At 57.7% G+C, this 136023-nt stretch overlaps 8 protein-coding genes across 11 annotated transcripts in view; all 8 read right to left on the bottom strand.

Annotated features, from left to right (window-relative positions):
* Positions 1-15488, bottom strand: part of ETV3L (ETS variant transcription factor 3 like) — a 20030-nt gene extending 4542 nt beyond the window's left edge. Inside the window, exons 1-5 of one of the 3 annotated variants that reach the window (XM_059718280.1) lie at positions 15397-15488; positions 14693-14737; positions 14183-14410; positions 4116-13738; positions 3479-3633 (exon numbers count right to left, since the gene is read on the bottom strand). The gene's annotated coding sequence lies outside the window, so the exon portion shown is untranslated. The remainder of the gene's footprint in view (positions 1-3478; positions 3634-4115; positions 13739-14182; positions 14411-14692; positions 14738-15396) is intronic. The other 2 variants (XM_006275873.3, XM_059718281.1) reach the window with 2 other exon arrangements.
* A 7456-nt stretch (positions 15489-22944) lies between these two features.
* On the bottom strand, positions 22945-32184 carry ETV3 (ETS variant transcription factor 3). Its single transcript, XM_006275860.4, has 5 exons — positions 32075-32184; positions 30129-30191; positions 28927-29164; positions 26718-26833; positions 22945-24219 (listed from the first exon to the last, which is right to left on the bottom strand). The coding sequence occupies exons 2-5, from the start codon at positions 30172-30174 to the stop codon at positions 23024-23026; spliced, it is 1596 nt and encodes a 531-aa protein (XP_006275922.1). The 5' UTR covers positions 30175-30191; positions 32075-32184; the 3' UTR covers positions 22945-23023.
* A 1685-nt stretch (positions 32185-33869) lies between these two features.
* Positions 33870-38688, bottom strand: LOC102567882 (SLAM family member 9). Its single transcript, XM_059718056.1, has 6 exons — positions 37637-38688; positions 37002-37295; positions 36315-36431; positions 36011-36087; positions 35245-35357; positions 33870-34702 (listed from the first exon to the last, which is right to left on the bottom strand). The coding sequence occupies exons 1-5, from the start codon at positions 37968-37970 to the stop codon at positions 35250-35252; spliced, it is 930 nt and encodes a 309-aa protein (XP_059574039.1). The 5' UTR covers positions 37971-38688; the 3' UTR covers positions 33870-34702; positions 35245-35249.
* Positions 38689-43933: 5245 nt separating this feature from the next.
* Positions 43934-54726, bottom strand: LOC102567719 (natural killer cell receptor 2B4). Its single transcript, XM_014597714.3, has 7 exons — positions 54475-54726; positions 48742-49104; positions 47884-48177; positions 47372-47491; positions 46978-47069; positions 46143-46266; positions 43934-45630 (listed from the first exon to the last, which is right to left on the bottom strand). Exons 1-6 carry the CDS (start codon positions 54545-54547, stop codon positions 46153-46155), a joined length of 1056 nt encoding a protein of 351 aa, XP_014453200.1. The 5' UTR covers positions 54548-54726; the 3' UTR covers positions 43934-45630; positions 46143-46152.
* Positions 54727-69772: 15046 nt separating this feature from the next.
* On the bottom strand, positions 69773-103271 carry KIRREL1 (kirre like nephrin family adhesion molecule 1). 2 transcript variants are annotated; one of them, XM_014597711.3, is made up of 15 exons: positions 103066-103271; positions 77321-77470; positions 77059-77208; positions 76319-76476; positions 75859-76009; positions 75104-75209; positions 74518-74666; positions 74305-74432; positions 74085-74211; positions 73338-73438; positions 72909-73107; positions 72464-72571; positions 72207-72346; positions 71956-72033; positions 69773-71759 (listed from the first exon to the last, which is right to left on the bottom strand). In XM_014597711.3, exons 1-15 carry the CDS (start codon positions 103115-103117, stop codon positions 71298-71300), a joined length of 2259 nt encoding a protein of 752 aa, XP_014453197.1. In that variant the 5' UTR covers positions 103118-103271; the 3' UTR covers positions 69773-71297. The 2 variants fall into 2 exon arrangements, with proteins under 2 accessions (XP_014453197.1, XP_019344193.1); XM_019488648.2 differs by lacking the exon at positions 103066-103271 and adding an exon at positions 100131-100230.
* Positions 103272-114697: 11426 nt separating this feature from the next.
* Positions 114698-120061, bottom strand: LOC109283477 (uncharacterized). Its single transcript, XM_019488644.2, has 3 exons — positions 118875-120061; positions 117995-118330; positions 114698-117335 (listed from the first exon to the last, which is right to left on the bottom strand). The coding sequence occupies exons 1-3, from the start codon at positions 118906-118908 to the stop codon at positions 117097-117099; spliced, it is 609 nt and encodes a 202-aa protein (XP_019344189.1). The 5' UTR covers positions 118909-120061; the 3' UTR covers positions 114698-117096.
* Positions 120062-120145: 84 nt separating this feature from the next.
* LOC106737879 (SLAM family member 9) lies at positions 120146-127428 on the bottom strand. The gene is made up of 5 exons (XM_014597706.3): positions 126623-127428; positions 125900-126179; positions 121710-122036; positions 121029-121301; positions 120146-120676 (listed from the first exon to the last, which is right to left on the bottom strand). Exons 2-5 carry the CDS (start codon positions 125943-125945, stop codon positions 120600-120602), a joined length of 723 nt encoding a protein of 240 aa, XP_014453192.1. The 5' UTR covers positions 125946-126179; positions 126623-127428; the 3' UTR covers positions 120146-120599.
* Positions 127429-131416: 3988 nt separating this feature from the next.
* On the bottom strand, positions 131417-132763 carry LOC132245929 (transcription initiation factor TFIID subunit 4-like). The gene is made up of 2 exons (XM_059719402.1): positions 132114-132763; positions 131417-131570 (listed from the first exon to the last, which is right to left on the bottom strand). The coding sequence occupies exons 1-2, from the start codon at positions 132481-132483 to the stop codon at positions 131419-131421; spliced, it is 522 nt and encodes a 173-aa protein (XP_059575385.1). The 5' UTR covers positions 132484-132763; the 3' UTR covers positions 131417-131418.
* Positions 132764-136023: the final 3260 nt, after the last annotated feature.

Below are 136023 nucleotides of genomic sequence, written 5' to 3'. Positions count from 1 at the left end.
CTCAGGGGATTTCATACCCTCTGACCACACCAATATATCCTAGCAAGAGCCAGTGGCTCTCACCTTCCTCATCCACAAGGAAGCAAAGCCAGGTCCCATCTCCCCACGTTTAAACCCATGAGAATCAAGAGTAAATCTGCTCCTATGCATAAAGGTTGCCTGGATGTGGCTCTGTTTTCTTGGACGCTCACTTTTCCTCTTTGCCACCAGGTTGACTGCATGGCTTTTATAAATACCCGTTTCCAAGCCTCTTTCCACCCCCTGAATGAAAACTCAGCCAGGGGAAAATGCATCCATGGCCTCTGCTCTACATCCTCTGAATCCTCTCCTCCCAAGTCAATGCTGTCCTTGCCTCCCATGGTCTCCCCTTTATTTTCTAGAAAGGTCCCAATCAGCTGGTTCGACAGGGAGAGAAAAGGGGGATAAACTACTGTAAAATATTTTGGAGCATTCCTAATATACAATAAAAGCCGGGCCAGTGAGGCAGCATCTCAGTGAAGGAAGGACATGGGTGGGGTGGGGAAGGGAACGGGGTGGAAACAGCCCCATCAGTCCAACCATCCAGCAGGAGGAGAGGTGCTTAGGACCAGCAGGATCCCAGAGGAGAGAAACCACCGGAGAACAATTATCTTTCGTTCAGGTTGTTTTGTAACCCCTCGGCCGTGGTGTGAGGCTGCCGCCGGGGGTCAGAGGCCAGAGACCTGGGCCCTATGAAGTGAAGCCTGACCCCTCGCCTGTGTTGCTCCACCAGCTTCCCTTGGACTCGTTCAGCCCCTAAAGACCCCCTTTTCTGCAGGCAGAGCAGTGAGGAGAGGTGAAGCATGGGGAGTTGGTGGCTTTTTGTACAGAGTCAAGGAGGATGGACAAAAATCAGCTGACCCAAAACAACCCCCTCCCTGCACCCCTCAGACATCCCCCTACCAGGGGGAGAGCTCTGTCCCCAGATCCCGGGGTTTGTCCCTCTCCAGGGAGGCAGCCAGGCAGCAGGTCCGTGTCCCCCAGCTGCTTCCCTGTGGCTTTCAGCCTCTGTGAGCATCTGTCCCCAATTGCTGCTGCCTCGAACCAGCTTCTGTCCCTGCTAGAGCCCGAAATTCCTGCTGTGGCTCAGATTCACTCCCATGCCCACCTGCTAGCACTGTGCAACTTGTTCGGGGCTCCCTTTCTTCCCACCTGCCCCCAGACATGACCTTCACCCATCCACCTCTCTGCTCAGGCACCATCCTCGCAGGGCATTTTGTGGATCCGGGGGGCAAGCTGGAACCACAAGGGCATGATTCCCTGTGCCCACGTTCAAGCAGGCCCCCGAGGACCCTGGCCCAGCTCCAAGGGTGGTGCATGGAGCCTCCGTGAAGCAAAACCCTGATCCAGGGATGGAGAGAGCACGTTGCTATCTGCTGAGCCTGGGAAAGAACCCAGGAGTCGTGGCTCCCCTTCCCTCGTGGCTGGTGCCACGGTGCATCAGTGCAAACCAGAAGCAGCTCCAGCAGAGCCAGCGGTCTGGGCATGGAGGACCGGGAGGGGGCATTCCCCTCCCCCTGTGCTGACTCCTCACTCCCCAGCTCCGGGTCTCTCGGGGAAGTGGGATTTAAAAGGCTTTTGTACCGCGGCCATACAGAAACCTTACACGCAGGGCGGGAGGGGGAGAGGAGAAGGAAGGTCAGGTTGGAAAGTCAAAGGCCTGGAAAAACCTGCAGGCCAGCCCCAAAGGGTGTGGCGGGGGCAGGGGGACCCTGAGTCACATTGGAGGGGCAAAGCCCCTAACAGAGCCAGGCCTGAGCCCGGCTGTCCCCTTCCTCTGCTCGCTCCTCCATTAATCGCCCTGCTTTCCCCAATGGGAAGCGCTGCCGGTACCCAGAGCTGCTAACACAAGCTCCCCAGTGCCCCTGTTCCTGGCATGGGGGGTGGAGGGGTCATGAAGCCTTGAAGGCAGGACAAATGCCTAATGGACAAATGCTTAATGAGGTTTGTTAGCATGTGGACTCCCAGCCCATGGTCCCCAGGGCAGCACCAGGAACTAGGCAGGGACGGACTGGGAGTAGCTGCTGTGCAAGAGCCTGGGGACCAGCTCCCCTGCCGAAGAGCTGGTGGCCTGGACACACAACAGGCAGGGAAGCAAGCAGCCCCAGTTGCCCTGAGCTGCCTCTCCTGACCCCTGGCCCATTGCCCTCCCTGTAAGACGTGGCTGTAACCGGCCAAACGAGAAAGCCCAGCCGGAGGCAGGAAGCTGAGGACAGGGACTCAGCACAGGGTAGAGAGATCAGAGCAGCCTGGGGGCAACAGCCCTGTAAAGTGATGCTTAAACTTTCTCTGCTCCTGCACTCCCTGCTGCGCCCGTGTGAGCTGGGCATGGGGGCAGCTCCATCACTTCCCTCTGGGAGTCAAACCACAGGCTCAGGGCTTGGTGGCAGAGGGCGTGGGGCAGCCTGGCTGCAGAGAAGTGCCCTTCTGACCTCTGCCCTGGGCTCCTGGCGGTGCCTGACAGTGATCTTTGCACGCATTAGACACCGCTATCTACCAAGCCCTGCTCTAAGGCCTGAGGGCTTTCCCCAGCTATGCAAATTCCTCCCGGAGGGGGCACAAATCCAGCCAGAGATGCAGTCCATCAAGGGGGAGAAACCTGCCTGGGACACCCTGTAGCCTCCCTCCCGGCAGCTGCCAGCTCCTGCAGAGGCAGAAGGCAAAGCCCTGGCCTGAGCAGCCAAGAGCTCTGATTCTTAATGAGCACTGTGCTCTAACTATGGCAACCCCAGATGGGCCCAGTTCATCTGTCTGCTCCCTCTTGCTCACAGCAGGACAGCAGCTGGTGGGGAGGAAGCATGCTGCGCTGAGGCTGCCGATACATCCCAGCTGAGATCTGGGCTGTCTTGATCTCAGGAGACCGCTCCGCACACACTCCCAGCAGGACAGGTCCGAACAGAAGTCCGGAGCTGGCATCCCCTGGAAATGCCTCCCAACGGAGCTGCTGCGGGCACTGGCCTATCCCCACCGTGCCAAGGATGCACCTGCCGGAGAGACGTCTCTCTGTAGGGTTCCTGATGCTTCTCAAGAGCACGTCACTCGTGCCCGGGGAAAGTGCTGCATGGGGTCATTTCACCTGCTCCCCTTTCCAGGGATGGTTCGTGTCCCTCCCATTCCTACAGGGACCCCCGCCTGGCTTGGCACCTGCAGCATCATGGCATGCCTGTGGCTGGCAGCACCCAGAAGGTGCCCAGGGGTGTGAAATCCCTGGTCCTGTTCCAGTGGTATGAAATCCCCTCTGAACACCCCCTGCCGCATGGGTCTCCCCAAGGGTTACCAACCACGTCTCGTCACCGGCATCCCATGGACCCCTAGTCGCTTGGGTGAGAGTCGAAGTGACTGGGAAAGCAGCACCCAGACCCCTCCAGGGACCCAGACGTGCCTGCTCCCCTGGGTGGGAAACTGGCACTACCTTGTGAGCAGGTTTGAGATGGCTCGGAGAGCGCGATGGGGGTCTTACCTTGCAGAGGCACCTGCAGCTGTCCTGGCCGGCGTCGCTGGCCCGTGCGCTCTGCCTGTCACGCCGGCCCCGTGCATTTCATCACATGCTGCGTTGGGGTTACTTAGAATGAAAGCCCAGTCCTCGGTGCTCCCAGGGGGCTCGGCACGCCGCGGCTGCAGAGACAATCGTGTTAACCCCTCGCACGGCTCCGGCTGCCGACCCCCGCGCGCGTCGACTGCCTGCGGGGAGGGGACACCGGGCGAATGCGGTGCCTTTCTCTCCACCCCCTGCTCCATCCCAGGCACGACTCCCCTCCGGGGTACCATGCTTTCCGCTGTACCCTCTGCATAGGGGTAGTCACCCACTGGCCTCCCCTCCTTGTAGAGGGGCACAACACAGGGCATTGATGGGCTGGCCCAGGGACAGAGCTGGGAGGAGAGCCCAGGTTGCATCTAGCCATGCTGTAGCCACCTTGAAAGCACTCCTGCCTGAACGTGGAGATGCTCCGGGGTAACAGCTCACAGGGGTGCCACTCTCTGGCCCTCACAGCTGGGGTGACCATGCCAGCAGGAGGGGTAGCACCCACTGCTGCAATGCAGCTCAACTGGGCAAGCACAGGCCCTCCTTGGAAGCTGCCAGGCCACCGAGCACTCACCTTTCACTTCCACCTGCGCTCTTCCCAGCCCCGGCTGGGATGTTGGTCCTCAGGGCCGGCTCTTCCAACTACTTCTTGCTGCAGCCACCTGCATGGGTCACCTCATCGCAGGCTAGCGTGGTGGGGAGCTCATCCCAGGGCTGCCAAGTGGCGGGGGGTAGACGTGCTGCGTTGCCACGTGTCGCTCTGAGCAAGTTGCTCCAGCCTTCGGTTCCCACTTATCCATGGGGAACAACGTCCCTTTGCCTATGTGGCCTGACTAGGCTGCGGCAACCTAGCAGGGATCATTTGCAGCACAGCCCCAGGATCAGTGGGGCTGACTATGATGCCAGCCCCGGCACCGATAGTGTGGGGAACTCGTGATGAACACCACTGGGGACCAGGCAGACAGAAGCCCGCATGGAGGGAGGGACAGAGAGAAGACAGGGGCAGGCTGGGCTGGACTGGCCACATTCACACTCCAGCAGTGCAGCAGCTTGGGACCTGCGGAGCTGTGAATCTGGGGCAAGGGGCTGGAGACAGGGTGACCTAAGAGACAGTGCAGGCCAGAACTGCAAGGTCCCATCAATGGAGCTACCGAGACTGAGATCGGCCTCTGGACAGCCAACAGACTGGGGTCGAGTGCCCGAGGGGTAGGGACGCACCGACACCAAAGTCACTGGGGGAGCACGAGGCGAGGCCCCCCTGCACGGCTGATTCACAGCCCCGGGAAAGAGCATGTTGCTGCAAGACCCCGGCCATGGTGTGTCCCACTGACGTCAGGCCCTCGCCCAGGCTTCTAGGCGGGGGCTGGTGCAGGCGCTCCCGAAGCTCGCAAAGGAGCCCCGGGGCCAGGGAGCACCTGGTTACCACAGCACGATCCCCAGCGACGCGGGTGGCCCCGTGCCAGGGCTCCCAGCTGGCTCACGCCCGAGGGACCAGGCGGCTTAGGGGCGCGTCCAACCCGACATGGCTCCTGCGTGCAGCGAGTGCTTGTTCTCAGCTCAGCAGCAGAGTGGCCATAGAGGGGCTGGGAAGCGTGGTTCACGGCCTCTCTGCAATGTAGCGCGTGGAGGAGGGCGACCGGGTTTGCTTAGGATGCACAGGGCAACCGGCTGGCATCTCTGCCTAGCTCACCGGTCGCCCCTTGGCCTCTCAAGAGCTGTGTAGTGCAAGGTGCTGACTGCTCAGGGATCTGCACAGCTCCTGCCCACAGTGAGGCTCAGCTACAAGTGGGGACAGCAGAGCCAGGCTGCAAAAGCACCTGCTGCCAGGCTGAAAGCCTGGAGCCGGATGACCCATGTTTGCCTACAGGACAGCCCAGGACATGCCTCCCTCTAGGGGATTACACCACATGCACGTGCTTCCTTCCCAGGGGCTGGGATGCTGGGCTAGTGTCACCTGATGCTCACCCACCTATTTGCTTTGCAGCCCACCTCACGCCAGGGTTGCCTCGTCTGATCTGCTGCTCCTTTCCCTTCCGCTGTGGAGGAGAGCGAGCAACGGATGCAGTCTCTACACCGACACCAGGTGTGGGGCTGCTTCAGCCAGGAACATGCAGGACCCCTCCTGTGTCTGTGACCTCTCACCCACAGACCTGGGAGTTGATTGAGATGGGGACTGAAGTGGAGGGGAGCGAACTTCAGGAGTCATTTTGTGGTTCAGTCAACCAAGGCTAATGTGATGGGAAGGGAATAACGGCACAGGGCTAAGGGACGGGAAAGGGGTGCGTGCATGTGTGTCAGAGATCTGGGTATGTGTGCATGTTGCAAAGATTCAGAGATGTGTGTGTGTGCAAGCATGTGTGTATGCTTCAGAGATGTGTGTTTGTGTGTGTGTGTGTGTGTGTGAGTGAGGTTCAGAGATCTGAGGATGTATGTGTTTCAGATGTATGCATGTTTCAGAGATCTGAGTGTGTGTGCACGTGCATTTCAGATCTGAGCATGCATGTTTCAGAGATCTGAGTGTGCATGTGCGTGCGTGTTTCAGATATCTGTTTGTGTGTGCATGTTTCAGAGATCTGGGTGTGCATGCGTGTTTCAGAGATCTGAGTGTGTGGAGAAGATGTGGAAATGTGTGTGCGTGCATGGTCGGGTGGGGACAGCTGCCCAAATGACCAGCGAAGTGCACGGGAGAGGATTTGAGTGAGCTACAGTGTGCAAAGGCATGCAGAAGCAGGTTGCACACGTGGGCACAAGGAAAGGGCACCGTGTATCCATGTGTCGTGTCTAGGTTTGATCTCTGAAACCCACACACATGTGCAAACCCGCAACCCCCCCTTCCCACCCTTGCCCCTGAGCCCGTATCCCCTTCCCATTGCATCAGCCTTGGCTGGTTGAATTAAAGATGCCGCTGGATCCAGTCCCTTGGCCTGAGCTCACCAACAACTTACCAGGCTCAGGACCAAGCCCTTGGACTTCAGACTTGGAGCAAAGTGCCTGCTCCCTCAGGCTAGCAGCAGACCCCTAGGAGCCCGCTAGGGCCTGGCTACCCTGGAAAGCCGAGGAGGCGCCAGGGAGGGTGAGAACATGAAGTGCCCGTGTTGTTCCCGGGTGACGCCTGCTTGCAATAGGAGCCTTCGCACGCGGGATTCTTGTCATTCCAGGAAGAGTTATCTGAGACTCTCTCCTGGGGTGAGCCAGCCTCAAGTTGGGACAAGACTGGACAGAGAAATAGCGTGTGTGTGCATGTGTGTGGGTATATGTGCATGTGTGTGTAGCTGCATGTGTGTACATGCATGTGCGCATCAACATATGTGCTTGTGCATCTGCGTATGCTTTTGTGCATCTGCACATGAGCATGTGTGTACATGCATGTATATCAGTGTATGATCATGTTTATATATGCAGTGTAGATCTGAGTGTGTGCGTGCATGTGTGTGTGTGTATGCATTCACATGTGTGCGTATACATGCGTGCAAGGGTCAAGAGGGAACCCACTGCAACCTCTCGTGACAAATGCTCCTGATGTGTACAGCCTAGGCCTGCTGGCACCAAAAGAGTTAATCAGTCTCCAGCTGGGCAGTCAAGAAGTCACATCCACGGCCAGGTCAGCACGGAGGGTGGACTGGACTGCCCCGTGGCTGCGAGGCAGGGCCCACAACCAGACATTTACACTGAATGACCAGGGATATGTGAGTGTGGCCTGACTGCAGCTGGAGGCAAAGGGCTCTCAGGGGTGGGGGAACCTGGGACTCATGGAGGGCATCTGTGAACCCGTGTCCCACTCTGTGTCCCAAAGAGGACAGCATCTGTGCCATCCCAGCTTCATGCCGGCTCCCTGTCCAAGCCGGGGGACATGACCCCAGCTCTGTGCAAAGGCCGATAGACTCGGGCAGTGCAAAGTTGCCAGAGGGTCAGGCCTGAGACCTTGGGCGGGGGGGGGATAGGGGCTCCCAGAGCACTAAGGGGTCCCGCAGCACAGCATGGCAGTTAGAGTCTGACCCTGCCTCTGGGGCCTCGGCCCTGGCCGGGGGTGGGATCCTGGCCCAGCAAGCCAGACAGACAGACAGACTAGACCCAGTTCACAAACTGGGGAACAGACCGAGGGATTTTTCTCCATTGCTGTTACCACCCGTTTTTTCCAGCCTTCCAAGAAATGTCAATATTTGGACAAGCCACTAAAAAAAAAAAAATTGAGAGCAAGCTCAGCTGTCCCAGCCCCATCGGGCTCCCAGCTGCTCCAGCCTGTGTGGTGCTGAGTGAAGGTCGCGGAGACTGCTCAAGATATTTTGGCTGCAGCCTGAATTTTCAACGCATGGGAGTTGGTGAGGTGAGATGTGCTGGCAGGCCTGCGGGCGTGGGGATACATGGGCCGGTGGGCACATGTCAGCCCCAGCCACCAGCCACCCAGCTCCTCCTGCCAGCAACCCTGGAGGTCAATGCAGGGAAGATGGCTCCTCTCCCAGGCTGCTGACTTCCACCATCCTCCGTGCTGCTGGGCTGCTCGGTCTTTACCCCCGGACTTGGTCCTGTTGGGATTGGTCTGAGCCCAGGACAACTCTAGCCCTCAAGATCAGGCTCCATCATGACCCAGACAGACATGCCGCCCCCCCATAGCGTTGCTCCGGGTCCAGACGCTGCCGACCTATACGCATGCACAGCCGCACTCGAGGACCTAGGACAGAAGTTCAATAAACCTATTTAACCTAAATCAGCTAAGTCTGCTGCATCCATCCAGGTTTATCTTAAACCAGTTTTGGCCATTTTGAGAGTGGTTTATATGCACTGAATTTCTGTTACAGATTTGAACTGGTTTCCGAGTACTAATACCGGTTTATGTGTAATATCGATGCCTAGCCATGGACACGGCACACGTGGGACCCTCATGGAGCTGCCCAATGCAGTTGCAGGTGCATCTCACACCTTCACAGCTACACAACCGCACTGATGCAACATCTCTGGTGGGCTCCACCAATGTGCACACACAGCAAGTGTGTCACAGACACAGACGAACTCGAGCCAGCAACGCTTGCGTATCAGCACCATGGGCTTCTGCTGCTGGAGAAGCACCCAGGACCCCGGCACCCCATGCACAGCCCTGTCCCACCCCAGCTTCTATGGTTTCCAGCTAGTTGGAGTCTAAGTGCTGCCATCTCGCTCTCCCAGTCACAAGCCTGGTCTTATGTGGCTTTGCTGGTACAGCTCAGTGGGGGAATTTTTTTTCCCCCCAGCAGCAGAGAAGCCTCTAGCACGGGCAAGAGCCCTTTGCCAGGACTGCCCCAACCAGTTCTGCCAACCTGCGGGCAGATTTGTTTGTCCTCCCCTGGGCTCCCTGGGATGCTTCGCCAGTGCCATCAGGGCTGGGCCCGTTCGCAGGCTCCCGATGCACGGGGACACTCCCCTGTGCAGATCGAGCCCAGCACGGAGACAAACACACACCAGGCAGAGTTTGGAGTCTCTCCTCTGCAATCCAGGACCCTGGGGCTGTGCCCATGCTGCTGGCTGCTGTACGTGCGTGCGTGTGGCCTCAATGCTGGAATTAATCCTCCGTCTGATTCTGGATCTGCCCAGACTCGAATCTCCCTGGTGAGGCCAAGGGGTGGCTCAGCTCATGGAGGGGAAGGTGTGACTAATAGGACCAGGCAATCTAGACCCGTGCCGCCCAGTCGCAGACCTCGGCGCCCTTCCCGGATCTCAGGAGCATTCAGGGGAGCAAGTGGCTTCAAGTCTGGGAGGGAACCCAGGAGTCTGGACCCTCCCTGCAGGTGATGGGCAGGGCACCTATTGTGTGAGCCCCACACAAGCTGCCAGCTCACTCCTTGCCGGCCCTGATCTTGCTCTCACATGGCTCTCAGCCTACGGAGCCGCAGCCCTGGTTCTTTGCCCTGCAGCTGGCAGCGCGTGGTGGGAGAATAAATCCGGGCCTGTGGCTAGAGACCAAGGCATACCCCACCCCAGAGCTGGGCATGGAAGTCAGGAGTCCTGCTGCCTGGCGCCAGCTCCTTCCTGTCTTTGGTGTTGATTACACCCTCCTTAAAGAAGGAAATAGGTCCTGGTTCCAGACCCCTGCAACCATGGCCCCAGGCTGACACGACACAGGAGCCGAGGTAGATGTCATCTACCTAGACTTTAAGATGGCCTTTGATACGGTATCGCATTCTGTTCTCGTGAATAAGCTGGCAGGCTGTGATGCAGATGATTACATAGTCCGGTGGGTGGCAAATTGGCTTAGAGGTTGGACCCAGAGAGTGGTGGTGAACAGGTTGATATCAACCTGGAAAGATGTGGGCAGTGGGGTCCCCCAAGGCTCGGTCCTTGGACCGGTGCTGTTCAATGTCTTCATCAGTGACTTGGATGAGGGCGTGGAGAGCACCCTGTCCAAGTTTGCAGATTATACCAAATTACGGGGCAAAGTTAACACACCAGAGAGTAGGGAATGGATCCAGGCAGATCTGGACAGGTTGGAAAAATAGGCAGAACCAAATAGGATGCAGTTCAACAAAGACAAGTGCGAAGTGCTGCACCTGAGCAAAAAGAGCCACCAGCACACTTACAGGCTGGGGGAGGACCTTCTCAGCAGCACAGCAGCAGAAAGGGATCTTGGAGTCATAGTTGTCTCCAAGATGAACGTGAGTCGTCAATGTGACGAAGTGATCAACAAGGCTAACCGCACTTTATGCATTAGCAGATGCATGATGAACAGGTCCGGGGAGGTGATGCTTTCCCTCTATGCAGCACTGGTCAGGCAGCAGTTGCAGCACTGCATCCAGTTTTGGGCACCGCACTTTAAGAGGGATGCGGAGAACCATGAGAGGGTTCAGAGGAGGCCACTTGTAAGGTCAGAGGCCTGCCAGCAAGGCCCTACGAGGAGAGACTGAGGGACCTGGATCTCTCCAGCCTTCGCAAGAGAAGGCTGAGAGGTGATCTTGTGGCTGCCCATAAATTCATCAGGTGGCAGGGAATAGGAGATGCTCTATTTATTCGGGCACCCCCTGGAGTAACTAGGAACAAGGGCCACAAATTGACGGACAGCAGATTAAGGTTGGACATTAGAAAGAACTTCTTTATGGTAAGGGTTACCAGAATCTGGAATGGGCTTCCATGGGAGGTGGTGCTCTCCCCTACCCTGAGGGGCTTCAAGAGGAGACTGGACAAGCACATAGCTGGGGTCATCTGACCCCAGTGGTCTTTCCTGCCCAGGGCAGGGGGTCGGACTCAAAGACCTACTGAGGTCCTTTCCGATCCTGACGTCTATGAATCTATGACACACAGCAGGTCGGGACCCCTTTGCTCCTGACCTGCTGAACCTCCAGCTGCTCCTCACCCTCCAGCCTGACTGCCCAGGGCCTTCGAACCCAGCTCCCATCCCAGCTCGGGCAGCCAGGAAGCATCGCGGCCAGGCAGCAGAGAAGTGAGGACGCTCCGTACCCAGCTCCTAATTGCAATCAGTGCCGGGGAAGGCCGGGGCGGCCAGCGCATACTAACACACCACGGTTCCCCCCCAGCCCAGCCGCGGCTGGGGGGACGCAAGCAGGCATCTCGGTGCGCCGGGCCGTGCGGGGATCGATATGTCATTTCTCGTGGGTTAATTCCACCCCCCAGGTTCCCCCTAGCCCCTCCCTGTTGGTGCAATGGCAAATTAAAATAATAATAAGAGAAGGCCGGGAAGGAAAACGGAGGCACGAGAGGCGGCAACGCAGCCACACTCCATCAGGCGGGTTGTGCGGGGAAAGCGGAGCTGACAGAGGACTATTAACGGCATCACCTGCCAAATTGAAAGCTCGTTCTGTTCCTAACTCCCCTCCTCCAGTGTCCACCCCCATCAACACCCAGGAGCAGAGTGGGGGAATGGGGCCAGAGAGACAGGAGAGGAGCGCAAAGAAGGGAAAAAGGGAGAAAGAGGGAGAGCGGAGAGGAAAGGGGGAAGGAGGAAAGAGGCAGGCATGAAGATGAGAGACGGAGGGCGCGGGGCGCAGGGAGGAGACAATGGCCCAGGAGAGGAGGGCGCGGGCCCGGCCGTGGGCGGCAGGCGAAGCGCGCGGCTCGCTCCGGTTACAGGGGCCTCTTCACGTCCCATTAGCGGCAATGAGAGGTGACAGCTGCGGATCGATAACAATCGCGGCAAACAGACTCCCAGTAATAAACCCATTTCGCTCACATTTCTGCACCCCCCTCCGCACCCGCCCCCGGCTCATCTCGTCGCCCCGACACTCTGCCGGCTCCTCCTCAGCACCCCGGCCTCTCGCCCCTGCACTCCAATGTCCCACTGGACCCTGCCCCCGGGACTGTGGGCTCTCCATGCACAGACAACTGCAGCCCGTGCCCCTCACATCCTTGCTAATCCAACACCTTTGCCTCTAGCACAAGATGCTACCAGCACGGCCGTGTGAGATGCCAGTGCGGCCACCCCCACGTGGACACAGCTGAGCTGCTGCTTCTGGAAGAACATCTCAGTTTATGGCAGAGTGGTGTCTACACTAGGGTCCTGGCTGGCGCAGTTACAGCAGCCCCTGGTGGGTGCTCTGGTCCCAGGTCTCCTTCGTGCTGCTCCTGAAAATCAGGCCCACGATCGTCCTCCAGCCCCGTATCCCATGCCCGGGCCGACTGAGAACAACGGCCCCTCAGGCAGGGACTGGGCTGGAGGAGGTTTTAATTATCAGGTATAAAACCAGGTGAAGCAAGAGGCTTGAGTCGGATGAAATGGGCTGGGCTTGGACTGTCCCTGCACACAGCAGGCCCCTCCGTAACACCCAGGACAGAGCAAAGGCCCTGCAGGAAGGATGGATGACAGGATGGAGGGAGAGATTAGGAACCCAGAGGGGAGAGAGGCAGGGGCAAAGCCACCCCGGGTTGAGGAGCCAGGCCAAGCCTGACTCAGGTTTCCACTCCAGAAGCCCTCCAGGACTGGGAGAGAGCAGAGGGTCTAGAAATGTGCCTGGTCCAAGCGGTTTTGGACACCGCAGCCTTAGCCTTGTCCTGGGAAAGCAGAAAAATGGGACAGGATGCAGGTGGGAGCCATACCAGTGCCTGCGAGGCAGCCTTTCTAGTACAGGGGCTAAGGGACATGCCCATGGTCATGCCAAGAACCTGTGGCAGGGCCTCAGATCCCCACACCCTCTGCATCCCTGTGAGCTCCATGCACCGGTGGGAGCCGGATGCGCTGTCCTACCGCGGCCGCTCCCCATTGCCTGGTGTCTCGCCAGGCAGGGCTGTCCCTGTCTTCGTCTCAAGGGGAGGGAGGGGGTGTTTGTGCAGACTAACGAGGGCCGGGTAAAGTTTCCCCTCCCCAGGGAGGTTTCTAAATTAATAGCGGGGATGCTGGCTCTGCTCCCTGCCGGGCGGCATCGATTGCGGTGAGCGGGGGCAGGGGGGGTGTGCACCGGAGAAGCTTTCACTCTGCCTTCACGCTTGAGAGCCCCAGCACCCTCACCATCGATGCTTCCTTTTTCCTTTGCCCGCGCCAGCTCCTTACCTGAGTCAAGCTTACACGTCTCTGATTCAGTTAACCTAGAAGGTGCACCTCCACCCTGCCAGGCACCGGCTTACAGGGCTCTGCTCAGCTCCCAGCAAGGCACAGGCCCTGAGCTCAGTTTTGCAGGGAAACAATGACACACCTGGTAATTAAAACCTCAATAGTAGTTTTGGGCCAAAGATATGCCCACTGTCGAGACCCAGGGCCACTGGACAAGAAAGGCACCTACTTGCCAGCAAGACCCAGGGCATTGGCCGGCCCTGGCTCCTGCCCTCTCTCGGGTGGCCAGAGCCCATCATCTTCCACAGCCTGGGCCTGAGTCCTACCTGAAGCAAAACTTCCTGTCTCCATGGTGTCACTGCACCATCCCTGTGGGTGACACCGTCTCCTGCAGCCACAGTGAGCTGCGAATGCCAACAGGACCACGTGGACCATGGAGCAGGGTGCTGGGGACATGCCTAGAGATCATTCACTGCCCAGCCCCAGAGCAAAGAGAGGGGCTACTCCCTGATGAAACCCAGCAGCCTCCCTCTAGCCCCAGCAGCTGTGTCCCCTGCTCAGCCCTGGGGTCCCTTGCGGTGTCTCCATCTCAGCCAGCTAATGAAGCAGCGTGAGAACGAATTCTGCAGAAAACAGGTACCCCAGTACAAACGTGCATCGCCAGGTGAGGAGTCAGGACTGGGGAAACCCACAGGGATCATCCTACAGCTTCAGGGGTCTGGGCTTCTGCTCTGCAAAGAAAAGGTGGTTAAGGGCTGAGAGTCCCAAGGGCTGAAATCTCACAGGACGGGGCCCAGAGAGCATTCAGGGTCTTTATACAGTTGGGAGCCACATGCTGCCTTCCTTCAGCCAGCGATTAACAAGGGCGAGGAGCCTTTGCCTCCCAAATGCCTCTTTGCCCACGGCCCATCTATCTATCCATTCCCGTGCAAACCAGCTACCTATGCTAGCACGAGGACATCCAGGCCATGTCACGCAGCCGGCAAAGCACCTGTGTGCATGCTGCTTGGCTCCATGCTCCCACCAGGACATGCAGCCAGGGGCCAGTTCAGACACAGAAAATGCCTCTCCTCCCAGATCGGGGAGGGCAAAAGGTCTGCGCTCCCAGCCCTTTGCTCTGTGGGGCTGCAGTACAGCGGGTGCTTGTGAGGCACAGAAAACCCTGCACGTCTTACCTTTGCATCTCCCCTGAATGGCCCAGCCTGAGCTCGGCCGATCTACCCCCACACCACTGGGATGAAGCCTGTAGACTCCAGAGAGGGCTCTGGGCTGATTCCCCTTGCTGTATCCAACATATGCAGGTGCATCCCGCTCTCCTGGAGCCAGCCTGGCACGAGATCGTTCTGGCTGCTTACAAAGGGGATTTGGTGGGGAAACCTGTCTTCTTTGGCAGTGGCGGCTGCCTGGTTAGAAAGAACAGAGGGCGCATCAAGAGGGAAGTCAGTGCAATGCCATGCAATGAAAACAAGGTGTTCAAAAGGCAGGTGTCTAGTACCCACGCAAAAGCCGCACAACTGGCCAGACTAGGCCGTTGCATGGATGTAGCAGAAGCTGCACCCATGAGAATCAGTGGTGTCAGTGCTCATGGGCAGCGTCAGACCCTGGCAGGTCATGCAAATGCCAGTCCCTTCCTACCCCAGGGCACCCACGACTTTGCACGGGCAGAACTACATCCATGCACTTACCTGGAAGCGGGCTGTCTTGTCAAAACTGGGCCAGGGAGGCGACTGCTATGACAGAAACAAACCACAGAGAAGTGAAAGGGGGAGCAACCTTTTAACCAACTTCTCTAGCATCTCCTGGCCCAAATCTCAAGTGCTGTGTATACCCCACATATGCCCATCCATGCCACACTGGTGCCAGTGGCTGGATAATGGCACCGATATAACTATAAGTCTCAGACGCCGGTGGAAAAGACCTCTCTGCTAGAGATTCACTTGGTCTGGAGGCAAGAGGGAGACCCCATTTTCTGTGCTTGGCTCTGCAGAGTGGGGAAGACCCCAGGCCCTCTGGGCCCTTCTGTAGGGTCTCTGGGGCAGGGAAGGGCTCTCCTTTTTCTACCAAGAGTGGGCCTTAGCTGCAAAAGGGCCCTTCCATGTTACAGATGGGACTGGGTCTGTTCTGCCCAACCTGACGAAGCAGCTCCAGCAGCATTTATCTCTGCAGCTTCCTCCCACAGGCCCAGAGGGGCTGGCTGAGGATTTACTTCAGGGGGATCAGAATCCAACCCCAACCCCCAAGCCAGCCTGGCTGCAGGAGAGACTACCCAGAGCTGCAATGCGCCTGGATGCTGGGCAGCTCTCGGGAGGGAGGCCAGGCCAGCGGCCCTCCAGGTATGGACAGCAGCAGCCAGGCAGGAGCCTGCCGGGAGACCCCTGCCCCATCTCACCTGCCCTGGTGGGGAGCTATCCAAACTTTACTGCCTCTCCGAGGGCCACTTGCCGGTGCTAGAGGAGAGTTAAAAACCAGAGCGAGCGCACGGTGGGGAAAGGGGGGGGGGGGGGTGAGAGAAAGAGAGCAAGTAATGCAGTTTCCAAATGAGAGCCGAGATAAAGCAATTACCTGATCAATACGGGTGAAATTGAGTAATCTAACAGATCAATAGCACCATCCCTCCCCCCCCTTCATGCCCTCCACTGCCAAGCAGAGGGTGCTAACTGCTGCTGCGCTGCTTTGCAATAACACGCTGGCTTTGACAGAGCGAGATGGAGTGGGAAGGGACAGGAGGGGGTGCGTGGGGGGGTGGTATCCTTGACGTGCTCCTCCAGCCTCTCCTGCAGATGGGGAATTGAACCCAGGCATCCTGAGGCCCCTGTTCGACCTCCGTCTGCAACCCAGGGGTGACAGCTGGGTGCTGGACCTCACCTTTGACTAAGCTGCACTCCCTGCTTAGAGCTAAGGCAAGAACCCAGGCGTCCTGGCTTCCTTCCCTAAGGCTCTCTCTACCCCACCCTGCCCAGGTTTGAGTCGAAGCAGCTAGATCCCTTTCTCGTAAGCCCCCAGAACAGCTGCAGAAGTAGGAGAGCTGGCTAATGCCCTCCGCTTTGAACTCCTGGCTCTTGGCTGTGCTAATATTTGAAAAGGAGGGGAGAGCACCTGGCTGGAAAAATCTCTGCTGGCTTTAAACACCATGACGCTGCTTGGCTGAGCTCGGAGGCTGGGAAAGAGGCTCTTAAGCAGCTTTGTGGTCACCTTGAGGCTCACAACAGCGGCTGGAAGGGCAGGCTGGAAAATACCCGGGGCCTGCACCCTGCCCCCCCCCGCTGGAAATGTTTAGAAACGGAGGCTGGTTTCATTTTCATTTAGGTCCTGATTTCCCCACCCTCTGTGCAGAAAGGAAACCCAGGGCTTGGCTCCGTTTGAAATACGACGGATGCAACCGCAAGACCTTTCGGCTTCTGGGGCCAAACATGCTAGAGAGGACAATGTGGGACAGAACTGGTGTCTGGCTCCAAAGGAGAAGGTCTCCAAGTGCCTGCCAGGCCTGGGGGCGATTCAGCCCAGCTGCAGGAGTCACAAGGAAGGAGCTGACAGGGAGGGATGTGCTAGGGGAAGGGGATACATTTGCTGTGGGCCTGGTTGTGAAAACTGCAAAGCACCCAGGACAGCCAGCGTGTCCCAGGCTAGATCAGGAGCTGCGGCATCGTTCATGTGCCTGTGGCTGCAACTGGAGCCTTGTCCCAGAGTCCCCAGCGCAAACAAGGATCTCTCAGAGCACGCAGCTCCCCTGCTCCTCGGGGTCTCGGCCTGTGTACACCCAATGGGGAAATGCCATCATGCCTTCCAGAGGGCATGTGTATCTCCCTCTTGGGGTTCGAAGCAGCAACGGGGTGCTTCCACCTATTCCCCTTTAGATGTGGCAGGGGTATTGCTCTACCCCTGCATTTTCTTTCTTGCTGCCTCTACCCGAGATCCTGGAATCCAGAACAACAGAGAATCACAGACAAGGGAAGGAAGGTGGGAAAGGACCTCAGGAGGTCACTTCTAGTCCAAACCCCTGCTCAAAGCAGGACCAGCCCCAACTACATCAACCCAGCCAAGGCTTTGTCTAGGCGGGTCTTAAAAACCTTCAAGGATGGAGATGCCACTCTCTGGGTAATCTGTTCCAGTGCTTCACCAACCTCCTAGTGAGAATGCTTTTCTGAATATCCAACCTAAACTCCCTTGCTGCTACTTGAGCCCATTGCTCCTTGTCCTGTCATCTGTCACTATAGTCTAAACTGCTGCTCTACTTTCAGCTCCTTTTTCATCCAATTAGCTGCTCTGCTCTCAGCTCCCCCATATCAGCTGCATAGTCTTGCTCCCTTTCTCCCTGATCTCCCACCTCTGTTCTAGAACAACATACCACCCTAAGTTTTTCCTCAACTTCCCTTGCTGCAACTGGAGCCCATTGCTCCCTGTTCTGTCATCTGCCAGCACTGAGAACAAGGACTCAGACCCTCCATCTCCCGCGACCCCCAACAAGTCTGGGCAGGGTTTACTGCCTGTCTCTCGTTAGGAACCCCGATGCACAGGCAGCCTAATGCTATTACCAGGAGCTCTTGAAGCATGCATTTCATTTCCATCTGACAGGACAGCCAACGGTCTTAAGGTTACCAATGCTAATTAATTAGTAAAAACATGGGCGGATTAGCTAGGCAACAGAATGGCTGCTCACAGCACTTTGCAGCCAGCTATGCATGTCCTTGGCATTAACGGCCATTTAATTAACGTACAGTCCATATGACACGAATTGGGCCTGGAAGCCAGTGTCAAGCAGCTCTGAGCCCCGCATACAAACCACAGCTACGTGGCCGAGTGCGGTGTAGAGAGGACACGTCTGCCAGGTAGCTGGAATTTGGGCATCGCTGCTCCCTCCATCCTGGAGCCATCTCTGAGTGAATTGCAGAAAGGCAAGGAAACGCGAGCCCAGAGAGGCACAGCTCTGCGGTGTCAGCCCAGGCCGGGAGCCAGGAACACCCAGAGACTAAGCTGCTTCTGACACAGATCTCCCCCGCGCCTGAGAACAAGTCGCTGGGCTTGATCTTCCGCCAGGCTGGGGCTGCCGTACACCTCCCTGCCCCCAGAGCCTTACTTCCAGGTCCCTTTCCACGGAGGAAGTGGTAGAAAAGTACCTTTGGCCTAAAGCCTCTGCTACGTGAGCAAGGTGATCTGGTTTAAGGGCCTGGCTTTGGGCCAGTTTAGCGTACACCCACTTGACGCTGGATAGGCAGCCGTGTGCCAACTGCTGCCAAAGCAAAGCAACTGGCACAGCCTTGCTGTCTCCCTGCATTCCTGTCTGCTCGTACAGAGCTGCTGTCTCATCTCCTCCCTGCACCGCAAGCCCTCAGGGGGCTGGGACCAGCGTCCCAGTCTGCGCGGGTACCACGAGTCCCAGATCAGCCGCCCAGGGCTCCTTGCGTGTTGCAGGGACGGTATGTGCCATGAACAGCTGGGCTGTTTTCAAACCGGACGCGTCTGTTTAAAATCCATTGGGAGCCTGAAGTCGAAGTGCTCGAGGCATGGACGCTGGGCAGAAGAGCCAGAAGCTGATGCTCATGGAAAACATAACAAACCTGCTTCCAGGAGTGCCAAGTCTGAACCAGCATCTCTGTCTTCCAGGGACACATCACAGCCCTCTCGGACAAGCTGCATGAACAAAGCTTCCCACGCCTGAGCCAATTCCCAGTAGCGATATTATCTAGTCTGGTGGTCCTGAGACTGACAGATTGCGCACCACCAATTTAAAATGATACAACCTGAAGTACCACCAGCAAATTTTTGTCCTATAATACATCTGTTAATGTGTACCACTTACAGGGTGTCTGCATGCCACTGGTGGTACCCGTACCACAGACTGGGAACCACTGAAGTTTTAACGGAGGCCTTTCCATCCACCATCAGGTCCTAGAGGCAGAGGGATTGGAGCTGTCATACCCGTATCACAGGAGCCCCACATCCCTCCCGTCAACAGAGCTGAGACTTCTCCCAGCAACAGTCTTCCACGAAGGCTAGCTGGATTCATCCTGCCATCTGTCCATCATGGCACTAGTTGCTTTTAAACACCCCCTTCCCTCCTCCCCCTGCACTCATTTCGCCAGCCCTGACGCAGGAAAGATCCCAACCTCCTGGTCCGAGGGCACCCATGACCACAGCATGCAAACCGGCCAGGGACAGGCTTCAGGGGATGGGGAAAGTGCAGGACAGGATCTTATGGCAAAAGTACTCCCCCCACTTCCAACCTGGAGAACCCAGGCCTGTATTCCCCCCAGAGGCGTTGTGACCAGGAGGGCTCTACAGTAGCAGACGGCATGCGGAGCTGGACAAAGCAAAGCCACACGTGTGTAGGCTTATTTAAAAGGTTTATTTAACTTTTTAATTTGAGGTAAAATACTTTTTTTTCTTTCAACTTCCATAACAAAATACAGAGCTATCAGATACCCCTGGAAAAAATATGTATATTATACATATATTTCTATAACATTACATCATATATATATAATATATATATATATGCAAACTTTTTTTTTGAAGACTTTATAGAAAGTGGAACGTCTAAAGGCACTGCACAATGAAGTATTTAAAGACTACTTTACATTTTTTATGTACATATACACACACGCTTTTCAATCTCGCTTTCAGTGGACAGATAGCGCAAGCTAACCATTTCATTGTTTCAATGTGTATACATCCTTACTAATCCCTGCTGAATCAACTCGAATCAAGTCAAAAGAACATGCCTCATGAAAAGTGAAATTACAACTGTCTATGGGTAAATACTTTCTCTTTTAAAACACTCTAAAATGGAACAGTTTTTTTGCTTTTAAACAATCTGATTAAAAATATTTCAAACCAAAGAAGACGTCTATTTTCCTTTAAAAACCAACCCACCAGGATCCATAAGACAAAAAAAAAAAAAAAAAAAAAAAAAAAGGAAAAGAAAAGATTTACTTAAAAAAATAAAATAAAAACAAAAACATAATTACGGAATAAATAAAAACAAGGAACAACCAAGCAGCGGGTTTAACCTGTCCGATAGGTGAAGGCAGCGGCAATTGGCCACTGCAGTTAATGCTTCTAGAAAGGGGCTTTCCTTTCTCTCCACCCAGGCAGCACTATTGGGAGTTGACTCTCTCCAGCTGGAGCAGGGATACGGTCGCCGCAGAAATCTCCCATTTAGTCTGGCCTTGCAAAATCCTACTTGCCTCTGAAGGGGCAGGGTGGGGACTCATTTTCCTCATGGAGTAGGGCAAGCTCAGGGCTTGCAGATTTTGCAAGGCTCGGTTCACGCCTGGAGGAGCCGCGTGGCTGGCACTCGCTACCCCCGCTCTGCCCCGACGAGGCCTCCCCGGAAAGCTGGATGGCAGCTGGTTGTCCGATCAAAAAGTTCTTTCCTACATATTCTCTATGGCTAAACAAAGCAAAAATGGTTTAAACATTAACATGCTCTTGATTAATTAATACAGGTGGACGTTGAAATTTCAACCATTTAAACTTCACAAGTTTAAATATTTGGCACATTGGAATATATATTTTTTCATTTAAAATGTATTTATAAGTTTCCTCCTTTCAGCTGCTGCTAGGCAAGGTGAAGTCTGGCCAGGAGGAGCACCTGCCTTTGCAAAAAAAAAAAAAAAAAAAGGTGACTTCCCGAGCCAGATAGGGAAGAGGGTGGCAAGGCCGCCTCTCCCACCAAAGCTGAATACATCACCCCAAACCCGATGTACCCAGCACTTGCTGGTCCATTGTCCTGAGAACCTGAGTCCTTTATCCCTGAACGTGGAGCTCCCAGTCTACAGTGCAATGGCTATCGAACCCCCTGACCCAAACAGGTTACGAACTTTTAAAGCCAAACGACATTTTCAATGTAGTCAACTTCCATTTTTTTTTTTTTTTTTAAAGAACTGCGAAGCAGGTGATTCCGCTTCCCCTGCCCGCCTCTGCCCGGAAGAGGCGGCAGCATTAGATCTGGCACTTGGGAACACTGGGGGTGAAGATATGCAGTACTGATTTGAAAGGCCTCATGTTTCTATTCCTGAGTTCATACTGACATCTGCTGGCCCTCCCTCTGGGAAGGGGGTCTTCTCAAACCCACAACGCCCTTTGCATCCCTTCCTCCCCTCCAAACCCTCACTGTATTTGCTTCCAAATGTGGAGATAAACCTAGGGGCTAGAAAGCCAGCTGCAGGGGCTGGCGGTGATGGCTGTGAACTGGGAGCGAGGAGGTCTGCGGGTTTGGAGGCCCCGCTGAGCTGCAGTCTGCGGCACTGGGAGGCCTGGAACAAACCATGAAAGGCGCCGATACGGCAACTAAGATGAACTACCCCGGTAAAGAGATGACAACCCCCTTCCCCACCCTCCCCTCCCACCCCAGGTTGTTTCTCTTCCATTGCCTCTCAGGCATTAGTTACCCAATGGAGGATTCCTCTGAAGAACCCACCTTGTACTATGTACAGTACTTGGCTTGGACAGTGCCTCGATGCGGGCTCCTATCCAAACAGACAAACTGCCCCCTAAAAGGGCACAGACCAAGCTTCTGCGCCTAGTGCGTGCGAGTAGCCCTGTGCTCTCACACCTCCCCATCCGTCCTCTTGCAGCAGCTAAGCTCCTGGTTACAGTCACTCGCCTGCTTCAGGCTGTTTTCCTAGACCGGCGTGAATCAGCCGCAAGGCTGCAGAGACCACTGCAGCCCTGTGGAGATCAAGTGTGTCAGTTCTTTTCAAGGAATCCCTAGAAAGGGAGACCCAATGCAGCAGGAAAGATCCATGGTCCTTGCCGCAATCTAGGCTAATTAGGCTAACGAGAAACGCAGCTATCCAGGGAAATAGCAGGTTTATAGCAACTCAACAACAAGATCCGTGCCATGAGGCCTGAGCGGCTGGTGCCCAGTCCCCCCGCGCGCCCTCTCCAATCCACCTCCAAGCTCCTTGTGCGCTCACTGAAGGCCTGGCCTCAACGCTTGCCTGGACTTCCCCTGCTTCTCCATGCAACCCTCTGTCCTCCAGCCACTGCTGGCTCACCCTCTGCAATCTCCTGCCAACACTATCGATCGTGAGACGAAACCTCAACCCAGCCTCGGCTCAGCTGCTCTTGCACAAGTTTCTTCTGTCAATAGACCCTGATCACATAAAGTGTATATGTAGTTAAGGCATGACTCAAAGTGATAGGGGAAACCAAACAAGAAAGGAAATAGACTTAGCAAAGCTCTCCTCATTCCTCCTCTATGAACTCACCACAATCATCTCAGTGTTAATCTTCCAATCGCTCCTGACTCCACCCATACAATTAGGAAAAGGGGGAAAAAAAACAAACCTTGGGTACATTTTAATGCGTATATTAAAGGCATTAGGTTATTTTCCCCACCCCACTCCCTTCCCTGAAAGATTTTACAACTGCTCATGGCTTCTTCAATGTTTCAAGAAAGCTAAAAGAGCTGCCTTGATGCCCTCAAGTCCTAACACAAATTGCCCCCCAGCCCACCACCGTCATGGTTTTGGCAGGCCTCTCTCCCTTCCTGACATGTGTCTTTCCACAATTTATTCCAAGCGAAGGACAGTGCAATACCCCACACTCCCATCCCCACTAAAAACAGACTGATCCCCACATTGACAAAGGCCGCACCCCAAACTGCCAGGAAATCCTTCTCACTGTTATGCTGGACTCCATACAAAGAACTAGAAGTAGTCAGATTCCTGCTTCTATAAATACTAGAGAATATAAAGTAGATTATGGCTGGAGTCCCTAAGCCTTGGCGGAGACCTCGGCCTCAGCCTCTCTGGAGTTTGCGAGAGGCCTGGAAGAGGCGAGCGTCTCCCCCTCCTAATCTGAGCAAGCCGACTGCATCTCACCTGCGATTCGACAAGGAAAACGAAACGAAACAAAAAAAACAAACAGAAACCCAGAAAATCCTAGTCTCTAGAATGATCAAACCAGCCTAATCCCCCTCCCCGCCCCGCCCCCGCCCCCACCCCCACTCTGCAATCTCGCTACATAAATACACGGCTGTCGGTCCAAGCGGACGGCGGCACTCCTGGATCCTAGGTGTCGGACGTGGCCGTGGCAGTCACTGCCTTGGGTTCTGCCACCAGGTGCGGGGCACCCAGCGCACCGTTCCAGTGGACCTTCCCATTCTGGCGCTCCTCGGTAGCTTCCGGTTGGCGGTCACCGTTCCAACGGCGCTTGAGACGCAGTTTGGGTGGCATCAGGGCATCCTCTCTCTTCTCCTGGGTCCCGGTTTCTCCAACTGGATCTCTGGATGGCTTCTCTCCACCACCATCCCCTTGTTCTTGGGACTCTTCAGCTGAGACATTTACCTGGGTGGATGCTGGTTGGGTCAGGGACCAGGACGGGGCAGCCGGCCTGGCAAAGATAGTCCCCTTCTCTCCTTCCAGGGTGGCATTATGCATTGCCAAGCCAGATCCTTCCTCCCTCTCGGCTTTGTCTTTTCCTTTTGCTGGAAGCTCTTCACTTTCCAGCTCCTTGTCCACCATAGGCTCAATCTTCACCCTGGGGGAAGGGGTAGCAAGCTGGGGGGCAGCTGACTCCTCAGTGCTTTCCAGTCTCTCCCTGTTTTTGCGTCCGATAGGAGGAGGTTGCAGCTTGATGGGGAACTGGGTTTGCTCCTCTGGAGGCATTTGGCACTGTAGTGGTGGGACCATGAGCCCTGGATAACGAGGGAAAGTCCGCGGGCTCAGATGGTAGTTGAAGACAGAGCAGGCTTGTGAATGCAGGTAGTGTTTCATCTCCTCAGGGTTGAAAGAAAAGCAGCTGCTGCCTGCGAAAGGGCTGAGACCTGGCGAAGGGCTATAGGAGAAGAGGGTTGGAGTCAGGGACATGGCAGGTGAGATTGGGACATTCAACACCCCGCCGCGCCCTGGCAGAGGGGATACGGCGAAAGGGCTGTGAGGATCCGGGTACATCCCAGGCCTTGTGAAGAGAGGCAGCATGATCTCCGGCTTGCGTTTCTGAGGGTTGATGCCGCCGGGGCCCACTGCGTTGCGAGGTGCCATGAGATCCATGCTACGCCGCCAGTCAGAGGAGCCGTCCTCCAGCTCGGGCACATCGGGCTTCCTCTCGCCACTGTCGCTCAAAGGTTCTTGGCTGGATGGCACCAGGGGCCCTGTGGGAAACCGGCTGGGCTGGGCATCCTCGGTGGGGGAGTGGCTGTCCAAAGGTGGGAAATGGAACCGGGAGGAGGCAGTGGGAACAGGAGGGGCACTCTGTGGCACGACACCTGGTGCAAAGGAAAGTAAGCCAGACAAGAAGGTTAGGGACCTGATTAGTCACAGAGGCAAGTCCCAGAGCAAGGCCTTCCCTGGGCTGAAACAAGAGCACCATCAACAGTGAACAGTGCAACAGGTGATCGGCTGGAAGGAGCCTTCCTAATCCGCTCTTCCCTCTCCTCCCACCTGCAGCTCTGCCTTCCTCTACCCCCACCTTAGGATCTTGCCGAAGGGCAAAGGATCCTCCCTTCAGCTCCTGGAGTTGCTTTTGTCTCTTAGCACTGTCCACTCGTCATCGACTTTCACACCCTAACACACCATGCACCTGTCCCCTGCTCTCCTGAGCTTGAAGCCTGCAGGAGCGTTATGCAATGAGGCCTCGCTGCAGGTGCCACATGCTCTGAACCCCACAGTGGGTGTTTGCAAAGCATGAGTGTGGGCTTTCCTGGAGCAGCAGAGGTTCTAGCACTCGGCCTTTCGGCTCAGACCATGTGCTCCCAGCAGTGACCAGTTTCAGATCTGACTTCTGGCAGAAGGACAGAGAACACCCCACTGCCTTGGATTCACTGCTGCTAATAGGAGTCTGATGAATGCACTCTCACACCCGCTTTCTCCCCTCGCACCCCTCAATTCAGCTTCTTCCACCCCATTAAAGTGCACAAGGGAGAGTGAGGAGAGAAAACCGGATCCCAGTGTCCCAAACAGGTTTGCTTTCCCAACCCCCATGCCAGCCACGAGAAAACAAAACAGGTTGTAATTAAATTAGACAGATGCATTCCAAGTCTCCAAACTTCTTTTTTTTTTTTTTTTTAAATGCATGCCCCAGAGACAAAAGGGAGTGCCTGCAAACAGGGAAAAGGAACAGCAGCAAGCAATGGCGAGAAGGAGCTGCCTGGACTTGTTGCTGCAGTAATTACAGCTTGGCAGTGCAGCCTCACACGATGTTTTGTGTTCCCCATGCTCTGGAAAATATGTTTCTCCTTCTGCAAACGCAGCATTTCTTACATGGAGGCAGTATCACTGCCTCAGTGGTGAGGTCTCTCTCTGTACACCCCCTTGGTTCACAAGCAAGCAGGTGCTTGAAGGACCATTTCTTTGAAACCCCATTTCTATTCTTTCAGGGCTAAGGTTTCCTGGTGCAACTTGAGTCAGCTGAGGAGTGAGACACATGACAGGTGCGGTGCCAAGCTTGCTCGAGGTATTACGAAGTCTTCTGTTATCACAGTATCTAGGAAGAGAGAACTACAACAAGGATGACAAACATCCTTCTCTTGGAAAACGAGCCCTGCCAGCTTTGCAGAGGTGCAAGTGCCTTGGTATCAATGCTCAGCTCCTGCACCCCCTTTCTACTTGGCAGCTGCTCCCAAGGGCTTCTCCGGGAGTGCTCTAAGCACAGGTAGCCCTGGGTCCCCGCTGAGCTGGTTCTTACAGGAAGGAGATCTGTTGCCTGAGACCAGCATTCAGTGGCTTCCCAAAGTGCTTTGCTGGCCACAGCCAGTTTCTCAGAGGCAGCTGTGGCTCCCAGCCCAGCCCAGCTCCAGGCACTCGCCCTTCAACATCAGTGTTCCTTTAGGTCAGAATCCAGGGTCATATAAAATGGTTTCAGGGGTTTCTAGCTCACACAGGGTGGACTTGTCTTTAGCATAAGTGCTAGCTCCCACCTTGGAGTGACTTTTCTTCAGGAGACTGTGCTGAGGACATGCTACTGGCCACCACTGAAACTTTCTGTGAATCACTGTGGGTTTGGGTCACAGCAGGAGTTCAGAAGCTCCTGTGCCACCCTTCAAACCCATGACATAGTTCATATCCATGCTCTGAACTGCACTCGCTAGTAAATTACCCTGAAAGCCAAAGCAACATAGCAAAGAATTTGTTCGGCTTGACATCAAAGGGGTGGAAGAGCCAGCAAACTGGGCAGTTGGCGGCATAAGAGCTGTTTGAACCGATCTTCACAAGAGCAGGGAGCTCTGCCACTGTCATTAGGTTGTGAACATTTTGATAACATTCGCACGCACCCATGCCTGCAGACCTCTGGGCCCCTCAGCGAGAAAGGTCACATGGTGCTGTAAATACACTCCGTGCTTTGCAAACACGTAAGACAAGGTCCCTGGCAATATAACTAAACCCCTCCATTATCAGAAGGGCAACACACCCCAGTAACATTGGGAGCAAAGCAAACCTGCTGCATCCAATAAGGACATCTCAAGGAGCCTGCTCAATAGGAAACCAGAATGCCTTGAGCCTGCCCTGAAGGCAACCACAGATGAGCTTGTGACACAGGGAAGGGGCATTCCAGATAAAGCGTTATCAAAGTCCACACATTCCCACCACATTAGCACTGATAGCTTGGGCCCAGTCTTTCAAGCTAAAGATCCCTGAGAGGTGAACCTGCACAGATTGCCCAGCCGGCTTTATCTTCCCACCTGCCCTATTGTCTTGTACCAGGATTCCATGTGCACCCACTCTCCAGCACCGATTAACATCTGCCAGAGCCCAGGGACCAGCTTACCGTTGGGCCGTATGTTAATGAACGGGTAGTTGGGCATCACCAGCTTGTTGAAGTTGAACTTGTAGGTGAACCTCTTGCCCTTTGTCTTGTGAAGAATCCGTTTGTTGTAATAGTATCTGTTGGAAGAAAGGGTCAAAAATGTAAGCCTATTAGGATGCCTGCCCACCTGAGCAAAGGCAGCCCCATTTCTGATGCTTACACCAGTCTACAGACCACCCAGTGCCTGCCATGTGCACGTCTTGCTTGACTACAGAGAGATACGATCATTTAGAACATGAGGAAGAAGAGAAGCACAAGACAACGGAGGCTGGTCAAATGTGCCCAGCTGGCACCTGGGTACTTCTCAGCAGCAGCCCCAACAGCTCTGGAGGAACTTAGCACTGGCACGAAGAGTATGGTATCAGAGGCAGACAGAATGGAAATCACTTGCCTAAGGTGACCAACCCAGCAGGCCCGTGTGTTCGTCTGATATGCTCCTTACAAGGCTACAGTGCCTCCCACATCGTTAGATCAAGTGACACTCTCCCAAGGGAGACAGCCCTGTCCCAGGGTCTCCAGAAGGCTCATTAACAGTCCACAGAGAGAAGCCTGGTTGCACAAGCTCTTCATTTCCAACTGCTAAATCACACTGGAGGCAACCAACCACGCACTGCATTACTGGTATACTACTACATAAGCCACAGCAATAATGGCCACAGGGATGCAGTGGGATCGAGACTAGAAGCCAGCACTCAAGTAACCTCCATGCATCTGGAAGAGGAGCCACAACTGTTTATACCCAGGCCACCTCTGGTCTTTATTCTTTTAGTAATATGGAATGTGCAGAGATGTAGCACGCTATTTGGTCCCACCACCCCTTCTTTAAAAGGCAGGTTGCCTGCTCTTCCCGCTGGCACAGACAAGGTGAAATCAAGCAGCTGTGGCTCCAGGAAGAAGCAGGAAGACTAAGGTTCCTACTCAAGGCAGAGACTCAGGACAGCAGCACTGATTAATCTCACTTCTCTGCTGTCTTCGGTGTGACGGAGGCACCAAGCACAGCCAGATGGGGCAGGTGGAGTCCCTTCCACTCCCATACATCAATTACAGTGTTGGTGCCATTCGATTTATTGTTTCCTTCCTGTTCCATTATGAGCCTGTTGTGTTTGCTGCCTTGTTTATCTTCTGCCTGCCCCACCCGGGAGGGATCAGAGGGCACATGGCAGCGAGGTCCATATAATTGGCAACATCGGGAACACCACAGCCTCTCGCAAAGGAACCCAAAGTCATTTTTATAATGACAGCCCTTGCTAAACTGTGCTTTCCCACAGGACTGCATCCATTTCTGGTTACTTCCCCTTCAAACTACAAAGGGGTGATTGAAAAAACACTTGATATGGGTAAGTAAAGCTGGGGGGAATTTCACTGGGAGATCTGACGCTATCAAGGACAGGCTGTCAGCTGATCGAGCCCTTGTCACTGTGTCAGATGTTTCTAAACAAAGGAGCTGCTGGCTGCATAGCATCTCCGACCCGTGGGTGATCTCTCATGAGGATAGCAGGACTTCCGACACCAGCTGTAGGGCTCCAAAATAGCCCAAAATAGTTTAGAGCTGCTAAAGAGAATGCAGCAGAGCTGATCTATGGAATTTCTTGCTACGCAGAAACATATAAATACTAGACGGGCAACATTTGCGTAACTGTAGGTGGAAATGGGGACACTGTAAAATGACTGACTGGGGGCTGGAAAGGAACCCTGGCTCTTCACCCTAGTTTGGCACAAGAAACATTTACACTGGAGAGGGGAGTTGCTTTCTCTGAAATTATCGCTGATGGAGAGATAATGGAGCACACCTAAGGTTTCCTCCCACACCTACGCTGGTCAGGGAGGCATCAACAATAGAGGAAGAGAAGAGAGGCAGCAAAGCTCCCTGGAACAAATTAATCCTGATTACAACAATCTTCAGCTTATTAGGAGAAATTTACCTCCTTGCCTGCCACAGCTGGGGACAGAACCAGTCTGTCAGGTCATAGCTGCTTGGAAATATTCCCAACCTTTCCCAGATACAAGCCAAACTCAGAGCCAAAGCTCTCCAGGGACAACTGAGACAGGGAGATTAAGGCAATCCCCATAATTCATGTTCTATGTGGATTAACTAAGTCTTCTGGTTATCCATGCCCAAAAACCTCCACTGCTCTAGTTAATGACCATTTTGATCCCTGCTTCCACTCACCTAAGTGCCCGGCTCAGCTTGTCATAGTTCATCTGGGGCTTGCATTTCCTCCGGCCCCACAGCCGTGCCACCTCATCGGGGTCCTTGATCACGAACTCTCCATATTCGCCCTGCTGCCAGGCAATGACATGGCGGAACTCCTCCTTCTGCAGGAGCTCCAGGATGAAATGCCACAGCTGGATCTGACGGGAGCCAGGACTGGACTCAGTCTTGTAGGCCCACTCCGGGAAGTGATAGCCTTGAAAAGCACCGAAAGCAAGAGGGAACGAATGAGAAGCTCAGAGAAAAGAATGTGCTGCTAGTTTGGTCTGGGATCGGAACCCAACATCTTCACGCTCTTTAACATGGGGTGTCTTTTGCTGTTTGTACATGTGCTACTACTAGAGGTATCTTATCTTGGTTAGGGTCTAACAGACAGATGGTGGATATAATTACTGGCCTGGTACCTAGGAATCCAGACCACTGGCTGGAACCATTTCGTACTGCAAAGTTGAAAAACAAACTGCAAAACTGAACAGAAGAAAGACACAAAAATATAAGGGACTAAAAGAGCTGGAAACATTGGAGAGAGGCCCAGAAACTTGAGACATTACCACAGTTTTTGAAGGTGAGCGTCCAAAATAAAGTACCCACATGAGTGACCCAACTGATTCTAGTGAGCCTTGAAGTCAGACTCTCCCCTGCCCTGACTCTGGGCAGCCTGCCGTGTTTCTAAACTGCTGCCAAGGCTGGCCATGCCAGCACAGGGCTCCAGAGCAACTGTTGCTACTGGGGCTTCCTGAATCACTGACAAGGTTTTGGTTGGCTTGTGAATTGTGCTAGGCCAAACCACGTTATGCTTGAATGGCATCTATGTCTCCACTGTATTAGATAGTAATGGCTCTTGAAAGCAGTTATACGCCAGCCTGGAATCGAGCTGAGATATCACATACCCTGTAAGGTTCACCAGATAATTTATTGAGAACTTATCCAGTAAGTGCTTTAGGGGAATCTAAATACAGAAATCATAGGACATCAAACCTCATCTCTAATCCAGGTGCCAGCTGATATTCAGATTGATTCCCATGTACACACTGCTCCAGTAGCCCAATTTAAGGCTTATTTGTGCTGCCAGAGCTGTGTCAAGGAGTCTTAGTGTAAGTGCAAATCAGGCCATGAGAGGTCCCAGGGTGCAGAATTTCAGGCTAGACACTGTCGCTTACCTCCTCCTCCTTCTGGCTTGTCCACAATGCTGCAGCCTGCTTTCATTTTCACCCTCCTGCTGGCTGTGAAAGAAAGAGAGAGAGCTGTTGCTCGTTTCCATCATCAGTCTCATTCCTGGCAGCACAACTCTCCTTTACCCAAAGTGGATCCCACAAGCCTCAAGTCCTTCCCCGACTCCCAGCCCCGGCACCCCCAAAATCCCAACTACAAGCAGCCAAAGGGATCTAGGGCTGCCACCCAGCTTCACACTGCGACGCATAATCACAGCCTATAATATTTGCTTCTCTTGTGCCCTGCCACTTACAGCAAGACAGGACCACGAGACAGACAAAACAAGCCAAACAGTTTGTCTTCTGTTACCAGACGAGCCCCAGTGCCAAAATACACAAGCTGCCAAGCTCGCCCAGATGATGTACCAGCAAGAAGGGAAAAAAAAAGCCCCAGCTCCTGATTCTCACTCAAGAATGCACATCTGATTTTAATTTTGTTAGGGGGAGGAAGCCTACATTAAAAACTACCTTTGTGCACCCTGCCTGCTCGTGCAGCGTGAAGTCAAGATACAGTCGTTTCATGTTTCCAAGAATATATTGAGATACAGGAAGTAAACACAAAACAGCCTATTGTCTGTGGTGCAACTTCAAAAGGGTGCTGAAGCTGTCCAACAATTAGAGGAGTATGCGCCTATGCGGGCTGAAAGATATATCTGGCGGCCAGAACTAGCCCACGATCTGATTATAGAGTCCTTTGTGAACAGCGGCAGAGACAGCACCCAGCTTACACTCGGTTTCTATGAGGAAATGAATCTGTCAATGGGTGCTTACGATCAGCCCTTCTTAGAGATGATCAAACATTTCAGATTTAGACTTCCTCAATAAAGTTTCCTGTTTGAGCCCTATGCTTTGATGAGGTAGAGCTACGAGGAGGAGGGGAAGAAGATGGTGCAAGGGAAGGCAGAGCATGTCACCGTCTCCAAAAACAAATTAAAATTAAGGAACGAGTGGCCTGAATTCACAGTACAGCACCTAACTGCTGAAGCTGCAGTCGCCGCCAATGTTTAACTCCTCCAAATAAGCTGACCTCCTGGAGATTACGGAGGAGCAGGGAGGGAGGGAGGGTGAGGGGATATCGATATCCCAACATTTTAAATCTCTTTCAAACATGAAAGGTTCAAATCTCCGCTGCCCCGTCAATCCGTGCACTTTAAAAAGAAAAAAAAAGCTCTGCCCATCAATTCACCAGAAGACGAAACAATCAGGGCACTTTTAACCCTTCCTCTCCCCTGGATATTTCGAAGCTGGAGCAGCCTGTTGTTGATAGAGAGACCCTGAAGGCCCAACCAGCCTGAGCTGGCGCTGGCGATTCTCCCCCGGCAGAGCCGCGGCTGATAAGAGCCTCGTAAATGGATTAACCAGCCCGGGGCGAACAATACCACCGAGACTGACCCCTGCGCTCCCGGGACCCCGAAACCGCCCCCCTCCCCCCTGAGCAGTTTCCAGGCTCCCCACCCCCGGGGAGCCCTACACTGCGCTCTCAGCACCCCAACCCCTGGTCAACAGCTCCCCTCCCCCGCTGCAAACCCCAGAGACCCCCGTCACTGCGCCAGCGCCCCACAGGGACCCCCGCGAGCTGCAGCCCCTCCCCCACAGGCACCCCCAGTGCCCACACCCCCTGCCTCCCTCAAAATCCCCCTCCCCCATGGTATATGCCCCCCCATCAGTACATGCCCCCCCGAATTCCCCTCCCCCATCCCCATCAGTACATGCCCCCCCGAATTCCCCTCCCCCATCCCCATCAGTACATGCCCCCCCAAATCCCCCTCCCCCATCAGTACATGCCCCCCCAAATCCCCCTCCCCCAATCCCCGTCAGTATCATGCCCCCCCCCCGCAATCAGTTCCCAGCCACAACCCCCCCCGGGCCCCTCCCCGCCGGGGCGGCGGCCTCACCTCGCTGTCGGGGCGGCGGAGTCTGCGCCCGTCGCTCGGCCTCGCTCTGCCTCGCTCGCTCCGGCCTCCCCCTCACCCAGCCCAGCCACCGGAACCGGAACCGCCGCCACCTCCCACGCACTTCCGGCTGCGCCCACGCCATTCCGCTTCCGCCCCGCCGCCGCCGCCGCGGCGTCTTGCGTCACGGTGCACGCACAGCGCGCACGGGCCCCGCAGACGGGGACCGCGAGGGGACAGAAAACCTAGGAAAGCAAACGTGTGTGTGTGTGGGGGGAGGGAATTGGGTAATTCGGGACTTTAATGTGGATTGTTGGGGGCTGCTTCGCATCATGGGCCGTGTGGACGCCGCTGCTCCGGAGTAAGGCTGTGCTATCCCAGGGCAGAGACAGACGCGGGCTTGGGGCGCCCCCTGGCGGCGCCGACTCTTCCCTGCGCGGCCGCACGGGGGCGCCGCTGCTCCGCGAGGATCCCCGGGGAACCCCCCCCGCGTGACGTCACCCACGCTCATTTGCATGGGGGTTCCCTAGGCCCCGCCCCTGGGGCCAGTTCCATCCACGTGGCGGGGAGGGTGCAGCTGGTGCTTGAGCCCCTGCCCCTGGGGTCGGTTCCCCCCACGGGGGGAGGGGGGTTGGGGTGCAGCAGGGGGTCTTTTGAACCCCTGAACCTGCTCCTGGGAGTCCATGTAGGGGGGTTGGGGTGCAGGAGGGGCTGGTGTTTGAGCCCCTGAACTTCCTGGGGGTCCACGTGGGCGGGTTGGGGTGCAAGAGGCGGGGGCTTGAACCCCTGTCCCTGGGGGTCCATATGGGGGGTGCAGTGGGGGGGGTGGGTCTGGTGCTTGAGCCCCATGAACCTGCCCCTGGTGTCAGTCCCCGCCATGTGGGGGGTGCTGGAGGGGGCTGGGCTGCAGTGGGGGGGGGCTGGTGTCTGAGCCCCTGCAGTTTGGTCCTGTCCCACACCTCTCTGCCCCCCCGCCCCCCCACAGAGATGCCCCTAGGGTGTCCCTGCCCCTCTCCTCCCCCCCCCCCCCGGCTGCATCAGGGTACAGCGCTGTCCCGGAAACCACGGGGCCGCACCAACCTCTTGCTCCCTGGAGGACGCAGCTCTCAGGGGAGGCCTGTGGGGAGGTCGTGGGGTTTACACAAGATGACAGTGCAGGAGGCCTGAACCCGCCGGCTTCGCGCTGGCACAGACCCAGAATCCGTGTCTGGTTCCTCCTTCTCTGCGGTGGGAGGAGGGTCTGCGGATGCCAAGCTTGTTCCTCCTGCATGCCAGGCCCAGGCTGTCCCAAACCACATGGGGAGGCCCTGAATTGCAGGTGCCCCCCCTCCCAGGGGTCAGCGGGGCAGCCCACCAGGCACCTGGAAGGCCTCCCAGGTGCCTCCCCCCACGTCTGGGGGCTGCGGAAGAGCAACCTGGCTGAGGAAGTGAGCAGTGGGGTTGGTCAGTGGGGAGGATGCTCAGAGCTGGGCTGAGGTTTCCTCTGTGGACTCCAGACGCTGGAGGATGCTGCTGGTAGGCAGGGATCCTCTTGTTCCTACAGCACCTTGCACACCAGCGCTCGTGCAAGAGAACTAATGCTAGTGAACAGGATGAGTTTGCACACAGGGACAGTTGCATAGCGTGTCTCGACCGGCCTGATGCACCCAGGAAGAGACCATGGAGCTGAACGCACCCCCATCCAGATCAGTCATAGGGACTTCAACTCCCTCCCCCCTGAAACACCACGGCAGGAGTAGAGGTCCTCGGGGGACTGGTTCCCTTTCCTGGGGTAAGAACACGCTGAGCTCACATGGGATCCAAACCACCATTGCTCTTTACTCAGTAGCACAAGAGATGTGGCTGCGTGCACCCTCGCTGGTTCCCTTTCGTCTCCAGAGTCCCCTGGGCTGGAACTTGCATCTTGTGCAACCCTAAGGAAACACCTTGAGGAAGAGGCTTCACAGCCTGTGATGGTGGAGAGCTGCTTGCTCAACTCCAGCCTGATCTCCCCCCCCAGGCCAGGTCCCTCCTGCCTGTGGGGGAGAGGAGGGGGTTGCACTCCTGGCCCCTCTGCCTGGGAGAGCCTGGCCTGGCCAGCATCCTCTCTGTCTGGCTGCTCTGCTGGGTCCTGGTGGCTGCACCAACTCTGAGAAGTCGGGTCCAGATGCTTGGCAAGGACCCTGTTCTGACATGGCCTTATTGGCAGGGGGGTGTGGGGCTGCCCCCAGGTTGGGGCCAAGGGAAGGCACTGGCGTCTCCAGAGAAGCAGAGTCAAGAGCTGAATGGGGAAGAGGATCAAAGGAGCTACTGGAAATCCAGCTCTGGCAGGCCCAGGCGGCCGCAGCTCTGGAGCCAACAGACCAGCTGCTGCCACTGCCACCCACATCCAGCCCCTGGGCCAGGCAGAGCCAGCTCTGTCCTGGGCGCCTGGTTTGGAGCAAAGCAGAGGGGAAGGGTCAGATGTGACAAGGACGCTGGGCAGGGTGTGCATGTGTGCGAGTGCACGCATATGCAAAGGCAGGCATGTGAGTGCAGGCCTGTGTGCGTGCGTGCAAGAGACGGGGGGGAGGGCGGTGGCTTTGGCTCAGGAATTTCAAAGCACTTCAGCAGCGATTTCAACAGAAAAGCCTCTCTCAGAGCCAGGAAGTCCTGTAAAAGAAGCACAGGAGCGTGAGCAGGAGCCAGAACCTGGGCGTCCCGACACTCGCGCCTTTCCCAGAAATGAGCAGGGACCCCAGGCGTCCTGGCTCTTGTGCCTTTCCCAGCAGTGGGAAGAGAAGCCACGCATCCCCACCCGCCCAGGGAGGGGACCCAGGAGACCAGCCTCCCGCTTCCACACTCCCTTCCCAAGGTGGGGGGAGAACCTGCAGGCCCCATTCCCCAAGATCCTGCCTTTGCCTCCAGCCACAGCTCCCTCTGTCCCCCACTTCCCAGCAGGCTGGACAGGTTTGGTACCCTCCAGAGAGCTTGGTGCTGAGCACCAGCACAGGATGCTCCATTCCCACAGGCCCCCGGAGGTCTAAGCATGCAGGAAAACCCTTTCCCGTCAGGGCTTCAGGATGGATGGGGGTTTCCCAGTCCTCCAGACTGCCCTGAGAGCTGACAGGCATGGCCCCAGCTCCGTCCAGACGGAAGCAGCCTGGATGGGTGCTGCAGATGCAGCCGGAGCCCCGTGTTCCCCACAGCCTCACCTGGCCTAGGTGAGGAGCTGAGGTGTGCTCAGCTGGACCTGGGCATAGATGCTGGTGATCGGCGTCATCGCTAGGAGGCTCTGAGCAGGGCTCTCAGGCGGGGAGCTCAGGATCTACAAGAGAAGGATGAGGCAGAAGTGGAAACAGCTGTTGGATCAGCCGCTGGCTGCAGGGGCTGCCCTTGTCAGGTCCCCTGTGGGGGGTCAGCGGGGAGGTCCATGACGGAGGGTGCTCCTGGCTGGAACAAGACCAGGGAAAAATCCCCACGGACCTGCCAGTCCTGGGAAACACCCTGCATCCAGCCGGCTGAAGACAGCCAGGGAAGCCAAGGGGTTTTGCCAAAGTAAAAAATAGATGACATGGAAGTGCCAGCTTTGCCCCGTCCTTGGATGCAACTGCCTCTGGGGTGGGGCCTGGCAGCTGCATAACAGCTGCAGAGGAATATAGGACAGGGAATGAAGACTATGCCGCTCCCTTGCAAAGCGGGGTGTCTCAAGGTCAGACCCAGGCAGCAGTGCCTTGTCAGGGTGGCACGGGAGAGCTCTGCCAGGCTCTCTAGGATGTCTCCCAGCAGCCGGGAGAAGGAAGCTGGCAGCCACGATAACATCTCCCGGCTGGCAAGGGGCGATGAGGGCAGCTTCAGGCTCCTGGTATGGGGTCAAGGGGCCGGGGTCAAGGCCGTGGCCTGGTGGGTCTGGGGATCCCTGCGCTGTACAAGTCCCCATGGGCAGAGAGCACCAGGACTTCTCCTCCTGCAGGGACTCACCTGCTCATCCCCCTCCGGTGGTCTCCTCCTCTTGATCTCTGCGTACTGGGGCTCACTGGGACAGTCTCGCATGGGGGCTGAGGAGAGGGTAGGATTATCATGTATAGTGACCAGGCCTCTTCACCGAATAACAAACCCCATCTCCTCATCCCATTTCATAGATGGGAAAACTAAGGCAGAAGGCAGGAATTTGCCCAGAGGCACCCAGCAGCAAAGATGGGAGCAGGACCCAGCCCTCCCAAGGCCTGTTCCAGTGCTGGGTCAGGTCTCTGAGATGGAGCTCCTGCAAAGAGCAGGGACCCACCTCTCCCAGCTGCCTTCCTCCTCCTCCTCCTCCTCCTCCTCCAGAGCCAGGCCCCAAAGCACACGGCCACGGCGACAATCAGCCCAATGCAGAGGAACCACCTCCACATGGTGGCATCTGCAACCAAAAAAACAGCATCGCTCACCATCTCCCAGAGTGGTTGGGTGCAGGGAAGGATGTGCCCCCCACCCCTGCGCAACACACCATAGCCTGGCAAGAGCTGGGGGACTGTGATAGCTCTTGGTGCCAAGCAGATCCTACAAACAAGGATTTGGGACCAGGGGAACATCTGGCCAGATGCTTTAGGAATGAAGCATGGTGCCCAGATGTTCCCCGGGGGATTTAGGCACCTCTGTCCTCATTGCTTTCAATGGAAAGTATAGGATCCAAGTCCCATTGAAACCAAAGGAGATTGCAGTGCCCAAACCCCTTTGGGTCTGCGCCCCTGAGGAGCTTGCAATGGTATGAATCAGTTCCCAGGTTGGCAGGGGAATTGCTTGGTGGGTCCTGACCTCCAGGGCTTGGTTTGGCAGCAGGGTTTAAAAGGGGATGGGGATTTTGAGGAAACAGGATCCGTGTGCGCTGTGCAAATACACACACATAGCCAGGAACCAGCTGCGTCCCGGGTTCCCCTCCCCTCACCCATCGGCTGCTTGACTCTGAATCCGCCAGGAGGACAGGTCTCACGTGTGGTGTTGCTCAGGCAGAGGCTCTGCACGACCACGGAGGTGCTTTTCTGGTCGGCGGGGTTGCTGGCGCTGCAGGTGTAGGTGTTGTTCCAGGTGCCCGGGGGCAGAGCCAGGTGCAGGCTCTGGCCATCAGCCGAGACGCGATGCCTCGCCAGATCTTGCGGGGAGTCCCCTGTGCCCCAGGTGATGTTCATGGCAGCTGTGGTGGGCACCTGGCAATGCAGCGTGAGGTTGCACCAGCCCAGCGTGCTGGGGTGCACCTGGCTCTGGATCTCGGGTGCTGGCACCAGCTCTGAGTTTGAAACAAGCCAAACAGAGGTGTTGGCACTGTGGGCTCTGAGCTGCCCAGGTTCCCCAGCCATCATCCGCCCTGCTTGGCCAGAGCTACCTCTCCCAGGTGAGTCTTGCTCCAGGCAGCAGAGCATTGTACCTCCTCAAACACGTCCCTAAGATCCCCAAGGGCAGCTTGCTCTGATTCCCCATCCGGCTCTGCCCCTGGGCCTAGGTCCTAGAAGGGCAGACTGGGCCTTTGGGGTACAGACGGGAGGGCTGTGATCCTTCCCTGTACCCATTTTGGAAGCCAGATGGGCTGCACCGGGGCCCAGCACTAAGCATTGCCCCCCAGCCCCATACCGTAGACGGCGAGGTGGAAGTGATGGTCCTCCACAGTTGCTGGGTGCAGTTTCACACGGGCACTATACGTGCCACTGTCATCCTTCTTCAGATCCCGGATGCCCAGTGTCGTGGCATTGGGCACCTCTAGGCGCTTTCCAAATTGGTCACCAGGATCCAGCTGCTCTGGCCACCCGGAGATGAACTCTGCTACCATGATGGCGCGGCCCAACCCTGTGTTGAAGCTCCACTCTGTTGACTTCACCGACACTCCTGGAGGCAGGGACACAGACAGCCAGGCCGAGCTGCCCAGCACCCGATTCATTTGGCGGGCTGTGGGCTGTGCAGTGGTCATCGCAAGACCTTAAGAAACAGGACAATTAAAAAAGGAAGAAATGGTGGTAACAAGGGAGCCACGGTCTCTGTAGGCAGAGCCCCTGGAGGCGGCCAGATGTGTCATGGAGCTCATTTATCTCCCTATGACGTGAGAGGTGGGAAGTGTTCCCCTGCCCTGAATCTCACTGATGACCAAGACCCCAGGACACCTCCGTGTCAGCTCCCTACTTTTTCCAGTCTCCCCACCCAGCACAGCCCTGCTGTTGCGGCGAGGCCCCGGCCCCTCTTCCCCGCAATCCTGAGCCCGCTCTGCTGCCTAGCTGTGCCTGGCTAAGCCTCAATCCTGCTCCAGCCCAGAAGCAGTTGCTTTTCTGTCTTATTCTGGCTCTTGCTGAATAAGTCCCAGAGTCAATGCCTCCCAGTGGATTTGGGAGTCCCAGTGAGAGGTCTGGGATGGAGGATGCTCGCTGGTTGTAGCGCCATACGTGATGTTTAGTATGATTGAGCTCAATCAATATGGTTTTTAGAAAGATTGAGTTCTCCTCAATCTATATGATTTGGAACTGATTTGGCTGATTTGACTGGGCATATGAAATAAATATATTAAAAAAACAAATTAGTCCCAGCACGAAGAGCCGGGAGGCAGGGAAGAGCCAGCCCAGAAACACCCTGAGTCCTGCATGCTGTCAGCACAAGGAATTTATCCTGTGTCTCCCCGAGTCCCAGTGCAGGACCAGTGTCCCAAACCCTCCCACCCAGCTCCCAGTCCAGCCCCTTTCCCCAGCCCCAGTTCCCATCCCTAGTGTTATTTCCATCCAAGTGAGAACCATGGGATTTGGCTCCAATTTTCTTGAAGAGGTTTGGGATGGGGAAGGCAACACAAAGGTTGGGTATTACTAAATTTTAATCTAATCCCCCTCCCCTCCCCCACCCTGGCAGCCTCTGCTTATTGCTCAGATCCAGGGCTTTGAAAGGGACAGGCAGATGCGATTACACAGAGAAAGGAAGATCAGGCTTCCACATCACAGAGCCAATTTTATATTAAAGCTTCCGGTGGCCAAAATAATGAGATGCTGATTTCCTGCACTGCTATGCAGAGCTCTTCTCCAGAAGGCGGGGGAAGGGGTGACTTCTTAATGACATTTAATTATTTCTCAGCTCTGAGCTCGGCCAGGTGGATTTGTCTGCCTCTCTCTTGCCTGTTTGCACCCTGGGTCAACACAGCCGATTTGGTTTGCAAAGTCTGCGAGCTGAAGTGACAGAACCACAGGCCAGCGCAGAACCCAGCAAACCACAGGCTGGGTTATAACAGGCGCACGCCCAGCACATGTGACGGCACCTGGTGCACGGAGCCGCAGGCTTCGGCGGCTGAGAGACGCATGCCACACACACACACATGCCCCCGCCCCTCCTCTCTGAAACCCACCACCCACCAGCCCTTTGGAGAAACACCAACACCAGAGTCTCGCTCTGGCTGAAGCCCCTTTGTGCAGCTTGTATAGTGCAAAGGCAGCTGCTGCTATGCGGCATGCTCCAGCTTGCACCCTGCTTTCTACCCCGACCGCAGCACCCAGTGGTCTCTATTATATGAAAATAATCTAGAGCAGGAGCAGAGGTGTGGGTTTATCAGCCGCTCATGGTAGCTCAACGATCAGACCCCAGGCCAGGCTATGCTCAGCCTCTGTATTAGCTTGTGCAATAATTTAAACCCAGCCCAAGCAGGTGTGAAATGCTGGTTTGCCAACAACAGAGAACCAGGATGCACCAGCCTGTGCTGATCCTGGTGTCTGGGTGAGCTCCAGTGCCACCTGTGTCCTTCTGCCAGGAACAGGTTGGTGTCCCGGAGGTGTGCCAGAGGCAAGGCCTCCGTTTCCATATACTGCGCTCACTTGCCATAGAATAATAAACCAGTCCCAATATTTATCCTCAAACATGGTGTCTGCAGCTCTCAGCCTCACCCGCCTCTGCTCAGCTACCTGCCTGCTGGCTCAAGGCCGGGGCTTTCCCTTGGCAGGTCTTGCCGTCAATGTTACAGACTCTCCTGCCCCCTCCAGCTGTGCCAGGCTGCGACGTGTTGCAGAACAGCAGAACGGTGCCATTTTAGATCCGCTTTGGAGGGGATAAATGGCAGCACATGCTGCTGGGCACCAGAGGATCAAATCTGTGGAGTTTAACCTTAAAATAGATCTGGGGCTGTCATCCTAAGCCTGACGTGTGTGCAGCATTAAGGTTTTATTTAGCCACGGGACTGATCCAGAACGGTTTGCCTGGCCCCCTCCAGTTCAGGGAGTTCTGACCCACAGCTGCATTTCAACAGCTGGATCGGAGGCAGGTTGGGAACCCCCACTTGGTCTTTGTGGGAGGTGAATGCAGAGACCTGGGCCAGCCTCGAGGGAGATCTTTGTTATAACAAGGATGAATGAATGTATGCTATTCAATGCAATGTCTATTGGCTATTCAAAATGCCACGTTGGCCCCTTATCCAAAAGCCCCGGGAGGGAGCATGAGGAGCTGCACTGCTGCCAGGAGAGGGTGGAATTGCAGAGGCAGCCTCTGCTTCTGCAAAAGAGGCAAAAATCAGAGGTCCCAACCCCACACCCAGGGGCCCTGAGCCTTGTGTGAGTGGTATCCGGCACCTTGTCTAGCTGGCAGAAGTCTGCAGAAGAGAAGATGGAGGGGGGCTTTAATAGCAGCCTTCAACTACCTGAAGGGTGGTTGCAAAGAAGATAAAGCTAGGCTAGTGGTTTTTTGGCCCACAGACCCCTGAGGGCATGCACGTTATATCTAAGGGGGCCACGAAAGACAACTATGATCAATCAAAAGTACATGAATACCCACGCTTACAGTTCAAAAGGGTCCACACCTTCATTCGATTGCTTTTAGGGATCCACAAATGAAAAAAGGTTGAAAACTACTGAGCTGGGCTGTTCTCAGTGGTGGCAGGTGACAAAACTTGGAGCAATAGGCTCCAGTTGCAGTAAGGGAGGTTGGATATTAGGAAAAATACTCTCACGAGGAGGGTGGTGAAGAACTGGAGCAAGCAACCCAGAGAGGTGGTGCAATCTCCATCCTTGGAGGTGTTTAAGACCCGGGTAGACAAAACCTTGGCTGGGATGATGTAGTTGGGGATGGTCCTGATTTAAGCAGGGGCTTGGACTAGATGTGACCTCCCGAGGTCCCTTACAATCCTCATTTTTTGTGTCCCATGCCTGACTTCAGCCAGAAGCATTCACAGGACTCAGCCCTGCCGCTCTGCCTCTCCATTCCCTTACTCCAAAGCAGCACAAAGTAAATTCTTCTTGCCCCCCAGATCTGTGTGGTGGGGCCTCAAATTCGGGGCACCCCAGTGTGAATCCATAGGCCAGGGCCAATTCCCTCCAAGTTTGGCTAGAAACAGCTCACTCCACCCAAGGGCTAACCCGCCGGGCATGAGACAAAGACAGTTTTTTGCAGATTCCCCGGGCTGCAAAGCGATAGCTTCCCAAGCCAGCTGGGACTTGTGCTGCAATTTCCTCTTGGGACTTTGAAAGGAAGAAGGAAGAGAGCTGCTCTGGGGGGCTTGGTTTTAAACTACAGAATAGCACCCACCAGGACATGATGGAGACTAGCAGTTCTCAGCCTCTCCCTCATCTCGAATCAAATCAGTCATTACAGGCATCTTAAATGTCCTGCCCCCTAAGCTGGGGTCCCATCCTAACCCCACAGCTTCCATGCCAAGAACCCACACACTAGCCCTGTACTGAGATAAGGGGTAACATCCCCTCCCAGATCCAGAACAAAGCAGGGGTGGGAACCGGCTCTGTCTCTCCTCTGACAAGCCAAGAAAAAACCAAGAGCAAAACAAATCCGAAAAAACACTCAGAGAACCGAAGAAGCATTGCTCAGACCCTTTAGATTTAACCCCCCGGGGCTGGATGAGTATTCAGAGCTGCAAAGCACCTCCAGCTCTGAGCAGATCTGCTTTCCTTAATGCAGTGAATACACAAAGGAATAGAAGAAAGAACTTTTTTTTCAACTATTTAGTTGGTCTAATAAAAGATATTGCATCCACCCACAGAACCTTGCCTGAAAGTGAATCGAGCAACCCCACAGCACCGGCACAGACCCGCTCCTTTCCGTCCACCCAGCCAGACAGCCCCCAACCACCATAAAGTTTTCCCAGGCTCTTGAGTTTGTTGGGTTTAGCAAGGCTGAGAAGGTTTAAACTCCCCTTATGACCCTGGGATTTCTGGTTTTAACCCCAGAAATATGAAAATCTTCTAGAACTACAATTTATGAAAATCTTCTACAAGCCAGTTGGTGAACAAGCAGGTAACGTAAAGCAGCTATTCCTCATGACCGGCAGCTGCATATAAAAAAAATAGCAGCATACCAAAAAATAGCAGCCCAACAGCATTCACCTGGCACCCAGCACCCTCCCTATCTCCCACCTGTCTGACTTGCAGCACTTCAAGCCAGGCAGGAGCTTCTCCGTCTCTCTAAATAGGTCGGCTGGGTGCTAACATGGGGAAAAATGGGCAAAGAGGCGGCTGCAAACCTTCCCCTTGTTTGCCCAGATCTGTCTCCTGACCTTGTCTCAAGCTGGGAAGACGTGGGTTACAAGCCAGCATTTGCCCACTCACCTGCCCAAGAGCTGAGCAGCAGCAAGGCAGGGACAGAAGCCACCTCCATGCCTTTCTCTCCACCTGGAGCTCAGTGCTCCTGAGAGAGAAGCAGCAGGACTAAGGAGCAGAGGGAAGAGTGGCTCCACTTCGCTGAGAATAAGCCACCTGTTTACTACTAAACACCTGTCTCCCTGCCTGCGTGTTAGCTTACCTGCCCAGCAGCCGATCAGTTTTAGTAGCATCCCTGGGACCAGGGGGCTCTTGCAGGCCATGCCTTCAAGTACTAGCTGCGAAGATCTCGGAGCTGCAAATGCTCAAGGGGAAGTGAGAGTGCATGCTTGTCTCCTCGCCCACTGAGCCTGCACGGGGAGGGGACATAGGTAGAAGCCAAGGGCTTTGCAAGCATCACAGAACAGACTGCTTCTCCCTTCCAGGCACTTTTTGCACTCAGAGCTGTCTGCCCACAGCCCCTGGGGGATCTCAGTGCCACTCCCAGCCCTCTCCCATCACCTTCTGCTTCATATTTCTGTCCCTTTTAGCTCTCCCTCGGGCCGGCCACCATAAAGCAGCCTTCCCAACGCTCACTAGGGAGAGGGCAGGCCACAGCTCTTTGCCGCGCACAGCCAGGCACGATGGTGGCAATTTTATAGATGCATCTATTCATGGCGCCCATTTGTCCCCTGCCCCAGACAGGGCTGTGGGCGGCACCCCAGGGGCCTGCAGCTCCCTTGTCACGAGAGCTCAGCTGCAGAGGGCAGGCTGCTGTCTCTCAAGCTGCAGGGCAGGTCACCCTTGCATTTCCTGCCTGTGGTCGACATGGCCTAGTTACACAGCAGCCTGCGTGACAGCAGTTTGGCTAAGCCAGGCTTGACCGGACATGTGCTAATTACCCTGCCGGAGTAGCACGCGGCCTCTGCCAGCGACAGCATGGCCTGTCAGGCTGCAGCAGGTGCCTGAGGGCAGGTCCCGCGCCACCCTGGGCTGCGGTCCCCAAGGAGAGAGCGGCTGTTTGGACCAGACCAGGCTGGAGGAAAAATGCCTGCAGGAAAGTGAAGCAGTCCCGGCTGAGACCTGGCACACTCAGCTCAGGCATGTGGCCCACTTGTCTCAAGGGAGCCAGGCTGCAGCTCCCATCCCTTGGGGGTCTCCAGCCTCAGGCAGGAGAAACAAAGGACTGAGCTGTTCCTGGTTGGGGCAGGATGTATAGCTCTGGGATCACCAAATAGGGAAGTGGCAAGAGGTGAACTTCCCTATTCCCAGGGCAGGATTGTCTGGGAATGCAAAGCACTGGGGCTGAACAATGAGGCAGTGAGAACCAGAGATGCTCTTCTTCTTCCCCACCCACCTCACGTCCCCACAGACAACTGCAACCGGCTGCTAATTTTCATAGTTTTCTTATATTTGCATGAATGCACAGGCACACCCCGTCGGGAACAGATGTGTGCCTTGCTACATGTGCTCGCAGAAGTGGGGAAAAGAGGAGAGGACTCTGAGACACGTGGGGTTTGGGGTGATTTCTTCACACATGTACACACACACACACACGTCTATACACATGTATACACACACATACGCACACACGTTTCACAGGAGATCTGCCTGCCAACTCATCCTCACTTGTTTCATCCTGATAATGCCCCATGTCCCAGCCCAGAGCCAGATCCTTTCTGGATCAAGGACAGGAGGGGTAACCCTACCACCAGCACTCCCCACCCAGCCTAGCTGGATACATGGAGGGAAATGGGAATGGAGATACCCCCTTTATGGACAGCAGTAACACCCCCCCAGGGCAAGAAGGGAGTAGGGCTGGGGATGAGGGTCTTGGACCCCCAGAAAGCTGCTCTGGGCAGGGCTCAGCTCCACGCTTCACCCCAGGCTGCAGCCTGCTGCCATCGGTGGGAGGCTCAGGCCTTTCCCAGGCACCGATCCCACCCCACTTGCATCCCAACTCAGCTCTAGAGTTGTTAGGGAAGTGCATGTGAGCAAAGTGCATCTCCTGACAGATGGTCAATACACCTTTCAACAGGACGCTTCACCCAGGGCTGCAGCCTGCTGCCATCCGTGGGAGGCTCAGGCCTTTCCTAGGCACTGATCTCACCCCCTCCCATCCCAACCCAGCTCTAGGTGTTGTTAGGGAAGTGCACGCGGAGCAAAGTACATTTCCTGACAGATGGGCAATACATCTTGCATCAGGTTCCACCTGGTAACATGCACCTCCTGGCACCTCCCTGCTGATTTGCTCACCAGCACATCTACTGTGGTCCTGGGAAGGGATACCTGTGAGCTTGGGGCTGCTCCTCCACCAGCCCCAGGCAGCCCCGTACCTTTCACCCACCCAGGAATATCACGGGGATGCTTCTTCCAGGCCTTGCGCTGCGTTGCAACCCCAGCCGGCCCCGTCACCCTCAGTCCCAACCAGCTGCAGCAGCAAAGCAGGCCCCTCGCTCACCCTTCCAGCTGTCTATCTTTACCCTGACAGCTTTTCCCCTCCCTAATGCTCCAGCTGCCTCTCCCCCTTGCTGGGGCTGTACCTTGGAGCCAGGCAGCGCTGGCCCTCCCCACATCAAAGATCTCATTAGCGGATCAGTCCTGTTTCTCTTTGCTGCGTTGCCACTCGCTGAGCACCACTGAACAACAAATGCAGCTCAAGGTCCCTGCACGTGGAGATCAATGGTTTCTTGTAGCCACGTCCTGTTCAGAGCTGGGGAGAGGCATTGCGACCCGTCCTCTGCTGCCATGACACTCCACTTGGCAGCCCCGCGGGGAGGGGGACCGTGGCTCTCTGCTTTGCTGACATCCCTTCTGGATGGGCTGTGCCCCCCGGTGCAGCCTGGCCCCTCTCCCTTCTGGCCTTTTTTCTCGGTGGCTTGCACCCCAGGAACTGCAGCCTCTGCTCCCACCGCAGCCAGCTCCATTGCCTTAGCTCCAGTCCCTTTTTCCCCAGCAGGCTCCGGGGGCACAGGGAAGGTTGCAAAACACAAAGTGGTAGGAGAGCCATGGGGCAGGAGAACGCCGGGCGAGCTGGAGCCAGGGTGCTGAGTGGCAACGACCCCGCAGCTCCCACTCAGCTGGGTCCTGGGGGAAGGAGAAAGGTCCCTGAGGTCACTCATAGGGGTGTAGGGTCCCTTGGGCCAGGCCCTGCCCCAAGACAAACTCACATGCTCCCAAACCCCTTGAACAAACATGCTCCAGCACAGGCGAGTCCAGACATCCCGTCTGTTGCTCAGGCCATTTCCTAAGTGGACACTGGGGACGGCTGAGCCCTGTTCTGGTTGCAGCCCTTGTTCACATGCTTCTCCCCATCCCTGGGAGAAATCTGGATCAGGTTCAGCTCCATTGGGTGTAAATGGAATGGCTTGTGCCAGTGTAACGGACTCATTCCTGATCCGATTTCAAGTGAAACCAGCTCAGCCAAGTGTAGACAAGGCCTGAGCCCCTCCATCCCCCGGAGGCTTGGTCCTGGGGTCCCCATGCAGCGAGGGGCCCATGATAACAGGCTCAGAAGAGCATCCTCTCCCGGCCTTCCCAGCCCCTGGGGACCTCCCTTCTCCCCTGATCTCTTAGAAAACAGGGGTGCGTGCCCTTACGTTGCTCGGTTTAGGTGACCTCGGCTGCGTTTGCTGGGGTCAGGTGGATCCGGTCATACACGGTGGTGACGAGTGCTTCCTTCTGTGAGCGCCGCTCCGCGGTGCCGTCCAGGTGCCGCAGGGCCTGAGGTTGAAGTGGAGAGGAGGCCATTGGCATTGCTCTGCCAGCTGACTGCAGGCTGGCCTGCCTGCTCCCCAGGCTGCCAGTGGGGCTGAACCATGGGCTTCCCCTGGCATGGTATGTCCTCTCTGCCCCAGTGCGGGGCAACACACCAAGGAGGGGAGCATCAACCCCACCAAAGGGCAGGAACAAGATGTATGCAGCAGAGAGCAGCAGCTCCTAGAAAGGACACACTCACAAGTACACACCATAAACACCCCCCCCCCCCCCCCCCATACACACACACGCACTTCACAGTGATGGGAGCAAGGCAGAGGCCACCACAGCCCTGCACCTGAAGCAGAGAGACGTAGCAGCGAGCAGCTCCCAGAACGAGATGCACACGTGCCCACTTGTGCACTGCTGGCGCCGGCTGCACGACCAAAGGGCTCAGGCTGCCCACACTCTGCAGTGCACCCCAAGTCATAAACTCCTCAGGGCAGATAAAGCCATGCCATGGTGGCAGCAGCCCTATCTCCTGGCACCAGAGAGCTGCTTCTTGCCCCAGTTTCAGCAAAGGGCACTGGCAAGCTCCACACTCGCTGAGCGCAGTGGAGGGGAGCATGGGGCTGCCTCCCAAGCAGTGCTGGGCAAATGTGCTGGCAGCATTTGAACTCGTGTCCCTGTGGCTTCCCACAAAGCCTTCACCTTTTGCCTGCTCCTGGCAGAGCTCACCTGGTCGTTGCCCTCCGGAGGGCTCCTCCGCAGGATTTCTGCGTACTGGGGGTCTGAGGAGCTGGGCTCAGCTGGGACTGGGGAGGTCACAGCTGCAATGAGATCATGAGGCTGAGAGGTGGGTGAGACCCCCCAGCTCTCCCCCCCCCAGCACCTTGATCTGGGCAGCTGCACCCTCCTTGTGCCCCAAATCCCCTGGCTGCGCAGAACCCCTTGCAGTGCAGGTGCCAGCCAGACCAGATGCAAGGGGTTTCGGTGGATGCTTCTCCAAAGGGGCATTGGGTGGTCTCACACCTTCCCCAGCTGCAAACAGACCCATTGCAGTGCAGCACCTCCCACCCAAAGCCCCAGCTCCCTGAGGCATGGCATAGCACCTGGCATCCCCAGGACTTACTGGCTTGGGCTGACTTCTTCTTGTTGAAGCGCCAACACCAGACGGCACCACCAATGCTCAGTGCCAGCAGGATGATAGTCAGGACCACATAGCCTGGCTTGGAGGAGGACGTGTCTCGGTCTGGAATGGCAGAGGCCATGGGTCAGGGCTGAGGGGGAGCTGGGAGGGTGCTTGGCACTGGCTGTGGGGGTTTGGTGGGGACAGGGAAGCCAGGCTGGGCCACCACAGCCCATCACTGTGCTGGCTGCATGCCCCACAGCCCACTCATGCTAGCTGGTCCCATTCTCCACTGCATGGAGAACATGGGGTGCCATAAAGGCAGTGCCTCCAGCCTTGTGCTTTTCCCTTCCTGTCCCCAAAGCACTCGGTGGCTGCAAGTGTACTCCCATGTCATGACAGTGGGGACACGAGTCTCTGAGAAGGGGAAGATGCTTGTCCAGGGTCCTCTAGCAGTGGTCCCACAATCCCAGTCCCTGAAGCAGCCATGCAAGGCCAGGCCCTGAGCCCCTCACCTTCCCGGAGGCAGGTGGCATGCAGGTCGAAGGAGGCGCTTTTCCGGTCGGCAGGGTTGCTGATGCTGCAGGTGTAGGTGGCATTCCAGGCACTGGGCGGCAGGGCCAGGCGCAGGCTCCGGCCATCAACGGAGAGCTGGTGCAGCTCAAATCGCAGTGGGCGTGGTGGGCTGCCCGTCCCCCAGGTCACATTCACAGCAGCCTGGCTGGGCGCTTGGCAATGCAGTGTGACGTTGCACCACTCTGGGGTGCTGCCCAGAAGCTGGCAGTGGACCCGGGGCGCTGGCACTGGCTCTGCATGCAGGAGACAGGTGATTGGATCTGACACTGCAGAGACCAAGCCACCCTGGCAAGTGTCCCCCACCTGACCCTGGCACATGCCTCAGCCTCCAGCACCCAAAATCCATCAGGCCCTGAGGAGATGCCTGGACCTTCACCATCTCTGATGCTCCTGTTCCTTGGGGCTCACTCAGGCCAGGGCCAGGGGAAGGAGCGGTCTCTCATCAGTCCCCACCACGACACTTGCATTGTTCCTTGTCTCCATCTCTGGGGCTCAGAGAGGCACCAGAGCTGGAGAGATTTAATGCAAGTGGAAAGCGGGTCATGCTAGACACACACATGTGAACTTTAGGGGGTGGAAGGTGCCAAGTGGGTCTAGGTGCAAATCCCTAGGCCACGCGGTTAGAGCATCAGTGGGGACCTGGGCTCTGCCACTGCCTCTGGGTGGCCTCAGGCAAATCCCCTCATCCCTCACTAGACTCCCCCTCTGGATCTGCCAATGATGAGCAGTGGCAAGGCCTAGAGCCGACGCTGGAGTTGCTTGTGTTTCAGAGCCCCGACAGACTTCCAGGCTCTTACCGTAGACGGCGAGGTGGAAGTCGTAATCCTCCACGACCGCCGGGTGCAGTTTCACGCGGGCGCTGTACTTGCCGCTGTCATCCCGCTGCAGTGCCCGGATGCCCAGCGCTGTGGCATTGGGCACCTCCAGCCGCTGCTGGAACCGGTCACTGGGATCTGGCCGCTCCAGCCCCCTGTCGTTGAACTCCGCCACCACGATGGCGCTGCTTGGCCCCGCGGCGAAGCTCCATTCTGTTGCCTTCACCTGTGCCCCTGGAGGCAGGGACACGGACAGCCAGGCCGAGCTGCCCAGCACCCTGTTCACCCGGCGGGCTGTGAGCTGCGTGAGGCGTGGTGGGGCCTGAGTGTGGCCGGTTGGGGGGTCTGTGGAGAGAGGCACAAGGAGCATTAGCAACATGGGATTGCAGCAACATAAGCAACATCAGCAGAGCAAAGACTCACGGGGAACACCCCTATCTGGGCTTTGTCTCTTCCAGTCATCCTGAGGCTTTGGGGGCCACCGAGGCAGCACGAGAAGGAAGCAAGATGCTGCTCAAAGCACCGAGCCCCAGCCCCACCTGCCGGGGTGCTCAAACAGCGCCCCACTCCCTGCAGTATCTGGGCAGGGGCGAATCTCACCCAGCAAGGACGTATTTAGGGGTGTTTGGGCTCCAGGGACTTTGGCAACTTTGGAGGATCTGGGCTTTAGTGCTTCACTAGAAAATGCCCTTGAACAGAGACCTTTTGTCCTGAGTTTATACAGTGCCAGTGTAGCATCCTGACCCAGGGCTGGGCCTCTAATATAGTGGTCCCACCAAAGCTAAGGGCACCCAGTCGAGTAGAAGGTCTGGCCAGCGCCACAAATTCCCTCGGGACTTGTGGGCTCAGCTGGTTTTAGAGACAGCTTCTGGGGACCCTGGGAAGACCCCAGGTCTGTTCAAAACATCAGTTTCAAAGCGGCCCTGTTTCCCCCCTCCCACACATCTCCGTGGACCTCTGCAGTGCAACAGCCCCTAGGAGGATGGGGGGAACCCCTGCAGACGGCTGCGCCCCCACACAGCCTCCTTCACTGCCTGCTTGGCCAACTGGTGCACGGAGACCACAACGGTATCGGTTCCTCCTTTCCCTTGCAGGACCGTCCCTGGCCGCCTGGGCCATCCTGGGCTAAATCCCCTTGCAAATGGCTGTGCCTGGCCACAAAACCATCTTACCCAGAGATGGAAACAAGGATTCCCAATATCTCTGGCTCCCAATACTGGCCAATCTAAATGCCCACTATGCTGTGCTGAGATTAGGTCCTGGGGGGACCCACCATCAAGTGGTGCGTTTGCCAGACTGATGGCAGGGCTAGTTTTTGCAGGTTTTCCTGGGCAGTGGTGAATGAATCTTTGCAGCAGGGAGGGGGAACTACATGAGAAGCAAAGGGCAGCTTTCAGCCAGCGGGGAAGTCCAGACCCAGACACAGCTCCTATTGAGAACAGCAGGCCACATCCCTAGCTAGCACCATAGACAACAGCCCAGTTCCATCCTCTTTGCAACCCCCCTGCAGGGAGTTGAAGGCTGCTGCCAAATCCTCTTCAGACTTCTCTTCTACAGACTAAATCAGCCCAGTTCCCTCAGCCTCTCCTCACCAGTCATGTTTCCCAGCCCCTGAACCATTTTCATTGCCCTCCACTGGACGGTCTCCAGTGTGTTCACATCCTTTCTGCAGTGGGGGACCCAAAACTGGACACAGGACTCCAGATGTTGCCTCCCCAGTGCTGAACAGAGGGGAAGAATCACTCCTCTTGATCTGCTGGCAATGCTCCTACCATTGCAGCCACAGAGATCTCCACAGACCCCTCTACACAGATCCTGATGCTCATCCCCGGGGTCTGGCCTCGGGGCACCTCTCAGTGTTGAGGACTCCAGGAGACTTTTAGACTCATCGGCCAGCTCTGGATCCAGCTCCATTAAGAACTTGGAGCTGGGGACAAGGAACCGCTGGGGACAGTTTGAGGCCTGTTAGGAGGTCACCGTGGGCAATCAGTCTCCCTGGCCTTAAAAAACACATGTATCCTCGTTTGCATACAGTCACCTCAGAGCCACATCTGGGGGCAGGGAGAGAGCACTGCACTGCGTGGCTAGAGAACCCAAAGTCGACTGGAAGTCATTCCCCCACCCCGGTGATGGGCGGAGCGATCCCTGGGTCCCGCTGCCACCTCTCAGATATCAATGCTCGACATAAGCCAGGCCAAAGGGAGCAGCATGAGCCACGATTTCCCTACTTTCATCTCCTGCTGCAAGGCAGAAGAAGCAGATGTGCCTTGAGTATCCAAGAAGATTAAACACAGCAGTGTTGGCTGTGCCTAAACCCTCGGCCGGCCAAGTTACAAGCGACCTCCCTGCACTGCCTCTGTGGGTCCTGGTGCATGGCCTGAGCCGATTCCTCTTTGCCTTTCTTGGCTTTTCTTTTTGCCTCTTGCAAAACTCTGCTCCCGGCCGCCTCTCCTGCCATTTCGTTCCCTTCTGAATTGCAGAGCTGAGAGAGAGGAAGGATTGCCCAGTGCCGGAGCCATGACAGGACAGCTCTGCCCCCCAGAATGAAGTCCCTGGTAGACAGTGAACCCCCTGTTCCCTCCCCCGAGCTTTGCCCTCACATAGCATGTCTTCCCAAGACTGACCACTCACTCACATGCTGAAAGAGCAAACGTAGAAGACGGTGTAAAAGCACTACCTGGCGATGCTGCCCATACTGCTACTGCTGCAAACTGTGTGGTCTACTGGTGGACCAGATCAAGGCCCCTTTATGGCATACATTGGACCCCCCCCAAACACACACCCACCCTTTTCCCCACAGGGGTAACAATCCAAATAGGACACACAGAGGCTGTAGCAAAGAGGGGAGAACCCACTGTAATGTTTGCAATCACCTTTATTTTTGTTCGGCCATTTGGGGTTTTATTTTTTGGGGGGGCTGGGGAGGAGGTGGAATCTTTCTGGGTGGGTTGGAGCTGGCGGGATGCTTTCCTGTACCGCGCATGTTCGATCTGCTACAGGGCAAGGCTGGGGAGAGAGAAAGGGAGCAGCTAAAAGGATGACAAGGAAATTCAGGCAGCATCTGACTGTTTGATGGTACCAGGCACTGATTCAAATCAAATGGTTTGTTTGTTTTTTTAGATCTCAAAGTTGGCTTTCAACCTCAGCACCCACTGCCGGGGCTGGATTTTCCAGTAGATACGGCGCTTTGTGCACCCGACCTTATCTGAAAATCTGGTCCGTTGGAGGCAGCTGAGACCTGAAAATGCTGATGCGTGCACAAAACTCCCAGTTCCAGAGAACTGAATGACTCCGCTCCCATCTCATGGCCAGGGCTGTGGGACGTGGTCTCTGGGCTCTGCAGCATTGCATGCAGGGAGACAGGAGATGTCCATGCCCTCAGGACAGCATATCAGGCCCAAACCAGCTGCTTTTACCTTCCCCAAAATGTCAGGCTCCGGGGATGTTCCCACCACTTGCATCTGGATTCACAGCTGGGTGCAACCCAGCCAGAAATACAGCTGGGACCCAGCTGCATCTTCAGCTGGTTACACAGGAGAGACAAGATGAGTTGACCACTGAGGATGCTTGTACACATTACGATCGAGGCACAGCGCAGACCACTGAGACCACTACGATGCAGCCCATGGGCTGCTGTCCTGGCTGGTCTCTGAACATGGTGAGCCCCTCTGTAGGGCTCACCTGCTATTTAAAGGTGTGCTACCCTATTTCTCTAGGCAGCAGCCCATATTAGTAGACTCCTGCAAAGTAGGGGAGTGTTATTCCTCCCAATTCCTAGAGGCATTGGAAGTGTAGAGCCAAGCAGGAAATTGAGCTAATGCCTCAAAAGCAGAACAAAGTGCTGGATTCAGTGCTGGGTGAGTCGGGTCCATGCAATTCAGGAGCTCAGGCAGACAAGGTTCCTTGCGTGAATCTGATATCTTTTATTAGACCAACCCAAATAGTTGGAGAATAATTATTAAGCAAGCTTTCGGGTTCAAAAACCCTTCGTCAGGCTAAGGAAGTTTCAGCAGTTGGTGTGTGCTCTTCCTGGATGGAATGACAAGTAAAGAAGCCAGGGGCTGGGCTGGGGAGTCAGGAGCTCACACACTCTTCAACTGTCCTAGGCATACAAAACCCAGAACCAACCCCCGCAAAACCTATGAATCTAATACCTCAATCCCTGGATTGCCTTCCAACACCGTTGCCATGCTTTGCTCTAATGACCCTTTTGTAGCTCATTTTAGGGCTGGCAATTAAAACGAAAGCATGTCCCAGCAGCTAACAGGATGCAAGACGTGTGCTTCTACTCTCTCAACACCTGGCATTTTTCCACTTGGTTTTCCGAGCCATTTGCCAGCGGCTATCTGACCTTTTGGCGCGTGGGTCCCCCTGACATCTTGACATCCGTTTCAGGCTGCCAGCTGCTTTTTCACTACATATATGGTAGTGGCGTGCGCGGTCCCCGCTTTATTGTTCGGGTTATTCTAAGGAAATGACAGGTCGGAAAAAATGCCGAAGCCAGGTCACTTTGTTACAATCACAATGTTTCCTGAGCTCGTTGGAGCAGCTGAATTTTATCTTGTTTACCCAGAAGTTGCCCGGAACACATTAATCTCAGCAAATCCCTGCTCTCAACCCACAAGATCTGCGCGTTTGTAGGAGAGCCCTGGATTACAACGGAAAAGTCCAAGAGTTGAAGAGGCTTAAACCTGAGCTTATGGATGCTCCAGAGAGAGACTTATTTTTGCTTTATCCAGACAACGGTTACAAATTTGAGCTGCTTGGGACCAAATCCCCATGCTCGGGTCTGGATGTGAATTAGTCTAGTGCGGGTCTAATAATGTGACAAAAGGAGGAAGCAGCAGGGGAGGCACCTGGGTTTGTTCAGCGTTACCTAGTTTCTGTCCCAGGTCTGAACTCCACCCAAACACCACAGGGCAACTCATAACTCACTACAAAGTCCTAAACGATCTCGTTAGAGTGGTTCCTGGTTTTGCGGTCATACCTCTTCACATCGCAGAGCAGCAGAGTTTGAGACTGGAATGAGGATGCTTCAATTACTGGGCAACGTTCAATCTGGCCAGAGGGTTGCATTATAGGGATGCAGAGCTCCCTGGTAATCTGATCTTCCTGTTGTGGTGTGGTTTTCCCTTAGAGTTGGGGGAGAAGCAGTGCATCCATGGATTCTCCAAGTGAAAGATAAGGAAGCTCTTTTGGGGGGGATCCACATCAGCCCCTTGGCTGGTACAAATAGGCCAGGCCACACTGCCCTGCTTCTCGCCAGCCGAGTGCCTGGATCGTGGCACAGAAAAGTCAGAAGACAAGTTTGCGTGGAACAGGCTCCCTTCCCTGGCATTGCCAGCAGAAGGAAGAAATCAGGCGTGTTGCATGACCCGGTCATGAATCCTTGAATTCACACACTCACACGCAGCATCTACTGGCCTGATTAGGCAATGCTCTAGAAAACAGCTAGCGACAGACTTCCACTGGCTGAGATAGAGGATCCTTAAGCCTCCGCACGCCTGTCCTTGCTCTTCCTCTGGTATTCATTCAGCATCCAGGTGCTCCCCAGCTACAAAGGGCATTTAGATGGGCGCGCTAGGGAGAAACCCACCTGCTGGGTCCATGGTCTCCCTTCCAGCCCTTGTTCCTCCCTACAGTTCACATCACCCACCCATCTCCTCTGCTGCCACGTGCCTGGCTCTGCTCCACCCTGCAGACAGTCTCACTCACCTGGCCAGAGGCTGATCAGCATCATGAGTAATAGCAGGAGAGAGGCACGGCCACGGGCCGCTTCACCATCCATGTTCTCACCACTCTGGCGGCTCTCTGTTCATCCGTGGGCAGAGACTAATATTGGAGCGGTGCTGGGGAGGAGCAAAGCTGGCCAATTGCACACTCTGCAGGAAGCTTGTAGCCTAGAGCTTGCATGGAGCGAATGAGCATTGGCTGAATGCTTGTCTACTATGGCCTGGCATAGGGTGCTGGGCACCTCTGGAGGAGACTGAGATGCTCCCAGCCAGCTGCAGCTTGGGCTGTCCTGACTGCACACCCCAGGTGCCGGGAGAGAACGGAGCGTGGGTGTCTTGAGGAATCATCCAGCAGGATGCTAAAAGGATGTAGTTCCTGAGATGGGAATCCCCCTGATCAAGGGGCTAAATGCTGTGCTGTAAGGAGGGTGCTGGGGCCGGTATAGGCACCGGTTTTGCACCAGATTGTTTGAAATCATAGGACTGGATGCAGCAGCTCAGACTACCTAGTTCAGCCCCCTGCCAGATGCCGGATCCTGCTCCAGCCCAGGCAGACTCCTTTCCAACCTCTGCTTGGAAACCTCCAGCTTTCTAAATTGGTGCAAAACACTGGCGCACCTGGCAGCCTGTGCCGGGGCTGGGTTGCCTCTGCCCCAAGGGCTGTGAACCCACCTGTCAGGCCCTGCAAGGACCTTGCTGCACTTACCTGCCCTCGCTCCAGCATCAAGGGGAGCTGGTTTCTCCAAGGCAAAACCTTCCCCTGCACAAGACAGAGCAATGGGGTGACACTGGGAGGCAGGAGACTGGCAGAGATGGGCCCTGGGTCTGAGCTGGTCCAACCACCTCTTCTCTTGCCCCTGCCACGGAGGAGAGGGAGAACCCCACACCCAGATGGGGCCCGGCTCTCCCCAAAGGGATGGCAGCGTCTTCTTTCCCTGACCACGAGCCGGTTGCCTGGGTCTTGTCCTTGGCTCCGGACTGACATGCAACCCCGAGCGAACTATTTGTGCAGATCTGGGAGGCAGGGAGGTATAAACAAAGACAGGGCAGAGCCTTCCCGCTTAAACTTTTTGGGGTGGAAAATTCTGTTTCCAGTTGCCCCAAAACTTCCGCAGAAACTATCTGCTTTCCTTGGAAACTTGCCTTCATCCATATCCCAGCCCCAGGGCTGGGTGGGCATTTATGTCATGCTTTTAGCCCAAAACTAGGAAAAAAAATTCGTGTTTCCAAGCAGGAGCTGGATACATTTTGCAGCACTTAGAAAAGGATTTCACTCCAGTTTGATGCCATCTTCCAGGGAGGAGGAGATTCCTGCCCCATTCTTGTTGCCCTGCTCAGCGGAGGGCTGCGAGACCAATGGCTGGAAACAGGGGAGTGCCCTTAACCAGAAAGAAGGAGCGTGTTTGGGTGGAAAGAAAGGAGCACAGAGCTTGGTGGTGGCATGTTTTGTTTTGGAGAAGGAAGCCTGGAGGGGGAGATACCAGCTGTTTCCTGCCCTGCTGTTTGCTGCTCTGGAAAGTCACATAAGAGAATTAACCCACTCCCACCTGACTAATTAATCCAGTCCCTTTCTGTGGCATCTTCTGAGGCCTCAAGACGCATCCTTGGGCTCTCAGCGAAGCCTTGTGACCATCACACGTGCTTGGGAAATAATGCTGGTGCAGAGTGCATCTGTGGGAGCACTCCTGTGATCAGGGGCCAGTGGTGGTCAGGCTCCCAGGATGGGGATTGTGGCACGGGTTTCCCCCTCCTGCATTTTGCTTGCAAGAGAGGAAATGAAAGCTGCTGATTTCAGTTGCCAGCTGATGGGGAAACCCACTGCACCGCAAAAGGGCTGAAGCAGGAGAAGGTGCTGGGTGGCAAAGGCTGGCCTTCCCGAGAAGGCCTAAAGGGAACCTGCATCCTTGCAGTCTGCGCAGAGACGGGGCAGAGCTGCAGGCAGTTCCTGCAAATGGGCAATCTCAGTGCTGCAGGGGCTGCGCATCAGACCCCATGGATCCAGGAGGCAGATGGGTTGGGATGTCCCATCAAGCTCCTGCCCTTGCCACCCCCTCCCTAGCACCCACCTGCACAGCACCATCCACAAGGAATGAGACCCAGCCCAAGTTGGGGGTTGGGATAGAGGGTTAACTTGCCCAGCCTAGAAATTCATCCCCCCAAAGCCATTCAAGTCCATTGTCTCCAGCTGGCCGCAGAGATTCCCCCCATGAGACAGCTCCGTGGCCGGATGGGTTCCTCTGTGAATGCCTGGGGGTAGCACTGGCACCCATGCAAGCTGCTGCTGTGGACCTCAGAACTGCAGCGCTTCACACTTTCCTGGCATGTGAGACCAATGCAATCGGCAGAAGGACTGGCGCAGAACCAGCCATCTCCCAGCGGCTCAGGAGATGGGGTAGGGGAGCTGTCAAGGCCCAGAGCAAGCTGGGAGCTTGTCAGTGCCAGGCTGTGCTGCAGCACAACCTAGAGCAACCCCAGAGCTGCTCCAATCTGTGCCCACCGTGGTTGGGCAGGGTTTGCTCCAGCTGCCGGGGGGTCCCAGTGCACAGCACAGCCCTGCCCGCCTCGGACAGCCAGGAGAGCCCGGAGGGGAGGGCGCAGAGCTGGCTAGGCAGGATGTGGCCACTGCTTTAGAACTAGTGGCTTCCCTGATGCTCAGGACAGCATTGCAGATGGGGCCTCGCGGGGAAGAATCACTGCCATGAGCTGTGCGTGGCTTTGGTGTGATAGGGCTGTAATTCCCCCCGTAGACATGTACGTGCACACGCACACTCCCGATGCAGCAGAACTGATGGGGATGAGGCCAGGAGCAGGGCAGAGCTGCTGAGTTAGTGGTGTGGAGGAAGAGAGGAGCCCAGCAGCCCTGCCCTAGCACTGACAACAGGGCCCCTTTCCTGCCCCAGCTCCCGGGCACTGCAGGCCGGGCAGCCCCACTTTCTCTCTCCCTGCCCAAATGGTCCCCCCAGCCTCAACCAGCATGTATATGGCTCCTAGCCAGACGGGATGCTGCGGCGAGAAGGGTGTGAGCCAAGCTCTCACTTGGTGGCTGCACTACACCACAGCCCAGCTCCTTCATGGCACCTTGTGGGGAGGAAAAGCGCAACCTCCCCTCACCTTGATGTGCTGCTAGCACTAGTATGGCCTCTCCCATGGGGGCCCTGGTTGCGAATCGGGACCCCGTGGTGCTAGAAGCTGTACAAAGCCAAAGCAAGATGTGGCCCCTGCCCAAGGAGCCCCCACTCTAAACCTTGTGCACTTCAGTCACACACACACACATGTGCTAGGGTCAATGCAGGCACGATCGTTGGCCTGTTAACCCCATAACCCTGACCTATGATCCATCGCTCCTGGCAGGAAGTTTGCAGCCAGCCCAGACACAGACTCCTGCTCCGCAGACCGCAGACAAACAGCTGCTTGGGCAGGAACTGGGTGCAGCACTTCCCCTGCTCCGAGACCCAGGTCTGAAGCCAGCCCAGGGTCCTCATCCTGCACATACAGGCTCAAACACAGAATAGGGAGCTCTGGGGGGGAGGGGGAGGGAGGGGGTGTCTGATCCAGGACCCAGCAGCCCCAAGCACAGCTCAGCTGTGGGGACCGAGGTTGTTTTTCATGTGGAGGCAACAAGACAGAGGTGAGGCATAATAAGGGGTGGAGAATACACCTTGGAGGGCAGAGCCAGGGGCTCCAGTCACTTGCATGAAGCTACCTGGAATGGACCCAAGTGAGAGAGAGAAGTCTGGAAGCTGGGAAGAGAGCTGCCAGAAGCTAAATTCAGCCTCTGAGTACTTTAGCGTTTGCAACAGGCAGACAGACGGCCAGAGAAGGGAGGGTGGACAGCTGGAGGGGCAGTCTGTGATTGCATCAAGACATAGGCTCACTTCCTGCTGGGCTTCCTGCACACACAGTTCCCACGGGCAAAAATCCTGGGGCTTTCATGAGTCCAAATTCAGGCGAAAACCACGTTCCCTGACACACCCATGTGTAACAGTTATATGTGTTCCTGCTGCCAAGAGCAGTGGTGTCGCAGCTACGTGCAGCTACCCAACCCGGGCACATGCAATCGTAGAAAATGAGAGCTGGAAGGGACCTCAGGAGGTCACATCTAGTCCGACCTCCTGCTTCAAGCAGGACCAGACCCAACTACATCATCCCAGCAAAGGCTTTGTCTAGCTGGGTCTTAAACACCTTACACACGTGCACACGAGTTATAGGCATGACACACAACTGTTCAGGCAATGTAGGGCAGCAAGTATGAACCTTATAGTCTAACCCAAGTATGTATGTATGTATGTCTTTCACTGGGTTTTTGGCTGTAGCCATGTTGGTCTAAAGACATAGGCAGGTGCAAGGTTCTTTGAGTAGAGGCGATCTCTTTTATTAAACCAACTGAATAGTTGGAGAAAAGTTCTTGGCACGCTTTTGGGCACAATCACCTGTCTTCCTATGCCTGAAGAAGGGTGATTGTGCCTGAAAGCTTGCTAAGAACTTTTTTTCCCAACTACTCAGTTGTTTTAATAAAAGATATCACCTCTATTCAAAGAACCTTGCCTGCCTACATCTTTCACAACATCTGATGAAGCGAGCTGCAGCTCTTAAAAGTTTGTGCTGTATATCTAGGCAGACAAGGTTCCTTGGGTGAATTTGATATCTTTTATCCTACACCCCTGCTATATATCTACACACACACCTGCACAGCCCCACACTTTGGTTAGTCTAAAAGTGCAAATCTACCTTGTCTTCTACTTGACTTCTGATTATCTATGTACTATGTATGTACTTCGTAGCTACCTACATCTCTCAGCTTTTCTGAGCCAGAAGAGACCCTGGCACCATCAGAAAGCTACAGCTGCCCTCCAGTGGCTACACAGGGCATGAAATGGGTGGAAGGTTAGTCTGTGGACGTTGTCTGGGGCTGAGGCAGACCCCGCTGGGGGTGATGGCCTGACTGCAGAGCTGTGGACACCCCAAGAGCCCTGATACACAGGTAGATGAACTCTTTGGGTAAAGGCAATATCCTTGATACACAGGTGTGAGATAACAAGATGTGCAGATGCACTGGGTTAGGAAGTCACAGTCATGAGGCACAAAGGTAGCATGCAAGGAGGGACACAAGGGGCAGGGGTTAGGGGAGCAGAAGGCTGGCCCTCCCCAGCCAGCCTCAATGCTTCTGTGAAGCCGGTGACACCCATGACGGGTGACTTGGTCCCGGGGTACGTGCTGAAATGGAGTCTGCCACGGAGAAGAACGTGGCAAGGAAGAAAACAACATGGACCGGCTTATCACCTGCTTCGGACTCAGCGATTGCAGGGCCAGAGGGGACCCCAGACCCACTGTCTCCCACTGGGTAGGAAACATCAGCCAGGAGCCCCCTTGTGAGCCCGACAGCCTGCGCTCACCACAGCCAGAGGCTGGAAAGAGAGAAGGAGCCTCCAAGAAGCTGCACAGCCGCTGCTTTCCACCAGAGGGGACTGCAAGCCCAGGAAAGAGCCGCAGCTCCTGAACAACTCCAGCTCCAGCCCCTCCACGTAGGGAACAGGTCCGTGCCACGGCCATGGCCATTCATCACCTGCTGCCCACGGAAAACCAGTCATTTTGCAAAGATTTACTGCCCTAGCTCAGGCTGTGGCTGTTTGTGCCAGGGCCAGGAGCCTGCCTGCCGGCCTGAGTGATGTATCCAGAGCAGGGCAGGGACCAGCACATGTATCATTTAAGTCCTGCTGTCTTGGACTGGCAGCCTGTCAGGTGAACGACTCCTGTCAGGCACTTAGTGGCCTATGCAATGCTGCACTTCCTTCTTGATCCTGCTGATGTGTGCCCTGGAGCGTGCTCCACCCCATGAGCTCAGGATTTTCACATCACCCAACACCTTGCAGCATCTGGGCTGGTTCCTGGCACACACGGACTCCTACAGAATTAAGCCTCTGAGGCCCTTAGTGGCATCTCTTCTCCCTACCCTATCTGAGGTGGGGACAACTGCTAAGCTGCCATGCACACCCAGACCCAAGCTGCAGAGAAAGGCTCAGACTTATCCAGGGAGTCTGTGGCAGAACAGAGGCTGAGACCCAGGTCTCCCAGGGCCAAGGCAACCCCCAAGGCACTGGCCCAGTGACCCCGATGGATCCTAGATGTAGTTAGTCTGCATTAGCCCAGGTGTTATCCTGCCATGGGCAATGCACAACAGCTCAAAGGAAAACCATGCAGGAGGTGGCTGCCTCCTCCATGAAGTTGCACTGTGGGCTTGGAGATACCTGCACAGAGCTACGGCATGGGAAGCAGAATCACTTGTGGCTGCCAAAGCCCCCTGCGCAGCCCCTGTGCCATAGCTGCCTGCATCAAAAGGCAGTGAACAGAGGAGAGACCACATTCATGGGCTCCCGAGCTGCCTGGAGAGGGGAGCAGAGCCTGGACCTCCCCAGCCCCAACTGCATCACTTGGTCACTAGACTTCACTGCCTATGGCCAGGAGGGTCTTGAACCCCCAGCACAGGGTAACAGCTCCCCTGCATGACCTGCTGGAACATGGCTAGCATGGCTATTCCTTTGGTTCCCTGCCTCTCAAGATGCCTTAGTGGAGCTTGCCAATGAGCAAGGCTGCATGTTAACTGTCTGCACCTGAAGACTGGGTAGGTGAGGAGCCTGGTAAATCATGGCAGTGCTGTACGTACCCAGCCAGGCTGGAGAAGTATTTTTCACACGGGTGGTGCAGAGCAAGGAAGAATCAATACTCACTAAAGTGGCAACAGCCCCTGCTGAACAGTGATCCATAACCCACTCCCCACCCCACCATCTGCAGGGCAGCCAGGGGCTCTTTTCAGTGGCCAGTCATTGGCAGGTCCAGGACGTTCAGGGATGGTGAGAGCCATTTGTTCCCCTCAGATCAGATGGCAGCAGAAGCTTGACTCAGCCTGGAGCAAGAGGGATAAGGAAGGGACCTGCAAGCAGGACATGGCAGGACTCGAACTCTGTCCTCAATACTGATGAAGGCTGCATTCCCAGCCCAGGTTGACAGTCTGGGGGTGCTCTTGGGTCTCCCTGTTTAGACCCCCAAGGACATCAGACACTTCCATTGCCAAGTGGAAAGCCTCGAGGACCCCGGCTTGAGCTACCATGAGTGCAATTCACTGCATAACCTGACACTAGGAGACCACAGCAGACCTGCCCGAGGGTGCCAGCTGGCCATGTGCAGCACAGCATCACTAGTTTCAGCCACTACATCATCCGCTTGGCTGCCTCAGGAGGTTACTTTCAGCATCTAAGACCCTTGTTTCTGTCTGGCACCCCCATTTCCCAACTCCCTCCCCTCTAGAAAGGTAGTCATGTCCATGAAAATCACTAAACTCCTCCACCCAGGAGTTAAACCCTGAACAGTCAATACTTGGGAACAGGCAGGGCCCAAACATATCCAGGCCCCAGTCTCCTGCCCTCCCCTCCTCCAAATGGGAGCAATGTTAATATTAACTTCTCTGCATCCCAAGCGTGCAGACAAACCCATTAATGTTTGCCAAGCAACTGCATACGATGCTGCCGGGGGCTGGAGAAACACCTGGGGCCCGATTCCTGGCTACACGTGGTACCAGGCAATCACATGCAGCAGTGCAAAGTGGGTCAAACACACTTCTGGGTTTCATACTCGCTTTGCACAGCTATAACCGATCATGCAAAGCACAGGGCAATGGAGAACCAACCCCACTAAGCAGGGCCACGATTAGACAATTCATATTACACTTCCAGGTCCCGATACTCACTCCTGCCTCCTGAGGGAAGAGGAATGCTTCACAGGGGGCTGGGAAGCCTAATTCATTATTGTCTGCAAGATGCTTTTTCCTCCTCAGATGAAAGGCACGGCAATGGGGAAGCACAAAGGGCTGCCGCTGTGTTTCGCTCCCGCAAATAATCAAAAAGGGGATTTTGTTTTTTAACCCTGAAAGGCTTGCGTTGTAAAATAGGACGTTCCTACCAGCAGGCAACAGAGCGGGCTGCCTGAGGGAGCGGGGAGAGAATGCACGTTGGAGAGAAATGCAGTGTTTTATAATTTATCACGGAGCGTTAGTGATCGAGACTCTTCTGTGGAATATTCCCTCCTGGGCCTGCGCTGATGGCAACACTGCTTAGCACTTTACAAGTAGCCTCCTCCCTCGGAGGGTCCCAGAGCACTTTGCAAACCCTAATTAATCCTCTCGCTCTCTGTCTCACGCGCACTCCCATCACAACAGCACAGTGGAAAGAGATGCGAAAGCCTGATCATGGCAGATTTCACAGAGTGGCCTCCGGGAATGTCCTGCCCTCTCTTGTAAGGATAGCAAGACCTTCTAGATTACTTTGTTGAGAGGCGCGGAGCAGCTGCAGCTCCCAAAGGCGACGAGGACTTTGCACCTCCGGGCAAAAATTCCAAAAGGGCTGTTGAGCAGTGACGAGAAAACCACTGAGGACACAGGCCGCCGCGCACCAAACCTCATGCATTCAGATGGATGCACTGATGCATGCCCGGGCTGGCACAAGGACTGTGCTTTGGCAACATGAAGGGGCTTTAAAGCATAGGAGGGGAGTCAATGACCTCCGGGAGCATGGCCTGCCTGGGGCAACCTCCCAGTTACCAGAAAGCTGCTACGTAGGCTATCAGCTCAGCTCCCAGCCTCCAACTCCAGGCAGCAGAACAGGGGTACTCGGCTCACAGCAGGAGTCTGTTCTGGAGGATTCATCCCAGGTCTCATCTCCCTGCTCAGCCCCATCCTCCCTGCCTGGGTCCTGGCTGGAGCACGTCCACCTGCTGCGCTCAGCACCCAGCAGCAGCACGTGTATAGTGCCCTCGTGCACCTCGTGATACGCTGCTGCTCAGGGCAATAGAGAACCACGGGAACCGGAGCAACGCGAGTGAGCCTGGAGCCTCAGCCGACCTGCGCTGGGCCTCACCATTCCCCAAGAGCTGCAATTGTCTATTGCAAAAACAAGTCACCACTGTATTGTGGGCTTTCTCCTCCCGAAGCACCAGCTCTGGGAGTCATGAGACTCCCTGCCGTCGTTCCCCTCCCCCCCCGCACGCTCCAAGCTGTCCAAGAAAGGCTTCAGCTCGTCACCCGAGTGCAACCTACAGGCTCAGCAACTGCGTGTGTGTGAAGGGGGGCAAAATATAAAGGACCAGACCTATTATTATTATTAATTCCCTGACCGATTATTATTGCCACAGTCACAGGCTGTTCAAGCCAGTCCCCGCTCAACCGTGGAGCAGCCAGACGTCGCAAAGCTACTACGGAGATGCCTAAATCCCCTTAACTCTGCCCCTCCTGCCTTCCCCTATCCCCGCGGGCTCCCTGCTCTGCGCAGCCGGCCCTGTTGCATGGCTCAGGCTCCAGGGCTTGGATTTAGACCCGGGATGAGACCCTGGGGTGGAGATGGGAGGAAAAGGCCCTGATCCCCTGGTCTGGATGCAAGGGGGGGGCTCCAGCACGTGTCTAGACCCTAGTGCATGGGCAGCAAGCTGCAATGGGGGAGGGGGACCTAACCCCCACCCCCAAGGAGCTTGGGGACTAAATGGGGGGGGGGGTGTACTGGGACCCCCCCCCCCCCCGCCTAGGGGTGACCGCGACGCGCCTGCACAAAAGACCGGCAACTTCCCCCCAGTCCCCGCTCCAGGGAGCCCATTCAGGCCGCCGGGAACCCCTCTCGCCGCCCCCGGGGATTTCCCATTCACCCCCCGCAGCGCCATCCCCTGTGTCAGGCACTGCCGAGACACCCCAGAGCGCCAAGAGGCTGCGAGGACCCCTCTTCCACACAGGACCGCCGCTCCCTGGGGCACTTACTGATGACGATTCAGGCGCAGCGCCCCACCGAGGGGCGGGGCTTTTGGGAGGACTTCAAGATTCGGCCCCGCCCACCACTGCGCCGGGGGCTGCGCTCGCGAGAAGCGGGACCCAGATCTCGCGGGATTTCAGGGGCAGGCAGTCAGTTGCCCTGGGCTATGGGAGCCCTGGTTCAGGGGCTTGGTGGGGGTCCTATGGGGAGGGGTGGGTGGCCCTATGGGATAGTGGGTGGGGGTCCCTATGGAATAAGGCGTCCCCATGGGATAGGGGCCCCCTGGGATAGGGGGGTGGGGGCTTGCAGGGCAGGGTCCTCCAAGGGATGGAAGCGTGGGGTGGAGGGGGGCAAATGTGGACCCCCCGCATGGGGCTCCCCATAGGCTATAGGGGCAGCGAGGATGCCCATGTGCTGGAGATGGGGGCTGGAGCTGAGCCCCCCGGAGGAGCAGGGATGAGATCCCACCCCCGCCCCACTGCAGGGGCTGTGCAGGGTGGGCAGATGGCGCAGCCCCGCCCCGGGCAGCGCGGAGGACTCTCTGCTACGAGCGCATCGCTCTCTTGCTCCGCGTTTAGTTGCACTCGATTGAGCGCTGCCCCGGGGGCGCGCTCATCCCTCCGGCGTGGCGGGGAAGGAGGGGGCCTCCCGCTCCGGGAACCGCCCGGCTGAGCAGGTCTGGAGCATCCGCCGCCTGCTCTCACCCCGCGCCAGCGCCTTGCGCTTCCACCGTGCAGGAGGCCCGGCCGATGTGGGGCTGGGGGGCTCAGCTTGAGCGTCTCTCTTGACTTGGGCTCTTTGCGCCAGCCCTCAAACACCCCGTAGGCTGCAGACACGTTTCGGCTGCAGTGACAAGGTGCCATGATTAGGATTCACCCTGAACTGAGCAATGAGGGGCCTTGAATGAAGCTGAGGGCTTTAAACTGCCAGAAACAGTGGTCAGGAGCCCAGGAGCTGCGGGGATGGGAGCCCAGCCAGCCCCTAGAAGGGTTATCTCCCTGCTGGAGCGTCGGACAACTCGGCCTCTCAATGCAGCTCCCGGCTGCTCCGTGTCCCGCGTGAAATATCCGGCTGGAGGATGCAGGCACCTTTTACAGAGCCGTGTAAAGGGACCCGTGCAGAAAAGTGCGACCGTGTTCCACCACAAAGGGCCCTTGTGCGTCTTCTCCATAAATAACAATAACAAGGAAACGTTTCTCAGGCAAGGCATGTGCTGTGCCTGGGCTTGCGGCAGGCCGGGGACCAGGCGCTGCAGGGAGTGGCGGAGAGCAAAGCAGTGCCTGATCCTTGAGGATGAGGCACTCCTGGATCTGCCGGGGAGACGAGTGCTTTTATCTCAGAGATGGAGAACCTGAGGCACAGACGGGATGAACGGCAGCTTGTGAGCAGGCCGACATGGGAGTCGAATCCAAGCACCTTGGTGTCTGCTCTCGCTTCCCCACAATCAAGTCCCTGAGCTGCCAAGAGAACCCGGGAGTCCTGACTTGGCGTTTCTCTTCCCAGTCCCCACTTAGCTGGAAACCCAGGAGTTTTGGCTCATCCTCCATCTGCCACATCCCCTTTCCTCCCAGAGTCAGGAAGAGAACCCAGGTGTGCTGAGTTAGACCCCCTTCCCTGAACAAAACGATGCTGGTGGCTTGCACCTCGCTCTCCCTTGGGTCCCGGATGGTTCCCGAGTCTCCTCCCTGCCAACACAGACCTACACAGGTGCTGCGGGCTCCTGGATGTGACCCCTTTTATCCTCAGAGGAGAGAAGTCATCATGGTGCTGCCAGCTCGGTACCTTTAAGACCTCGTGTCCTCCCTCCTCAGCCTGTCTTCTTTCCAGGAGTTCCTGACTTATTAGGAAAGAAATCAAATTATATTTTATCGCCAGCTTGGGTAGCACAGGGCTGAGAGATTAAATTCCAGCATGACAGCAAGAAGCAGCGTGCGAGGATGGCGTCCTATCTCTGTTGGGCTGCAGCGGGTTATTATCAGGCGCTGGGCTCGGAGAGACAAATTACGGCTTTCTGGAAGGAGCTTTCTTGCTTTGGGGTTGTTTTTTTTTTTAAACCTGCTGTAGCTGTCGGACTGCTTGGCATCGACCGCTCCCACCCCACTTGATGGCAGATGTTTTCCTGATAAGGCTGAGCAACAGGGCCTGGGCAGGGCCTGGCATTTCAGGCCTGGGCTCAGGGGTTGTGGCTGGTAGAGAAAGAAGAAAGGGCTTCTCGTGAGTGCAAGGTGTCAGGAAGGGGCCGGAGCCTGAGGGTGAGAGGTGATTTCTCCTCTCCCATCTGCCAGACAGGAGCACTCAGAAAAAGAAACCCCTCATTTCTGTCTTCATAGCAACACTGTCTCAGGCTGGAGGAGGTGGTCCCCATGGTCTGGCACGGACATGGTCTCCATGGGCTGGGAGCCTTCCGGCCTGGTTTGCTGAGCTGGGTTGCCTCTCCTGCTTAGCTCAGCTCACCCAAATGCAGCCCACAACTGTCCTTCAAGGAGGGCCACCTGATTTGGGCTCCGTTTCCCCTCTGCCACTGACTTCCTATGTGACCTTGGCCATGTTACATAGTTGCTCACATACCCTGAGCCTTGGGATCAGTAGTGGGGCACTGTACCCTAGGCATCAGTACTGGGGCACCATGCCCTGAGCCCTGGGCATCAGTACTGGGGCATTGTACCCTGAGCCCTGGGTATCAGTACTGGGGTGCCGTGCCCTGGGGATCAGTACTGAGACACTGTACCCTAAGTGTGTCCCAGCGGAGGGAGGAGGGTTGTCGCAGGGACCTTGCAGCCCAGGGGGTGTGTGGGCTAAAGGGGTTCGGACTTGTTGGACCCTGGAGGTGGCAGAGCTCCAGGGGCATCAGGGCCTGGCTGGGAATCCAGCTCTGACTCAGTGTCATGCCAGACACCCCTGGGAGAACCATGCCCCTAGGGGGTCTGGGCCTGGTGGCATTGCTCACGACTCCCCTGCCTTTTCCAGGTGTGCGGTTCTCTGGAGCTGTGCTCACCCAGGGCCTGTGGCACCAAGGTGAGCATGAACACGCGGGGATCGCACCAGGAGAACAATACCCCCCACCCTGCTGTCCCGAAAGGCCCCTTCCCTTCTCCCCTGCTCCTCGGTGCTTCTGACAGCCGCAGCCTTGTCGCGTCTGCGGGGAGGCGACGGTGGATGAAAGCAGGAGGGGAGAACAAGGCGAGAGACGTCGGCACCGCGGAGAGGGCCCGACGTGCGTTTCATCCTGTGGAATAAATTAGAATACATCTTGGCTGCCTGGAATAAATTAGCTGGATGGCGAGGAAGGGAGATTCATTTCCCTGGGAAATGATGCTGCTGCGCATGAGGAGAGAGAGAGAGAGATGCCTCCAGGGCTGGAATCGCAGAGATGATCTAGTCATCAGGCAAGCGCGGCGATAACGCTGATGAGGTCATCTCCCGGCAGGCGGCGCGGGCCAGGCCGGGGGGGCCGTGAGACGGGGCTCAGACGCTGCTGTTGTGCAAGTCTTGCAGCGGCGTGGGGTGCAGTGGGGTGCAGGTGAAGAGGGACCTGGTCTTGGTGTCTGTCCACATCCAGGGCCGTGCATCTGCCTGTCTGGATAGATCACCTCTCTGCATCTGGCCACATCTCTTTTCCTCCACCTCCATACACCTGCTGCTGTCTCTCTCCATCCACCCACAGACACACATCATCCATCCATCCATCCATCCATCCATCCATCCATCCACTTATCTACCTACCTATCCATCCATCCATCCATCCATCCATCCACCCACCCACGTATGTGTGTATCCATCCATCCATGTATTCAGCTGTCCATCCATCTGTCCACTTATCTACCTACCTACTTATCTATCCATATGTGTATCTATCTGCCCACCTAACCATCTATGTATCTATCCAAGTGTCCATCTATCCATCCATCCACTTATCTATCTATCCATCCATCTGTCTACTTATCTCCCTACCTATCAATTTATCCATTTGTGTGTGTATCCATCCATCCTTGCTTCTATGCATCCATCCATCCGTCCGCATGTGTATCCATCCATCAATGTATCCAGCTGTGTCCATCCTTCTGTCCACTTATCTACCTACCTACCTATCTATCCATCTGTGTATTCATCCACCTAACCATCTATGTATCTATCTATCCAAGTGTCTATCCATCCATCCGTCCGCTTATCTACCTATCTATTCATCCGTGTGTGTATCCATCCATCTACCCACCTATCCATCTATGCATGCATCCATCCATTTATCTACCTACCTACCTATCCATCCATCCAACCACCTACCTACCCACACACCCGTCCATCTGCCCATGTATCCAGCTTTGTATCCATCAGTCCATCCATCCACCCACCCACCTATCCATCTGCATATCCATACATCCACCGACCTATTTACCTATCCATCTATCTGTGTATCTATCTATCCATCTACATACCCATCTGACCACGTATCCATCTACCTACCTACCTATCTATCCATCCGTCCATCCCTCCCTCCTTCCCTCCCTCCCTCCCTCTCTCTTTCTCTCTTTCATTCCACGCTCCAGCAAAAGCCATTAAGAATGACAAAGCACCTTTTTGTTTTTCAGATGGGTCCCGGGAGCCGCGAGCAAATTGCCTGGCTCATGCATAATAAACCAGGCGTGGAAACACACCACGTAATAGGCTACATTTGTAGGGAAACAAAATCATTAAGCCAACCCATTCGCAGGGCTCCCTGGACGCCGCGGTGTGGAGCAAGGCCCTGAGCCCCTGTGTGCCCCTTGCTGGCATCTGCTCACTGCTAAAAGCTTCTGTGAAATGGGTCAGGGGAGCTGGTGAGTGGGGGGACAGTGGGGAAGGAGGCTGAGATGTGACAGCAGAGATGGAGGCAGGGGGTATTGCTGCCAGGGATCCCAGTGGAGATCAGGGTCCCAGGGTGCCCCCAACTCCAGGGCCCAGCATCCGCCCTCAGTCCCCTGGAGCTCGTTGCACAGCTCTCGGCATCCATCAGCAACCACGCACTGCTGCCATCCAGCCGCCTGCGGTGGAAAACGTGCCCGCGAGGAAATCAAAGTTGACGCGGCGGAGAGCGCTGGGGGCACGTGGGTGGCAGGGGGTGGTGCTGGAGAGCATGGCTGGAACATTGCTCACAAAGTGGGGAGGCAGGGAAGGCAGGGGCCAAATCCTGCCCACCCCAAGCCACAAGACTTGGATGCCGAGGAGCAGGGAGAGCCCACAAATGCAAATCACTTGCTTGGCTCCGGAGAATGGGGGTCCTCAGCTCTCTTACACCAGGACACTCTTGAACCAGCTCCCCCAGCTCAGAGGCACTTGAGGTCCATGGAGGGGTGATCTCACCCCTCTCACCCCTCGGCCCAGCTTCCTTGCACACCCCCAATGCCCTTTGCATGCTTCTTGGCCAAACCCCCCCCTGCCAGCTCAAGGGCTGGCTGTTCCCTGCCGGACGCCCGGACATTTCGGGCAGACCTCCAGGCAAGAAGAACACCGGCCGCAGAGTTGCAAGAGTTTGCATCGGCAAGATATTTATATAAAATATATATTTATATACATTCATATAAAGAAACCTCCCCCCACCCTCGTCCCACGCGGACAGCCCGTGCCCTTGGGTGAGACAGCATCACTTGGTGGGCATAGGTTATTATCCTCGATGGTGAGGCCAGGCCCCTCCCCGGACCCCCCCAGCATGGACAGGGCCCCCAGGTCCAGCTCTTATAGCACAGCCCCGGGGGGATTCGTGGCCTCCCGAAAGCCAGGAAGGTGAGATTTTTTTTGGCGAGGGGCACGGATTCAAGCTTTTCCTCCCACCCCCAAGGGCTCGGGAGACTCTTTGGAAATAGCGGGACTCCGGGCGCTGGGGCTGGAGGCCCGATGTCATGAGCTGGGCAAGGACGTGGGGGCCTGAAGGTCCCTTCGGCTGTGGGGCAGGGAGGATCGGGGGCGAGGGCGTGCATACAGGGCTGCGGGCGCTTCTTCCCCACAACAGCCTCCGAGCCAGACCTGGAGTGGGGAGGGGGACGTCTCCCCGCTGTGTCCTGGCTGGGGGGGCAGGGGCTTCCCCTTGGTCCTTTCTCGAGGAAAACAAAACAGAAAAATATATAAAATAGAGATATATGAGCCCCAAATCAACCCGGCGGACGGATCCAAAGTGCTCGGGGGGGGGGGGGGGGGAGGGGGTCCTTGGTGTCTCCCTTTTCTTATCAAGGGGCCAGTGTTGGGGGCTGGCAGGGATTTGGGGCCCCTGGGATGGGGGGTGGGGATGGCTCTGCTCAGCAATGGAAGCGCTCGGTGTGGGGCCAGTACCGGGGGGGGGAGGGCAGTCTGGTTATGGGTCAGGGTCACAGGGAGGGGGCCCTGCTCCCCTAACACTGGTGCTGGTGGGGGGGGGGGGTCTGGTCCCCTACAGGTGGTTCCTGTGGCTGCCTGTGGGCCCGATCATGATGGGCATGGGGGGCCATCCAGATGTGCCACTACAGGCCTCTGGCATGTGCAGCACCCCCTCCCCCCCGGTTGCTCCCAGCATCCCCAGGGACTCACGGTGTGCACCCCGATGGCTCTGGGGTTGGGGGAGACTCCAGTGCCCCTCACCCCTGCCTCACTGTTAACCCCTCATTGGCGCGACTGTTAACCCCTCATTAGGTATTTGGGTCCTCCCAGCCCTTCTGCCTCTCCAGGCTCCGGCACGTAGTAGGGAAATGGCTCCTCTCCCTCATGGGTGCATTTGGGGGGGGGGGGGGGGGTCCTGATGCGAGAGGAGCCATGGTGCCTCATGCCAAAATGGGCACAGTCAGGACCTCCGAAGTATTTCCCTCCAAACCCCATTCTGCAGAGGCCAGCCCGCGGCCGGGAGGAAGCCCCGGCGGGCGGAGGGATGGAAGCTCAAGTACGGGGCATGTCCATGGGGCCGCCGGACGCCTGGGTTCCCTGGAGGCGGGCGGCGGTGGGGGGGGTCAGGAAGAAGCCCCTGAATATCAGGGGCCAGTGGCGAGGTCCCGCGGCCCCCCCGGAGCCGGGCGCCCCGTCCTCAGACGTGAGTCTGCATGCGCTGCTGGAAGCGCTGCCCATAGTCCGAGTGTTGGGAAGTGTAGGAGAAGCGGGTGGCGCTGGCGTACTTGCCCATGGCGTCGTAGGCGGCGCGGTCCAGGCTGGGCGGGGGCGGCTGGCTGTAGCCTAGGCGGTAGGTGGCATAGCCAGCACTGGGCGGGAAGGCGGCGTGCCCGCCGTAGTTCTCGTAGGACAGCTGGCTGGCCGTGTCACCCGTGGCGGGGCCAGGCGCAGGCCCCGGAGCGGGCTCGGCGCTGTACTCAGAGCCTGGCCCCCGTGCGTAGGTGTTGAGCTGGGCATAGCCGCTGGAGTGCGAGAGCCGTGAGGCCGGACGGGTGTCATAGCGGGCGGGCCCTGGCGCACGGTAGTCAGCGTACAGCACCGAGCGCGAGGCTGGCCGATCCTCGTGGGCGCGCACATTGTAGTAGCCGTTGGTTGGGTCCTAGTAGGGGAAGAGCGGGAGAGGCTGCTGGGGCTGGGAGAAGGACCCAGGAGTCCTGGCCTCCATGCCAAGACCCACCCCTACCCCCACCCCGAGCCGGGTGAAGAACCCAGGAGTCCTGGCTTGCACCCCTCCAGCGTGCATGCATAGGCAGTCTCTTGTGCACATGTGCCACGCGTGTACCCGCCTGGCTCACCTTAAGCTCGTACTCCTCCCGCGTGTCGATGGTGTCGCAGCGCAGGTCTTGCTTCAGGTCCACGTCGTCCTTGAACGACTGCGCAGGGAGAGGTGGGGGGGCAGGCTTCAGCTCCTCCAGCCCGGGCCCAATCCCTCCTTGCCCCCACGGGGGTCCCAGCAGGGGCCTCTCCATGAACCCAAGAGTCCAGGCTCCCAGACACTGGGCGCTGAACCCCTCGCCCTCCCATGCACAAGGTTGCAGCCTCTCACCGAGTAGATGGCCTTCATGACACGGGTGGCAGTGGACACGCTAGCCGTGTCCTCCTCGCGGTCCGGGTGCAGGGTTAGCGGCTCCCGATTCACTGTCTCCACCTTGATGTCCAGCTTGCGCAGCGTCACGTCCTTGCGGCCTGGCAGATGGATGCACGGACCGGCTCTACTGGCTGTTCCTGCCCCCCAGTGTAGGAGGATCCTCTCCAAGCCCCAGTGTCCAGACCCCTCCAGTTTCCCCTGCCCCCCCAACTCACTCCCTTTGCGGCGCCGGTAGAGGAAGCAGACAAGGGCGACGAGGAAGATGATGACGAGGATGCCAGCCCCGATGGTGGCTCCAGCGATGATTCCCACGGGCAGCACTTCTGTGGGGAACGGGTAGATGGGGTGAGCTGGGGCAGGGCCCAGGGGTCTTGGGGGCACGGGACCAAGAGCCAAGGGCTTCCTGGGCCCGCGCGCCTTATTCAGAATGGAACCAGGGGTCCTGGATCCATCTCTCCCCTCCAAGCTCTCACCACTAGACCTCTCTCCCCTTCCAGAGCTGGAACAGGAGACCTGATGTCCACCCCCTCGCACCCAGCACACCCTCCCCCACCCCTCCCTGGAGCTCCGGAGAGAACCAAGAGTCCTGGCTCCTAAAGCTGTCCCCAACCCTCTCCGCTGCTGTACCCATGTGCAAACCCCGGTGCCCGGGCCCCGTACCCTGCTCCTCGAGGCGGATGATGGCGGTGCCGGGTCCGAAGCCGTTCCAGGCGGTGCAGTTGTAGCTGGTCTGGAAGTCGGCCTCCATCACGTTGTTGATGGTGAGGGTGGACAGGACCCCGGTGCCCGTGGTGCTGCGCTCCACTGTGTACCGCTCCAGCGTGCCTGTCTCCAGGATGTTCTCCTTCCACGCCCAGGCCTGGCGGGCGTAGGGAGACAGGCCCATCAGCACGGGGGGACCTGGGGCCTCTGCACCCCCCACCACCCCAATAGGACCCCGGTGTCCAGGGGGGATTCCACTGCCTCCCCTTCATTGCACGACTTCCAGCTCCTGCCCCAGCTGTGGGGCTGGGTCCGTAGATAGGACCAACTGGGCAGGATGGATGGAGGGAGCCTGTGGGGTGGACAGATGGACTCGGGGTGACTCACGATGCGGTCGGGGGGTGGCGTACTGCCGATGAAGCACTCCACCTTGCCGCGGTCGCCACGCACTGCATACTGCACAGCCTCGCTGGAGATGATGGGGGGTCCTGTGGGGGGACGGAGCACAGCTCAGCGCAGGGGGCTTTGCAGTGGGGTCCAGGCTGCTGGGAGCCCTGAGCTCAGGGCCAGGGGCTCGTGGCACATGCACCTGCAGAGCACCTGGGACACAGGCATTGAGGCATGGGGCTGGATAAGGGGGCGATAAGGGGATACGTTGTGGAGCCCTCAGCCATGGGGATGATATGCCATGAGCACTATTATGGTGGGTGCCCAGGCCAGGCTGTTGACACAGGGGTCCTGCCCCCTGGGTACCACGTCATGGGTATGAGTAGTGGGCCCTAAGCCCTGAGTCATGGGCATTAGTATTAGGATACCATGCCTTGAGCCCTGGGTATCCTCACCCTTGACCCCTAGGATACTGTGCCTTGCATACTGGGGTATCATGCTTGGGTGTCAGGACTGGGGTACTGTACAATGAGCTCTGGGCATCAGTATTGGGGTACCATGCCTGGGTATCAGTACTGGGGTGTTGTGCCCTGAGCCCTGGGTGTCAGCACTGGGGTACCATGCCCTGGGCATCAATACTGGGGCACTGTATCCTGAGTATCAGTACTGGGGTCCCATGCCCAGCCCCAGGCAGCACTGCCAGGGCCTCGTGTCCCCCTGGCGGCCGAGGGGCCGGGCCAGCCGTACCATTGACGTAGAGGGTGACCTCGCGCTCGCCCACACCGATGCGGGGCACGATGGCCTTGCAGATGTACTGCCCCGCCTCGTCCTGCGTCACCGCCTTCAGGTACAGCTGGTTGCTGTTGCTCAGCACCTGGCGCGGACATAGAGCCAGCATCAGTCCCATGGCCCCGAGGGGCGTCCCGCAGGGGTCAGGGGCAGGAGCGGGGTGGGGCAAGGACCTCACCATGTTGGAGCCCTTCTTGGTCCAGGTGAGGGTAAGCGGGGGGTTGCCAGCCCACACGCAGGTCAGCGTCACGTCCGAGCCCAGGTCGGTGGTCGTGGGCTTGGGCTCCACCACGATGCGGGGGGCGACTGCAAGTGGGCAGCCACTGTGAGCCCGACGGGGCCATGCCAGCCGCCCCTGCCACCCCCCACCCGCCTCGGCCGTGCCACTCACAGTGCACGTCCACCAAGGTGCTGACGTTGGTGCTGCCCACGTCGTTGTGCACCTCACATGAGACGGGCTCTGTGAAGAAGGTGTAGTCCACCTGTGTCTCGTACCGGCTGTCCGTGGCATCCTCGATCAGCAGCCCACCCTTGGCCCACCTGGCAAGCGAGGAGGCAGCCCCGTCAGGCCAGGAACAGACGTAGCATTTATCCTGGGATAATCTGCACCTGGGTTTGTCCCCGGACCAAAACAGCCCGGGATTGGTGCGTCCACACGTCGCACTGTCAGTCAGGGCTGACTGCGCCGGTGATTGAACAACGCAATCCTGGGATAACGGTACAGACACACTTGGCATAATCCTGGGATAAGCTGCCATGACCTCTTCTCCAGAAAGGCTTTTTTTAGCATTAAACCTGAGGCAATGGACATGGACACGGACGTCTGTCCTGGGATATGCTGGTTTACCCCAGGATACATGCAACACCTTTTTGCAGCCGGACAAGGCTGGGGGAAGAAGCAAGGGGTCATGGGAGGAGGGGGTTTACCCAGGGCTTGCTGGCTTTAGCCCCCTCCCCGCCAGCTGTGAGCATCTCACCTGTAGCCCTTGATCTCAGGGTTGGCGGTGGCCATGCAGGTGAATACAACCCGCTCCTCTTCCCGCACCGTCTGGGGCTGGATGGAGAGGGTGACGGTGGGCGGATCTGCCGGGGGGAGATGGACACAGCGGCATGGCTGTCACAGGTGTGGAGGGGTGGAAAGAGCCCCGTGCGGTCACTGAAGGCTGGCGTGGGGGCCCCCGACCCTCTTCCATTGCCTAGCAGAGGTGCTGGGCTCGGATCTCCCATCTGGACATGAAGGCAGATGCCTGCAGAGACCCCTTTGACCAGGGTCCCTGGGCGAGCCTACTGCAAGTAGCCCGGTGGGGCTGGAGGATGAGGCTACCTCGTTGGCATCCTTGCTACCAAGTGGTGATTCTCCGTGGTGGCCACGGGGTGGCGGTGTTGGCCTGCAGAGGTGCAGCTGGCCTCTGCCAATGGGGTGGGGGGCTCCCTCCAAGACCCTGCCCCGGGGGTCTCCTCTCCCCGCTGAGGGGCAGCCGGGCCCAGGCAGGGAGGGGGAGGCGGGTGCCCAGGAGCTGGCCTGGAAACCATCGCTCTCCATGCCAAGGGCAGGACACAGGCTGGAAAACCCGGGGACCCCCAGAACTGCCCCCCTACATGACCATCTGTCCACCCGCACGATTTCTGGCTGGGTACATCTGTCCCCTCCCTGATGCCAGCTGGGGGAAGAGGTGCAGGGTGGCAGGGATCAGGACCCTTTACTCGGGATGGGGGGGCAGGCTGGACTCACGGTGAACGTCGAGCTGGATGGATGTTTCCTTGCCAGTCGGGATGGCCTCATTCACGCTGCGGCAGGAGAAGACCCGCCCGATGTCCAGGTCGGTGGGGTTGATGAGGAGCAAGCTGGTGGTGGTTTCTCTCTTGCCGTCTGGTAGCACCTCCTGCCGCGTGGGGTGGAAATAAAATCCGATCAGCCCCCACAACCCTGGGGTCTGCAGGATTTGCTGTCACCACTGCTCCATTCATGAGGATGTGAGAGGGACATGACCAAGGCCGCACATTGGTGGCAGAGGTAGGGACATGAAACCTCTGCTGTGGCTCCAAGGCTGTGCTCCCACCCTGTCCCGAGGCGGGGAGAAGAACCCAGGAGCCTTGCTGCTATCTCTAGACCCCACGTCTTGCTAGAGCTGTGCATGGGACCCAGGAGTCCTGCCTCGGTGCATCATCCTTCCCTGCCCCTGGGCTCATACCGTGGTGGTAACAGCCCCCTCCTGCTGCTGCCCGTCTCGCAGCCAGACGATGGTGGCGGCTGGCTTGGCGCTGCGTGCCCGGCAGGTGAGGTTGTGGGGCGTCCCTGCCCGCAGCAGGATCTTGGGGGCTCCATCAATCACGGGGTCTTCAGGGGGGACTGGGAGGAGAGAGCGGGGAGCATGTGGGTGCCCTTGAACTCCCCACCTGGGGCTTCCACCAGACCCACCCCTGCGGCTTATGTGCAGCCCCAAGCACAGCAGGAAGATGAGGCTGGGGGAAGCATGTTGCCCAGAGCTTGGATCCCCCTCCCGGACAGCTGCGTTGGCCCTGCTGCTCCCCAGCCTCAGGCAAGATGATGCTCCAGCCTGCTGGGGTAGCAGGGGCTTCATCCCTCCCCAGCCTGACCGTCTTTGCCAGGGCCAGGACCCAGCTGGCACAAACCTAGCAAGGAGGGGCGATTTGGGGTAGGGAGCTGGAGTGCGGTTGGGGTGAGAGGCGGGCTTGGAGCTCTGTGCTGCTGCAGGGGACCCAGGACCAACCCTCTCCCCCTCAACCCGGGTCCTAAACCTCCTAGTCCTAGGCACCTTGTGGCCATTGAGGCCTGGGGGTGCTGCAATGCGGGTGATGCCTGGATGCCCCACAATGCAGTTGGCAACTCCAGGCCCCCAAAAGGATGGGGCTCATTGCACGTGGGGGCAGGGGGAGAGGGAAAGGAGGGCAAGGGAGTGTGGCCCCTTACTCAGCACTGTCAGCTTGGCCTGGCGGGAGCGCAGCGCCGCCTCGGTGGCCTGGCACTCGTACAGTGCATCGTCGGAGAGCTCCGCGTCCGTGATCTCCAGGTTGTATTGGCCCGAGTCGGCCGTGCCGATGATCCGGTACCGTGGCCACGCTGAAGTCACAAGGGGGGAGAGGGCAGGTGGTCAGTCCCGGCCTCTCCATCAGGCTGGGCAGGGGCCGGACCCGCAGAGAGGGGCTGGGATGTGGGGGACACACCGAGCTACCTTTGAGGCCCTGCCCCATGCCCAGGGCCAGGCCGTCTTTGGTCCATTGCACGATGCCGGAGTAATTCAGCACGACGCAGGACAGGACGATGCGCTGCCCGGCCACCACCGTCTGGTCCTCAGGCTCCTCTGTGAACCGCGTCGGTGCCACTGCAGTGGGGAGACAGAGAGAAGGGCTCAGCACCGTGCCCGCTCCCATTCCCCAAACTCGGCCAGCTCCTTCCCACCCGTGCCACCCCTAGGAGCCACGGGCCCAGCCATGGGCTCCCAGCCCCCTCCTGGGATCGATCACCGCTACCAAAGCAGCCGCAGCAGCAGTCACATGCCCCCCGCTCACAGCCAGCCCCGTGGCGGCTGCAGTATTGATGGGCGCGTGGGGGTGGCGGGGGCTGTGTGCATACTCGGCAGGGGGGGTGGGGGGGGGTGAGTGCAGCAGGGAGCTGTCTGCACGTATGCAGCGGCATATCCTGGCAGGGGATGAGTGTGTGCGGGTGCACATGCATGTGTGAGATGCATGCACAGCAGGAGCAGTGTATGTGCAGGGTGCATGTGTGTGCACTGCTTGTGGGCACACGCCATGGAGGGCTCCTCTGCCACCCGGCAAACTGGGGCAGGGCCTGGCCTCATTGGCTGCTCCTCCGCTGTTATTAATGACTATGATTTTTGCACATGATTCGTGCACCTGGGAGGTCCCCTCCTGGGTACGGGCCCCTGTATGAACAGAGCCCTCCAGGAGCCAGGATGCCTGGGTCTGGAGTGGGGTCTTGTGGGTTCGTGAAGTTGGGAGCCAGGATGCCTGGGTCCGGGATGGGAGTGGGGTCTTGCGGTTTCTTGAGGTTGGGAGCCAGGATGCCTGGTTCTATTTCCAGATGTGGGAAGGGAAGGGAAGGGAAGGGACGGGACGGGACGGGACACAGCGGTTCGAGCCGGGGCCCGGGGCCAGGACTCCTGGGTTCTATTCCTAGCTGGGAGCAGAAGGCAGCTGTGGTTAGACAAACCCAAGCGTCCGGCTCCTCTTTCTGCTTTGGGGTGGAGAGGCTGGAGCTCCCAGCCCTTTGTTGGGGGGGACAGGTCAGGGCAGCTCTTTCCTTGGGTTTGGGGAGAGGTGTGGATCCAGCCGACACCAGAGCTGGCTGGGATATGGGTGCAGGCAGGAGCTGGGGCAAGTCCCCCACAGCCCCTTGCCCGTAGACGGGCTCCCCACACCCCCAGCTAGGGACATCAGCCGCACCGGGGGTGCAGCGAAACCGGCTGCCCCACACCAGCCTGGTATCCACAGTGCTGCTCCGGCTCCGGACCCCCGACTGCACGGGGTGGGGGGAAGAGGGCTGGGGGGAGGCAGGCGGGGTGGAAAGGGAGGAAGGGGAGCAGGAGGGAAAGGCAAGGGAGAGGGAGATCAAAAGGAGCTGCCAGGAGAGTGTGGGGGAAGATCAGAGCGGAGACAGGTGGGAGGAGGAGAGCGGGAGACAGCGGCGGATCAGAGCCCCCAGCGCTGGGGAGATGGAGGCGCACACCCCCCTCCCTGGCGCCGCGCTGCAGCCGGGCCTGGCCAGGCCGGTGCGGGACTTGCTGCCCATGGCTCCAAATGGGGGATCCTGTATTGCACCCAAAAGACACCCCCCAAAAACATATCTCTGTCCCCACCCAGGTGTTGCCAGGCAGCTGCAATGGCATAGCATCCGGGTCCAGCCCTGGGAGATGCGGAGAGGGGGTTTCTCTGGTGGCCTGGGATGGGAAACAGATGATGGTATTGCCGTAAGGACCCGGGGCCTGGCTGTGCTCCCCAAACCCATCCAGGATGCAGAAACCCAGGGGCAGAAGCACCCCCAGTGCCTTCTCCATGGCTCCCTGCCTGTCACTTGCTAGCAAGGGCAACCTGCAGCCACCTGGGGAGGCTGTGGTTTAGAGAGGGGTGCTGGTGAACTCCCCACTCCCGGCTGATCTGCACATGCAAATAAGATGCAGATGACACCCCACCTCTCCCCGCTGCTCTTCCCTGGAGCTTGCAATCACCCCGATCCTCCTAGCTGCACCCCGGGCGCTGCCCAGCACCCCACCCAGGGGCTCTCAAGGAGCAAGTGCTAAGGGTCGAGGGGCTTTCCTTCTGCTATGGGGTCTGGGAAGTTGGAGAGATGGCTGTGCAGGGGTCAGAGCGGCGCGGCGGGAGCCGGAGGTGTCTGCACGGCCAAGCAAGCTGAGTCTTTCCTTGTCGCGGGGCCTTGACATTATGCTAAGGAGACAGGCGGCTTCCGGAGGGCTGGCTGCTTAAAAGGCAAGCCGTGTTTGGCCGCACCTCGCCCGCTGCCGGCAACGGCTGCCGCGCCGGATAAATTATTCACACCTGCCGGGGAGTCGGCTCCACTCCTCTTCCAGTCTCCCCGGGCACGGCAGGGCACAGCACGGCACGGGTGCCCTGCTTTGGGGAGGCTTGCGGCCCTGGTGTGTGTGTGTGTGTGCAAGCATATGTGTGCCTCTATTCTGGCTGTATGTGTGAGCCCATGTGCTGGCATGTATGCCTGTCTCACCTTGCATGCATATGTGTGCCAGCAGCCATGTGTGTCACGGCAGGCGGGTTGGTTTGCATGAACACACATGTGCAGGTGCCTGTGTACATCCACTCCTGTTTGTGCCCCTCTCTCTACCCCCATCTCCATGTGTTTCTGCACACGCGTGTGCATCCAGGGGTGCTTCTTGACCTGGCTCTCTCCCTTCTTCACGCGTATGCATGCATGGACCCCGAGCATGCAGCAGTTGGCACAGACGGGGTGGCCAGAGCAAGCGCCCGGTGAGAGCGTGGAGAAGGGCACGCGGTGAGGGGAGTGGGGGGGGTGGTGAACCGGCCAGCGATGCACACTCCAGGCCCTGTCTCCCTCTATTTATCAAATGAAGGTCTGATTAAACCCTAGGGCTGAGGCTCCAATCTCCCTCTCTCTCCTCTCGCTATTAAACTCAGGGTTCAAAGAAAAGCTTTTTATTCGCGCCGACAGCTTTCAGATGGAAGTAAATCTCCCCGCGCTCCCCCCGCTCCCCTCCGCTGCAGCTTCCCCTTCTCTCCGCTTGCACGTTGGAGCCTTTTTCTTTTTCCTTCCCCCCTTCCTTCCTCCCAAGCCGTTTGCTTCTATTTATATTAAAAAAAATACACGGGGAAAAAAAAAAGGAGAGAGAGAGAGGGAGACGCCGAGTTTATTCTCCAAGAGAGAAAAGAGGATTTGGTTCCTTGCGGCCTTGCCCGGCAGAGCAGAAAGGCAGAGATTTGCACGCTGGATGAGGAAGGCGGGATTGCTGCACGGCGGGGAGGGAGGGAAGGAGCACGTACGGAGCTCGGCTCAGATGAGGGGACAGTGGTAGGAGCCGGCTGGATGGAGGGGCTGTTGCTGGGCCTGCCCAAGGGATTGGGGAGCTACAAGGCTCCATGTCCTTGGTTTGGGGTCCGGGGCAGCTCCTGAACTTCTTTGCAGCTCCAGAGAATAGAGAGAGCATTAGAGCAGCCCAGGGGCTGCCCTGAGTGACCCTAACCCCAAAACCTGGAGTGGGGTGGTAATGGTGGTCTCACTCCCCTTAAGCACCCCATGACCTGCGGAGCTGGGGGTCTGAGCCTGGTTCTTCCCTCCTGCTCCTCATTTCATGCTTGGCCTTCCTGCTCCTGAGCAGAGCACCGGAGATGGGGGAGCCTGGTGACTGGGGTACTAGGAACAGGGGGAAGCATGAACCCCTCCTGCCAGGCACTCCCAGCCTGGTGCCCTCTGTGCCAGGCACCACACTGCAAGGGCTCGGTTGCTACAGAGAACAGCATGTGGGGAAACTGAGGCACGGAGCAGGGCAAGGGAGTTCAGGGTCGCACTGCAGAGCTGAACATAGGACCCTGGAGTCCTGGCATGGTGCCACCCCACAGCTGGGGAGAGAACCCAGGAGTCCTGGCTCCCAGCCCCCTGCTCTTTTCAGTGGAAAACTCCCTCCTAGACCTGGGGAAGGAACCCAGGAGTCTGGCTCCCAGGTCCTGACCCTGTGCGTGCACCAGCCAAGCTCCATCTTCAGTGCCCGCCTGGCGGGGCCCCTCAGCAGCCCACGGTTCGGCACTCCGCTGTGTCACCGAGCACGATTCAGTGCAAAGCCTGGGGGTGAAAAAAGCTTTGAAACCATCCCTGAAATAACCCACGAGGAGCTAGAAATAACCGTGGAGCAGCAGGGAGGGTGTGGGGGCCTCCTTTCCTGCTGGCGTGGTCCACTCCAGTGCCAACTCCAGCCCCTCTCACCCGCTGCCTGGCTGCTGAGGGTCGGGCAGTGCCAGGAGGGCAGAGGCTTTGCAAGGGGCAACCGAAGCTGCGGTGATGTGGACTGGAGAGACTATGGGGTGGGGACCAGGCTGGAGGGGACCCTGGCCCACACAGCCCCATGGCATGGTCCTGTGTCCAGTGGAGCGACCCCAGGGCCGGGATCTCGTGTGGCACATCCCTGCCTCCTCCCAGCTGCACTGGCTCTGCAGGAAGCAGGAGGCTATTTTAGGAGCTGCAATTTGGGCCCCGTGATGAGGCCAATGTGCCCAGCAGCGCTGGGGCATGGCTGGGGGAGAAAGGGTGGTGGGGCTGGGTGCCATCCGGGGAAGACAGGAATCCCCCCCGCTACACCCAAAACACCTGAGGAGGCAGGGGCAGGGGTGGGGGCAGCAGGACACGTGCCAGGGGCACCTCGAGCTCCTGGGGCCAGCTCCAGCTGCAGTTGTGGAGCCCAGGGGAAGGTCTTTTTGTGCAGCTGAGCCCAAGCCTAGCTTCTGTCCCTTGGGTGGGAGGCACTGGGGGCACAGGGGTCCCGGCCTGTCTCATCCAGGCAGAAGGAAAACACCCCCAGTCCTGCATCCTGACCCTGACTCTGCCCTGTCCTGCTGGGTATCTGTAGGCCAGCTGCTTTCCTTGCCTGTGCCTCAGTTTTCCCATCTATAAAATGGGGCTTCCTCTCTCTCCACCCATCAGTGGTAGGGGCTATCTTGCACCCAGCACCCCCCCCTCCTCCAAGGACAGCCACCCTGCCCCATTTTTCCATCCCAGACTGTCACAAATTTACATACAGCTGCCTGCACCCTGGAAGCTGCAGCAGAATCCGACCAGGCCAGCTTCTCAGCCCTTTGAGCTGAAGGAGAATCCCCACCAGCACCCAGCAGTACAGGGCTTAGGACACACAACATGTCACAGGGCATCCCTGCCTCTCTCCCTCTCCCTCACACGTGCAGCTGGCTTCTCCGGTTCGGGGCTCTAACCCACGGCCGCGCAGGACGTGAGCAAACCAATTACCGTAATGACCTGCTCTGCCTTGACGGGGGTGGATCAGCCCAGGGTCAGCCCCTCAATTAACTCCAGCTGCTGCCCTTCGGCCTCTTTGGCTCTTCCCTGGCTTGCGCCTGCCCCCGACATACCAGCGCATTTACTGATGTTCACAATAACCGGAGGCTGCCTCCACCCCCCGGAGCCGTGACCAGGAGGCAGTCGCCGGGCTGGTCAAACCCAACGGGCGCACTCTGTCTTCTGCCACAGACACTGGAGCGCCCCAATGCCTTATCCCCAGTGCCTGGAGTTTGTTGCAGAGCTGGGATATTAGGATTAAATAGTTCGTGGGACTGCAATCAGTGCTAATAAAAGATGCAGTGATTGTTGTGGCGGAGAGCGGGGTCCAGCCTTCCCGGAGCCCCTCATCATGGGTGGGGGGACCTGGCTGGGTGCTGCCCCAGTGCAAAGGCAGCGGGCAAGGTTTGGGGGGCAGCAGCCAGCCATACCCTCTTCAGAGTTCCCCTGCATGGAGACTGGCTCCTGCCATGGGGCATCACCCCCTGCCCAGCTTTCTCTGCAGGCTTCAGCTCCCCGAGTCTGGGGAGGCTGCACAACCCTGGTGTCCTCCCCTGCCAGGCTGTTGTGCCCCTGGGGACTGCAGGAGACTGCGCTGTGGCCCCAATCCTTGCTCATTTGTGGGCTGGGAGCAGACAGGGCTGGCAGCGTCCTGCTCCTCTCTCTGTCTCCAGCAAAGCCTCGAAGCTGTCTGGGTCCCTGTGATATCCCTTTACATGCACGCCCCCGGGCACGCACGCACCCCGTCTTCCCCTCTGCTTCCACGAGAGCCTCCCACTTCCTCCGCTTGCTGCCCATCGCCGGCAGAGAAGAGCAGCCTTGATTGGTTGTGACACCAATCTCACAACAAATTTAGCACCTCATTTCCCGGCCGATCAAATATTCCACCTCGATTATCTCCCGGCCATGGAGACGGGGCGGCGCGCCACCCGGGCCCCTCCACAGCCCGTCAGCCTCCATCAGCATCATGCCGCGGGTCGCTGGGCGTGGCGGGGGGGATGGCGCAGGTGGCAGAGCGTGCAGCCTGGATCCTTTGGCTTTGTGCAACGTCGACAACTGGGGCCCGCTCGCTGCTCCCCGTGCTGGGAAGAGCTCTGCGGGGCAGGAGCAGAGCATCCTCCAGGCTGGGGAGATCTAGCGCCCAGTCTGCCGTGGCCCCGACAGCTTCCTCAGAAGGGAAGATGGATGCATAAGAAGCAGGTTAAGCCTGACCTGCAATGGTCTCTGCCATGGGGGTGCAGGGGAGTGTTGCTCAGCTTCTCCCTGCCTCAGTTTCCCCATCGGAATGGGTCTAATCATCCCACCTGGTTCATACCCTTGTCTTTGGGGCAGGGGTTGCTGGATGTAATTAGTGCCCTGGGGTGCTACTATATTACACTGCCCTCCGGGGGGGGGGGGGGGGGGTGTACCAGCCAGGGACAGACGGACAGTACAGGGGTGCTGGACAGACAGACGGGTGACAGCTTGACGGTTCCAAATAAGCCCTCTGTTATGCCAGTTTGGCCTCAGGTCTCGTCCCAAAAGATCTCAGACTGCTTTGCACCCCTGCCATCCAGACAGGCAAAGGCTCACTTGCCCAGCACTGAAATATAGCCACTTCTGGGGTGGAACAGAGCAGCTCCTGACTAATGGCCTAGTGCAGCCTCCTCTGGGGCGTAACGGGAGGCAGAGACCTCACTCCTGCCCAGTCAGTGTCGTGAGAGTGGAGCACAGTGGTGCTCCTAGCCCCGTGGTGCTTGGTGCTGTACATGCGCTAAGGAGGAGATGGCCCCTGCCCAGTCTGCCCTGACCGACAGGCGGGAAGGGACACAGAGTTCCCACTTCACCCACCCTTGCCATGGGGCCCCCTGCTTCCTTCCCGCACCGCTGTGGAGAAATGGTCTGTCCCCTGCTGCCAAGTGAAGTGACCGGAGCCAATCCACCCCAGGTTAAGGACAGTCAGTCACCCCCATTTTACAGATGGGGCAACTGAGGCACAGCAAAGTAGGGAAGGGCCTTGTGTGGGGTCAAGAGGCTGAGGCAGCGGCAGAGCTCTGGTCATCCTGGGGGTCCCAGGGAGACCTGGGGGGGCTTCATCATTAGCTTTCCCCTTCCCCTGGCCCTGGCTGGAGCCCTCACATGCTTCTCCCCAGTACCAATGGGCCCCGAAATGCCACCATGCAGAGCTCAGCCCCAGCCTTGGCTGTGGTTCTAGCAATAGGGGAACTGTTGCTGCTACAGATCCCAACCCCAAGCTGCGGGGGGAGAGGGGTCATTCCTACCCCAAAACAGGCATGCATGGGGTGGCTTCCTATTAAAACCTGGCTGGGGAGAGACAACCCCAGCGGGGAGCACGGCAGAACTGTTCTGCTTTTCCATAATATCCCGGCCTCATCCTGCTAATCATCCCGGAAAACTAATGCTGGGCTCGCAACGCTACCCATGAATTCCCCGCGTAATTACATCAAGTGCAGGGCCGCAGCAAGGCCGGTAAAACACAACCCAGCGCCGGTGGGGGAAGCATTCTCTCCACGTGCGCATCGAGCGAGAGAAACCCACGGCTTTGCTGCCTTCCAGCAGATGACTTGAGCTGCTGGGGGTATCGGGAGGGGTGTGGGGGCATGTGTCTTGCACCACTGCCATGCTTACCCACAAGCATGGCACAGGGCCCCAGGGAGAAGGGAGAGCTGGGTGAGGGCACGGGGTGGTGGGGTCACGGGGCAGGAGGGGACATTGAGGGGCAGGGGTTGGATGGTGGCTGCGAGTTGCTTAGAGTTAAACGGTGCCAGCAAACAGAGAGACCCTATAATAACAACCTGGCAGGTCTGACAGCAGCTGACCAGGGCAAGCCCCTGGCCCAGAGCAGTGTCCCTACCACATCGAGCTGATGTTGGACCCGACACTGCAAGGGCTCGGCTGCTACAGAGAACGTTAAGCAGGGAAACTGAAGCACGGAGCAGGGCAAGGGAGTTCAGGGTCGCACTGCAGAGCTGAAAATAGGACCCCAGAGTCCTGGTATAGTGCCACCCCACAGCTGGGGAGAAAACCCAGGAGTCCCAACTCCCAGCCCCCTGCTCTTTCCGGAGGAACAGGCACAAGCCACCTGTAGCAACAACTGATGTGCGTGTGCGCCCAGATGCATGTATGCATACACACATGTACACACGCATGCAGGCAGACACGCACACAGATGTACATGTATACACATATGCATGCACATAAATGCACAGACATAAATGTACACACAGGCACTCACACTTACACAAAAGTATGCACACACACACATGCATATACACAAAAATACACACACGTGTACATGCAAATGCCCTGCAAGAAGAGCAGGCCCTGAGGCAGAAACAGGGCTCAGTCTGACTGACCGCTGGCACCCCTGGCTGGGTGCCGTGGCAGGCAGCTGGGAGTGGTGCCCTTTGCTGCAGGGATGCTGCCTGGCCTGCCTAAACGTGCTGAGCTCAGCTCCAGACTGTGGATCCCCAGGCGGGAGATGCTGCGTGGGAGCTGGGCTCTGCGGCCAGGCCGGGGGTGCTGCTCAGGCAGCCTGGACTGGTAGGACAGCTTGCTGGGGGACATGGGGGGCTCCTCGGGGCCCCTCCCCAGCTTGCTGTGCCTGTAGCATGCTCCCTCCCCTGCTGTGGGCACCCCTGGGTGCTCTGCAGTGGTTCCCAGAGGCAGGGGCACCCTGGGAGGGAGCTGCTCCCAGCACGGGGGAGCTCTGCCCTCCCTGCCCAAAGCCCTGGCTCTGTGACAGCCAGCCCTGGAGCTAAGCAGCCACTTCAAAGCCTCTGCCCGCCTCGGGGATAATCGCCTCCGACCTTCAGCTCTAGCCCAAGCCCTCTTAGGCCGCCAGCTTGTGCCACGCTCCTGAGAGCCCACGTGAGGGGCTGCGGGGAGAGCGCAGCCCACGGGGCCTGGCCTGGCTCAGCCTGCCCAGGAACGAGGCCAGCTAGGGAAGCCAAGTCTCCCCTTTTCAGGGACAGGGGCAGGTTTTGAATCTGTTCGGCTCTGCTCTGCTTGCATCCTGTGGCAACAAAGAGCCACCTCTGGGCTGCTCTCACGTCTGGTCGGCCCCCATCCAGGCCCCCTCCTGCTCACCATCACCCCCAGCTTCTTCCCTCCCTGCTTTGCCTAGCTCTGCAGATGCAGCTCGGTCATCTCTGCACACATTCATCCCCTCCTGCCCGATTCAGGAGGGCCCCCAAGACCCCCCTTCAGCTCACTGCATGCAGCCAGGGAGAGAAGGGGCTTCCCTGGGAGCGTGCCCCTGTGCTGCATCCAGGAGGGGACTCACGGCAGCTAACGGAAATCCCCAAGACTGCAGAAAAGGGCTCCTGACACACAGTTTCGCTGCTCTGATGGCATCCGAGATGGGGACAGCGAACAAGCAGGGGCATCCAGAGGCCCAGGCAGCTCCATATCCCGGTGCCAGGACCAGCAAGGAGTTTTAGCCTGGAGCCCAGCTGCAGCACCCACCCAGTGGCCCACCTTCTCCTCTGCTCATGATGCATCGCTCCCCATCATCCCCTGCTTTGTGCCTCAGTTTCCCCCCGCCCTGAACAGAACCCCTCCTTCCCCACAATGCAGGAGGATGTCCTGGTCCCAGCTCCTGGCCCAGCTCAGGGGCAGCAGGAGGAATGGGGAGGGGTTCAGGGGCACCATCCCCTGCCCCCATCCCCTCCCCCACCTAAGTACCAGCTCTCGGCCCCTTCAATCTGAGGGAGTGGAGCTCCCATGGGACCCCCAAAATCCCCGAATGCCCCCTCCCCTCCCTCATAAATGCATGACCCCCCACGCTGCGCGGGCACTGCTCTGCCCCCAACACTGGGCCTGGGCTGCAAGGCCTTATTGTCTCTCTCCACCTGCCTCTGGCGGGGGGAGGCCTCCGCAAGGCTGGAATTTCTGAGCCCCCCCTTTAATCCCTGTGAAAAGGAGCAGCCAGGCAGAAAGACAAAGGAGTCTGCAGGCCGGGCAAGGGGGCTGGGGGAGGGGGAAAGCAGGGGGGCTGGGAGCCCATGGGCACAACCGTGTGTGTGCCCCAATGTGGGGGTGCAAGACTGGGGGGAAGGGGAAGAGAGCAGGTGTTTCGGCACGTGCAAAGTGCCGTGGGTGGGCACAGCTGGGGGCAGTCCTGGGTGTACCCCCACCATGGGAGGGATATCGTGGACAAGGGGATTAGCTAGGGAAGGGACGGGAAAGGGGAGGAGGAGCGGGCGCTGGTGCCCTTTGTGCCCTGCTAGACAAAGGTCTTGGCTGCAGATGTACAGCCGCCAGCTGCAGATGTGCCCCCCACCCTGGGCACAGCAGGGTCTTTCCTAACCAGCCTGGAGGCAAGACACCTGCCCCCCCTGCCCTGCCCCCCCAGTGGATCAGCTTCCTTTGGTCAGTCCCAGTCTCAGGGCTGGTCTGGGAAGAGGCCTGGAGTCCAGCACATTGCTGTCCATGAGCCTGGAGAGTGATGGAAGAAATGGCTCCGGGAGCACTGTCTACACTAGGGCTGCGGGCAGCCCGGCTCTCGGATCAGGCCCCTCCCTGCCCTGGCTGTCTGCAATGACCTCCACCTTGTCTGCCTCACTCCCTGGGTGCCATAGAGTGCCTGGCCTGATGGGGAAACTGAGGCACAAGAGTGAAGCTGCATGTAACCTAACCTAACCTAACCCATAACAGAGCCAGGTACTCTGACACTTCCCCCCACCCCATGCTTTGCCCCACCAACTTCTTCCCACATGATGTCATTGTGATGTGGCCATGGTTTCCATAGTGACAGACTGTGATGTCACAGAGGAAGCAGGGGGTACTCATCTATTAAGACACACTAGGGAGGGGCTGCCATGTGTCAGCCGCCAACGTGGGACATCTGCCATCCTGTCGGGAGCCACCAGATCACTGGCAGAGGCACCACCGCTCGCTCCCTTGCTCCTGGGCCTGCCCTGAGTGCCAGCCTGGAAGCACCAAACCCTCCTCCCCCCAGCTGCCTGTATCTGACCCTCTGCTCCGTTACACCCCAGAAGTGGCTGCATTTCAGCAGGCAGGACGCTCCCTGGGAAACCCCCCTCCCCAGGAGGCTGGGCTCTGCTTCCAAGGCATTAGGAGGGGCTGAGTCTGATAAATCCCCCATGATCTAGATCCCTAAAAGCTTGCCCCCAGAGCCCAGCTCCCACCCTTGGGAATGAAGAAGAGGCAGCCGAGGAGAGCGAAGCCAAGCCCATGAAGCTGCAGAATGGGAGCCCAAGCCCAGGGCTCAGAGAGGAGGCACAGCTGCAGGCACCCCATAGGGGTTATTTCAAACCCCTCTGCTCTGGGGGGCCCTGAAAAGCCCATCTCAGAACTGCATTGCTCTTTGGGGGTGCCCGATGGTAGCCTGACCAGCACCCCATAGGGCTCAAACCCCTGCAACCCAAAGAGCCCCCCGCAGCCCTTCCCAGCTTGCAGAGGATCCCAGCCCCTGCATGGAAACAGGCATGAGATGCATACAAGGTCCCCCCCCTTCCTAGAGTCCACCCCCCACTCCATGCACACCCATCTCCATCCCCGCCAGCCCCCACACCCCTGGCAGCAGTGGACTTTACACCCCCTGCCAGCTGCCAAGTCCCAGCCGGGGCAGGGGGCGGTGGCAGGCGGAGGGGCCGGGCCCCGGGCTTGAGTTGGATGGGAGCTGACGGGCCTGCCGCAGCGAAGCCGGCACTCCTGGTGCTCCTGCCAGCTGCGATATGGGCGGCAGAGAGAGGAGCTGTCACAGAGCAGGGAGAGCGGGTGGTGGATCTTGTTAGCCCACCATGGCAGGGGCAGGGGGGGCCGCCTGCTGCTCCCGGAGCAGAAAGACCTGCTGCCTGCTCAGAAATCCCTGTCCCAAAGCCCCCCTGGACTGCAAAGGGACAGAGGGTTTGCTCCTGGCTACTCCAATCTACTGCCACACAGGGAGGAGCAGGGCACAGGGGCTCTGCGGGGTCATCAGAAGGGTCCTCCAGAGGTGACATCCAATCCAACTCCCTGCCCGAGGCAGGATCAGCCCAAACCACTGCAGACAAACCATCATCTGGGCTCTTTGTAATGCTGCCGTCACCCCCAACACAACATGAGACATTGCCCCCCCAATGTGCCACCAGGGATGGCCAACATCCTACTTCGATAAAACACTAATAAACACTTCAGAGACCCCAGGCAGAGGCTGTGCCCCCACTGCAGAGGAAGGCAAGCCCCCTCCAAAATCCATACCAGTCTGAGCAGGGGGGGAAATCCCTTCCTAACCCCACATCTGGTGTTGGTCTGATCCTGAGTGGAGGGGCAAGACCCTCTAGCCAAGACCCTCCAGGGTGGGTGCCAGCGGAAGCACTGGCACAGCCTGGTCCCCATCCTGGGATGCTGCCAGCACCCAGAGCTTCTGGGGGAGGCTCGAAAACCCCTGGACACATGGAGCAGAAGGGGTCTGCCGAGCACGTACCCCCAGTCTCCTTCACAAGCCTTGGCCCCCTTGTGCCAGCTTGATGCTTCTGGGGCAGACAGAGCCCCCGGCCCGGGCAGGCAGCACGGAGACCCTCTCGTGGGCCCCTCTGCAGCCAGCCCCGGCAGAGTCCCCTAATTAAACCCAGCAGAGCCGGCTGAATGGCAGCCCCTGTCCTCCCATCCTGCTGCAATCCCTGCCAGACCAGGCTTTGTCTCCACCACCCGCTGGGTCCCAAAGACAATGAACTGCCCTCCTGACAGGTGGAGAGGGGGGTGTCGGGGGCGGGGGGACCAGGTCTGTGCAGCTCATCCTAATGCAATTCCCTACAAAGCAGGCAGAAGGGCTGTGTATTCCAGCTGGGGAAACTGAGGCACAGAGTAGGGAAGGGGTTTGCCAGTGGCAAGGACCCCAGGCGTGCAGTTTTCCACCTGCTAGAGCCCACAGCTGGGAGGCGAACCCAGGTGTCCTGACACCTGCCCCCATCACCTCACCAGGAGACCCCCGCCCCCATACTGGAGCTGCAATCCTCAGTCCCAGTCTCCCCCTGCTATCCCCGGCCCTGCCTCTGTCTGGGTTATCTGGGAAGCAACTGACAGCGCCTCCATCTCGTTACTTCCTCTTCATTTTGGGGGCTGTCAGCGCTGTGGTTATTGGCTGGGGTTTAATTAATTTGGGTAATCGCCCTGGCAGGAACAATGTCTAATTAAGACTTTTGTTTGCTGCCTTTCTTTTATTATTATTATAAAAAACCCTGTGTGCTCATTAATGGCAGGAAGGATGGGGGGGGTGCCCCCCACTCCACTCCCCCCAGATGTCTTCTGATAACGGGGCATCGCTCACCCCGGGAGGGGGAGACATGGGGCTGTGTTGCTCTGTGGTTAGGGCCTGCTCTGGCCCTATTAGCAAGGCTAATTCACCTTGCTATAAAGAGCCATAAGGGCAAAACTGTGTGTCCTGAGCCCTGTATTGCCAGGCCCAAGGGTGCCTGCCCTCTCCTGGCTTCCCTGTCCTGGCTCCCAGCTGCCCTGTCTGCTCTCTCCCATGCCCCCCAAGCCCTGTAGGCCAGCACCGGGCCAGATCCTGCCTCCTGTCACCACAGGATTGCAGCTGGAGAGAGTCACCCTCGGTACAGGGGGGTGAGGAAGGTGCCCAAGCCCCTTGGGCCTGATTGCAGACAGAGCCATGGGAGCAGCTCTGGGATCCTGAGAGGCACAGAGCCCCCAGCCCCATCCATCCATCACCCCATCCAGGGTGGGGGGAGCTCTAGGTGGTGGTCCTCACCCCCAGCCCCTCTCCCAGGCTGGTAATTAGTGCGGGCAGTGGGAGGCGAGGGCAGCTCGCCCGAGCGTGGCAGGCAGGCAGGCTCCCCTCCCTCGCCTTCATCTCTCCTCCCTCCTCGCTGCCTCCTTCGTTCCTTTCCCCTTTGTCCTCCTCCCTGCAAAGTCGCTCCCTTCCCCCCTCTCCACCCCGCCAATCTGCTGCGCTGGGAAGAAAAGATGGGAAGGAATTTCGGCGCATTCCTCCCTAACCGAGGCGGCTGCAGAGTCATCGGTGCGCAGCGGGCCTGGCGCGTTGCCCGCAGCCCTGACCCTGGACCTCTGCACTGGAGCCCTGCTCGCCGAGGCCTCTGAGACAGGGACGGGACGCCTAGGTTCACCTGCAGTGCCCCTCCAAGGGCCACTCCCAACCCCATGCGGGGGGCTGTCATACGGGGTGAGCCATGCGCTAGGAGTCAGCTGCTGTGTTCCACCCCAGAGGTGGCTGCCTCTTGCCCTGCTGGGTAAGAAGTAGCTGCGGCTCATGGACAGCTCGTGTTGCCTGGGCCCTGTGCCTTGGTGCCCCAGTCCCACAGCGGGGTGCTGGCCAGGGAGGTCAGCATCCAGATGGGGTCAGCTCCCTGCTCCACTCTGATGTGGCACAGCGGCCATGAGGCCACCCTAGTGGCTGTCAGCTTTGGACTTGGTGCTACCTGCACGTACAGTGCCTAGCGCTGCGTCACAAGGCCCTGCCCAACCGCCCCCCCGTTCTGACACACTGCCCCCCGGGCCTGTTCTCTCCCCATCCCCAAGTGAGCTCAGCTCCTTGCCCCAGCCCCTGCCCCGGGGCCAGGGAAACCGGGAAGATGCCAGGACGGGCCATGCTGGCTCCAGGGACAAGATGGCTCTTGCCCTGCAGAGTGGTGGGAGCTGCCTGGGGTCCCCCCCACCAGTCCCCAGCTCTCTCTGCAGACCTAGCTGCTCATGCCTTGGCACTGGGGTTTGCCCCTTGGAAGAGCTCCTCCCGCACCCGCCTTCCCCTCCGGCTTTTGCAAATCCTGCAGAGAGAAAGATGGAGAGGGAACAGCTATCTCCTCTCCTCTCTCCCCCTCTCCCTCGCTCTTGCGGTTGGAGCCCAGCAATGATCCTACAAGCCTGGAATTTGAGGAATTTCCTGCCAAGGCCCTCTGGAAGGAGAGAGAGAGAAAGGAAACCAAAGCCGTTAACCCTCCCCGCTCCGCTCTGCTCCCCCACACGGCACCTTGGGGGCTCTGCCCAGTGGGGTGGGTGGTCCAAGGGGGCAGACGAGGTAGCCCTAGGCTCCGGGCTTTGGAGCAAAGGGGTATATGGAGTCTGGGGGCTGCACTGCATGGCTTGTTGCTAGCTGCCAGCTGGAGGATGCTGCTGGGAGATGAGACCCAAATTCCCCAAAGGCAGGACAGGGTTGTAGGGGGTTGCTTGCTGGGAGCCGAGCAGTCCTTTGGGTGTCTGAACAGGCCCCAGGTGCGGGAGTATCAGGCTTAGGAAGCTGGGTGCATCCAAAAGCTGGTCCAACAAGAGCCCCCTGCCCACACCACATCCCCCTGCCCGGGGCACAAGTGCCTGCACTGGGGTGCGTGGAGCTAGCCTGGGTGCTGGCTCCAGGCCCCGGCACAGGGGACTTGATGGCTGCATGCTGGAGCAAGGGGAAATGCAGGGGTTGTTATCCTGGAAACCCCAGGCCAGAAGGTCCCTGGGCTCCTGCCTCACCCAGCCTTTGTCCCAGGCTACATTGACCCCGGCCAAACCCTCCTGGCCAAGCCTGGGTCCAGTCTGCTCTTGCAGCCTCCCTTCCTGCCTACTCAGGGCAGAGGCCTGGCTTAGCTTCCCAGCCAGGCCAAAGTCTCCTTGGAAAGCTGCCGCTGACCCCAGGGACTGGGTTGTGGGGCTGGGACTCTCCCCTGCACAGATCCCCCATGGGCCAGTGCCTGCAATGGGGTGAGCCTGTGCAGAGCCAGCTGGCTCCCAGTGCAGCCTGAGACCCCCAGCCCAGCTGTCCCCAAGTGACACGGGGGTCTGTTTCCCCACGCAGAGCTGGGTCTAGTCAGGAGCTGGCTCCTGGGTGAGACCCCGGGCCCCCTGCTCCATCCTATAGAAATGTCCTAAGAGGCCTCTAAACCTTCCCAGACAAGGCTGATCGCAGCCCCCCATGGGCGGGGGGGGGACCTGCCCCTCTGCCACCCCCATCTGTGGCACCGAAATGGGCTGATCCAGATCCCCACTCCTCAGCTGATAAAGAGACCCACTCCACTCCCCACCCCGTCCGGCTCGGCTCAGCCACGCAGACCCCCCACCCCTCCATGCACTTGCAACACCAGATGTACAAGGGAGAGGGGCCCCCACCCTAATTTGAGGGCTGGCAGATGGCGCTGAGGTTTGGAGCAGCCCCTTTCACAGGAGGGGACACTGAGGCACAGAGCCTGCCCAGGCTGGACCTCTCCGACATCCTTGTGGGTCAAGGCAGGCTTCTCCCCTTATCGGGCTGCTGCAGGGGAGCTGACAAGGACCCCCTCCCACCAAAGAGCCACTTTAACACCCTTCGTTGAGTCCTCCTCATCTCAAAGGGCAAAGCCAGGGAGGGTGGAGGCCGAGTCCCTGCTGGGGAAGAGTTAAGGAGGCCGGGAGCGGGGAATAGGAGGCAGGGAAATGCCTTCCGGGGGCTCGGCCGCTTGATGCTGGGGAATCTTGGCCCATGTCAGAAGTTTCCCCGGCTTCCCCTATCTCCGAAGCCTCCAGGGGAAAGCTCCCAGGCTCGGGTTTGCACATGGGGCTCACTGTGGGGGGTCTGCAAAGTTCGGGGGAGCTGAGCCCCATGCCCAAACTCCTACAACATCCCCCCAGTCCCAGTGCATAGGATGGGAAAATGGGGTACAACGCCTTCCCCCCACCCAAACTTCATCTCAGACTTCCCCGCCCCACCATCGTCCTCCAGCACCCCACTTCGAAAGGATAAAAGCCCTACTTCTGCTGCCAGCAGCAGAAGTGCTTCTCAGCCCCTGAGCTGAGGTGGCTGGAGGAGTTTGGCCTGACCCCCCAAAAGCATGTGGTGGGCAGCGCCAGCCCCTCCGGGGGGAGGAGGAGGAGATGCCGATGCGGGCCAGGCGGGTGTTTATGCACTCAAGGACTTTATTACTTCGGGGAGGGCGGGCGGCGGACGGCGAGGGAGGGGAGAGCGCCCGGGAACCCTGCACAATGGCACAGACTATAGGACCTGCTGTCTCTTACTTAATTATCGCTGAATGGGTTTGTTCATGCCTTTAAACATTTACTCCGATTGGGTTGTTGCCTGTGCCGCACCCCCCCCTCGCGCGCACACTCGTGCACACACACTTCGCTATCTCCTTTTCTTCGCCGTTTCTATGGAAACCCCTCCAAGGCATACAACTGCTCTCTGATTTGAAATAAAAGTTGTTTCCCCCCCCCACACACACTTCTCCTTTACTCCACTCTTTCTCTCTCTCTCTCTCTTTCTTTCTTTCCCCCCCTTATTTTGATTTCCATTTGGATCATAATCCCACCGTTGCCATGGCAGCGCTGGCAGTCTATTATGCGCCAGCCTCGGCGAGAAAAAGACCTTCCCCCCCTTTCTTCTTTTCCAAGTGTCTTCTCCTTAAATATATTATTTTATGCTGAGAGACGCGCATGAGGGCGGAGCCGCGCCGCGATCGCCGGCCCCGTCCTGCTGCAACGGGGCATAAATCACGGCTCCCCCCTCAACCCTGCCAAGGCCCCTTGCAGCTTGCAAAGAGCAAATGAGAATCAGGCCCCCGGGAAAGTCAGACAGACGGATGGACAGATAGGAGAGACAAAGACCACCCTAGCCAGCCAGCCGCCCGGGGAAGTTGTGTGCTTTGGGGGCTGCTAGGGTAACGCCAAGTCCCTTCTGTCTGCCCCAGACATGTAGCCGGCATGGGACTTCCTGGGCGCTGAGTGTCCACGGGCCTCGGGGCCGGTTGGACTGAGCCAGCTGCAGCCCTCGGTGCCCTGGCGAGATCCAGGTGCCCAAGCATCACTTGACTCCCATGCAGGTCATGGAGGCAAAGAATAGCCCAGAGCGTGGTATGGCCTTGGTTCTGCTGGCATGACCCCAGTACGTGTTGCTGGTTGTGCTGTGCTTTGCACATACATTGCACGGGTGCAAAAGCCAGTCTTGCAGGGACCGTGGCCCAACGAGATGGTCCGCGCTGGCAGAAGTAGCCATGCGGCCACTGGAGCTGTGCCGATGGGGGAGAGGAGACGCCACTCCACCCACGCTGGGAAAAACTGAGGGCTTGGAGGGGGGGAGACCGGACGCAGCCTGGGTGCGGATGGAGTTGGGAGCTCGGCAGGGCTGATGCCATCTCCCCTACACACCCCGCTGCATCAGCCCAGATCCTCTGCAGACTAGGCTGATCAAGTGCCAGTGCCTTGCTCCTTCCTCATGAGCTCATGGAGCTGTCCCTCAAAGCCCCAGCTCCCGGACTCCTGGGATTGCAGCAGGCCCCTCACATCTGTGCTGGGGCTCTCTAGGGCCCCAGGTCTCCGCGCCCCTGGCCAAGATGCAGCCTGGGAAGGACACGGCCTCCTCAGACACAAACCAGGCAGCTGCTGCCGCCTGCCAAATACCACACAGGGATGGGGCTGGTGCGTATCCTCTCTTCTGCGCCCAGAGAAAAGCCAGTCGAGACTTTCCGCTCCATCCTTTCTGACCTCCGCCCCCCTCAGACACCCACAGGACACCACACGGATGCCTGGGCAGAGACAGGTCCCCAAAGCTTGCCATCTCAATAGGCAATAGAGGCCTTTTGTACCCATTATACACCATGCACAAAGGAGTCCGCTCTTGTGCCAGCTCTAAGCTAAGAGGCACAAGGCAGAAGGGGAAACTGAGGCACAGAGCTGGCAGAAGCCACCCATTCATACAGTGTGGTTGACACCTAGGTTGGTGTTCTGTTCATTGCCCATCACCCTCATCCCTGCCTGGGGGGCTGGCTGCAGGCAAGGCTTAAGCCCCAAGGGGCACAGGGGGGTCCCTCTCTTGGTACCTCTGCCGATGCCAGGCTGGGTCCCATGAACCAGGTGCTGCCCCCAGCTGCACTCTCCCCTCTCCATGCTCCATAAAACCCTCCGCTCATCCCCACCTCCCAGGGCAGAGACCCCATAGCCCCCCAGTGCCTCAGGCCTGAATTCAGTGGGGCTTGACATGAGGCCTGCAGCAGTGGTAGGTCCCTTATCCTTCCTGGCACAGCCAACAGGTCACCCCCTTGCCTCTTTCCTCCATCCTCCCCTTTCTCCTTCCCTCTTTCCTCGCTTTTCCCCCCCCTCAAGCCCACTCTCGGCTGGGAGCAGGAGGTTATGAAAATGAGCTGTGTGCCCAGGAGACTGTAATTATCTGCTAAGTGTGAAAGCCAGAGTGATTAATTAAGAGATAATAAAAAGAAAAGGAGGCTAGAGAGGGAATAACGGATGCTTTGATGATAAAACCTGAGGTAAGGCAAGCAATTAGGGGAATCTTTATGAAGAGTTAGCTATAATCCCTGTGTTACCAGGGCTGGGTGCCCTGCACAGCGGGAGGGAGGCCGGACAGAGGATGCTCATGGCCTCCAGTGGGGATGCGGCTATGGGTGCTGTGCATGGGGGCACGGTGCCTCGTGGGGTACCTGCAGCCCTATGCACAGTGCATACTCACTGTGTGCACACGTATACCCATGCATGTCCCTGTAAGGGCATGTGTGCATCACACGTGTCCCTGTGGGCGTCTTAAAGATAACTTGGCACTACTGTACTGTCTCTGCACAGAAATCACAGGGCAAATTGCCCAGGCCCCAAAATCAGCCTAGCACATGGGGGCTGCTGCTCCTTTGCACCCCTGTCACACACGCCATGCCGAGGGAGTTGGTTTTAGGTGACACCGGGTAAGATACCTCGGAAAAAGACGATTTCCTAGCCCTGACAGGCTGCACCCAACACGCGGTAACTCTATTTTGGACCTCGTTATAATGTATGAATTAATCACGGGAAGTTTGCGGTTGCCTGGAGACCAGTAATCATGACCTGATTACGCTCAATAAGGCAAAACAAAGGACAGCCCCCAACCCGAAGCATCTCTACCGGGCGCGTCAGGAAGGCGTCAGAGGGAAATGATGAGTGAAACCGAGTGGGAGGAAGAACCTGAATGAAGAGGAGGGTCCTCCGAGGAGTGCGGATCTTGCACCCAGAGTCTTGGGCCAGAGGGGAGGTGAAGGCAGCAGCTAGAAATGGATCAAAAATTCAAAGCAAGTGAGGAGGACAGAGCATCGTGAGGTCTGGAGATGAAGGCAGGCAGCATAGAGCGATGATAAGGGAAGCTGAAGGCACCGTGCTTGGCAGAGCTGAGGATGATACGAATGTATAGGAGATTAGGAGGGAAAGCAGGGAGGAGGGTTCGTCAGGAGATGCAACAACTGCTAATAACAAGGCAAAGAAAAGAAGTTGTTCTGGGCCTGAAAGGCAGGATGACATAGTTGGATCACATGAGGAGCCAGGAGGACTCTCCGCAAGGAACCTGGGGGGGCGTTTAGTTATGTCTACACACAGATGGGCAGGCCGGGCGGTGCGGCATCCCGGGGGCAGGTAGCCGCCAGCAAAGCATAGTTCACTTGGGAGGGCTGGAGGGGAATTGCATCAGCACGGGGCTGGGAGAGACCCTACAGCCATTGCATCCGTGTTTGAAGACAGATGGTGACCTGCCAAACCCCCAAATCACCACATTAACTCTACTTCCGATAACGCCCCCCAGCAGCAAGCTGGCAACCCCCCAACATGACACAGGCACCCTCAGGGCAGGCGAGGGTACTGTCACTGCCCAGACGGGAAGGGAGGTGGCTAAGAGCAGCTCAATGGTCCTAGGATGGGGAACTAGGCAGCCCCCGCTCCTGCAGTTCTGCAGTTCACTCTCCCGCAGGTCCCTGATGCTTGGCAGTGGGGCTGAGCTTGCTCCCTTGGTGCTGGTCCCCCACAGCCATGGCTCCAGGATGGGGTTGGTGAACCCCAGGACTCCAGGGAAAGCAGTGACTATGTGGTGGGAGCCCTGCAAAGCACTAAGGTTTCAGCAGCAGATTTCCCCTGGCTTGGAGCAGGGCAAATCTCCTCTGTTCCAGCCAGCGGACACTGCTCCTTGCGAATGGCTTGATTGCACAGAGCACCAATTCAGGAGCAGGAAGCCATGGGCTAGCCTGAGATACAGAGCAGAGCAGAAGGGGGTAGCAGGCTGGGGGACAGGGGATAGGTCCTCTCTGGGGGGACATCTGCCCTCCCAAGCCTCCCCTCCTACCCAGCTGAGCTGCTCCAGGGCAGGGAACTGGGGAGGCTGCCAGCAGCGGAGGACCTGGGCACAATGTGGGAAGCCTCTGGGGGTGGGGGAGCGGAGCAGAGGTGGCAGAGCTGGCACAGGGATGCTTGCCTGACAGGTGTCAGGTGCAATCAGCATAGCACGAACCTAGCGCATGCCAGGAGCAGACAGCCGAGGGCAGGCTCCCAGGAGGGATCAGGGCACTGTGCCCTCTTCCAGGGCCCACAGCCATGCTGTCTGGCCTGGAGAACACTTTTCTGTTCCCCGGGAGACACGGGGGGCTCCTTCTGGCACTGTCATGGCCCTGCTGGATGTTTGTACTGGCATGGAGCAGGGCAGGGTGCTGCAGAAAACCCCTGGATCTGGACTGGTGGGGTTGGGGGGTGCTAAAGCCTCTCCCTGGCCCGCTGCAGGCCAAATGCCAGCCCTCCCTCCCTCATGCGGCTGTCAGAGCCCCAGCGTGACAGTGGCCCCGTGGGCCGGCCATGTGCCTGCAGCCGATGGCATCGATCTGCGAGCCAGCAGCTCCAGGAGGGACGGCAGGCTGCATGCATCGAGCCTGGGGGTGCTGGGGGAGAGGGCTCAGGGCTGGGGCAGATCGGAGGAGTGGATCCCCAGCCATCCAGAGCAGTGCCCCAAGCCCCAGAGCCCCTTCCCCCACGCTGGTGAGGGGCTTCAAGGCTGGTGGGTTGCAGCTCCAGCATGGAAGGTGTAATTGCAAGGCGGAATTGCAATTCCACCCTCTCCCCTAAAATCCTCCCAGCACTGCTCACTGCCTCAGGGACTGTGGATGTGGCCCCATGAGGTTCCCCAAGGACTGTGAGGCAGGGGACCCTGGTGCTTGTGTGGTCCCTTGGACAGGGGCTGGGCTATGGGGCAACCCCCCCTCCACCAGACCTAGCAGGGCCAGGCAGGCTGCCTTCACTCTGACATGGCCAGCACTTGGAGGGTGGAAGCCAGCAAGGTGTTATGGTGACAGACACAGCAAGAAGAGAGGGAGGGAGAAAAAAAATCTGGGACGCAAAGGTGTGTAGGGAGACACACACAGACAGAGGCAAGCGGCTCAGGGGGTGGGCAGACACCCTACACAGACGGGGCTACACATGGCAAGACGGACAGCTATGGATGCACACAGACGGACACTCGTCATCCCAGGGCAGACAGATGTGCACCCACTGGCGTGACCTTCCTCCAGTCTCCAAAGGGTTAAGCTGCCCCCCTAGCCCATGCGCAGGACCCAGGACTCCCTGCCCATGTGCAGGACCCAGGACCCAAGGCCCAGCTGGGCCTGGGCGTGGGGCTCCGGCAGCGAGCGGCAGAGGCAGCAGCCGGCAGGCGTGGGTGGGTGTGTGGGGGGCGCCAGGCAGAGTTTCCACACAGCACTAATCAATCTGCAGTCAGACTGCTATTACGCCCGCGCGCCGCTCACAATATTTACCTGGTGCTCCCCGGGGGGGTGTCTGGCAGGCGCGCGAGGACACGGGCGTCGCGGGTGGGGGGGGTGGTGATGAGGGAGCGAGCATGGAGCTGAGACTCAAAGCAACTCTCTACACCAGTGACCCCTGTGCTTTGCTGGAAAGGACCTTCTCGGGGTGGGGGGAGGTGTAGCTGCCCCCACAACCCCCGTCCCCCCATCATCCCCACCCGGACCTCTGTCAGTCTGTCTGTATCCTTATGGTGCCCTGTAGAGTTGGAGCCACCCACCCCAGACAGACCCCTCTACCCCCCCAGCCCCAAATACACTCCTGTCTATCCACCCCCACCCCCACAAATTCTCCTTTGTCACCGCCCATATACACCCCTCCATCCATCCATCCCTCCCTCCCTCCCTCCCTCCCCACTTCTCTCTATCTATCCATCTAGACTGAATACTGAAAACCTCATTCACCGACGACGTACTCTGTGGCAGATGGAAAAATAACAGTTGAGTTCACGACGGCACGGGAATTATTTTCCTCCTTTCTTTCTCTTTCTTCCCCCCACCACCATCCCCTCAACTGATGAGGGGTCTGGTCCCGCACACTCCAGACCACGTGAGGTGCCAGGGTCACGGTGCAGGGAGGGGATGGAGGGCGCAGGAATGTGCTTGCAGACAGGATGGAGAGGAGGGGAAACCCCAGGCTGAAGGGGAGGAGGGTGCCTGGGTGCACTTCCTTGGGACACACATGTGAGCCACAGCTGGAAAGGGGGGGGGGGGGTTTGATCCCCGCTGTGCATGTGGGGACATGGGTGGAAGTGCTGCATGGCCCATGCCAGCTGTCCTGACTTTCAGACAGCCCTGCTCTCACCCTGAGACCCCACTCCCTTCCAGGGAGCTGTTGGCAGTGCTATGCTCCTCTACCCACCGGCTTCGGGAAGGAGAGGGCACAGGGTGTGGGGGGGGAAACAGCCCAGGAGGCACAGACCCTGTGTGAAATTATCCTTTAGGATAGGACCCACAGCTCAAAGGCAGCATCACTGCAGGGTTGTGAGGGTCGCCAAGACAGCCAGTCTCCCCCTGCCACAGTTGTGCTCCTAAACCCACTTTATCCCCCTAGCTAGGAAAAGAACCCAGGCATCCTACCCTCCATTCCCCATCCCTGAGCCACAAGGCCCCCATCCCCTGCAGGGAGGCCAAGACCGCTGGCCTTCCAGCCCCTCCCACGGCTTCTTTCCGCATGCCCGGGGGGTGAGGCCTTCAAAGAGATCTGGAGATCGGTGCCCTGAAGCCAGCTCTGTTGCATGCAATGAATGAGCCAGGTCTCAAACACCCCCTCCTTCCCTTGCTGCAGGGGCAAAGCTGTCCGTGTCCCTGGCCCGGGGGGGCAGGGAAAGATCTAAGAAGTGCACAAACCCTTAAAGATTTTTGTGCACTGCATGAAACATTTGCTCTCCCCCCACCCCCTACACACACACACAATCCCCCTCCTAATTAGCTGTAATCTTTTCTGTTTCAATTTTGCAGTTTTTTCCTTGAAAGGAAAGAAGGGGGGGGGGGGGGGCGGGGTGGACCCAGAGACAGAGAGAGAAAAAAGAATCGCCCGGAAAATGAATAAATATTTCAATTTGAGGCGCAATCACAGCGAGTGATTGAAATGGGGGGAAGAATAATGGTTTTCATTTAGATAAGATACAGAAAATTATTTAGTGAGAAATGAAGAGTGATGAAACCCATTCAGCAGCGCTGTGCGTGCATGTGTGTGTGCGCGTGTGTTACAGCCACATGAATGGCATGGCCCCCCCCATACTCCACTCCAGCCCCCCACCCCTTCCCCACTCAGCTGAACAAGTCCATTTATATAAATTTGGTTGGCACAGGGGGTGGAAGGCAAAGAAAGTCTGAATCTTCCCAGGTCTGCCCCCCCCAACCCCTCCCCAGGCCTCTCTGCTCAGAGCTGCTCTGATCAGGCAGCAGAAGACCCCAGCATAGAGAGAAACCCATCACACAACTGCTTTATGGGGGGGGGGGAATGATTCCCCCCCTCCCCGGAAAACCAAGCACCGCCCAGACCCAGTTCCCCCCACCCCCTCTCTTTCAAGTTATTGCCCACCCCACAACCGCTTCTTTGGGGTGGGGGGAAAGCCCGGGAGAAGCTTACAATTTCCTACCCTGGTCCTGGGAAAACCACAAGCAGCAGAGCCACGAAAACAGAGGGGTTCATGCCAGCGGGAAGCCAAGCAGCTCCCCCCCAGCCCTGTAGCCTCCATCGCCACCCCCTGCCCAGGATATGGGAGCCCAATGCCCCCTTGTGCCCATGTCCTGGCCCCCAGAGTCGGTCTCTTCCAAGTTATTCTCCCCCCCCCCACACACACTTTAAACACAAAAATAAGCAAGAAGAACCCATTCCCCAGCGCTTTCTCCCTCTGCCTCCCAATGAGATCCACATGTCTCTGTTTTGAAGAGGGGGGGCAGCTTTTGTTCCCCAGCTGGGCCGGGGGGGGGGGTGTTTGTGCTGGGGCAGCTTGTGTTGATCCTGGCTCCCCCCTTCCCCTCCTTGATTTCTGCATGGAAGCAGGGTTTCGGGGGGGACCCAGCTGGACCCCTTTCCTCCCGGGTGAAGAGGCATGCTGAGCCCCGGCACACTCATCGCACGGGACAGCGCCGTGACCTTGGGGGGCTCGGCGGGGCAGCCCCCTATCCCCCCGCGGGCAGGCGGACAGCCCCGGGGGGCCCCGACCCGGCCCGGGGTCTCGGGTCTCGGGGTCCAGCCCCAGCAGCCCAACTTTGCAGCCCCCGGGGGAAGGGGGACGGGACCCCGCGCCTCGCACTTCGCGCCCAACTTTCCCCCCGGAGCCCAAGTTGCGGGGGGCTCCGGCCCCGCTCCCCCCGGCGCGGGCAGGGCACCGGGTGCCGGCCGGAGCGGGGCCCCGGGGTGCCCCCGCGCGGACCCTACCTCGCGAGTAGGTGTCAGCCAGAGTCACCATGCAGAGGAGGAAGATCCGCATGCTCCTGCCGGGGCCCGCGGGGTCGGCGGGGCGCCCCGCTCCGCTCACACCATGTCCCCGGGGCCGCTCCGCGCTCGCCGCCGCGTCCGCACCGCGTCTCCCAGCCAGCGGGGCCGGGGCCGGGGCCGGGCGGAGGAGGAGGAGGACGACGAGGAGGAGGAGGAGGAAGAGGAGGGTGGGGGTAGGGGGGGCTTCTCCCACCGCCCTCGGGGCGGGGCGGGGCGGCCCGGCCGACTGGGGAGGGCGCGGCGAGGAGGGGGTTAATCCGGCCCGCACCCCCAGGCAGGGGGGTGCGGGGGGACACAGTTTTCAGACCCCTTGGAGGGGAAAAGAGGGAAGGGCTGGGATTTAGGAGATCTGGGCTGGACTTTGACCTTGGGGGAGTCACCGAGCTGCTCCGTGCCTCAGTTTCCTCGTCTGCAAAAATGGGCAGTGGTGCCTGGGCTGTTCCGTGCCTCAGTTTCCTCCCCTGTAAAATGGGTGGTGGTGCCCGGGCTGCTCTGTGCCTCAGTTTCCTCATCTGCAAAAATGCATGGCAGTGCCCCAGCTACTCCGTGCCTCAGTTTCCTCACCTGTAAAATGGGTGGTGGTTCCCGGGCTGCTCTATGCCTCAGTTTCCTTGCCTGTAAAACAGGCTGCTCTGTGCCTCAGTTTCCTCATTTGCAAAAATGAGTGGTGGTACCTGGGCTGCTCTGTGCCTCAGTTTCCTTGCTTGTAAAAATGGACAGTGGTGCCCAGGTTTTTTCAGAGGAACAAAGCTGCTTTGGGGGCACCCCTGGGGGTCTCCTGGGCCTGGGCAGGACTCCAGCCACTGCTGTAGGTGGGGAGCAGGGGGGCCTGGAGCTGCAGCCCTGCTTCTCCCAGCTGCGCTGGCCTAGTGGGTTCCTCCCAAGCCCAGGGTGGATTCGTTGCCCCCCGTAGCTGAGGCGGTGACCTGCTGTGCCCTGTTCCCCTATTGCAGCTGGCCTGGTGGGGTGATCTACAGACTGCTCTGGGCTTTCTTTGGTGGATGCAGCCGGGAAGGAGGTTGGGACCGGCTTTGCCTGGTTAAACTAAAGCCTTAAAACAGCAGCATCCTGCTGCTTCTCTCCCGGGTGGCCTTTGTGCCGGGAGGGAAGAGATCCTCCTCCCCATAACCTCTCTCCTGAGTCTCCTGGGGGAGAGGAGCAGATGCCAGGGGGTTGGATGGAAGGGGACAGAATTGGGGAGACGGGAGGCTGGAGGGTTGGGCAGGACCTGCCCCAAGACCTGGACGATGGGACTGGACTCTGCCATGTTCCCAAGTACACAGGTGTCCAATCCCAGGGGGTTCAGGGTTGGCAGTTCCTACAGGGCCCAACCCCAATCCCAAAATAAAGGAGCTTGTGGAGGAAAGGGGGGAGAGGGGGTAAAACAGCCCCACTCTGACCTCCCCATCCGGTCACTAGCAGCCACATAGCACCTTGCTGGGAGGAGCTGCCTCCTCCAGACCTGGCCTGCAAGATGGGGCTGATCCCCCAGAAACCAGCTCCATCCCCAAAGGCCCAGGACTGGCAGGGCTGGCGCCTCCCCTCTCTGGGGCAGCTGCCAAGTCCTTTCCCGCCTGCCCTCAGCCCAACCCCTGGCCTCAAATCCTCCCCGTGCCGAGCTTTGGTAGCTCCTTGCTGCCCTCCACTGTCTGAAACCTGGCACTTTCCTGGGGAAAGCCCTGTGCGGGTCTGCTAGGGGCAGAGCCCCCCTTACCATGCTGGCTGGACAAGGAAGCAGGGCAGCAAAGCAGTGGCAAAGAGAGCAACAGAACCCAGGTGCCCGCCCCCCACCCCGGCAGGACAGGATGGAAGGCTAGTGCTGCTGGTCCTGGGTCTCCCCGTGGGCATGCAGGGTGATGGGGCTGAGCAAACTGGTGTCCAGCCTGCCCTTTGTCCCAGGGGGCAGCAAGCATCATATCACTGCAGCCCTCCCAGGCAGCCTTAGTGCAAGCTGAGGTTCGATGGCACTGCTGATGCGGGTAACTCAGTCCAGCAGCCAGATGTGTCATCTGCCCCACTGCCGCTGTCAGTTCGCTACAGGATGCTCCTTGGCCTCCACTGTACTGCACTGCAGGAAGCTGTGAAACAGCTGGTTCCACCCCAGAAGTGGCTGCACTCCAGCACAGGGCTGCACTAAAGTGGCTGCCACATTGCCTGCCAGAGACAGCTGCCTCCAAGAGCCCCACTGTGATGTGCCGACCTCCAGAAGTGGCTGCATTTCAGTCGGGGAAGCAGGGGAAGCGAGACCAGATCTGCCAGTGCAGAATGGAGCCCCTTCCTCATACAGGCTCCAGCGGCTCATGCAGGCAGCAGATGGAGCGACAGTCGGCAAAAAGCTCTTTCCAAGAAGCTGAAGATCCAGCTCATAAGCTTGTCTTTGTTCCCGCTCAGCCCCCCAAGCCGCAGCTCAGAACAGGGTGTTGTTGTCCCCCAATGTGGTCAGAGTCTACCCTGTACCATGACTGCCTGCTCTCTCTGCATCCTTAGCCATGAAACAAACCTCCCTTTCACCCCAGCCCCATCCGGCCATGCACTGGGACCCCTGGGAGCCAGATATCAAAGACCTGGAGCAGGACATATAGCAGACCCAGGTTCAATGCACCCCCAGAAGCATCCCCCTGTTTCTGGGGAAGGAGATGAGGTAGGGAGCAAAGCCCCCACAACCCATGCTACCAAACAAGTGTGCAGAGAGCACATTGCAACCCTCCCTAGTGACCAAGCCACAGAGAGGATAACAACCTCCTGCTGCTAATGGTTGAGGGATCCTGAGTTCAAGCCCTGCTGGCTACCTGGTAAGAAGTTGAAGTCGAGGAACTGAGTCCACAGGCAACCAGGAATCCAAGTTTTCAGTGCACAAGCCAGAACCTTACAGTCAAAACCAGATCTGTGTCCCTCGGTCAGCATTTAAAGACTGGAGCAGGTAGGGCCTGTTTCCTGGGGCTTGGGGGATTGGTTTCCCTGATTACCCAGGTAGGCCCTAGGCTTGCTGTAGGTGGGGCCTGTTTCCCTGCTGCCAGGGTTGGGACAGGACCTGATCTGAATGACTGAGGAAGAGAACCCAGGAGCCCTGGCTCCCAGTCCCATGCTCAGGCAACGTCCTTGCTTCTCTGGCCACACTGGATAGCACTTGGGCACTGGGTTTGCATCAGGAAGCCCCTGACCCACTTCCATCTCCTGTCTCTCTTGTATACTCTGCAGTGCTTGCCAGGGGTCTTCTTGTGCCTCAGTGGTTCTCCAAGGGGGTTTCTGCCTGGAGGGCTACATCTGAAGCAGCATGTATATCTGTGTGTGTGTGTGTGTGTGTGTGTGTGTGTGTGTGTGTGTGTGTGTGTGTGGGGTGGGGGGGTGCTGTTAGCTGACAGGGCCCATTTTTGTGCCCCTGGTAGGGAGGGAAGGTGTGTGACACCCTGCCCCCAGTGTGTGCATTCAGGGCCCAGCACCTGCAACAACCGCTGCCTCCTCTGGTGCAGCCGGCTGCATCTCCCTGGGGATTTCCAAACCCAGCTCAAGCCCCCAGGAGACTCCCCTGCCCCCTGCCCCTTCTCTAGAGCAAGAAGAAGAAGAGAGGGGGAGGCTCCGGGGGAGACCGCAGTGTGTGTGGGACTCCTCTTGCTACCTGCACCTGGCCCAACCTGACTCCCTGCCTGTCTTCATGCCCAGCAGCGTCCTCGCTGGGATGGGGATGGGGACACTGCAGGGGGCCCGAGGCAGGGACCAGGCCAAGGCAGAGGGCATGGGGTGTGATGCCGAGAGCCCCCCCAAGCCATCCTGCTGCCAGCTCCGAGGCAGCCCCGGAGCAGCCGATGGTTTGTCACCGAAGCACCGGAACATGATCCAGGAGGAGACGAATGATGGCAATAAAGGGAGCTGGAAATCAAGGGTGTTTTATGAAATGCAATAAGGCGGCTTCTCTGCAGGAGGTGGCTGCAGCGGGCACGGCGAATGCAGCAGCCCCATGCCTTCTTTCCACTAAGCCACAGTCTTATGGCTCCTAGGCCCCTCACCGTGGCATCTGACCCCCAGCCCTGGCAACTCCTCAGGCGCAGCCCCCCAGGGACCTCCTCACGAGCCCAGGCTGGCAGCCACAGTGCACCCAGTGCCGGCAGAACAGGAGCTCCCATGACACATGGTGACTGTGAGATCCCATCTGTGCCAATAGTAATAACCATCATTGGTGAGAACTGGCCATGCGCCCTGAGATGGAGCCGATAATGACCCTGCTCATTAGCCAAGCAACAGAAGGGCTGAAGCCTCAGGAGGAAACCAGGGGCTGGGCCTGGGGAGCCCTGGGAGTTGGGGCTTTTCTCTCTGGGGACATACTCTGCCTGGTACTGGGGGTGCTGTGCTCCAGGGATCTGGCCCAGGGGCACAATAGGCACCAACCTGGAGCTCCTGCAGCTCTTCCACCTCCCCAGGTTTCTAAGCAGTGGCCACACTCTGGGAAGCCCCTAGTTTCCGTCTCTGGTTCTTCCCAGGTGATAGTCCGATTCTCTTCCATGTGGGCCATGCCTCCCACGTCTTGTGCCACCCACTGATCTCATTAGCACGGGCCTCTGAAAGTTGTTAAGGAAGACACAACATCAAAGCAGTCCAAAGTCTTTGGACACTTCTGTGCTGACCTCCCTCCAGCCCGACAGATCCCTGAGCCCCCCGGTCTGGGACCCACCTCTCTGGGACTGCCAGCAAGCAGAAGTAGATCCACTTTTGCTTGAGCCCCTGTGCACCTCCCCAGAGCTCGCAGACAGCCCTGCCGTGACTGAGCCGCATGCGGAGGGTGGAAAAACATCCGTTTAAGGGGAACGGATTTAGCTTTGCACTTGCTGAAGTGGAACAACAGGCAGCAGAGACATCATGTGCGAGCTCATGAGATATGGGGAGGGGGGAGACAGGGGAATTTCTTTCCCTGATTAATAAGGGGGAAGGTAGGCTATTAGGAGGTGACCCCTATTTGGTGGTAATTACCTTGTTGCCAGGAGGGGTTGCTCAGAGCTTGGGCTGCAGGGCTTTGCCTGCTCCATGGGTGGAGCTGGGCTAAAATTTTTTTTTCTTTTTGAGCTCAGAGAGGATGAGAGGGGGCTACGGGGGCTGGGGGGTTTCTAAGCTGGTGGGAGCTGGAGCATTTGCCTTCTCTATAGTACCCCAGGGTTTCCAAGAATTAGAGGGTTAAGTGACATGCCCAAGGTGACAGCCTGTGCAGAGCTGGGGAAAGGACCCAGGAGTCCAGGCTTCCTAGATGGGTCTGACTCCCCTTGTAGCCCAACCCAGGAAGCCTGGCTCCCAGCCCACCAACTGTAACCACTACAGAGTGCTTCCCTCATACAGCTGGGGACAGGACCCCCAAGCCCTGGTGCCCAGCCCCTCCCTGCTCTATCACCTAACCCCCACTCCCCTTTCCAAGCCGGGGAGGGAAGCCAGGGAGGAGGGAGGTGCTTGGGCTGGCTCTGCCAGGCGCCCGCTCCCCTGCCCGGGAGGCATCGATGCCAGCTCACAGCTGGTGCTCACAGAGCCGTCTCCTGAATGCAAGGCTGGCAGATGGGGGAGCCGCTGAGTGGCCCCGGGGGGCACGTGCCGACGCTGCACATCCATCAGTAGCTCAATCACTGCTGTCCCCAGGGCAAACCTGCTTCCCCCCCTGGCATCCCACCCCAGAAGCAGCTGCCTTTCATTGCCAGGGTTGGGTTTCCTTTGCCAGGCTCGGAGCTGGGGGTGACATCCAGCTGTATCACTGGCCGGGAGACCCCAGGACCAAGGCATCTTCACTGCCTTCTCCAGCGTGTTTATAAGCATGTAATTCAGCAGTACCTGTTGCTTCGCCATCCGGCTCCGGCGCTGGGAAATAACAGCCGTGAATTTCTCGCTGCATTGCCATCCCAGTCTGCACCCAGAGAGCCAGGGTCAGAGCCCTGGACCTCCTCACAGGCCCCCTGGTAGGAATACCTGCCTGGCCCCTTGGCTCTTCTTGGGGGTGTTGGCCCGCTGGAGGGGCATGGGATCCAGGGATCCCTTGGCCAGCCGTGACCCCAGCACCCCATCCTGGGCTGGGGCAGCCAGACACTGCCCTCCCCCCCCCCATACGCCCCTCCCAGCTCAGGTTGGAGGGCTCCAGTGAGGCTCCTTTCTTGCCCCAAGGGATGCTCTACTTGAGGGTCTCAGGCCCCCAGGCCCCACTGCAGGGAGCCTGGCTCTGGGTCCCTTCCCCGCACTTGCCTGCCCCTCGCCCCAGGCAGGCCCACGCGCTGCTGGTTTCCCACCCCATCCATCAAGCAGCAGGCATGGCGCTGCGGTGCTGAGACAGAGCTGCCCCAGCTGCTGGGGAAATGAGGTGCATAAGCCATCATGCTTCCCCCTGGGGTGTGCTGGAGACTGTGACATGCTCCCCTTTCAACAGGGGGGAGCTATGGCACTGAGCAACAAAGGGATGTGCCCAAGGGCACGCGGGGAGTCAGTGGCAGTGAGGGGAGGGGAACCCGGGCAGGCTTCTGAGGGCAGGGAGTGAGCCACCCTGGCTTCTTCTGGTGATGGAGACAACCTGTACCCCAGCATGCCCAGCTTGTTTAGGGGAGCAGCTGACCTGTCTCTTAGCAGCCCCCTCCCTGCAGGGCTATGAGCGGCAGGGTGCAGGGGTCCAGCTGTACCAGGCCCCCCAGGTCAGGAACTCCCCAAATCAGCTCGCTCTCTATTTCCCCTTCCCCAAATGAGGAGGGGGGGGGGATATCCCAGCCCCCCAAATGTCCCTGGCAGGCCCTGCCTGCCTCCGCTGCAGCCTGGCGGAGGAGGGGGAGCTGGGGAGGCGACAGGGATTATCAAAGCCTTGTGCACAAAAGGGCTGCGCCGTGGAACGGAGCCGCCATGAAACGCAAGGCCCCGGGCGCTCCGTGTTCCTGTCAGGCAGCGCTCGCCCCCCCACCCGTCTCAGCAGCGCCAGCCTCATTTGCATGGCAAAAAAACCCACCAAGCCATTATGAACCAAGCACCGTTGCATTCATCTCCATAACAGTCTGGGCCCGGGGGTGGGGGGGAGGAGTGCTTGTGCCCCCACAGCCCTCCACCCTGCCCCTGGAGCGCCAGGCGCTGTCACATCCCTGAGACATGGGCACACTGCTGGCTACCTGGGTATGTCCTGATGAAGGGACGGGAAGGGCAGGGAGATGGAGGGGACCAGTGCTGGCAGCATGGACTGTTGCAAAAGGCTGATGCATCGTGGCCCCGAGGTCCAGCCTGGAGTTCAGGCCCTTGTGCTGCCACTCACTTCCTGAGTGCCCATGGGCACCTCATTTAGCCTCCCCAGCACTCCTCTGAAGCGCAGGGTTGGGTTCACTGCCCTTCAAACCAAGGGAAGAAAAAGGCACCAATGACTCTGGGGGCACCCAGGGAAGTTTCATAGCCTTGGGGGTCTTCAGGGACTGTGGGCCTGAGGGGAGGGGGAAGACTCAGACATCTAAAAAGCATCTCCCTGCTGCACCAAAAGCCTCTCTCGGCTGCGAGCTCAGAGCCTCATCATCCGGCTGGGTGGAGCGAAGCCCGAACCGAAGGCCTCTTCTCCTTGAGCTCCCTGAGCAGCTAGCAGTGGCAGGTTGTTATCCTCTGAGTGGGGCTGTGACAAAGGCCTGACCCCCATCTGCCCTCCCCGAGCCATCTCCAGCCTGCGCCGGCCTCTCCTAATGAGGCTCCTCTTTGCTGCGGAGCTGGTCCGCCGGTGGGCTTGGCGCATGGACGGAGGTGCGAACGCAGCAGACAGGCCGTCACATGGGATTAGCTCATTTGCTTCTTAACACACTGCTGCCTGTAAATAAATAATTGTCCCCAAACTCGCACTCAATGATTCAACAAAACGCTGGGCTCAGCTGGCTGTTCCCGCCAGGCAGAGGCGGTGGGGCTTCGTTCTGGTTGCCACGGTTCTCCCGCTTTGCCAGGGGCAGGTTTGGGTGTGATGTCTGGTGCTGGGTCAGGGCTCATGGGATGTGTCTGGGGTAGTTTGGGCAGGGCTGATCCTGCCTCAGGCAGCTGGATGTGACCTTAGGAGGTCCCTTTCAGCCTCGAGGCCCTGTGAAGGTCCGTCTTGGGGGAGCCTCTGGACCGTCCCAGCTCCTCTCTGCCTTGCACAACGGAGCTGGAAGAGAGGAACGGCAACAGGGAAGCTTTGCAAACACCCCTGGGAGCTTCTGGGGTCTTGTCCTGTGAGCCAGCTGCCCTCCTGCAACTCAGCCTTCAGCCCTGTCCCTTCATGCCTGGAGCCAACAGGACCGCCCCGCAGGCTTGTGGCACTACAGACCCTAGGACACGTGGTAGAGCAGTCTTGATGGCTCTGGGATCAGGCACAGAGAGGGGATCTCCATTGTAATGCCTGCAAGCATCTGTGCCCCCATGCCTCACTTGTCCTTTAGGGGCGGCTGCCTCTCAGCACTGGCTCGGCAGCGCCGCACACCTTCGGGGGAGGCGTCCCGCTCCCTGATGCCATCTCGCCTCGGCCTCTGTGATGGATGTAATTGCCTCCTTCGCAGTCCGCAGCTCATCAGAGGGATACTCTTCTCTATCCCATTATTGCTGGAGCTGGAGGGGCAGCTGATATGTTATTTTAATCAGATCTGCTCCCAGCAGAGACAGGGAGAGAGACTGAGATGAGCACAGAGGTCGACTGGGAAGGGGGATTGGAGTGGCACTGGGGGAGGTGGTCATTTGGGGCATGCTTACCAACAAGGTTGCCCCCACCCTGGCCTTGGTGATAGACCACTGGCCTGGGTCTCGGGGCCTCTGGGTATGAGCCTAGCCATGACCCTGGCGTCCGCCTCTCCCTGAGTCTCAGTTTCTCCAGGTCCAGAATTGTGGGGGGGAGCAATGATTATTCCTATTCCACCCCATTGAGTGGCTGAGCTGCGATACCCCAGCTGAGTTGCTCCATTATCCTGGCCTGCAGCAGGAGAATCGGCATCTGGGGAAGTTTCCCCTCCGCCGCACTCCAGCTGCTCCCCCGCCGTTTGAAAGCAATTGCCGCACGTGGATGATGCAGAGCTGGAGACGGTAGCAGGAGTCGGCCGTGCGGAAGCCGGTTCTCGACGCCGCGGGAGCCGGTTCTCTCCAGGCGCGGCCTGTCGTGTTTCATGACCAGCGACGACTCCAGTGGGTGGACTCCGGGATTAATCTCTGCATGTCCCCGGCTCTGGGAGCCTCCCAAGGAATGAAAACAAATCAGCAACAAACAAAGTGCAGGTTCAGTTAGAGAAACTCCATTTCCACCGCTCCCACCGTGCCCTGAGTCTCCACCCTGACCTCCTCTGGGTGCTGTTCCCAGGGGTGGGAGATCACCTGGTCTCCTCCTCACTCCTACCCCAGCTTTTCATCCCTTTTGGCTCCAGCAGCTATTGGTGTCAGGAGAGTCGTGCAGGATGGGTCAGATCTGTGCTTGGTACAACCTCGTTTCATCACCGTCTCGTCTGCAAGTGTGTATTTTCCCTGGCCACCATGAAGGGGAACTCAAACGGGTGTAGCAATCCCGTGTCTGCTGCTCCAGTGAGTTTTGTGCCCCAGAAGCATCATCTCTCTGCTCCCCTGAAAGGCCCTGCTCCTCTCTCCTTCTCCCAGCTCTCTGCCTCCAGTCCAAGCAAGCAGCTCCTGATATCCCAGCACCTGCGTCTGCCTTCATGACTCTTCGTGACCAGCTCCATGCCTTGATGTGCCTCTTGCCTTGGGCTGGCCCTCCAGTTGGTCTCACTGGGCACGTCTACACATTTATTAACGCACCTTAATTACTGTGCATTTATTTTAGTACCTGTTTAATGAACATTTACTAACTAAATGTGCAGTAACTAGAGTTACTGCACAGTAGTGCCAGCGCACTTTTTTTGGTGACACTTATTGCGCATTAGCCTAATAACGCTGAGCAGTAGGCTATCAGCATGGCTTATAGCCACGCTACTCTGTGCAGTGTTATTAGTAGGAATCCTGGTTTTCTCTGATAAAAACAAATCCCTAATTTTCAGTATAAAAAAGTAATCTAAAATCCACTTTTTCCCATGATTAGAATAAAATACCACCATATATATCTATATAAATTAAATCTCTTATTCCGGAGGCCAGATCTGTTGGCCTACATGCAATTCATTGTGCTATAATGATGAAAGGCTGTTTAGTAAATACTTTGCTCAAGATTCAACGTTGCAATGATGCATAAACCATAAAGTGAAGAGGATGATGATTATGACAAAATGTTGTCAAAAATTTAAAAATCAAATTGATCTTCCGCAATGAAGCATGGGTTGACTAGTATCTATATATTAGTGGTGCTTCATTTTAATCATATATATGTCTATACATTAGTGGTGTTTCATTTTAATCATGGAAAAAACTGGATTTTAGGTTACTTTTTTTCAACCGAAAATTGGGAATTTTTTTTTTACCAGAGAAAACCAGGACCCCTGGTTATTAGGCTGATGCATGGTAAGCGTCTCATGTAGACATGCCCAGTGATATCTTCTGGCTGCTCTTTCCCTTGCATCTGAAAGAGTGAGAGCTTGGACTGGGGATTGCAGCCAGGGTTGGGGTTGCTTTTGGATCCAGGACTCAGTGGCTGACATCTTTCAGCCTAACAGCTTTCCAAGGCCTGTTGCAATCTAGGAGAGATCTGAGATCATACCGGTGCTGGCCAAATGTGGGAGCCTCTGTCTGCACCTTTTGCTGGCTGCTGGGTGGTGGCAGAAATAATCTTTGGGACCGCAGGAGGGAAAGGAGGAGGAGGAGGGTCAGTGCTGCTGGTGCAGCGAAGCTGTGAGCACAAACACACTGGGGGTTTTGCTGGTACGATCTAGGAAATGTTGGAGATGAGGCCTCTGAAGAGCCTTTTTTCTCCTTGCCTTGACAGCTTGGAGCTTGGGCATCGCTGCCCTCCTCAGAAGGGAGATTCATCTGTCTCTTGATGCGTAGAAGCCTGGTGCCCATTATGGATTTGCAGGTGAAATATGGGCTGATATAAACCTGGAAATCATTCCCTCCTGGGTGTGCAATCCGGTTTATGAGTCGATGTATATGGAGAGCATAACTTTGCCTTTGTATCAGGGTCACTATTGACTACGGTGCTCATAACGCGCTGGCGTAATTATGATCCGACCAGTAAAATATATTTATTGGAGCACTAGAGAGGCGCTGAACTCAGGGGGAAGATTTAGCCGTATGGGAGAGGAGAGACAGAAAGGTATGTTGGCAGGGGAATCGGGATAGAGCCAATCAAATTTACGGCAAGTGTTGCATGTAATATATAAGCTAATAAAATATCCTACCAAACCCATGGCTGTGACTGCATGTAATACAGTGGCAAAGTGGCTCAGAGCAAGGCCAGAGCATAGCAGTGTCTTGGCAGAGCTGTCAAGCCTGACTTGATACTGAAACCTTAGCCTGAGGGCCACCAAACAAGCCCAGTTTGAAGGAAGCCATCATAGCACCTGATCAATTCATAGTGTGTTGGTCCAAGTGATTTAGGGGTGGAGGTTGCAGTTTTCCCGCCAGCAGGATGCCTGCCTTAATGAGCCAACCATTGCTGGGACCTGAATGGCGAGGAGAGCAGAGATAAGAGGGCACAGGGTGTCAGGGCAGATGATAGTTTTATTAAGAGCAGAGATGATGGATGTTTATAGGAGGGTTTGGATACTGATGCTGCTTCTGGCAGGGGTTGGACTAGATGTGACCTCCCTTCCAGCTCCACTTCTCTAGGGTTTCTAAGAACTTCGCTGTGCTGGGTGATGTGGGCAAGTCTCTTCCCTTCTCCGTACCTCTGTTTCCCCTCCCCTCCTGGACCTCTTGCAGGCCAGGACTGTCCACTGCTGCATTTGGGCCTTGCCCAGGCACCTCCCTGGTCCCTGCCACCACCTCCAGGCATTCCTGCAATAGGAGTCACCATGCATAGGCATGAGAAACCAAGCTCAGCTACACCCTCCACCCATGCCAGGCTGGGCTTGATGTCGCTTTGCCTCGCTGGCTCAAGACCCCCGTTTCCTCATGCATGGAGCCAGACGTCACAACCGAACCCAGAGCCCCAGGACGTCCTAAAAAGGCTCGGATGTGTCATCGGGCCTTTTTGCCCAGTCCTAATTCCTGAATCGGCAGGCGCGAGCAATTTCCCCAGGAGGGCATTTAGACGGGAGATTGAATGAGTAATTTACTGGGCACACTGAGACGGCACCCGATCACTTATTTATGAGCACTTCCTGACAGATCTGGCGCTCAATAATTGATGCCGCGCGGCGTTTAGCCAGGGTCACCAGTAAATAATTCACTTATTACAAACTATGGGATGTTTTATGATGCAGTGAATTACGATCCCGTGCCCGATGCGGGGCTGTAAATATCAAACCCACGACAGGTCCTTAATAGAGAGGACTCTGCCCTGGCTCTCCAGGGGCCCGGCCCCAATTCTGCCAAGGGCCGGAGCCTGCGTGTGCCTTGAAACCTTTTTGGGTCGGATTCTCATCTCAGGCTGGGGCAGCGGATCCAGCCCTGATCCCGGCTTATCCCCAGGCCCATGTGGGGGTGAACAGTGGTGGTGTTTGGCCCTCAATTGAACCCCTCAGCCCATGGGTGCCAGTCACACAGCCCTGGCCCAGCTGCTAGGAAAAGCATCCTTGAACAGGGCTGCTTGAGACCCTCTGCCAACAGGTGGAGGAACCTGAGGAAGAAAATTGGGATGAAAGTGAAGGAGAAAAAACACCAGAGTGTTTGGCTTTTCCCTTCCTGAGGGCCTCATCTGAGGTTTGATGCCAGAGGGAAAGGGTTAAAACAAAAACTAGAGTATGAAGTTTAAAGACAACCTCCCCGCTCCAGCCCATCCCAGCTCGCTGGCTTCCATCTGTCTCACCTGGGGTGGAACAAAACAGCCGCCTTCAGCACCACCATCACCAGGGGTTGCTTCTTTCCCCTCTTCTGTTTCCTCCAGAAAAACACGGGGTGGAAATGTCATTTGTGGTACATCCCCCCAAAACAGGTGAGGCTGCAACACCCTGGAGCAGGGAGGTGCCGGGCTTCGAATGAGCTGGGCGTGCCCAGGTGGGCACTGCCCACAGGGACCCCAGCCCTGGAGGGGCAGTTGTGCCTGTGAGCTTCCCCGATGCCACTGCCAGGACATTGTCCTCCCATGCAGCCTGTGCATCTCTCCGGGCTTCCTTCCCCACCCAGGATGGGGTCCCTGCAGAGCCATCCACTGCTCTGGGAATGCTGAGGCAGGGCAGGGGGCTGGGGGTGTGTGAATAAAAACAGACCTTATTATCCCCACAACTTTGCTAAAAACACCAGGAAAAGCAGAAAGCCCCTCAGGGCCTTTCTGGGGAGAAACAGGGCAGCAAAATGGGTGCATTGGGGGAAATGAAAAGCCCCTTTGGTGCAGGAGGCCCTGTTGGGTTTGCATGTGAGTGGCGTTGTGTTTTACTGTGCCGAGCCCGCCTGCAGCTCTGGGGACCCGGTCGCCAGCTGTGATCAAACAGCCTTTGGCAGCTGGTCCCTGGGGCCCCGTTCAAAGCCCACAGCCATTTCCCCTTGGACAGGGTGCAGGCAGGCCCTGTGCCAGGCCCACGTAGTGCCCAAGCAGGGCCAGGTGGGAGCTGTGATTTCTTGCCCTGTAGGTTTTGGCTTCAGCAGGCAGCTGTGATTTCTTAAGAGCCAGCTCTTGTAAGCCACATAGTCCTTCGATAGCAAAGACATGAAAGAATAAGCCCACAAAACAAAGCCCAGCTCCCAGAGGAGCCTGCAGTCACAGCTTGTTTTCCTCTTTGTAAGCAAGCCCTCTCTCAGTTGCCTCCCTGGGGCTTTCAAACCCGTTATCAGATGCCCCACAGCTGTATCAGATGGCCCACAGCTGGATGCCCTCAACAGGGCCAACTACCCCTGCTGAAAGGCACAGACCCTCCTGTTCCTCTGCTGCTGTCCAAGCCCTGTCCCTGCTAGCCCCCCTCTATTTCTTTGCCCCTTTGGGAGCCTGGGGGCATCTCAGCTTCAGATCTTGATGTGGACAATGGCCACCGTGAGCAGGAGGGTCCCGTAGACAGCGGCAATGACATAGCCCTTCAGGGCGCAGGAGCATGCTCCACATCTGCTCTTGTCATGCCCTGGATCCTCTCCGGGCCTGGGTGTCCCCCCGGGGTCCCCAGTGGAAGTCCTGGCTCTGCTGCCCATGGGTGTTGTCGGTTCTTGCGGAGGTGGCCATGTGCTGCCAGGTGGGTTCAGCTGACGCACTGTGCCGGGGTGAGAAACACAACGACTGTGTGTTACACACAGAGCCTTGGCAGGGGGGTGTCTGGTTGCTGCTGGGGTCCAAGTTTGGGTAGCATTGTTGGGGGGGGGAGTGTGATGTGGGCTGCACCCCCACAAAGGGCCCAGCTGCCACCTCCATCCTGCTGAACTGGAGGGGAGGAAAGAGGAAGAAGGGCAGTGATGAAAGCCAGTTTTCTCCCGGCAGTGCCCTTTGGCTTCCTTCCATGTTGGGCAATGCAAGGAACCACCTACGCCACAGCCCGGGGGGCCACGTGGTGGCCTTGTGGGGGTGACTGAGCTTGGCAGCCCCCACGGGTCACAGGACTATGGCTTGCATGGCTTCATCTAGGAACTTCTCCTTCCCCTTCCCACGTCGCCCCGCTCGCTCGGTACCTGTTTCCTCCTCTGTAGAGCAGGGCGAGGGACCTCCCCCAACCTCCCCCTGGCATGCCAGGTGCTGTATGTAGATTGGGGGCCGACACTCAGCCCTGAGAAACACGGGAAGGAGCATTTCCCCCACCCTCCGCAAGATGAAGGGACTGGATCAGGGTCCTGCAGGGAAGCAGTGGCGGAGCCAGGACTCAGCCCCATGGCTGCAGCAAGTGCCACGATGTGAGATGCAGGGTCTGGCAGGACTCACCTCGGATGATCAGCTCATAGTCGAACATCTGTGGCTGGGTGGGGTTGGACTGGATGTCCACAGTGGCTCGGTAGACCCCACTGTCTGACAGCTGCAGTGCCGTGATCTCCAGGGACAAGTTGCCACGGTGGAGGGCCAGGCGGGGCCGGAGCATGGGATCGTAGTCGGTGCGAAACTCCCTGCTCAGCGGCTTGGCCTCAGCTATGTGTGTGCCACGGCTGGCCGAGAACCAGATGATCCGTGCAATGTCTGGGGCCACGGGGTGCAGGGCAGGGAAGGACAAGGACTCCCCCATGAAGCCCTCCAGCCGTGTCTGGCTGCAGGCAATCTGCAGAGCTGTGGAGCATGGGGGAAGCAGCCTGTGAGGGGCTGGGGGTGGGTATGGGGCAACTGAGGCTTATACCCCCAGACCCTACAAGGCCAAGAGGACTGGGAACTTGTGCATGCACCGGGCAGAGAACCCAAGAGTCCGGCGTGCCCAGCCTCCAGCTCCTGCAATCAGATTCTCTCCCACAACCCAGGAGTCTATGGGCTTGGTTGCACTGGGCTAAACTGGGGGCCTGGCTTTAAAGCTCCCCAGTCATACCAGTCTAACCCCTTGTCCAGGCACTGGGAAACTAACCTCAATCCAAGGAGACGGTTTATTGCAGAGCACTTTCCTTAGATCTGTGCCTTCCCTGGCTCTGGCTGCTGGGCATTTGTCAGCTCTCACCAGGTCTGGGGTCTCATATTCCCAGCTGGACCCCTTTAGCTTGGAGGCTTCTCCATGCCACCCAGGCTTCAGCTCCCCAGTGCCTGGCCCTGGCACCCCCAGCCCCTGCAAACCAGGCTGCCAGGCCAAGGTGACCCACTGCCCCACAGGGAACCAGCTGCTACTTACCCCCCATAGCCAGGAGCAGCAGACACAGCCACATCCCTCCAGCTTCCCCTGGCTGGGCACGTCTGTGCTGTGGGGAGCCAGCCCTGGCTCTGAGTGGGGGACCAAGCAGCTGCCTAACAGGCGCGGGAAGTGCAGGGGAAGCTGCGGTTGGCTGGATGCTGCCGGCATGATGCTGGTCTCTGTTCCTCTTTTTCCACCGAGAATCAATATCTTTCAGCAAGGAGCAGAGAGGAAATATGCTCGGGGCTGGTGGCAGTGGAGGGAGGGCTGCGCCTGCCGGAGGTGGCAATGGGGGCTGGTTTTGGGGGCATTGCTTGGTTGGCAGCACGTAGGAGAGTGCCAGGTGTGTCTAATGGACCGGGCTTGCTTGCAGCAATGTGGATTAGGGGGTAGAGCAAGGCCAGACTCCTGGGGTAGCTCTCACCAGGGTTGTTTTCACCCTGATTCTTTCGGGGGTAACCCTGGTTGCCCCAGGGTGAGGGCACATGTCATACGTCCACTGAGTGTCTGCACGGGTGCAAAGGGCACCTGTCTGGGGTAAGTGTCTCTAGGAAAAGGAGCAAAGGGGCAGGAGTTACGACTCCTCTTGGGGTCACCCCATGAGCAGGGCAAGCTGTGATGCCTGTTCCCAGAGCTGCCTGGGCCCTTTGCTCTATCATGGATGGGAGCAGGCCTGGGGGGAGGTCACTGGAGGGAATAGCACCAGGGTGCAGCAGCAGACCCCATGCAGACCCTTTGCTGCATTGGGGCAGGGGGCAGGACGGCAAACAGCCCAGTCCTGGAAGCAAACCCATCCCAGTGCAAAACTGGTTGAGTGCTGCCATCTGCTGGGCTGAGCTCTCGAAGCTGGGAGGGATTTTGTCTTCTGAAACCTTCTTGGGGCAAAATGAGCAACTTCGGCCCCAGCCAAACCTTTTGCCCATGTGCTTTAGCTCTTACTTTGCTTCACCCCCTCCCACCTGGTTTGTTTCAGTCTTCAGGCAGCTTGCGGGGAGGGGGAAATATTATGATTTCCTTCAAATATTGGACCTGTTTTCATCACATCCCTGCCTTTCCTTGCCCACCCTCAACCCATTGCAGAAATCCAAGCAACATATCAACAACTTTGGCCTCTCTGGCTCTTCTGGCAGCACTGTTTGCTTTGGACTTTTCCTCCCATTTATCTCAAGCCCAATTTAAAACCCCCTCTCAGAAAAGCAAGAACCTGCTGGAGGCAGTGCCCAAGGGCCTGACGCCCTTGGCAAACACCCGGATGCTTCTGAGAGAGCTGCTCAAATGTCATCCCTGCTTTATTGAGAGAGTTGTAGGCATGAGGAGATGCAAAGCTGGTGTTAAAGGGGGCTCTGGGTGAGGTCTGTATCTACGCAAGGGGAAGGGCAGGGTTACCCCCATGTAGGGTAGCAGGAGAGGACAGAGTCATGGGTTTCATAAAGAGGAAGAAGTTGGGCAATGCATTTTGAGTCGGGGTCAGGGGTCTGTTCCCCTGTGGGTGTAACTGGGTTAAACCCCAATGGGATGGAGGGGAAGCTCCCATGGGAGGTGGGAGAATACAGAGGCTTCCCAAAGCAGCAGCAGCCCTGCAGGATAGAGGCGCATTCAGCCAAGATGATGCCAGGACGAGACACGAGCTGAGCCAAGCAGCAGCTGGGCTGGGAACTTCCTCCCGGTCCGTCCATCCATCCCTGCTGGGTGCAGCTCACTCCTGGTGTTTGTAGTGGGGCACAGTCATTGCAGGGCCACCACCATCCCCAGGACAAAGGCCTTCAGCTGGCAGGAGAGTATTACACTGGCCATGGAGTGGGCTGGAGCAAAGGACGAAGAATTGGTGAGCTCAGCCTGGAGGCCCCCAGCCCCCGCATCCCTCTCTGGGGGCTCTCCTGGTGCCCCAGGGTGATGTAAGTGTCGGGGGCAGGTGCGGGCAGCACTCCAAGGGAACCCCTGTGTATCTGTATATGTATCATTGTGTGTGTCCACCCTGTGCCCCGTTACCCTGGGATAGCGCTGTGCTCAAGGCCAGCCAGCTCCCTCACCACCTCAGCACCTCCCTCGGCACCTGGGAGCACTCCCTTGGGGAAACTGAGGCATGGAGCTAGAAAGGGCCAGTGCTTTCAGTGCATTTAGGTGCCCACTTCCTCTGGCCCAGTGCACAATTACCTGCTGTCTCTACACTGCTGCGGCAGAACTGGTAGGGTTCGATGATGAGGGAGCTGGAGTTGCTGGTGTCCTGCACCGTGCATTTGTAGGATAGGTTCTTGTTCCAGGGGTCCAGGTAGAGGGAGAGTTTGGGACCCTCGCTGGAGGGACCTCTGTCCACCGTTGCAGGTCTCCAACTGTAGGTAATGTCGCGGTCCTGGCCTCGTGCCACCTGGCAGGTCAACTCCAAGCTGCAGCTCCCGTTGGACCAGGAGATTGCATTGCCCGTGATGTCTGCAGGGAAAGGGAAAAGAGGGTGGGGGGGAACCAGACCGGTGACCCCCAAGCAGACCTGGGGGACCCTCCTGGCATGGAAGCAGACCCACCACCTGTTGCAACCCTCCCCCCAAATCTGCAAGGCCCCAAGGGCTCCTGTGCTCTGGGCTGGGGCTATGCCATGGATGTACCTGACTCTCCTTGTCTCTGTCCCTGCTGCCTCCTGCTTTGTAGGGGGGATATGATCCCTCACAGCCCCTCTGGATATTCCTTCCTAACCCCGGAGCATGATGGTACCTCTTGCCCATGGATATCTCATTTCTTTCCCTGGCACTGCTTTTACAGACGAGGTGAAACCAGCTGCCCTGATGGGGAATCCCATGGCATTTGGCCTCGTGGACATGCACCCCACTGGCTACGACTTACCAAAGACGAGCAGGCAATACTGCTTGAGTCGCGTGCGCTCTGACCCGTTCTGCGTGGCTGCCACGTACAGGCCACTGTCCTCCAGTAACAGGTTGCGGATCTGCAAGCTGCCGTTGGGCTCCTGAAGGGTCACTCTGCCTGCCAATGCTGGCAGCAGCACGAGGGTAGGCTCTTTCGGCTGCTTGAGGGCCACTGGCTGGCCGTGCAGAGTCCAGATGATGTAGTCAAACTTGGAGCTGTTTCCCACCTCCAGGGGGAATGTAACCTCCTTGCCCTGGAGCTTGCTGATTTCCGGAGTGCGTGAGACCACTACGGCACATCCCAGAGCTGGAGAAATACACAAGAGGCCATAGGAAGGTGCTTAAGGGCTCTTGGTCCTGGAAATGCAGCCAGCTCTAGGGAGGATCATTGCTACTCAAAGCAGCAGCTCAGGGTAGGAAGGGAAGAGCGCTGCACCCCATTCAAAGCACAGAGTCTGAGGGTCCAGGGTGGCAACCAGCACAAATGAGGGCCCTGCTAGACATTATATCTATTACTCCATGAACTGATTAACGGTGAGATACATTTAGACCAGCCACACATGTATGAGATAAAAATGGCTGTCCAGCTACAAAAAGGAGTCAACAGGCTATCCAGTTAATGCTGGAAAGTGTGTAACAATGCCACAGCTGGTTTCTATCCAGCTTTCATTTGAACATGTTGCAGCCCTGAGATGCATGTGCAATTAGGGACAAATTCCTGGGTCTCCATGCTCCGAGCAAACCTACGCTTAGCATGAGGTGACAGGGGAAAGCTTTGCAGCTGGCTCTGGTGTGGGTCCCCGGCTACTTTTGGAACTTTGCTTTGGGCCCAGGCCCAGCAACCTGCTCTGCCCTGCCCCTATTACTAGTGGCAGCATGGCCATAGCCCCATGAGCCTGCAACCCTGTTGTGCTCAGTGCCACAAAGACACCTTGCAGTGCATTTCTTTGCACTCTGTCTGCTATCTCCGGTGCTAGACAGTAGGCCTGTGCAAGTCAGCAGCAATCCAATCTGGCTTTGGATCCAGTCGCTTCGGATGGCCGCGGTCCAATCGGGAGCTCCGGACCGGGTTTCCGCCTTGATCTGGCCAAGCTTTGGAGCCGCCTCAGAGATCCGGCCATAGGGTATAATTGGGAATCAATGAAATAACTATAACTTTGTTGTTTTTTGTATGATTTGGATGAACCTTGCTGGGATGGTAGCCTCTGCTGAGAGCATGAAGCCTGCCAAGTTTCAAGAAAATTGGTGGAGGGGTTTGGGGGGAGCTGTACCCCAAATTCTTGAAAGCAAAACTGTCCCGTCTATGTGTTACAACACAGGGGGGTCAAAACTGCAGGGCTGGTAGCTCTTACTGAGGCCACAAAGCTTGCCATGTTTCAAGAAGATCGGTGCAGGGGTTTGGGGGGAAGTGCCCCTCAAGCTGCAGACAAGCACAACTGGTGCCATGAGTGCTGTGGGACTGATCGTGTCTATCCTGGGGCGGGAGGGGAGACACTGCTGCAGGCCTGGCTGCTCAGCTGCTGTGTTCTCCGTTACCAATCAATCAATCAATCAATCAATCATAATTCACTAGGGGATCAGGGACCCAGGGCCCAGCTCAATACACAGGACCTAGCTACTATATAATGACTTAACGAGCAGCAATTAGCACCTACAAACCCAGGCTAAGGCGAGGAAAGACTCAATACAGACAATCAACTGTCCCCAGACAGACACAGTCTTGGCACGAGTTTTGCCTGTCAGCAGCCAGGGGTGCAGGGCCCCAGGACCCCCCTGCACCGATCTCCTCCACAGCTGGCCGGCATCACAGCAGGGGCCACCATCCCTGCAGCTGTCACCCCGCCGCGCCTTAGCACACGCAGTGTCACCCGTGGCACCAGTTGTGCTTGTCCGCAGCTTGAGGGTCACTTTCCCCCAAACCCCTCCACGGATCTCCTTGAAACTTGGCAGGCTTTGTGGCCTCAGTAAGAGCTACCAGCCCTGCAGTTTTGACCCCCCTGTATTGTAACGCACAGCCATGACATGAGTTTGGCTTTCAAGAATTAAGGGTGATGTTCCCCCCAAACCCCGGCACCGATCTTCTTGAAACTTGGCAGGCTTCATGCTCTCAGCAGAGGCTACCATCCCGGCAAGGTTCACTGAAATCAGACAAAAAAACAACAAAGTTATAGTTATTTCATTGATTCTCCACTATACCCTATGGCCAGATCTCCGAGGGAGCTCCGAAGCTTGGCTGGATCGAGGCGGAAACCCAGTGCGGATTGGATCAGATTGCGGCCATCCGAAGTGGCTGAATCTGAAGCCAGATTGGATGGCTGCTGACTCGCACAGGCCTCCTAGACAGGGAGCGCTCCCTGGTAAACAGAGGAGACCCATGTGGAGAGCAAGCCAGGTGGAAGCCCAGCAGTGCCAGCGTGTGCATGTAGCTACAGCTTGCTTTGATAAATGATATCCCATTTTGGATGAAGCGTGATTTCATATGCTGTAGCAAACACCTACAAGGCAATCCCCATCACAGAGAGAATGCAAGCTAAACACACGGTACAGATGAGAGAAGGAATACCATTACCATGGGGCAACAGAGGCCCGGAAGGTGCCAGGTTGCTATTTTAGGAGTCTCCCAGTGTGATTTTGGATGCCTCGAGGTGGAGGTGCCTGACTTGAAATACAAGAGGCAGCTTGAGTTAAAGGGGAATCTTTGTGAGCAGCGGAGGGTCTTAGATACAGAGCTGGGGAGTTCTGACTCCATATGGCAGAGGGCAGTGGGGTATGTGTGTCACATGCATGCCCACACACGTGCACACACACATATGCACATGTGTGCACACACACACACACACACACACACACACACTCATTGCTGAATCATCTGAGGGGCTCCTGTTCCCAATGCCCCATTCACCCCCTTCTGGTCCCATCTGCTCTGACAATGGGCTGCTTCTACCCATCTCTTCCCCAAGGGCAGAGGTATTTGTTTTAATGAATATATTTCATGTTCCAGGTCAAATCAGACAAATCAGTTTCAAATCCTATCGACCCAAGGGCAGAGGTTCAGGACTCAACAGCTGCTGCTGCTGTCCCCCTGCCCTGGGGTTTCCAGGCTGGGTGCAGCAATGGCTTGTGGACCATGCCTTTTCCTGTTGCTGTGGGAAAAACTGTAGTGTCAGAATTGGGTGTGGGGTTGTGCGGGGAGGCGAGGGGGATTGCATCATTGTGTTTGTCAGTGATGCTTGTTGGAGCTGGGCTCCGAGAGGGGGGTGAAGGGCCTCGGGTACCTCTCCTGGCAGGACAGACCTGGCATCAAGGGAACAACTGGCTCCCATGGGAAGCAGGGCAAGACCCAGGGCTTTCAAAACAGGGCGGAACAAAGCTCTGGGTCAGAGTCTCTGTGACCCTTCTGGCCCCTTGACTTGCCAGGAGGGGAACCAAAGGCTGCTTCTCCCCTGCAGGATGCGGGCGCAAAGCGAAGGGGCGATGGCAGGAGGGTTGCAAAGGGTAATGGACTGTGGCATAAACAGAAAGTCCTTAGGGCAAAGGGTAAACTCCCCATGGGCGAGGGCAGGGGGGTTTCCAGGCATCAGTGAATCCAAACCATGGGGCCATTTTGGGAAGCAGCTGTTCTAATCTTGCTGGCCTATGTGACGGGCCCTCCCTCCCGCCCCAGCCGACTGGAGCTTCTGGTTTATGACTTAGGGCTTCAACTCTCGATCCCCAGCAGGAGAGGGTGGGGTTGAATCTCAGCCTCCCAGATGACAGAGAATGGCCCCAGGCTGCCTCTGGAGTTGAGATCCAGCCTGCTTCCCACCCCGTCTTGAAAGTGCAACTACCAAGCAGATGGCCTGATGGTCCTAGGACCCAGAGCTAATGAGGAACCCAGCAAGACCCTTCTCTACAATGAGCCTGGACCCCACACTCCCCAGAAAGTGTCAGAGGGGCAGGTTTGCTTTGCCCTGCCATTGCTTGGGGAACGGCAAACCATTCCTGTTGCAACAGCTGGGACAGCACAACCCAATGTCCCCACCTCCCCTGACCTGGTCACATCTGGATGACCCACTGGGATAAGAGAGTGGGTGACTTATGAGCCCCACCAACTGTGCCCACCGTGGCTATGGGAATACCCCTGTCCCCTCCTGAGTGGTCAGACAAGCCAGGCAAGAGCTTGGCACTTACCTGCAAGCAGGAGGAAGCTGAGGAGACTGGACTTCTGGGCATCCATCCTGCTGTGGCTGGCTGGAGAGTGGGGCAGAGGCAGAGGCAGGATGCTCTGATAAGGTCAGTCGCTGGGAGCGACTCTGCACAAAGTGATAACGAGCAACAAGCAATATCTTGTGACTTCCTTCTTCAGTTGCTGGTAGCAAATCTGGGGCGAGGCTCTGGGGTGCTGGCTGGCGTGGGTGGGGGATGTCAGAGCTCCAGTGTAGGGTGGCCTTCAGCCAGGCTTGGGGGCCAGCTGTAAAGTGTCATGTGTGAGAAATGATCTTGCTTCTAGGAACCCTTCCACCCTCCCAGCTGGCGGCTCTCCCAGGCTTGTCTAAAAGCTTTGCTGCGGGGTCTGAGGAAGTTTCCAAGTCAAAAAGTTCTTCTGAGGGGCCAGTACCAGTGATGTGCCAGTGCCACCCAGCTCAGGCACCACAGCGCCGTTCAAGAGAGCGTTCCCCTCCTCCCACCCATGCTGAGCCAGGATGCACCCGGCTTCTGACTCCTGGCATGAAGCAAGACTGTGGGCACTGGGATTGTCCTGGAGAGAGAGGATAGACCAAGACCTCCATCAAAAGAAGTTTTCCAGCATCTGAGAGAGCCAAAGAGCCAGTCATGCTGCAAACTCAAGACCCCGGAGGACCCTCAATTCCCATGCACTTGATAACAACCATTTCTGTGCTGGAGATCACTTACCGTGGCCCTTGTACTAAATACGGTTGCTGTTAGGACCCCTCTGTCTTCTTTCTAGATGAAGGCCACAGGAACTCAGGCTCCAACCCGAAGTCCAAACAGCCCTATGTCCCGTCTCCAGCAGTTGTTTTCAGGGTTGAGGTGAAGGAGCAAGGTGCTGCCAACTCCTCCAGGTCCTAGGGTTAGGTGTGGTCAAGGTGGAGAGCTACGAGGAGAGACAAGTTGTGCTCTATGGAGCAGGTTAGAAGAGACAGCGCAAGGCATTACCCAGCCATGAACGAGGTACCTTGCTAAGTGAACACTTTCCCCTAAAAGATGGCCCTTAGGATAGACAGTATCATTTCCGCCGTCTTCAAAGCATGTGGGACTGCGCTCTCTAGACCACAACCTTTTATTATCTGATTTACCATATGTAATGCAAAGACATGTTTTATGCTAATGTCCCCATACCTATTGGCTCAAATTTCTACCTTCACTCCCTGTTACATCCCCACCATACCCATACAAGGTGATGTTTGTGACATAAGATTAAAAGTTTGAGCTCCAGCTTAGTCAGCACAAAGTTTGGACCGGGCTCAGCGGTTTGGTACAAATGGCTCATATGCCTGGTTTTGCTAATCTTAATACAACATGACCTTTGGAAGTCTGTGCAACTCCAGCTGAGCTCAGCTGTGGTGTGGAAGCACATGGAGACGGGACCCGGAGGTGCTGGCGTGATGGAGACTCCCCTAGACATGGCGGGCTTTGCTCTCTGCCGGCCAGAGGATGTGGGTGACTGGACTGTGGCTCTTGGGGCAATTGCGAGCCCCCCTGAGTGCAGCAGGGAGATGATTTTCCCCAGCATCAGGCTTTCTAGGTCACAGACGACAGGGAGGATCTCTGGGCTGCACACGCTTCTGCTGACTCTGCACCCTGCAGGCTTGAGGAGCGAGGCAGGAGCTGTGTGGCCTATAAATGGGGCACCAGGGTGGCAGAAACTGGGCTCCCTTCCATGCTGGGGAGGGGAAGGGTGCGGGAGACCACATGCCCTCCGGGGAGACAGAAGTATCCTATTCCTGCCTTTGCCACTGGCTTGCTGAGTGACCCTGGGCAAGTCCCTCCACCCCCCATTTTCCCATTTCCTTTAGGGTGGATCCCTGCCCGGTCTCAGTACAGGTACAGCAATCTCAACCCTCCCCTTTTCTGTGGTGCAGTAACACTGAGATATTGGCACTGAACTTTGGGGGTCGGACTCGATGATCTATTGAGGTCCCTTCCGACCCTAACATCTATGAACTCTGTCTTAAGGCGCCGGGTGCTGCACGTACCTGGAGGCAAGAATCCCTGCGGCTGAACTTGGCAAGACCGGCAAACCCAACGAGAGGAACAGTTTGTTCCTCGTTGCAGCCAGGATGTCCTGTGCTGCCCATACTGTCTGGCCAAGCGTGACTCCACTTGTGCATTGGCAGAAGGGGCCGTGGGGATGCTGCTTCTCTGGAAAAGGGAACAGCGTGTGACAGATCTCTGGGCACAGCAGATTTTTCAGGGCGATACCAGACGAGGCGGCAAGATAAGGGCATGTGCTGTAGGCAGCTGCTGGGCTGCGATAAAGCTGCACTCCTTGACTGCAGGGCTCCCTGGCCCACTGAGCATGGCAGATTTGGGGGAGGGGGTGGTCACAGATGGAGACCTGCAGTGGCCAACGGTGCCTCTGAGCAGAGGAAAGCTGCAGGAGACGTGTGCATGGGGTGGGCCAAATTTTGAAGGGAGCTCCAGCCACTGAGGGCAGTGCCCGTCCTTCTCCTTGTGCCATTCACAAGAAGGGCATTGCTGTGGGTGCAAGGCAGGCCTCCAGGCCTCAGGTCCATTCCCAGCTCTTTCTGGCAAGACCTAAGTCACTCGGTGTCTGTTCTTGGCTCTTCCTAGAAGGGCCCTGATGTCTGTTCTCAGCTCTTCCCAGGAAAGCTTTGATAGATAGCCTCTTTGTACCCAGAAGCTGGATGGGGGCCCTCACATGGATGATCAGCTTGCATGGCCTCACCCACCACCAGCCAACAGTCAGCTGAGGAGGCTCCCCTGCTCCCCACTGAGCTGCCAGCCCCCCAGGCCTCCTGCTTCTGGTATAGGAAAGTTTTGCTTTCAATGTGCTTCCCCCTAGTTGGACCCCACAGTCGGGCCAACAGACAACACCCTGCTCCCTCCTCTTGCCCCAGCTTCTGGGCCTGAGGCCAGCCTGGAGCAGACCCCTTGGTAGGACATCAGAGCTGGCAGGAGAGACCTCCCTGGGGCCAAAGCCAAGTAGGAAAGCAGGACTTGGCTCCCTGTGTCCTACACTGTGTGCTACCCATATGCAGTACACATGTGCACACATGTGTGAGCCTGTGTTTCATGGAGCAGTGGAGCAACTTCCTGCTTTGGAGAGTGGGAAAGTGCTGGGTTCCCACCCCGTCAGCTGAGGCCCCTTCATCCTAACCCTTCTCCCTCCTGCTATTCCCTCCTAACTGCAAAGTCCCTTGGCAGCTCCATCATCCAACCCACAGCTCTGCCAGTACCTCACAACTCCAGCCCACAGCCCCCCTACTCTGGCCCCCTAGGGCTGTTGTGTTTGCACCCTGGCCTGCACCTTTCCCAAGCAGTGCGTGACCTTTTGCAGAGCCCTGCAGAGGGAGGTGAGGGCCCACTGGGGTTTGGGCAGCTCCCAGGAAGGAAGCGTTGGTTTCCCCATCCTGTTCTGCCAGGAAGACAGCACCGAGCACCGGAACAGGCAGGAGGGCTTGGCCCTGCACGGGGAATGGCTGCCTGCAGGGCACTGATCACATCTCAGCCCTGGCGTGAGATCAGCAGCTTCTGAGAGCCGCAGTGGAGCTGCAGCCTCCAGAGCGAGGAGGGATGGAGGAGGCAGCCGGTGGGTCCGGCCCCTGGCCTGGGGGAGTGAAGCAGGTGCTGGGTGGAAAGATGGCCAGGAAGCCAGCCGGGAGTGGGCTTACCTGGGATGGAGGCCTGGGGGGAGCACTTGGCTTTGGCCCCATGAGCTGCAGCTGCCACCTGCCCCAGCTGGCGAGAAGCCCCCAGCACTGGTGCCCCCAAGGGATTGCTACAAGAGGCACCAGTTGGCACAGCCTGGGGACAGAGGCAGATGGGCTGGGGTGCAGGGGGGCTAACTGTGCCATTCCTGGGAGCAGGGGTTAGGCAGTGGCTGGGTTGCCAACTTGCAGTTCTGGGTCTGTGTCAGGCAGTGATGTAGCATGCACCCTGCATCAATGCTGGATCCAGGCCAGGCTCTGCTGGGGGGTCTCCAGGGTGGGTGAGTGCTGCAGGACTCTTGGATACCAGAGCCACTGTCTGAGTGCCAGGCAGGCAGAAGGAGCATAAGGCTAGAGCCTTCCTCCTCCTGGGGAGAGCATTAGTGCTCCCTACTTGGAGCTGGCTGCAGCTTTGGGACGGCAGTGCCCCTGGCGACAGAAGTACCCAGGGACAGGGGGGCAGCACCTTGTGGGGTCCATGTTCCTTGGTCCAACCCCATGAAAAGCCTTCCCCTGGGCACTAGGGACAGTGTCTGTAGGAGCAGCAGGACGAGCTTCTTGGCCTGGCAGTAGGGCAGTGCCAAGGCATGGGAGGAGGAGCAGGAGCAGAGGCCAGGCCCAGCACCTGGGAGGGTGCGGTGCCCAGGGCAAGCATCCAAGCAGGGGCAGAAGTGGTGCTGGGACCAGGCTGTGCTTGCTGCAACAGGGAAATGTGAGGGGTCTGCAAGAAATGGCCCTGCCAGTGGAGATCCTGGCATGCGGGGACCTTGGCATGGGCAATACTGATGGATGAGGGCGCCCTGAGGGATGTGATGCAGCCCAATGCGGCTCTTGGTGGGTGGGGGGAGGATTGCCACTGGCAGGGTTCAAAGACACAGACAGTGTAGAGGAGGGAAGGTTCATTTACAGACTGCAGCTGCTCCCAGGACAGTGATATTTTGTGTTGCCCATGTCTGCAGGCCCCAGAGTGCAGCCGGTCCTTGCTCTGAGGACTGGCAGCCAAGGTCTGCCAGCCCAACTGGGCAGGGGAGGAGGCAGCCATGGGGGGATTCTCTGCTCCAGGGTGCCTGTGGGCCCACAGTGACGGGCGCTGCATCAGGGACTGGCCTACAACACTTGGAGTCAGACTCCTGCAGACCCACCAGCTGCTTCTCCATGCTGCAGCCTCCCTCTGTCCTCCTCTTCCAGAGCAGAGCAGGGCTGGTGTGGGCTGGGTCTTGTTCATTCCCGTTTCGGTTGCTTGCTAGCCATTATGTGCACTGCCATGATCCCGGTGATCAGCATCCCTAGCACCAGCAGCCGGACAAGCCCCTTGGCCTGGCAGTAGGACAACGATGAAGCCTGGGCAGGTGAGTTTGTTGGAACTAGAGCAAGGCAGAGGGTCAGAGCCAGGGGGAAGTGGCTGGTGCTGACCTGCAGTGGTTGCCCAGGGGTGCAGTGGGGATGGGGCCAGCCCCTGGGGTGCTTCCACAGGGAGAAGTCCTGCAGGGAGCTCTGGGCCTGGGCTGTCCCTGCACAGAATTGAGTGCAGGTGGCTCCCTGGGTAGCAGGGTAGGGGGGAATGAACTTGGGGAGTGGGGCAGCAGTGCCTGCCTGGAGTCAGGTCCCTCATGGTGGCAAACCTGGTGCCCTGATGCCCATTCTCCCCAGGTTCGGGCTGTGCAGAGCTTCCCCACAGGGCATGTTACCTGCACAAAGGGCCTTGACAGAGGACGTTGTGGAGTTGCTGCTGATGGGGTTCTGCACTGTGCACGTGACATTAATCAGAAGATCTGGGTGAGAAATTTTCATGGTGGATCATTGAGCAGTCATATTGTGGGGCTCTGCAGTGCTCCAGCTGTAGGTCATGTCGTTGCCACCATTAGGGACTGTGCAGTTCAGGGTGATGGTACAGGGTCCATTCACACAACTCCTGGCACTGCAGTGAATTGTGGGCTGGGGCAGCTGCTCTGCAGGAAGAGGAAAGGAACCAAAATGTGAGGATACAGGTCTGATGGGAAGAAAACAGCACCCTGCCTTCCTGCAAGCATCTCCGTGAGACACTACTGGGAGAGCAGAGCCCCCGAGACTGCCAGGTGACAGAGCAGACAAGAACAAGGCCGAACAGCCCCCCTCAGGTGATGCTGGATGGGTCCGTGCAGAAAGCCCTGCAGGTGGAAGACCCCTGCAGGGATGTGTCTGGGGTGAGATGCCCCTGGTGACTGATATTTCTATCCAGGGATTTTTACTCAGGAATAACCATGCTGACAAGTGGGTAAAGCAGAGACTGCTCCCCCGGACCAGGGCACAAGCACGAACGCTTATTCACATCCCTAGGGGGTATTCAACACCATTCCTGTGCCCTTCCAGATCTTTACATTAACTAGGTGGTTGCATTTCAACTGTAGGAGAGAGACTGCTGTGCAGGCTTGGTGGGCAGAAACTGTTTAACTCCTACATTGTCGAGTTATTTTTGCTGCAGAGTTAAAAAAGAAAAAAAAAACAGCACTCACCATAGACCTGCAGTGTGTCGAGCACGCCCTGCCGGGAGCTCGGCGCTGCCCGCGCCCTTCCCGGGCCCTCCCGCCCCGGCCCGGCCCGGCCCGGCCGCGCTCCCCGGCCCGCGGCAGCGCCAGCAGGAGCAGGAGGAGGCGCGGGGCCCCGGCCATGCCGGGCACGGCGCTGGGCCGGCGGCTGCGGCCGCTCCGGGGAGGCGGCGGCTCCGGCCACGCTGCTCTCGGCCCGGGCCAAGCGGGAGGCGGCGGCCACGGACCCACAGCCCGCCCGGATCTGCCGGGGAACCAGCGGGCCCGGCTCGCCGGGGCCAGGGCGATGCGGCTGGGAGGACACGAGCTCCCCGCACCCAGCGCAGGGAGGAGCCATGTCCGATACGGGGCAGGGGACGGGGTGACCCCCGCGCACCCCCTGCAGCCGGCGCTGGACCCTTCCCGGGCGGGTCCCCGCTGCGGGTCAGTCCGCACAGCCCTGCGGAGGGAGGCGAAGGGCCACAGGGCCTGGGCAGCTCTCAGCACGGAGGCGATGGTTTCTTCTCCAGATCTGCCGGGCAGACAGCCCCGAGCACGGGAACAGCAGATAACACCCCAGTGCCCTGGTCCGGGCTGCATGAAAGGGGACCCGGGGTGGGGGCTGCACAGAGCCTGGCATGAAGGGAGCTGGGCACGGATAGCACGGAGGCTGAGCCCCCCTGGGTGCCGGGGTGGGTGCGAGTGGATAGGACACTGCGGGGTGGGGAGGAGGTTTGAGCTTGGCAGGGTTCAGATGCACAGAGTAAAGATTTATTCAGAGATCACATATATATATATTTTTAAACACACACACACTCTCTCGCTCTCTCTCTCTCATATATACATATACATCATCTAGCAAACCTTTTTCACACACTTTAAACCACATTAAATCCTGTGTGCCTGTTACAATGAACACACCTGTGCACCCACGCTCCCGCTCACCACTCTGCAATCCTTTCCCTATTTCAATTGCAGTCTCTTAGTCCTAGTCCCCATTCCAGGGTTTACATTCACAGTTCACTCCCTGTCATAATCACTGTTGCTTCTGGTGCTGCTAACACTGCTGCTGTTATTGTCGCTGTCTCCTGGTCCAGTTGTCTTGCTGTCCTTTTCCTTCTCCCTGTCCGCTCCCTCTTTCGGGAGTCCTTGAAGAGCCTGTGCCAAGTGTCTCTTTGCCAGGTGGAGTTGGCTGTATATTCTCCGTCCTCTCCCACCAATTTCTGGTAGTAGGATTGGAGTTCACACAGGAACATGTTAACACAGTGTTTCCTCGAGGGTTTTGTGTCTATACATCAGGAGGTTCCTGCATTTCCACAGGGCATTCCTGATGCAGGACGTGAACTGGCTGAAGCAGGTTGTTGGGGTCCCTTGGTGTTTAGTCAGGTGTCCGTACAACACTGCCTCCCTTGTCATCAGCCTGACTCCTGTCACCTTTTCACAGAGCTGGTTTACCTTTTTCCACACCCCCTTGGCATACGGGCAGAGCCATAGCAGGTGATCAATGGTCTCTGTTGCACTTTGGCAGATATGGCTGGGGCAGCTGGGTCGAGTCCCTTGCCCCTCTCTGTGTTTCCATGCCCACATGGCTTGGCAATCGTCATCAGGGAGCAGCTCCATGGTCGATAGCATACCTCTGGCTCTGACCGCCTTCTGTATCTTCTTGTGCCAGCTGTCCCGCAGGGCTCCCTGCCCCAGAGAGAAGCAATGTTGGCAGCTCTGTAGGGTGAACCCCAGCAGGGCCCAGCTCTCCCATGGGCCAGGGAGATGGAGATGGAAGGACATAAGCTCCCCGCACCAGACACCAGTCCCAGAGCAGTGCAAGAAGCCCAGTTTACTGCGCCACCTTCTCTTTCAGCTTTGGACACCTCTGTGCTGATATGGGGCAAGCTGTCTCTGCCAAGGCAGGTTCAGACACTGGCATCAAGAACAAGGCACCACACCCCAAGCACCAGGGATTGGAGATTTGTCCTTGCTGGGGCAACTCCTAGGTCCTGGGCCACTGGGATCCCCCCACACCCAGCAGCACCACTCAGTGCAGATGGTGGAAAGGGGCAACTCTTGCAGTTTTGGGGCCATTCTTGGATCCATCAAGTGGCTGTACTCCTGGGTCCTGAGACTTCACTGAGCTGTGCTCAAGCAGGGGCCACCCCCAGGCAGCAGCCTGGTGGTGTCTGTGGGTACTTGAGCCCAGCTGGTCCCTACCCTGCAGGCTGGGTGCTGGGGTCTGCTGGCTCTGCTGGGTAGGGGATGAAGCAGCCATGGGGGGACCCTCTGCTCCAGGATGCCCATGTGTCCACTGTACCAGAGCACAGCATCAAGGACTGGCCTCCGGTGCTGGGACTTGGGCCCCTGCAGACCCACCGGCTGCTTCTTTGGTTGCAGTTGGCCTGGGACAGGAACCTCATGGAAGCTGCAGGCCAATGCCTTGTTCGGGCCCTCCCTCCCAGAGGGGAGCAGGGCTTGGTGGCTGGGCCCTGCTTAGTCCCATTTTGGCTGCTTGCCAGCCATGATGTGCACTGCCACGGCCCTGGTGATCAGCGCCCCCAGCACCAACAGCAGGATGAGCCCCTTGGCCTGGCAGTAGGACAGCAACGAGGCTGGAACAGAGCACGACAGCGGGTCAGAGCCGGGGGAGCAATCAGCCTGTGTTAGGGCTGGGGTCCCTCCCTGGCTGCACCTGGGCAGGAGCGGGCAGTACCAGGGAGGGGGAGCCCTGGGCTGCGAAGAATGCAAGCCAGAGCGGGACGTGCCTGTTGGGGTTGGGGCTCTAGAGTGGGGCAGTCCCAGTGCCTGACACCAAGTGTCTCGCAGCACCACTCGGAGCAGAGGAAACTCCCTTTACTGTAAGTACCACAATGGGGAAATGGTAGTGAGCTCAGGCCCCGGTTTCCACAGAGCTGTGGGGAAGTGGTGCACAAGTGGCAGCTGAGCCGGCCATCACGAGACCAAGCAGTCACAACACAGCTGGGCCCTCTCGGTATGTATCCAGTTGTTTTCATGCAGCTGCTGCCAGGACTCGGGCTACAGGTCATCCCCGTGTATTCCTGTGTGGCTGGGTTAAAGGTCAGCCCAGTGCATCCTAGGCTGGGGGTGCATGCTGTGGGTCAGGAGTAAGGGGTCCCATGGGACAGTGGGGGGATGGGGGGCTATGGTTTTGGAGTGAGGAACACCAAGCTCAGCAGAGGGAGAGTTGCAGGTTGGGAGTGAAGGGCAATGGGCTGTGTGGGGAGCGTGGCTCTGGACTGATGGTCATCATGGCTGCTTGCCAGCCTGGGGAGCCATGACTGGTCTACAGGTCTAACCAATGAATTCCTGTGGCGAGTCAAGCTGGTATCCAGCGCTATCAACATCAGTATCACTTTGCTTGTACAAGTGGGAAAATAGGTATGGAATAACTATCGGCCAACCCTTGACAGTTTGTAGGTGCCTAATGCCCTTTACATTCACAAAAGTAAAGTGTCTAAATACCTTCCAAGGCCCAGCCCTAAGTGCCTGGCCCATGTGCATGCAAAGCTTGGGAGCAGGGAGTTGCAAGTGTCGTGCAAATATTGTTCTTTGGGTTTCCTGAGACAAGAAATTGCTTCCAGCGGCAAGCTCTTTTCTGCTTTGGGGTGACTCAAAGGGGCCCTCAGACCAGACAGGGACAAACCTTAGTCAGGTTCCTGCTAAGGGACATTAACCTGTGGCTGGGAAGTTGCACAGCAGTTTGACATTGATGGTGGCCGTGCCCCAGCTGGCTGCATTGCTGGTGTTGCAGTGATAGAAGGTGTCGTTGCTGCCCGCAGTGATCTCCAGCTGCAGCTGGGATTGATGCCCCAGGAGCTGCTGGTTCTCTCTGGCTGGGCTTTCAGCAGTGGGTTGGACTACATGCGAGCTGCTGAGGTCCCTTCCAACC

The sequence above is a fragment of the Alligator mississippiensis genome, chromosome 15, assembly GCF_030867095.1.
Source record: "Alligator mississippiensis isolate rAllMis1 chromosome 15, rAllMis1, whole genome shotgun sequence".
NCBI lineage: Eukaryota > Metazoa > Chordata > Crocodylia > Alligatoridae > Alligator > Alligator mississippiensis.
Note: the sequence above shows the minus strand (reverse complement) of the source record. Positions and strands in the feature narration are given on the sequence as shown.

Excerpts from the sequence above, each read along its gene's own strand:
- ETV3 (XM_006275860.4), bottom strand. The coding sequence starts at position 30,174 with ATGAAAGCAGGCTGCAGCATTGTGGACAAGCCAGAAGGAGGAGGAG. Across the intron at positions 26,834-28,926 it reads AAGCTGAGCCGGGCACTTAG|ATACTATTACAACAAACGGA; the intron begins GTGAGTGGAAGC and ends TTCTTCCAACAG. Across the intron at positions 24,220-26,717 it reads CATTAACATACGGCCCAACG|GTGTCGTGCCACAGAGTGCC; the intron begins GTAAGCTGGTCC and ends CCTTTGCACCAG.
- LOC102567882 (XM_059718056.1), bottom strand. The coding sequence starts at position 37,970 with ATGACCACTGCACAGCCCACAGCCCGCCAAATGAATCGGGTGCTGGGC. Across the intron at positions 37,296-37,636 it reads CTTCCACCTCGCCGTCTACG|AGCTGGTGCCAGCACCCGAG; the intron begins GTATGGGGCTGG and ends TTTCAAACTCAG. Across the intron at positions 36,432-37,001 it reads CTGCCTGAGCAACACCACAC|ATGCCACCATGTGGAGGTGG; the intron begins GTGAGACCTGTC and ends TTTTGGTTGCAG.
- LOC102567719 (XM_014597714.3), bottom strand. The coding sequence starts at position 54,547 with ATGGATGGTGAAGCGGCCCGTGGCCGTGCCTCTCTCCTGCTATTACTC. Across the intron at positions 49,105-54,474 it reads GCTGATCAGCCTCTGGCCAG|ACCCCCCAACCGGCCACACT; the intron begins GTGAGTGAGACT and ends CTCTCTCCACAG. Across the intron at positions 46,267-46,977 it reads CTCCGGAGGGCAACGACCAG|GCCCTGCGGCACCTGGACGG; the intron begins GTGAGCTCTGCC and ends CTTCAACCTCAG.
- KIRREL1 (XM_019488648.2), bottom strand. The coding sequence starts at position 100,215 with ATGCTCGCTCCCTCATCACCACCCCCCCCACCCGCGACGCCCGTGTCC. Across the intron at positions 72,034-72,206 it reads TCATGAAGGCCATCTACTCG|TCGTTCAAGGACGACGTGGA; the intron begins GTGAGAGGCTGC and ends CTCCCTGCGCAG. Across the intron at positions 71,760-71,955 it reads GGGAGGAGTACGAGCTTAAG|GACCCAACCAACGGCTACTA; the intron begins GTGAGCCAGGCG and ends TTCCCCTACTAG.
- LOC109283477 (XM_019488644.2), bottom strand. The coding sequence starts at position 118,908 with ATGTGGCTGTGTCTGCTGCTCCTGGCTATGGGGG. Across the intron at positions 118,331-118,874 it reads GCTGCTCCTGGCTATGGGGG|CTCTGCAGATTGCCTGCAGC; the intron begins GTAAGTAGCAGC and ends CATGCTCCACAG. Across the intron at positions 117,336-117,994 it reads CTATGAGCTGATCATCCGAG|TGCGTCAGCTGAACCCACCT; the intron begins GTGAGTCCTGCC and ends ACCCCGGCACAG.
- LOC106737879 (XM_014597706.3), bottom strand. The coding sequence starts at position 125,945 with ATGGATGCCCAGAAGTCCAGTCTCCTCAGCTTCCTCCTGCTTGCAG. Across the intron at positions 121,302-121,709 it reads GTATTGCCTGCTCGTCTTTG|ACATCACGGGCAATGCAATC; the intron begins GTAAGTCGTAGC and ends CTTTCCCTGCAG. Across the intron at positions 120,677-121,028 it reads CAGCAGTGTAGAGACAGCAG|CCCACTCCATGGCCAGTGTA; the intron begins GTAATTGTGCAC and ends CCTTTGCTCCAG.
- LOC132245929 (XM_059719402.1), bottom strand. The coding sequence starts at position 132,483 with ATGGCTCCTCCCTGCGCTGGGTGCGGGGAGCTCGTGTCCTCCCAGCCG. Across the intron at positions 131,571-132,113 it reads CGACACACTGCAGGTCTATG|AGCAGCTGCCCCAGCCCACA; the intron begins GTGAGTGCTGTT and ends CTCTTCCTGCAG.